Below are 115,021 nucleotides of genomic sequence, written 5' to 3' on the forward strand. Positions count from 1 at the left end.
CATAACTCAGAGGCTGATGATATGATATCTTTAAAATTATAAAATGTACTCTATGCCATATACACTTGTTATCATGGTTGCCCCCCCAAGACCATGACCATCATCAAAGATATCATTCACAGGCGTGTTACACATTGAACCTACTGTACGTATACTATCAAAAACCCACAGTAATACTGAAGAGCGTTCAGATTTTAAAAGTTCAAGTTATCTTAGAAAAAGAGGCAGAAGTTCCCATATGATAATTCTACATCTGCAGCAATATAAATGAACCCTATTCATATCCTTGTTAATACTGTAATAAATTTGTTTTTTAAATTTTAAAAAAGTAACTGTCATAAAATCTTAAATATTTAGCAAAGATTCACATAAAAAACGTACTGTGGTTTTTGTAGTAAATAAACATCCACAGCAAGTGTGTGCACTTTTGTGAAACACTTCTATGCTGTAAAACCAGCCATCTGCTCTCATTTCTGATGGCAGTCATTAGGCTAAGTGGAAAGAGTCTGTACAGCAAAGCTCAATAAATCTGTGTGGCTTGACCAGTAATACTAGCCTCTGTGACAACATCCAAGGACTGCAGTGAAATTATAGTATGTTGATCGCCGCATGTGTTCTCTTGCATGACATTGGAGCACATGCCAGCAGCAACAGGCGAGCAAATGTAGGGAATAGCACACAGCCTATGATTTGTACACACACACACACACACACACACACACACACACACACACACACACACACACACACACACACACACACACACACACACACACACACACACACACACACAGTAAGTAAGTGAGTTTTAATCAAAAGACAATGTGATGATGAGTCAATTGAGAACGTTTGAGTTTTGCATAAAGCTGCTCAAGACCTCAATTCACAAGCACACTGGGAAGCTGACGCAGCACTGCCCTCACAAACCTCATCCAGCCAGGCACCGTCGTGCATGTGCCCATGTTTCGGTGCGTTCTTCCCTGTCTTTGTGTGTTTGTGACTCTGTGCAGAAGGGGACACTGTGGTGTGAGTCATCCAGCAGTGATTGAATTAGCTCAACTCTGGCTGAACACTCACAGAGGGAAGGGCAAGGGAAGCTGAATGCATTACGTTACCCCAAGAACTGGAGAACACCTCTCGCATGCAGACAGGCTGACAGCGGGAGTGTCACCAAGGTTTTTTTTTTGTTTGTTTTTTAAAGTCCAACAGCTTAATGAAACCATACAGAAAGCCCGAAGGCATCCTCTCCGTGATGTACACATATGCATGTCAGCACAGGAAATACAAAGTTTCTTACAGTTAACCGAATGGAAATTTCTCCCAAAACGCATGTCATAAATGCGGAATAGTGTTTCAGTACATAGTTGTATCTTGTGGTTACTAAACCAGCTCTTTGGTGTGCCCTCAACTGTTAGTGGGTCGGACACAAGGCCTAAAACTGTGGAAAGAATGCATTAAGTCTGTTTGGGATCAGTGAAGGAGAAAGAAAAGTTTTTATTTTTCTTGTTTCAACAAGTATCTCATATTCAGCTGTGGCTTATTGAGCATGTGCTGCCATGGCATATGCTGGATGTACTGCTGGTAAAAACTCCCAGTCTTTCAAAAGTAGGTCAAGTACGCAGAGGGTGGTGTTTATGTACACAACAATTACTTGCAATTATTTGAATAAACCCTTTTCTGGTGTGACGCTAAGGCTCAAAACAGTAAAAGGATTAGGTATTATTTTATATGTGTCGGTTTCTTGTGCCTAATGGATAATAATTTCAGTAATTTTCACGAAGGAACAAAAATGTAAAAACAAATAAATAAATAAAGCCTAAACTCTCCAGAGTTTAGTTGTAAGTGCTACCCCACGTTTCCAGGAAGGTTTCTCTGTCACCATGGTTTTCAGATAACTGTCATTTCCTGTTTAAGAGACCTGACAGAAAGAAAACAACAGACCTCATGTATAAACCTTCAAACACACATAAACACACACACAAACTATGAGAAAACCGCCAACGATAACTGAAACATCTGACCCAGAAATTTCCCTTTTGATACCACCAGTGTCACATGATGAGACGGGGCATTGTCAAGATGATCATTTCTAGTTAATGACATGCTGAGAGGAAACTGCACCGGAGCCACAGGAAAGTACATGAACTTGACCTTCAGTGGCCACATCATCCAATCAGTCGTCATTTACAGGAAGATGTATTGATTACTGTGGATCGTGCCTGTTTGGCTGACATGTGTGCACACAGGTTAGGTGGTGATTTCATCTTAGGGGATCGACTTGCAGGTGAATTTACAAATTTCTTTTGTCACTAAAAATGGGGGGAAAAAAGCCTTTTTTGGCGCATTAAAATGGCTGTTTGGGTGTGTCTCATCAATGTAACTTCCGATGTGTCTCTTCATTTCAGTTGTGGTTCAGAAGCGTACGTATTGAAACTTCCTGAAACCACCTAAAGCGGAAACTACTGACAGATGCAATATCGGTGATGATGAAGTTGTTTCACAAATACAAGCAAGTCACTACAGCGGTAGGGAAGTGTTTTCCTTCCCATTATGATAAATGTTTCAGCTTGAGGATTAAATGTGGCTTTGTTTTATTTAGTTAAACTATAAAAAAAAATTAAAACAGATAGCTGTATAATGAAAACTTTTAGGCTTAAACCATAGGTTAATGCTCTGGAAATATATGTATTCCCTTTCTTGTCTTAGCTTAAATGAAGATTGTGATATCTCTGTTTTGTCTGTAGTTTTGCCCGTTGCACACAACCACATGCATGCAGGCACACATACACTTGTGTACACATCTGTTTCCTGCACGTACAGAACTGTGAGTGTGGTGGTCTCCAGAGGGAGTGTCCTCTCTGTCAGAGGTGACCCTTCACATGACTCATCCCATTGTTCAGTATACACTCTTCGTCACCCCTTTCTGAAATTATGAGAAAGTTCTTAGGAATGCCTTACTTCTCCGACGCCCGCCTCCTCTCACATGCTGAGATTTCAAACCAAACCCTTGGGCTGATTTGAGCTTTTGTTTTTTTATTTGTTTTTTTTCAGTAATTTCCCGTAAGTCCACTTTAGTAGTGTTACAGAAACTTTAGATCTCCTTTCAACAGTGATCGAACCCAATGAGAAACAGCCATGAAGCCATTCACTGATGTCACTGACATGGGTAAGGTCATGTAAAGCAACAGCTCACCAGGAAACTAGGGGTTTCAGTGAGCTGATTTAACAGAAGGAGGGTGGATAAGCAGATCCACTGACCCTTCATCAGTAAGCAGATTATGCTTTATCACAAGGAATGGGCAGGATACTCAGTGTGCGAGAACAGGCAGAGGGGCCGATCTGTTATACTCAAAGTGAAGAGTGATGAGATGATCTGCTGTAAACTTCACCATGGCATTCCTGAAGAAACAGAAGATTGCTTTATAAAACATGAGGGGTTGCCAAGTAATGAAAGCCACAAACATTTTTATGGGACCACAAAGTTCCTAATGTCTGTCTAAATTTGGCCCAAATGACAATGAAATAACATATAACTCAAGATGAACGTTGCTCAACACTCATTAGAAACAGAATAATAACAAGTTAAGATAACAATCCCAAATTGGATATTCATTTTTTTTCGCTGGTTGTGTACTTTTTTTTCACCAGATTGATAGATCAAAACAGACTTAGTGACCCGTCCTGTATAACTTGTTTTGGTGTCATGTTAAAAATCTCTCACAGTGATTAAAGCTACTTCGCTTGCAGACGAGACCAAACTCATGTAATATTTCATTTTGAGATCTAAATAGAGCAGGGACGTCAATTCTCTTGCACTCGCAGTGAATGTCTAAGTAGCACACAAAGGAATATGTTATTTGTGTCTGATGGGATCGTTAGCCCAAAATAGGTCTGATATGGGTGCTTGCTCAAGCTTTCTCTTTAAAGTCAAGTGAGTTGGTCCTTATATTTAGACCTTAGCAGACCACCTGGAACACTAATGCTTTTTGGGTTTGCATTTTGCCTGTCAGGATTCACCACAGGACATCATGGGACATGTAGTTTGATTTGGCCCTGGTCCTGACACAGACGGAGTAGTTATGGGCTGCTTCGGAAACCTCTACTTTAACCCATATGGGACTCGAACCAGCGAACTGCTGCAACCTATTTTTATTTATAGAATTGATCAAATTATTACATTTACATTACATTCAGTAATAAACCTCCTCTGTTTATCACAGTGTACGTGTTTGACAGCGTGCGCGCTCCCATGCAGGCCCCGCCCTGAGCTCGAGGATCCCCCCCACCCACCCCTTCATTGACTCCAGCAGGCAGATGAAGAAAGAGGGGGCGGGGCATACATGTGACGTCACGCCACCCCTCCCACCCAGTTCAAATTTACATTTTCTATGGGTCCTGACTGAGTGTCTGAGTGTGTGTGTGTGTGTCCGCCTGAGCTATTGAACAGTTTCCAAAAGGAGACACACCTCAACCTCTTAGAAGTGAACCGGAGACGCTCCGATGTGGTCCGAGCCGCTTTGTCAATTTTAAATATTAAACAAGTTGAGTTGGAGAAGTCACGTCGGGTTCGACTTTGAGGTAGGTGAGCATGTATGTGTGTGTGTGTGTGTGTGTGTATGTGTGTGTGTGTATGTGGGGTTTGAAAGCTCTTGTTTTTTTTTGTTTTGTTTTTTTCTTCATGTGATTGTTTTCGCGAGCGCACCAACAAAAAGCCGCACGTTTTCAAGTGGTGTTGAGCGTCTGGATCGGCAGCACGTCCGGAATCTGAACACTGAAAAGTAGGAAGCAGGAGATTTGAGCGTGTGGAGAGACGGAATGAGATTGCAAAACTCTACTTTCATTGTCTCTCCTTTTGTTGTAGCGCATGACTGTAGCCGACGGGACAGTGTGGGGCAAACACGTTGGGGTTGTTGTTCAATATCTGCAGACATTTTTCAGACCGCAAACATTCGTGTCACTTCTCACTCTGAGGAAAAAATATATATATAAATATATATATTTTATTTTTTTTCATTGACTTATTGAGTTTGAATAGATATGGCACTTACGTTAAATTAGATTATGTATATTATTTAAAAAATCACTTATACCAAGATACAGAATCCCTCTGGTTTTAAAGCCAAGTCATGGCCAACCATCCACAAATCACATGTTTTTCTCTGAGGTGTTTACAAGAAGTATAATACAGGACTGATCTAATGTGGTAACGGCAAAGCTTACAGTATCTGGCTGTATGCAGTTGAAATCCATTTGTGTGACAAAAAAAAAAAAAGTAAAACCAGACTGTATTGTTCCAGTGACCAGTGTCTGATATCATTATGTGAGTCAGATAGTGTGTGATAGCACAACAGTGACTACTGTGTCTGAGCACATGGCCTCAGTCAGAGCTGACAAACTGACCTGTGCTGTCATCAGGCAGATCATGGACCAACTGCTGGGTGTGTGGGGGTGTGTGAGTGTGGGTGTGGGTGTGTGTGCACATTTATAACGTGGCAACAGGTCTGCATGTCTCAAACTCATGAGTGTATTTCTCTCACAAAGTGGCTCATACAGTCCCTGTCAAACTTTAACAAGATGTAAAACAAACAGGGCGGAACTGGAGCCAGAGGGTTGAATGTTTGAGTGTTTGCTGGGTGGAGGCCCAAGCTGCAACCTGGCAAATACAGCGGCGCAGTGTTAGGGTGAAGCAGTTTCAGTGTGGGTCACCTGATGACAGTGAGACAAGAAGTGACGAAAGCAGGTGGTATAAATGACTGTCATATTGTCTTGGCGCACAGCTTCCAAGTGTGTAGATGCATGTGTGTGTGGGTCGAGGGAGGGAAAGTTCTCGCACATGTGTTAGTCATTTGGAGGGGAGTTTGTTAAACGATTTACATCTGTTTTCTGATCTTTGAACCCCCTCCTTTCCTCTCCTCTGTTTCTTTTACTAGGTCTCTCTCCCTTTCTTCAGTTTCCCGTAAGAGCTGACGCTGTCACTGCATGCGTGTGTGTGTGTGCGTGTTTTATAACAGAATGCTTTCTGCTCTATTATTATTGCACTCTGAGGAATTTAAATATGTGAATGAAATGTCTGAGTTTCCATTCGATGATGGCACGCGTCCATTAGTGGTTCTGTTGCATGTCTCTGATCCATCATTAGAGATGTTCAGCACTCAAACTCACCTCAAGGAAATTAAGGTATTTGGGTCAAGAACAGCTGGGTGTCCATGAGGCTATAAGTGCAGGCGGCCACAGTGCATGTTGATATTATTATCTCCCACTGCCCTGCTGGCCGATCTGTGGGCAGAAAACTCTTCATTACTCAGCAGATTGCACTGATCCTTAAGGCCCACACTGCACGAGACACTGTGCTACTGTGTTTGTGTCTTTGACGATCATGCCGTGTTAGTTCAGGACATTTTGCTGACCGGTGGTGAAAGACTACCCTGTGGCAAATGTTTTTATGTCTTTACCTTGTAAACAAAGAGAGGTTTCAGTGCGTGAGTCTTGGCGGTTTCACCAAACACACCTCGTCTCTGTCCAGCTCCATCCTGCTGAGAGAGACGCTTTGATTTGAGCTGTGCTTGTGTATTACACTGTTATGGTGCCGACCTCAAGGTGGGATATTATTTTAACGTTTGAGAATATGTCTTCATTTATTATCCCAAGGGTACGGTTTTCCAACACATTTAGGAATGTGATACTTTCCCCCTGATCTAGACCAAGGAGGTAGGTTACATGTTCGGAATTATTCAGGCTGTCAACTACAGATTTCCTTATTTTATTGTTATTCTTAAAACCTATAGTTTAGTTGAAAACAATCTTCCTTCTTCTCAATATGTAACAACGTTTGTTTGTTTTTTTGAGAAATGTCGTTTACATTGCAAGTAAACATTCATGGATGATGTGCATTTATCACATTTTTTTTTAGTTTTTCAGCTTTTATTTCAACAGAAGGTCTCACTGAGAACGAGATGTATTTATTAAGGGACGGACACGTGGCCGAGGTAGCAGCCAGTACGTGAAGTCAAATGGACTAAATTAAACAACTTAAGATCCTAATGATCATTGTGGGAGATTAGTGTTATTAGCTTTTAAGATTTTTTTGCAAATTATTCAAGAACCGAAGAACGCACTGTTTTTCCAAAATCAGTCCTTTTCCATAAGTCAGTTTGAGTTAACCAGTTTTTCTCTGGTCGATGGTGTCTTACTGCTCTCCTCCATCGAAACTAAAGGAAATATTATGATGCAATGCAAATAGGAGTGATGCAACCACCGAATCCAGGAATGCGACCAAGGATCTGTTTGGATTCCATTGTTGTTTGGTTGCTATGGGTTCAAAGATTGTGTCGTTATCAACGACCCGAGTGTCCCAATAGTGCGCGAATGTGAGGTGTTTTTTTGGGGGGGTTGTTTGTGTTGTTTATGTTGTGATGGATGGAAAGTGGTTAACTCGTATAAAAGTCTCACACGCAGTGACCTGTTTAAAAAGCCTCGTGGTCGGTTTACTTGTGCAAGAGGGAGGAGGTATATGTGTAACAAAGACGAAAGTAGAGACTTTAGCGCGCGTGCGCACACGCACACACACACACACACACACACACACACACACACACACACACACACACACACACACACACACACACACACACCTACATTGACGCTGCCTCTCTGAGAATCTCATTGATTTTTTTTTTTTTTTCACCATTATGCTGGAGCTTCAATCACTGTAAAGCACCATTACTGTACTGACCACTTTGCATACTCTCAGGGAATGGACGGCACACGTGTACAGTTGCAGTCACTAAATGCCTTCCTCCTTGTGCTTGTCAGGCTGAAGCATAGAGAGATTGGGGGCATGCATCGCATGTATTGGATTAAGCGTTGCAAGTCAGTATCAAGATATATGATCCTTGTTCCAGAGACACAGACCCACTTCTTCTCGGAGCTGCCTGAAGCTGCCTGTGCTTTCAGATTGTATATATACAGGCTTTGGAAAGTTTCATCAGACTATGAAACCGCATGATAGCCTCCTGTCTTAACTAAAACTGCGCATAAATACACCGTGTATTTTGTGTCACGTCTACCATAACACAGAATCAGAGAGAACAAAACCTTTTCATTTCACCTTGCGTTTCAAGCACCAGGTTAGTTCACTAACTGTGTGTGTGGGTGCACAGGCGGCTTGCACCCCTTGTGTCTGACGAGCTTACTGGAGATTGTCTGGTTGCTCAAGGTAACAGTTGTTATTGGGGTTTTCTCTCCTGGCATGTAAACAAAGGAGAACCTCCCAAATGTTCCCTGGTGTGCCCTCCAGCCAATCAGATTGGAGATCCCAGCTGGGCTCAGCCACTAGAAGCGAGGAGGGGCGTTTCTTTGCTGTATAACGGGGGAAACGGCAGTAAAGCACAAAGCTTTGAATCTGGAACTGGAACAGACAGCAGAGCCATAACAAAGACTCTTTTCCTTTATGGCTAAATAGCACTTCACACTGCTTAGCCAGACAAAACGGCAATGTCTTTTTTTTTTCTTCTTCTTCTTCTTCTTCTTCTTCTTATGTGAGAATTATACCGGTGAATGCAAAGATATTGGAACGGTTTATAAAAGGGTGGTGTTGGTGAGGAATGTGCTGTTTGAGGACACATGTTTACACCTCAGTAAGGAAGAGCAAAGGAAACGAGCGCGTGTGTGTGTGTGTGTGTGTGTGTGTGTGTGTGTGTGTGTGTGTGTGTGTGTGTGTGTGTGTGTGTGTGTGTGTGTGTGTGTGTGTGTGTGTGTGTGTGTGTGTGTGTGTGTGTGTGTGTGTGTGTGTGTGTGTGTGTGTGTGTGTGTGTGTGTGGCATATATGGATCCCTGCATGTGTTTTCCTCTTCATCTGTCTCAGTCCACCTGTTCTCATCAGGTCTATACATAAACATACAGAACCATGTGTCAGAGGCCAGCTGCTAAATGCTATAGACCAGCCTTTTGTATTTGACTGGCAGGTGTGACCCTTAAACCGGACCCCCTCGCCACTTTATTCAGCGCGTGTTCTGAATCAGCACCTTTTTTAAAAATGCAGTGCATATAGATCGCCTCCAAATGCAGGGATATCAGAATATTCTGACATGTGTTTTGGATGACTCTTACTCCTGTCCTGCACGCATGTGTGGCGTGTGTGCATGTGGATGCTGACCCAAAGCAATAATCACTGTGCAGCTTCATCACATTCCTACAGTGTGACTCAAACTGATGCCTGTGCCTTTTCAATCCGGCCCATTCATTCCGTTATCTGCCCCACCCCGGGGCTCATCGCGAGGCAACAGGACTGTACATGCGCAAGTACATAAAACAACTTCAGTCAGCGGTGAACACAAACTGTCAAAGCAGGCAGGTTTTATAACATGTTGTTCAACCTAATGGCTGTAGGACTCACTGTCTGGTTACTTGTTGTACAATTAACTCCGAAAAGACACACCGAAGCAGTCGGTTTGTTATGGTCGTCAATGTGCAAATGTGCTTATCATAATAAAATAAAAAGACTGAAGCATATGTCGGGGATGTGTTTATTTTTATCACCATCAGAGGGTAATGCGTTTTCAATACCAGAACCAGAAAAGGCAGTTAATAAATAACAACGCATACGATCAATAAAACCAGAAGCTCACATTGCATGTGTGAGTATTTCAGTTTTTCAGAAGGAGAAGAGGAACTTTCAAGTTCTCAACACACACAAAAGTACCATAGGTTCCTCTTTGATTGGCTTTAATCCAAAATAACGGCGTTTAATCTTTACAAAAGCATTTGGAGTGTAGAAGTAGTTTAACTTCCTAATTTTTTTTAAAATTTGGATTCTTTACAAGCTTCACACAAATAAGTGTATCAGGCTGACCTTTTGAGGCAGCCATTCTCTCACTAACGTATGAAACAGATCAGCCGTGGAGTCCCATATGTGATGTTTGTTTTACAAACTATAAGATAGTGGCACAGTTTCAATAGTTTAGACGAGATGTTTAAACTGCACCGGTATCAGGACCATTTCTGTGTGATCCTTGTGGTCAACGTGATTCCCCTGTTCAGCAAAATGAGTGTAAATATAGACAAACAAAAGCAATGTTTTCAGCTTAACTGAGTTACAATTAAGATGAAAGTCATACTTATCAGATGCAAGTCTTACTCTTTACTGGCTCTGCAGTGAATTTGGGTCTTAAAGCAGTCTGCAGACACGCCTATAATACTTTCTTAATGACTTCAGCTTCTTCAACAACAAGCGTCATCCAGCTGAACTGCTCATGCCTCCATCACATGATGCACATTATCCGTTCCTCCTGTGGGCGTTTCTGCGCCATATGAACCCCAAAACCCCGATCGAGAATTCCCATACCCCTGCATCTCCCCAGTGACATCATTGTTTTGTGGGAGTAGACCGGGAGGCTTCGGAGGTCAGTACATGATGAGCCCTGAAGAATTCCCTTGTTCCTCTTCTCTTTTGCTCCAGACCCCGGTTTCCAAGGCAGGAAATACAAAACAGATCTCAACCCCCCCCCAAACTCCCCAGCATGCTTTTGGAGGAGCCATTTTCTCTCTCGCTCTTTCTTGGTCTTTGTCAGTGTCAGAGAAGAATCCTGAAGGCTCAGTTTCCAAGACTGTGTCATTAAATCTTGTACAGGAACCATTTCTTAGTCAGAATTATTTGGCTTGTACCAACGGCTGTGTTCTATGTTCAGCCAATGGACTCTTCTTTTGTATTCTCACTACAGTGTGTTTTCATATTTCTCAGCTTTGATTAAAACAATGTTCAAATTATGGGATTCTGGATGGCTGCCATGCGAACTCTATTCTGCTTCGATTAAACTTCGACAACCACACAGACCAATGATAGTTGTTAAAAAATTTCGGCTGATTTTCTGAGCTCTTTTTTTTCCTCTCAAAGATTTCCGACTTGGTTGAAAAATCCCAACTCATTATTTCTGCAGGAATTGTATTGCATTTAGCCACGCACACCACACTCTTGTCATTATTGCTGCAGAATTTAATTGACAACAGCTGTCCAGCGTGCGTTTTGTTTACGTCTTCTGGTTTGCTGTTAAGATGAAAGTCTCCTTGAAGTGAGTCGAACTGAACTGCAGAGTTTTTGCTTTTGGTTTAGACCAACAAAACGTTCCATAAGTTTGATCGGTTACCTAAAACTCCTGTGCTCATATACACGTGGAGATCTTCAGTGCATTCTGAACGTACCCGTTCTATAAAACAACAGCAGATAGCAAGCACGCTTTCCATAGTGGTTAGTCCGCATTAGAATAAAGGATCACTGGTGGTCGGAGACATACTCACCAGTCTGTTCCACTGTGAGTTGTTCAAAGTCCCATGCTTTGTTTGAAGGCTCCAGATCAAAGGTGTGCACTCCTGGTCAAGGAATGCCGCAGCCCTGCATGGTTTCGACATTTCCCTGCTTTAACACGCTTGATTGTAATGAGTTGTTCATTAATCTTCACAGCTTTATTGGAAACTTTTATCAAATTCAAGTGTGTTGTACAGCCGGGACACTCAAGGATCAGGAGTCCCTCCCTCTTTTATGAGTGAATGTATTTTGCGATATTTACAGCATGCAGAACATGTCTTTTTTTTTTTCTTTTTTTTTGCTTATAAAACAATTGACTGACTTGTTGACTGACTATGGTAAGTTAAGCCTGGTCTGTTTCTAGATTTAGACAGTCAACGTGAAGAATAATCTCTCACTCTATATATAACGAGACATTAGTTTTCATATCTGATGTCTTTCCTAACTGGTTAGATGCTAACACCTAAGATGTTGTCTGATGCATTGATCCATCTCCAAACTTTAATGACAGTAGGCGATGTCCAATGCATACCAGTTGCACATAGTTCGGTAGAGTTTAGGGTATTTGTGTTGCCCTGCCTCCGGGCAATCAGCAGGTAAAACCAAAACAGTGAGTTGTGGAGAGGAGGAACCTGTCCTAAAAAGGATTCCCTTACTGTTGAAAAACAGCCTCTCGCTTTGTTTCATTTTTGCATGATCTGATGTCAGATCCCCTCAATGTAATAAAGTCAAATTAACATTGAATTTACATTTGTAACTTCTGTTGAGTGATGGTAAGTTGCTTGAGATAGCATAAGGGTCAACTATAAAATGAAAAACTTAAAATGAATCGAAAGTAATGACCAAAAGTTTAAAATGTCAAAGTTAGTGTCAAGCGACACGGTGCATCGGAATTGTTTACGGTGCACATGTTTTTCCTTATCTTATTAGTAGATCTCATTCATAAGCTGCACAAACCCGAACAAGCCATGAATGTCACTTGCCCTGTTGTGATTTTGCTGACAAATACGGAGTACAAGACTGAAAACAAACACAGTGGCCATGTGGGCTGTTTTGAGGAGATAATGACTCAAGGGTGTTTGTACGTGTGAGCGGGTGAATGTGCTTCCTACTGTGATTTATGTCTTGTCACGGAGAAGGCTTGTAAATCAGTATAGTGCCTGTTCGGGAAATGATGTCATTGTCACTTCTCGGCCCCTCAACTCTGAGCCGGTTTCACGTTTTCTGTCACTTTTTCCCTCTCTCCACCGCCACCACCTTTCTCCATCCCCCACCCCACTCAACTGTCCGTTAAAAGCCCATCTATCTCTGTGTTTTAATTAGGGTCTCGCCTATTTATGCCTGAATGGCCGCTTCATTAGCAGTGAGGGGAGGAGATGCAAACCCGGATCTGTCCAGCTTGTAATGCACAGGAGAGGAGGGGGGGGGGGGGGGGGGGGTAGTCAGTGTGTGTGAAAGAGAGAGAGAGAGGGAAGTAGAATGGGGTGTGGGGGTTGCTTCAGGGCTATTGATGACGCAATTTCCCCTGGGGGGGTGGGCCTCCCATCTGTGAGTGGAATAGATGAGATCGGGCCAAAAAGTGGAGAAAAAACAAGGAGTAAGATATGTAGGACAAGTAAGACCATGTAGGAATCAAGGATGTGGCTGTCGAGGTTCCTATTTTGACAATTAACATCCGTGTATAACCTCCAGCTGCTGGACTGCTCGATTGTACAAACAGTCAGAAGCAATATACGCGTTTTGTGTGGAAGATGATTAATGCACCGAAGAACTAAGTTTCTCAAGCTCGAACATTCATATGCCATAAGATGAGAGAGAAATCTGTTTTTAACCATTCCTTTACAACAAGCTCTGCAAAGTATTGGTTTACTTGAGCAATAAATGCTAAACGGCCTGGCAGTCTTGTTTTTTCTCAAACCTGACACCCCCCCCCCATGTACCTTGATACTGTGGAAAAATCCCTGCTCGCAGTTGATGGAGTGGGTGTGGTCAGCCATGTGTGCACCACCAATGACAGTTGACAGCTCAGCTCCACCCTGTGCAGCGTTGTGCATGGCCTGTGCCCGTATCTTGGAGGAGAGCAGAGGGGTCAGATGGTGAAACAAGCCACCAGCTGCTCCTCCTCGCCTTCATTTTTCTGTCTCCAAGGCTGCAACAGGAAGAGGGACACTCGTGACTCACATAATCGACTGAACCATGTCATTATTTAGTATTTGTGTCTCCGTGTCTCTCCATGCCATGCACTTTCTCAAGTTTGCCACTGATTCATACGGAAATACGTGTACATATCTCTACCGTCTGATTTTTCTTTGTGACAGTAATGATCCACTTTCTGTGACTCTCATTGGAGCGACAACATTGTTTGCCAAACCAATTTATGGTTTTCCTTCCATCCGTCATGTCGGGTATTTCCGCCTCTCTGAGCTCGTCTTTTTTAGATTAGAAGAGATGGACTGCTCCTACTAATCATGAGTAAAGTACAACATGTGGAATAATGGAAATTCTAAGCTTTTTAGAACTCCAGTCACTTGTTCATTGAAAACGTTCCATTGTTTGATTTCTACAATCACACTTTTATTGTTAATTTTCATTATGCTGGTGTAAGATATCAACGACACCTTTGAGGTTGTTCCATTTCTCCCCTGGAAGAGCTTGTCAGCGCTGTCCTTCAGGTATCAGCTGGTAGCACTTCACTTCACAGAGGCTTTGCCTCTGAGTGCTGTGTCACCTAATGAGGTCTGGATGATGGCAGATCTCCATGGTGACTTGGAGAAAATTGAAAAATGACTCTGTATTATGAATACATGTTGATGATGCAACACTTGGCACAGTGCAGGCACTCTGTCCTTCGAAGTTCCGTCACTCCCTCAGCTCTAATGCACTGGGCCACTGGTAGCCACAAAGTCACACATTTATTAAATGACTATCCTTCTGAAAACAAATGTGATAGACATCCCACATATTCTGTCACTTCAGGTGTCTAAATAAAGTGCGTTTGGACTTTACTACTCTTTGTTGGTGTTTCTGTCATAATGATGGACGGGATATCTCCTGTGATTAGCTGGTTCAGCTCTGACGTTCGACAGAACATACGGTCACCCTAGGACAGATCATGAGACGAACATACAGAGACACAGAATATACAGAAGGAAGCTATCGGCTAAACTCCCTTTCTTTTTTCATTTTTTTTGTCTCCTGACTCTCATCTGACCCTGATTGTTCTCATTTCATCCGTGAATGCTTGGGCCTTTTGAATCAAGTAGACGCTGCATGCTTTCTGATGGCTGTCTTAGAAAGATGTTACATCTGTGGGGTCTGTTGTTTCTAAACTTATGTCATGTCTACAAAACCAATACATCATCTGTTTTAATTGCGTTCCAAGAACATAACCGTACATGGCCATTATACACTGATTGTTTCTTGGAATGAAACAGAGCTTACATCATACAGTGCATGCTTCTTAGGGAGGAATAATATGTGTTCAAGGGACTATTTGTTTCAATGTTGTGTAGTTTTTAACTCCACACAACATCCTGCATTAGATAAAATCTTGTTACTTTATTTTTTTTTATCTTGATTTGATTGAAGCATGCTAACATGCAGGGGTGGAAGTAATGAATTACAAATACTCAAATTACATTAATTTAACTATTTTGTGGTAGTTGTACTTAAATGGCAATTTTTTTTTGGGGGGGGGGGCTGGATTGCTATTGCAAAAACATATCAGTAGGGTAAACCTACCCTTTGCCACAACAGTCTAATCTTAGCTCACGTTTCTTATTATTGGGTGAACAATGGACTGCGCGGTGAATTCTGCTTGACAATTATAGGAGGGGCCGGCGTCGAGGGATCATAAAGCGAGATCGAATGCTTGGCTGCCACAAGCCAGTTATCCCTGTGGCCTTTCTGACGCCTCCTGCTTAAAACCTCAAACCTCCATCGTTTTTCCCCACTCGGCCCACATGGGGTCGCAGTGGCATTATGAAGTGCAAAGAAGCTCAGGCTCTCAGTCCTCCCCCGTGGGCCCCCCCAAGCCCCACCCGGACCCACCGAGAGATGTAATCTCTCCAGCAGGTTCCGGGCTGACCTCAGGGCCTCCTTCCAGTTGGACGTGTCTGGTGGACCTCCACTGAGATGGGGGCATCGTGATGGTAATCTCAAACCACCTCAGCTGGCTCCTCTCAGTGTGGAGGAGTAACAGCACCACTTTGAATCTCTCTGGTACTGTTGAACACGTCACCCTATCACAAAACGAGGCCCGCCACCCGCAGAGTAAATAAATTCAGCGGCTTGTACTCGCTATCTGATTGTGACTGGGCATGACCAAAACGTTTATGTTCATAGGGAGAGGTTGTTATGTACATTTAGATAAATTGAATCAAAGCAAGGCTGCATGGTGGAATAGTTGACAGCAGCAATATCCTTGGATCGAGTCCAGACTTTGAGCTCCGTTTTGCGCAGAGCTTGTCTGACTCTGTCTGTGTGTGACTTACTGGTGACCTGTCCAGGGTTCCCCACAGTCAACTGGGATAGGCTCAAACATCCTCTGAGCCTCGGTTATAAAGCACTATAGAAGACAGATGAATCAGACGCCTGCCAATTTGGATGCAATGACACATCCACTAGTCAAGATTTAACTAACATCGGAGTAGTTTTTCAAAGAAGACATTGCATTTTAACCTTTTACATGGAATTGAGTAAAACTTAAGCGATGCACTATCACAGTAAATGTACTTAAGTAGGAATTTTCAGTTCTCGCTCCACACTCGCTAGCATTGTTATCTATATTGCCTTGTAGGTGTTAGTCTGATTGCACATTTAACTGATAGTTGAATGTGCTATCTATCTATACAGCTATCAAGTAAAACCAGACAGTGCGTAGGACTCAACATGTAAAACGAGTAGTGATAGATTTGGCTTTAAGCGGTGCTTTAATTTGAGGTTGCAGGTCTCTTTTGAACTCCCCATGTTACTTCCTCTCACCCCCGAGGCACAGAGGAAGTAGGAGCAGATGTGTTAAGCTAACGGACACTTTTGACATCGCTGCCGGTCTCTAAAGTTCTTCTACCCCTACTACTTGGCTTGAACAGAAACCACACTTTGATGTGCACAGCACGTGTGGGCTCACACACAGCTCCACATTACAGCCGCAGACTTGTGGGCCCATCCCTGCTGACCCACACTCACAAACACTGTGTCCCCATGTCTGCACTTGGAGTGAGTGCTGACTCCACTGAACAGTAAAGCAGTAAAACACTTTTAATTATTATTTTTACTTGACACAAAATACTGACATTTTACACATTTCTGGCATGCATAAGACTGTTGTGACCACATCGGTTGGTGCACGGTAAAAAGTCGCTTAAACAGATTACTTTAGATTATCCACAACTCACAATGAGCTGGAAAAGCATTATAACCTTTGTCACACACGCTATTATATCCATTAAGAACATTTATTGTGTGGCGCTCCTCTTTGTTCTGAACACTGTATGGGCTGGCCATGTTTATCTAAGGCTTCTTTGTTATGTAACTGGCGTGCTCCAGCTTTGTGGGATGCAAAATATCGCCCTCCAGTGGTGTCCTTAAGTCATTACAATAACCCATGTATTGTTTTGATGCTGAGAACACACACTCCCCCTCATCCTTCTGGAGCACGTGCAGTGAAATGCTTTTCCCCCACCGATGACTGTGATTGGCTCACTCATGAGTCAGAGCATCACGATTTGTTTTCCATATCAAGTCACTAAGTAGGAGAAATCTGTGACCACGCAGCGCCTTGAAATCACTCACATGGGCAACGTGAGCGTTTATAAATCCCAGTCAATTTTCAGGCTGCAGGAGAGAGATGTGTATGGATTTCTTAGCTGATGTTGACATAAACAGACTCCACTGTTGTGTCAGTGCTGTACCATAAACACTGCATCTTTAGATCTGAGTTTTGACCAAAATCCCAACTATGTAAACATAAACATTTTTATTGTGATAGAAAGAAGGGATCAATTGCTGGAGATGCATGTTTGCTACTGAGTGGGGCAGAGTAGGTGAGAGAGGGAGGGAGGGAGGGATAGAGAGAGAGAGAGACGGAGACAGAGAGAGCGAGATAGAGAGAGAGAGAGAGAGAGACTATAAAAACAGACTTAGAACTCCAAACAGCTCAGTAGCAGACAGCTGTGCAGGACAGACCACCTCTCCTATGTGATGCTGTGAGACGCGTCGATAACTAGGACAGCGTGTTTTAAAAGCTTTTTCTTCAAAAAGGAAACTCTGAACCAAAATATAAAAGATGGCGACAATGTTCAGATACCCCGTCTTCCCTCATCTGCAGGGTGAGTTTGAATGTGATGCAGTATTTTTGAAGGTAGATGCAGAAGTTTTAAAGGCAGCTTATTTTTTTTTATTTTGTGCAGATAATATTGTGTTTATAAAATCAGTGGAGCTCCTGGTTTTTGTGCATCATTTCTAACTTTCTGATCTTCGCTCTGTAAAATAGGGCATGTGAATCATATATTCATATATATATATATTTGCAGACTGGAAATCTGATCTTTGTTAATTTTTCCAATTTTTAATGGTTGTGAAAAATGATGTTTTTTGTGCTCGTCGTGGTATCTTCATAAGTGGCGAGATCAACTGCAGTTACAAGTACTGTGACGTAGATATTTCTCCTTTGCTCTCGTGAAACGCAGAATACTTTCTAACATTTACTTCTTGTAGAAAATGGCTAAAGGTTATGTCATACTGACGTCATGAACAACAGTCAAAAGAACACGTGTGCCTGCATCTGTTATCATTAACACAGCCGTGAGTGTGGTCTTGTTAAAATGTTTCTTCTGTCTTGGATCAGCTTTTCATTAGTTTAAATATGTTTCATATTAACTTGCAGGAGGATGAATTGCTCCCCTCCCCTCAGAGTGGAACAATTATGTAATTTCAGTGCGTCCCCGCGTCAGAATACAGAGCGTCCAAAAACTCTTTGCTCCTGCCAGATGATTGAACAGATGTTTTTCTTTTTCTTTTCTTTTTTCTTTCCCCCCACCAGGGTTTTAAATGGGGGTAATTTCAGGAGTATAAAATGCTTGATAAAACACTATGGTGTGTTTAACTGCTGAGGCTAATGCATGTCAGTGTTTCCTGCAGCTAAACACATGTCCCAATAGTTGTTAAGATTTCTTCTTCTTCTGTTTTAAAATTCTTGATCCAGATCCGTGTGATCCTGGTCTATCGCTGTCGCCAGGAAGGAGGGTCATGGCGGAACCGGACTATCTGGACGGGGACTGTGATGAGCTCATCAAACCCAAGAAGCTGATCAACCCTGTCAAAAACTCACGGAACCACCAGGACCTGCACCGAGAGCTGCTCATGAACCAGAAGAGGTCAGGAGGAAGGAAAATACACTTTTCATATCTCTGTATTAAACACATGCAACTGGGAAGCTCCTGGCCTCAATTACTGGCACGCCAGTACTTTACCCCCCAAAATTTGTACATTATTGGTTTCATAGGTAATAGTAGGATAATGGCCATTTTGACCCAGGTATGAATTGAATCGACTCCAAATTATTGTTTTAATCAGTATAAAACCTGTTAAAATAATTGCATGTTGATTAGAGGCATACAGTTTGTCCTTTTCATTAAATTAGCTGCCATAAATCCTTAGATTCCCTCAATCCCAATTTGTGCACCCCTTACAATGATCAAATGAACCGCTGCTGCTGATTGTTTATTCTACTTACCTTTACATACAAGTGAGTCATACCAGGGAGAAAACTAATCTTACGTGCAGGCTGAAGTCTTGTCATGTTTCACAGCACATTAAAGAAAACGTGTGAAACGGGGACAGCTGAAGTCCAAGCTTATGATTCAGACAATCAAAAGGAAGCAAGAGACAGACGGATAAAAGTTTATGTTGTTTTGAAGTCTGTTGCTGCGCAGAACTTTTTCTGAATAGTCATTATCTTCTCCTGGTTTATTTTTAGCCGCAATATCAAGTTCCCCCATGTCTTAAACACGTGAGCTGGAGGGAAATAGTTCAGGCGGTGTCCAGATCGAGACTAATTCGGTTTCATCCCAACTAATTGAAGTTGAGTTGATACAGTCATCCTGCTACTTTTCTTCTGGCCGGCCATGCGTCCGTGCAGACGGCACCGATGCCTCTGCAGTGTGTCACTGTAGTTCACTTCACGGGTCCCTTTAACCTCCAGCATCAGTATTATGTAAAGCTCCAAGTATAAAAGTTTCATTGGAGCTGTTACATAAAACCTTGAGTCCATTAGTTTGTCAAAAATCGGTTACGTAAAGGTCACCCGTATACACTGCACAAACCTGAACCCAGCCTGGCTCCTGATATTAATATTGGATCATGCAACAGACCATTTCACGCTGCATTAAGAGCATCCATGCCAGCGATCGCCCTTATTAACGCCGAGTGTTTATATCATCTCTCACTCTTCGGTGCCAGCAGCTTTGTGGCCGAACTATAAATAGCCGTGTAAACACACATGCTGTTGACAGCTGTTACCTCACAACAGCAGCAATGCTTTGTGTTAAACGGGTCAAAGAGTGAAGTGGTGAAGATGACAGCATAGATTGATGGACAAATAGGAAACACAAATACAAACGTACATTAAACAAGTAATAAATCACTTGATATTCCTGTGAAACAACAAATATTGTTGGTAGTTATTGTTTGTCTAAACAGTGGATGTCCGTCTATAAAGCAAAGCTCGAGCGTATTGAGGGGATATACACTTGTTTTGATTGCTTCGAATAAAAAAAATGACTGAAGTATAAGAAAGCTGGCCCGGCCTGTGGATTAGTCACAGTGATGATAGTGGGGAGGGGTGGGGTGACTGGTGGGTGGGTGGATGGATGCATGGATGGATGGATGGATGAAGAGGAGGGAAAAAAAAACATGTTATGCAATCAACATTACAAGGGCCTTTTTCTGCTTGTGCTACCTTAGCTGCACTGACCCATCCAGTGCGCGTGCGCGCACACACACTCACGCACACACACACACGCGTACATAAACATTCACCCAGAGGAATTTCAGAAATTTAGCCACCAGGACTGGTGAAGGATTTGATCAGATGAGGAGGCAGTGATGTGTGGGACATTAAATACACAGTCGTGATGTGTGTGTGTGAGTGTTGCGTTGTCTGTGATTATGTAAACATTGTGAGAGAGGAGTAGACTCAGCATCTTTATAGTCTGTCTTCTTGCTTTCAATGACCTTGACCTCCGATCGTTCTGCGGGACGTCAACCAGGCCGAAGCGGTCGCACCTCTTCCCCTCTGCCTTCTGCCACAGGCTAAGTGCTTTCACAGGACCCTCACTGTTGTGTCAAGCGAGCGCTGAACCACAGCAGTGACTCCGGGTAAAGTAGTGCCTTGTTGTAAATTAACTCCCACCGCTTCTTGGAACACGGCGAACTTGGTTATGTCATCGTCAGAATTTAATAATGCATTTAATTAAGACATAGCTGCGGCTGAACTGTAGTCAGTTTGACTCATTGTGTTTTTCTCTGAAAAAACCTTTGCCGCCTGCGCAGAGTTAGGCTGTCACGACATGCTCGAAAGAAAAAGTGGAAGCACGAGGAGAGTTAGGTAATGTGGATCATAGGGTTTGTAAATTAAATAATGAAGGGATTAGAGATTTGATTTCTGACCCAGTGAAGCTTCTATCCCCTTACTGCTCTTCATTTGTTATGTGGGATTTTATATTGCCCCTAATCCTTTATAGGCTCTTTTTTTTTTTTTCTTTTTTCTCTTGCCTTTTATTGTTGCCTCCAACCGACATGCGTTACCCTGCTCTGTCTTAAGTGCTCAATCATCTTCGGCCCCCGGCCTTTTTTTTTTTTTTTTTCTCCTTGTAATTTGGAGGAGTGTGGGACATTACATAACACTGCTTTTTACTCCTCTTCACAAGACAGTCTCACACTTAAATAAGACGTTTCTGTCCATCCTCCCCCTGAAAGTTGCAGCACGAATCTTGATGGTTGTGTAACTACCACACTGACTTGCTGGTGACTGAAGGAGTCTCAGTGTTTGCAGATACTGAAAAAAAAAAAGTAGAATATCATTGAGAAGTCAACTGTTTCGTCGGTTACTTCTACACTCAAAACATATTAATAAAGTATTTTGAGATTCTATTATTGGGAATAAATAGAAACACTTTGAATTGAATTAAAGGAAAATGAACTTGTGTCTTTTATTTAATGTTTTTTTTCAATGAACCTCTAATATTAAGGAATTGGTGCATATTTTGGGATTATTTAGAAGAGTAGATAGTACCCGTGTATGGTTTTAACGCCATTTCCATGGTTACTGCTGCCACATATGCAAAAGTCTTAAATGTAGGGCAATCTGTGATTGGCTCTGAATCAAAACTTTCCACAAACATGTCTTCCAAGTGTAATCCAGAACATCTAATGCAAATCGGCATGTCAGACTGGAATGAGGTCATGGTCCATATCTGTTGTGTATGAATTTGTAAGCCCTCTTTTTTACCGTGGCAAGCATCTCTGAGATTTCCTCAGCGTGTATTTTTAGACATTGTTCAGGAAGTTTCATCCTAATAATGTGCTCGCTCACTTTCCGCACAGGGGCCTGGCTCCCCAGAACAAACCTGAACTCCAAAAAGTTCTCGAGAAGAGAAAGAGGGAACAAGTCCTGAAAGCCCAGAAGGAGGAGCAGGAGGCCCACAAGAAGAGGAGTGACCTGGAGATAGAGCTTATGAAAAGACAACAGAAGCTCGAGCAGGTAAAATGTTTGATTCGAGTAAAAGAGTCTTTGAAACAATCACAAGTTTAGGTTAACTGCTGCAGCCTTCGTGTGTCTGAAGTTCATCTGTTCACAAACCTGAGTGTGTCTGTCTCTGCAGCTGGAACTGGAGCAGCAGAAAAATGAGGAGGAACAGGAAAACACGCCGGAATTTGTGAAGATGAAGAGCAACCTCCGCAGGACCAAGCAGGAGACTGACGGGGAGGAGCGAACCACCTAAAACACCAGCAGGGGTGTCTGTGTCTGGCCGACATTGAGCGTCGGGAGTGTGTGCAAAAAGAGAGAGTGTGTTGTGTCTGTGGTGCACGCTGGTGACCTGACTGTGGTCCAAGATGAACTTCCTGGCTTTCCCAACCTAGCTGTTCCTTCCTGCAGTGAGGCGAGAGACTTTACCGACTAAAGACACCCCCTCCATCTGCCTGCTACGGACCGCCAGTACTCGCACCCATCCAGCAGCACACAGCACCCTCACATGGAGGGACTTCACACAGACATGTTACACACTTTTTTTTTTCTTTTTTTTTTTTCTCTCACTAAAGGGCGAGGAAACTTCAAGTGAGCTCTGATGGAGAAAACACACAGATACACACATACACACATGCACGCACAGGAGTATTCATTCCCTCTGTCATCACTCCTTTCTCCACAGCAAGCTGTTGTTTCTATTTACTGTTCTCTGTGTTGTCATTGTTCTTGTTTTTGTTCCTTCTTTTTTTTCGTTCTCATCATCAGTATCAAAAAAAGCAAAAAAAAGAAAAAGTGGACACTGGATGGACTCTTGAAGCTGTGTAATGTAAAAGCCAAACAAATGTGCTTTTCTTATTTATGTTTGTAGCTTTTAGCCCAGGTATAGGGGAGGACACTTTTAGTCATTCTGTATTATAGTTTGTTTTACAGCATAGTATATGAAGCCAGAACAGGACAAAGGGAGTGTGTGGTTGCGTGAAACACTCAAGTTTGCTTTATTATAATTTTATTTTATTTTTTTCAAACATGCCATTTCCTCAACTAATGCAATTGTCAGCAATAGTAGAACTCCCAGGCATGAGAGTGACATTTTCTTTATATATTCTGTTGTTTTGTATGAATAAAAGTGTTACTAAATAAATAATTTAAGTTTTTGTGAGGTTGGTCATTCTGAATAAGTCATGAGTGATGACTCATCAATCGGTCCATGTGTGTAATTTGTTTTGTTTTTAATTAGAAATCCATTCGTCCATTCAGGACGCTTCGCCGTCCCAGGAAAAACGCTGAGAAACCGTCACACGCACACTCACATTAACACCTACACCTTGTTTCAATAGACAATTTAAAGTGATTATCCTCCATTTGTTTTATCCAGTTTAGAGTTGTGGGGCACTGGGGGTGATCCCGGCTGTCTATGGGTGAAAGATGTCTGTCACAGGCTTAACGCAGCTGGACTAACAATCTCACACTCACATTCACACAGTTAACAATCGTCAGTTGACATGCATGTTCTTGGATCTGTGGGAGGAAAATGGGATAACCAGAGAAAGCCCAAACAGAAAAGCTTGGCCTGGATCCAAAGCCACAACATCTCCCTATGAGGCAAGAGCACTCAAAGAAGTGCAACACATTTGGTAATTCCCACTACCAAGGCAGGGTACACGCGAAACAAGTCACTCGTACATAACAGCACAATCACGCACGTATGCTTTTAGACCGAGAAGGAATGCACCGTCGCACACAAATGGAGAACAAACTCCTCAGAGATAAGCCTGGCCCAGACTTGTATGGAGAGCGCTAAACACTACACCACTCTGCATAGTATGATATTTTCATTTTATATTCCTGAGCATTGTCGTTAATCAAAATAAAATCCACTGATATTTTCAGCTTTAGTTTCAGATAATTGATATTAAAAATCTATTTAAGTATTTATGTCTTAAAATTACACTATAGCAACAGTTAACCTAAATTAAACTAGTGTACATTTATTTGGATGAAAACATTTTTAATTGATATAATCACACTGAAACAATAGATGCTGAAGAAACCCCATAGGCCAAAACGTTAAAGTATTTACCACATAATTCCCAAAGTTAAAATAGTGTGACACAAGGAGCTGCTATAGGTTCAGGTTGCTGGGAGATCTACAATGAACTTCTTTCCTTTCTCACTCTCCATGTTTCTCTATTAACTTCATTCTCTTTCTCTCTCTCTTCCCTCTATATTTCTACAGGATCTCAGTGGAAACTGGAAGTTTGCAGTCTTGCCTCCTGCATCCATTGTGTCTGCAGTGAGTGGATCCTAGTTTGTTTGCTCTTTGCTCCCTGTCCTATTCTCTCCTTCTATCCACTAACGCCAACCAGAACAGCAGAAAGCCTCCACCTTTGAGTCTACGTATACAGAAAGAATCCACCGCAGACTCTGTTTCTGCAGAAAGTCAACACCTCTGAGCCTGGTTCTGAAGGTTTCTTCCTGTTAAAACATAGCTTTATCCTTCCACCGTTACCTTTGCTTGCTCATGTTAAACTGTTGGGTTTTTCTCTGTAAAAATGCCTTGAGATGACAGTTGTACTTGGTGCTATAAATTGAATTGAATTGAATTGAATTAGAGACTGTGTTTTTATTTCTCACCGGCGGGGGGCAGCAGAGCGCCGCTGGCTTCACCCAGTTCTCAAGAGGAAGAGCTCGACTCCGCTCTCTCATCAGTGAGCGACCAAACATGGCGACCTGCGGTCTACTTCGGTCCCTCTCTTCCAACTTTCACACAGTTATGCCGCTACTCGCCCGCTCGGCGCAGCTTTCTCCGCTGCAGCTGGCACCGCAGCCCTATTTTAGAAGAACTCTAGCCTCCTCTTGCCGATTATCAGCAGGTATTCCGCTGTGAATTTACTCCACAGCCGCATGTTAGCTCACATTCTGATAGCATGGGGGTTACCATTAGCTGGAGAGAAGGACACGGCGGAAGGACTTCTCACACTTGTGTTGTCTTGCAGCTCTTAAATTTACAGACAAGCACGAATGGATTCGAGTAGAGGACGGAGGGATTGGGACTGTCGGTATCAGCAAGTTTGCACAGGTAGGTTTGCACGCAGTTCCTTGCTCCGAGGCTCCTCACCCGCATCAATACTAAAAGTGTCGGCCACTTGCAGGAGGCTCTGGGAGACGTAGTTTACTGTGGACTGCCAGAGGTGGGGACACAGCTGGCTCAGCAAGGTATGAAGATCAATGATTAAAACCACTTTTGTACTGTCTTTTAAATGCGGTTGGTTTTTCCAGTCTGTTTACATTTCCACTGTGTTTTGACTATAAAGCATTAGAGTACACACAGACTCCTTTGTTTACAATCAACACCACATGAAGCATTGTCAAAGGAAAATCATTGTTTTAGTTATTAGATGATACTGGAGCTCAGAACCACCAGACACAAGGATTTCTAGATTATCGGGAGAATTACGGGCGAAAGGTAGAAACCAATATTATAATCAGTAACGCATAACAGTTAACATTAATTTTTTTCCATGGAGTGTGCATTATAATTTAATCTATGCACACATTGTGTGTCATTGATTTGTAGATTAAGTCACATTTATATCGTCATGTCTTAAAATATCTTAATCTCTATTTATTATATTTGGATTTCATTTAAATCTGCTGAAGAGGCTGATTTTTACAGTGGTAATTAAGAATTGATTTCAAATGTTGTCTCAGCCACAAATGACTGTTCAGACCGTCCTGGAAGGTTGCTGGTTAGAAATCTAAAGACACTTTGTTGGAGTTGTTGTGAAATTACTTTTAATGACCATTTATTTTGTTTACTTTCCCAGATGAGTTTGGAGCTCTGGAAAGTGTCAAGGCAGCCAGTGAGCTGTATTCCCCTCTGACTGGAGAAGTAGTAGAGATCAATGAACTGTTGGCAGACAACCCCGGTCTGGTAAACAAATCCTGTTACAAAGACGGTAAGCGCGCACACACACAGTGCACCGTCCAGTCAGTGTAACTCATTACGCTTTGTTCAGATGTTAATCTTCAGACAAATGTGAGGTCTTGGTAAAAAGAAATACGCTGAATGGTCGGTTTTACGTTTAGTACATCGACCTTCTATGTCCAGTTAATGTTACCGTTCGACTTGTGTATTGTTGCAATTCAAATAAATCAAAGACATTTTTATGCCACTGAATCTAACGTGCAACAAATGAAAGATTTAAAGAAAGAAAAATAAATAAATAAAAGGTACAACTCTAGGAGCATAGAGGATGACCCAATCGGAGATTCAACTTTTCCCCATAATAATATTTAAAATGTGAAGCCTTCATAATTATAGCGCATAAAGTAAAATGTCAAGCTTTTTAAACGTTTATTCAAAATGTTACTGAAGTCATCAAAGTTACAGTATCTCAAAATATTCAAATCCTTCATACAATTACATTTGTCCTTTTCCACAAGAGGCCACAAGTATCGCAATCCAATTTTTTAATTCCTTTGATACGTTTCAATCATGAATGAGAAATCACTGTGCGGGACAACTTCATGGTATTTTAAGCCACATTCAGCCAAACAAGACTGAGACGGTTAGAAGTCAATATCAGTGGAAAAATGGTGGTGTGAATGTTTTTAAAAGCAGCTCAAAAGGTAAGAAATTCCTTTTTCTCTTTTTAGTTTGGGGGGCATATTGTCTTGCATAAAAAAAATCTTGGTTTTGTAACATTGTTAAAGTGTTATAAATACAAGCTTTTCAAGCATGCCACAGTGATATGAAGGGTAGGAGTTGTTACATAGCTTCTGACTTTAGTGAGCGTTGAAAGAATTTAAAAATTAACCAAATGGAATGTGGAAGAAACAGAAATGAGTCTGAAGCTAAATGCTTTGGACCGCAGGTGGCAGTCACATAATTGGTTTTAAAAACTTTAGGTATTTTGTATGATCATCATTTCAAAAACCCCAAATTGTAATCGTGTTTGTCCTTTTATCTCTGTACAGTTACTTGATGTTTGGTATTTTCATTTGGACACAGGCTGGGAAAAAGAACCTAAATTGATTAATGGCCATTAGTAAAGTAAATAACTTTTGTTCCGGCTTTGCTCTTTAGGAGTAATTACCACGTTTCTTTTCAAGTAATCTGTCATGACTCACAAAAGGATCAAAGCTGGCTGAGGGCTGATGACTTTACAAAGTATACATCAGAAACTGTGTTTATTCATAAGGAGCTGCTGTTCCTAATCTGCTCACTGGGGGTCACTGTTTCATTACAAATGGAGGATATTAGGGTTCATTGACAGTTTTTTTTAAAACAGTGGGCCTGTTGAAGCGATCTCCCAGATTAATCGTATGGTTTCAATGATTTGAACCATTTGGTCAAATCATATGTTGCACGGTTCATTGTCATTGCTGCAGAATATTGCTGCTTTATAATTTTGTCATGTTTTGGCTCATAGTCAAGAACATGAATAAGACTCTCCTAGCACATCTCGCATGATGTTGTGTGACCCTTTCAATTCAACCCGATTTTTAACCTGTTCATTGCAGGATGGCTGATGAAGATGACCATCACCAACCCCGCTGAGCTCGACACTCTCATGGACGAAACGGCATATGAGCGATACATCCGCGCCATCGAGAACTAACAGACTATCTTCTAATAAGCACTGTGCTCCCTCTTCCCTTTTCAAACACCACTGGCAACGAGATGCATTACCTGTGCCCGTCGTTCTCAAAAGCCGTGCTCAGCATCAGACAGTGGAGCTCTGCCAGTGTTGTCGAGCTGTGAACGTTAGCATTTTTTTTATCTATTGTTAAAGACTGACTTTAGGGCAATTCTGCAATCTGCATCGACTAAACACAAAGTGTGGAGTTCTTGCAGCCTCGAGCCCCCAACAGAAGAGACTGAGACTTGCAGTCGGTAGAGTATGTCCAAGTATTTCAATCACAGCTTGAAAACTTGAATATCTGTCATAGAACGTTAGACTCAAAAAGCACTTTGATCTTTGTTAATTATGTTGGTCTCTACTGCATGTATGACGGCTGAACTTTGGATATGGGACCTGTATAATAGTAAATAAAACAAAACAAAAATCCCGACCCATTTTTTGTTGCAGTTATTTATTTTCAACCTTTTATATTTGTTATTAGACATTTACAAAAAAACAAATACTGCTTGATATAAGATATTTGGAATCACACAAGTTTGTATAGATGGTGTGCCTGACATTTTATTTCTAGCCTCAATTAAAAACGCATTGCATGAACCCAAAAAAATTATGCCTCCTTTAGCTTAAGACTGGAGTGGGATGATATCCTCTGACTTACCCAATGTCCTCTGATGCACACGGGCAAATAGACCCCAAGCAGATGCATTTACTGTATCGTAAAACCTTTCCAGACACCTTTAGTCCAGCAGTGTAGAAATGTATAAAAGGAATTCACCCTGTACCAAAGTTAAAGCGCCCAAAGTTTCACCAGTGTTTTTTGACCTGAGACGATACTGAATATATACACAAGTTCACACAATTCATGTAACATTGTTTGCATTTTACAGCTGGTTGCCATGACGAGCTATTTCGACTCCGGGGGTCACTTCAGTGACGCTACTGCCCCACCTGGAACTATAGAGAACTTGTCTTTGGCTGTAGGGGTCCGCCTGGCTCTGCCTCGAGGAGCAGCCAGCAGAGGAAGCCCTTCCATTCTGCGCTGATTGTTCTCCAACCTCTCCCTCCTCTGGGCTCCCTCAAACATCACGCTGGCGGTGAAGTCCCTCTCGTTAAGGAAGGCGATGGTCTCGTCCCTCTTGCGGCTCACATACCCTTTAAGGACAGCGTTGTAAGGGTTTGATGCGGCGTCTGGGTCCTCTTGCTGGTGCTTGAACTCCATGCGCGTGATGACGGGGAGCAGGAACTCCTTCCCCTCCGTCACCACGCCGCCACTCCTGTGCGATAATCCCAGAGCTTCTGAGACGAGGCGTCGTGGCAACGGCACCAGGTCGCAGCCTGAGCGTTTGTCCACATACTCTCCAAACTGCTTGCGCACCAATGCGACGTCTTGGAGAGACCGATTCCTTCGCTCCTCGAGGTCCACGATTACCCGTTCAGGATACGTCTGGCCAAACGCCAGTCCTAAACAAGAGCGATTACTGTATTGATCTACAGAAATGGATTCTTTACATTGTGTGATTCACGAGTGCTTAAAGCAAGACGAAATCTGGACTCCTGTTTCCTCACCTGCACGTCGCAGCATGGACGCCGGGCATTTCCAAGGCTTGTGAATGAGCTCATCGGGCAGACTTGTGAGCTCAGGGCACCATTTCCTGACGTAGCTGCCTCTGGGGTCGCAGGTCATCGCAGCGTCGACCGGGTGCATGACGAAGTTCCAGTGATCCAGACCACACATGCCCCCGTTCTGCCACATCATGGCATCGATGGCAACATCCGCATCCACCAGGGTGTCCTAAACACGTGAAGATGTCAGCGCCAGTGGACAAGCGCCTCTCGCCGTACTGTGTGTGATTCACACGTCCGCACGTCTCACCTGAAACCAGCGATAGCCCTCCTGCCAAGGCAGGTGGAGATAAGCTATGAGAAAAGACGCCACCACGTGTCTCATGTAATTGTTCATCCAGCCAGTCAGCCACAGCTGCCTCATGGCTGCGTCAACCAGAGGGTAGCCTGTTCGGCCTCGCTGCCACGCTTTGAGGTGGCTGCGATCACCGCTCCACCGCAGAGCCTGCAAATCCCACACTTTAATAAGCTTTGTTCGTCATTCTGGGCAAAGTCATGTTAATTACAGATGAATGGAGTATGAAACATAATTAGAAATTTTTTTGTTTAATGTTATGCTAAATCTTACTATTAAATACGCATGTCTGTAGCCAATTACAACCTTGTATGGAGGCCTGAGAGATTCCCAGGGGAGGTCAGGAAAGAGGGTTAACTGCCAGTAAGCCAAATCCCGCCACGCCAGTTTACGCTGAAACTTTGGTGGTCGACAGCGTGCTCCTTTGGCATCCCACAAGAGCCACCGCGGGCTGAGTTGACCAAAGTGGAGGTAGGGAGACAGGCAGCTGGTGTTGGGGGCGTCTGCCCTGCCGGACTCTTTTTCATACCGATACACACCTTTGGGAATGATACAAAAAAATAAATAAATCTTGTTTAACAATAACAATATCATTGTTAAAGAGGTGTCAATCAAAGTGATGTACACACGCATGGAAAAAAGTTAACAGATTAATCGGATATGATGAGGCAACACCAGTCAATATTTTGTTAAGTGAGCAGAAGCACTAAAATCTCTTTCCTGAACAGCGAGCTGTAGTGGAGTGATGATTATATTGATGCAGTCTATTAAGAGTGTAGACTCTGAAAACTCTTTTTTTTTTTTACAAGCCTGACAAGAAGACATTGTAATTGTCTATACAAGATATAATAATGGCATGAATGTCGACTGCAGCGTCCTTAATTTGAAAACAACAGGTCTCATCTTGGCAATATTCCTGAGATGAATGAAGGCACCGTTAGTCGGCTCCTTGATTTGAGGTATTAAGTCCTTGTGGAGTGTCTTACCATCATGAAGAAAAGCCTCTAACCGGGCATGTGCGCCTTCTTCGCTAAAATCCCAGGACTTTCGAATGTTCGCTGCCCAGTCAATCTGAAACGAACACAAAACAAAATGAGCGAGAACTCCATGGTCAGGGCCTAACGGCAACTGCTGTGTTGTGGTGACTGACCGCTGTGCCGTCCTTCCTGCGAGGCATGCGCGCCAGCTCCAGTGTGTCCAAAGCGACACCCTGAGGCCAAAGGGCGGGTGTGGGGAGTGAAGCGGGAGGGTCGACGGGAACCCCGACCGTGGAACCCGGGTTCTGTTTGCAGCAGCTCATGAAGTGAGACACCGACCCTATCCCTACATCACAGATTACACAAGTCGTTAACGTCGCCATATTGGATTGCAGAGTGCATATCAAGTAGCCTAAAATCATCATGACCAACCTCGGAGTCCAACACCCTCTGTGCTGACTGAATAAGGGTCTCTGAGGCAATAGGAGTGGAACAACCTGCATTCCACGCCTTCCCTCTGCAGGGCCGACACGACCTCGTCGTCCCTCTCCTTCAGCCAGGGCTCATACAAGGCATTAGCCAGCACAGTCCGTGCTCCCGTCTCCTTTACCAGTTTCTTAAGAGTACGTAGAGAAGATCCAACTTCATCTGACTCTCCACTCGCCTTGAAAAAGAGCAGACGGGTGCCAATGCACTCCAGAGACGTAAGAAAACAAGACAAAGCCTGATGGAGCCAGTATTTACCTGTTGGGAATTAGAGGGTAGATTTTAGTGCGTGATGATTTTATAGCTTTGACAAATCTTAGTATAATCACTGATTCCTTCAGAAACTTACACGCTCCCCCCATAGCCACCGTAATTCCTGGCCCCTCCTCTTCTTCAGGGCTCCAGATGAAGATGGGGATGACTGGCGCACCCAGCTCCAATGATCCAATTAGGGCTGGGTTGTCACACAGTCGCAAGTCTCTTCTGAACCACAGCAACACTGGTGGTGGTGCTGATGGAGAGCTGGGCAAACCCACCAGCTGCTGGCCAGCGCCTTTCTGCCGCCGCCGCCTCTTTCCGGAGCGTTTTGCTTTCTGGGATTGACTGAAATCTCCCTCTTTAGTCGTTTGGTCATCTTCTCCCGACACATTTTCCTTTAGAAATAGTCTGTGTGGATTTAGTGTCTGTGACGGGCTCTCATTGCTCCGGGGATTGGTCTGTGCTGGATAAGTGTTTCTTCCACTGACAGGTCCATCTGCAAGCTGGGTGCATTTGTTTTCCATAGGCTTTTGTTTTGAAATTAGTTGAGGGGAAGTGGCATGATTGGGGGGTTTTCCAGGCCATACTACTTGTGCTTCTTGGCTGGAAGTCGACAGCTGCTGATCTTCCAGTCGAGAGCGAGCCAAAGCAAGTTCAAGTTCATCCTCCTCAGTCTGCAAGTGAATTAGAAACATCGATTATTTCTGCTGTTAAAACAACTTTTTTGTTATTGAGTTGCTCCAGTTCTCATTGGTAAGAATCTTGCACGGTATTCTAAAACAAACACAGGATGGTCGACACAAAAAAAAAAAAAAAAATAAAAATTCTATATTGTCAAAACTCCGTTCAGTCCAAGGGTGACATCCACGGCTGGATCAGTAACACAAATATATTAAAACTTTTAAATATAACTTATTAGTTAATTCCCAAACTTTTCCTTTGTTTTGGTGCAAAGAGGTTTGGGCAATGTAATTTACAAATGAAATTAAGTGCAAATTAAAATATAGGACATTCTAAACTTTGCATCCTGGTGCAAATTACAGTGAAAAGTCACAAATCAAATTCCTCTATTTGCATCATTTTGCAGCCTTTGGGTACGTTTTTCCAAATTCACCCACAGTATGATTTTGATGTTGAAGGTACTTCTGAAGCTGTAGTTTTTTACTGCTGCATCACTAATCTCTCTGCTCAGGTCTCAGCATTGTGCTATGTTCACTAGTCTTTGCTGAAATGTACTAAAAAATATATTCTTTCATGAATGAATGAATGAATGATCCTGCAAGCCAGATGAAACCCTCTGGTTTTGGTACCTCACAAAAATACATATATACAATCCACAACTAGACAGGGGCTCTCCTGTTTGCATGATTTTCCTGTGCCTGTATGTTTTATTTTTAAATGATTATTTTGTTTAATGAGTATCCCAGGTATGTGCCCCAATCCAAAGACTTACTTTCTAAATCTACAATGGCCATAGGTGTGGATTATGTTTATTTTACCTAATGTCACATGGGATGAACTCCAGCACCCATGACTGATTATTAGTTTGTATAGAGGATGATTCCATTAATAAAGCTCCTCACCAGTATCAGTTGTCATATGGTTTGTACTACTGCATAGACATGGTTTACAGTCTTTCTAAGTCCCTGATGCAGACAGGGCTATGGTCCGTTTCTGACATGCCCTCAACAGAAATTATAAATAGTTAGAAAATGATTGTAGATAATGCGTTCAATATTTGCATTTATTTTGACGGTGGCAGCTTTACTTTGTAATCCATGCTTGTTGGGCTTAATTTTTAATGGCAATAAACAGAAAACAAAACATACAAAAGTACAACAAACTGACCGATTCAGAACAAGCACGGTTGCTTATCAAAATCCACTCACGTATTAATTTTTAATAAAAAAAAAAAAAAAGTAATAATAATATTGAACATTGCCTGGTCATTGCTCACTTCCTGTTAGCTTTGCTCCACTCCAACAACTCAAATCCAAACAATGGTCAAACCAGCTGTGCTTTTCTAAAAGTTATTTAAATTCTATTTTTATTCATATTTGTGTTTTCCAACATTCCTTAATGAACTGAAGCAGCCACGGGTCCAATCAACCAGAGTAAGTCTGTTAAAAACAATTGTTCACACATTTTGTTATCTATTTTTACATGTCCAGCAAGAAAACATGTTTTTGTGTTTTCATAAAAAGGTGACTGTGCAGAAGTTTGAATAAGCTCCTGTATCCACGTTGCTGTGTAAGATCAAATATCCAGGTGAAGCACATTGTATGTATTTATAAGAAAATGCATGTTAACCTGCAACTATTGGGGGACTAATTAGTCAGTACAGGTTTAATTTAATAAAAATATAAAAATTTTCTTTTTTTTAAGACAATACTTTGTGAGAAAACCACAATTGGTTAAAAGAGACTAATTTATCTGGGAAGAAACAGCCTCCAGTACAGTTGTGTAACTATAAACTTCACCCACACAGAGGGAGTGAAATGTGCTATCAGGTTATAAATGTGAAGCCATAATTAATTAAAAACGTTTTTTTATATATATATTTTTAGAGAGAGAGAGAGAGAGAGAGAGAGAGAGAGATTGTTGATGGTTTACAAGGCAATATAATGAAGATAACCACCAATCTTCCGTGGTGATATAACTGAAAAGTGTGTGCATAATGCAATCAGGATCTCACTTTCTCAACAATTCCTCTTAACTTTCACTCGCCACAGGTGAAGTGAAATGTGTCCGGAGTCACTGACCTTGGAGAAATACTCCTGGTAGATGGAGGTGAGGATGGCGTGCAGACGGCTGTTGGAGGTGGACAGAGGCCGGATGATGGACGGGAACGTTGACCGGGTCTCCTGGTGCCCCATCAGGGACACACACATGGCAAAGAAGCCCCCCGGATCCTCTCGACCCACCAGCACCTCCCTCAACGTCTCCCTCACCAGAGGCTGGACGGACGTCACCGAGAGACTCATCCTCCCAGCGAAAGGTGACGGTAACAGTTGTTCCGATGTTGTTCAACAGTAAATCTTACGTCGATATCATTTCACTTGAAGAGAAGAGAGGCGTTCACTGCCGGTTACCAAACAACAGCTGACTCCAAGTTACACAAGCCATGTTGCCATGCGTTTTGTAACATGTAATTTGCAAAACTCACCAGTAGGTGGTGCACAAATCTAATAAGTCGCAGACAGGAGTTGAGAGAAGCCCATTGCTATTTTTTTTTTTTTTTTTTTTTTTTCACAGCATGTGAGGACAGATGGGATCCCCTGTTTACATTGAATTGATTAGACAACATAATAAAGCAATATAGACTCAATAAACACAACAGGGAAGCCTCTTTTGTGACGGATTCGGGTCTCCCTTTGTGTTTTATCCACACATTTACAGCGTAATCGTTTCTCTGTCAAATCATCCCACCAAGTTAAAAGATTTCATGAATCGAGGTCCTCAAGAGCTCAATCCTATGAAGTGGAAATGTTTGCATCAATAGGAACTGATGTAAAACTTGGGAAATAAGAGTCCCATCGGCCTAAAGATAATCATCCTATAATTTTTTGCATAGCCTTCATCTTGACAGGAATGTGGTGCTTTTCAAGTGGCTCCTGTGATGTGAGGCTGAAAAACAAAAGCAGGAGACGGTACACACAGCAGTGCATTTATAATCATGGTCTGTATTCACGCTGTTGAGGGGTTGCTAAGTAATTGATTTTTTTTAATGAGACCGTGAATAAGCTTTTGGATGTTCACAGCAGGGGACAAAGATTTGTGACATTTGTGGACCAAACTATAATGCATTGTATAGTTCACAAGCGCCACTTGTGATAAAGTATTAGTGGAATTACGCACGTGCCTTGATTTTTGTTGTAGTTCAAAAAAAAAAAATCTCAAGTAGTCCTCCACAACGTGACTGAAATGCGAGGACATACAGTTTCAGTTATTCGGACCGATATGTGAAAAGTGGTCCGAATGCATGAAGGTGATATGTGTTGAGAGCTGTGGTTTGTGAAGAGAGCAGGACAGAAAGAGAGGGAGAGAGAGAGAGATTGAGAGAGAGAGAGAATCAATAGTGTTTAGACAGAAAAGTGGAGTCTAAGTGTGTGATCAATAGAGAGCAGAGAGGAGAGATTAGCTGCTTTTCTCTCTCAAACTAACACTGACAAATTGGTGAATTGGTGTATCGGCCCTTGGGCTAAACGGATTGACCTGCTGTTTCCATGTTCTACCGTGTACTGTCAATAAAGATCTGTGTTCATTGTGGCTCTCAATGAAGAGAGTGAATGAAGCACCAGCGAGAGAAGAGTGGCCAGGAAGTAAGTGGAAAGGAGAAGTGGAAAGGTGGTAAAGCAGAGCCCTGCCCACGGAGCCTTGATACTCGCAAAATGTGTACACTTCGGTGTCATTAACACTTGCGCGTGCTCACATGTGCATCCTCGTGCACACTGTTATAAAACCATAATAACATCTCCTGGAAAATTAATGGAAAGACAGATTAAAAACTAAGTGAGGAGAAACGGGCCACTGGTGTAGCTATTTGCAACTCATAAATCATTCTGACACACCCACGCGCATGTAGACACATGCATAGATGCACACATACGTACACACACACACACACACACACACACACACACACACACACACACACACACACACACACACACACACGTACTGTAATTAACCACAGGCTATTTACTCTCTCCTGCTGTAAATTAGACATGCAGACACAGTTATTACATTAGGGGGATCTGCCATGCAGAATGCTAACAGGAGGCGGAGGGGACACTCAAACACACAACAACTGGCTCATACAAACACAAACACACACATACGTGTACACAAGAAAGAGGGTATGGAAGAATCATAGACTGACGGGAGTGAAAATGAAGCTGCAGCACAGAGAATAGGGGCCCCCAGCTCTTTGTTCCCTGCTGCATTTCATTATCTGAAACGCCAGCCAACACACGCACACACACACACAAAATGCACCTCCCCCTTCCCTAAAGCTGTCTGCTTCCACTCCATGTACACAGCACAAAAAGAGAGGAAAATAGAGATACTGCGTCAGTTCCATTCATTGGCATGTGGACCCGGTCATGACGAACATGTCTGCATGGTCATCCTGAAGCAAACCGCCCAGTTAAAAGCTGCTCCGACTTGACCAGCTCCCTTCAACCTTCTCTGACTGACATGCTCTCTATCCCATACATTCTATTTTAAGCTGAACAATAAGAGATGAAGACTTGATTAAAGCAAGTATTGATACTCTGTCTTGGGTAGCTTGTCTCGTTTCACTTCATCCCAAGTTGTTTTTTCTTTTCTTTTTCTGGCAGTCCCTCTGTTTGTGTGCGTGTCCTCTGGTTCCCCCTGCCTCCCTCACCCCTCTCTGTCCCTCTGTTTTCCCACGGTGATCGATAGCTCATTACAATCATTGACTGCGGCTCATCAGCACCTGTTAAGGTCTGGAGAGACAGAAAAGGTGCATGTGCCGTATGAGAGTGTGTGATGCTTATGGATAAATAGAACGATTGATCCTGAATGAGTCAGGGGTGAAGTTTGACATTTCAATGGGTATTTTCTGATAGACATCCATTTGCTGCCGGTGTCTAGTTTGTTGTCGCTTTATGGTCCGTGGTCTTGGGGAACATCTTATTATGCAACTCACGTGGGTACCATGGTTTGTTGCTATGGTGATTGCCAAGGGAGCCAGAGTATTATAGGTGTTTATCCGAAACAGGAGCAGGGCTACTCTCCTTCTATCAGGACATGCTTCAATTTACCCCACAGCTTGAACCACACATTACGATCCACGTTACCACAAAAGAAAAATTATAAAATGAAATGCGGTCCCGTGTGGATGTGATCCTGTTGCTTGGATTATTCAGTATTCATATTCCTGGACCTTGTTCAAACACTCAGTTGTTGGTTTAATGCGTCACTGCAGGGTTTGTTTTTGGAAGGGACACGTTGTGAGTCGAAAGAGGCAAACAGAGGAAAAGAAAGACTCTGAGACACTAGGAAAGACTACATACTGAGCTTAAAGGCGAGAAAAATGGGCAAAATAAAGACGCTAAATAAAAGAATTAATAGGTGGACCTCAAGAAGACTCTGTTGGAATTGTTCACAGGATGTGGTTCTAAAAAAAAAATTAAATGGAACAAGAGTGTGAAGTTGCTTAAAAGAGGGGATAAACACAGTGAATACAATAGAGGACTGAACAGAGAACAAGTCGCTCAGTCCATGCATAAATTACACACCTCATTTACATATTCATTATGTTTTGTGTTCTAATGAGAGTATTTGCTTAATAGCTCCACCACCACTGGCAGCTTTTGTTTGACACGCGAGAATTTAAAGAGATGGGGGGTAGAAAAGTAAAGGATCATGGGTCATCTTGGTGAACAAAAAGAGTAGAAAGAGTGAGGTCACTAGTACACAGTCAATTTTACTTTTATCGAACCCGCCATATTATTGTATACTAAGTGCTGAATAAGTGCAACCTGCTCTAATAAATGTGAAACGAAGCACATGCGATGGGGGTTGGTAAAAGTTAATTAAAACAACAGAAGCTTTCTCCAAACTCAGGGCTCTCTTCGTCCTTCTCCTCCTGTCTCAGTGGGATAAGTAACTGCTGCTGTAATTACGTACAGGGCAGTCATTGAGAGCATTCCTTCAGGTGCCACACAAGTCTGTCTCATGACAGCCTCCGATTTGCTTGGCGCCTTTTCGAAACGAAAAGTCACAGATGTGTCAAAACAGTAATGTGAGCAATGTAAGGTTTACACGCAAACAGACGGGGTAAACGATTTTAAAGTGAATGAGTTAAATAAGGGCAAGAGAGAAGGATTGGAAATGTAGAGACAGGGGGAAGGGCAACAGAGAGATGAGCCACAAATGAGAGCGATGGCGGTGGCAGGTTGGCACAGTGCCATCCAGTCAGGACTTGAGCGGGGGCGGGCATGGGCATGGGCAAAGGGGCGAGGAGAATAAGACTGAAAGAGGAAGAGAAACAGACCTCCATACTGCTACCATGATGCCACCTTGGCACAGGCATGACCGGCTGTGAGTAACAAGAGAATTGGGCACCGAAAAGAGAAGATCTGAAAATCATCCAAGGATAGCAGTGCATAGAAGTAGGTAAGATGTCAATAGACACAGAGATGATTGAGAATAAGATGGATAAAGCGTATTATAACGTTGAAGATAAGATTGTATGTTGCTATTAAATTGTGAGGTATAACTCCACGTCGGGCGTCCGTCAGAAAAACAGCGATGGGCAATCTCACATTCTGTCCGTTTTTTCTGACTTTTCTTTCTGTATTTGCCAATCGCAGTGTGCCGGCGAATGGGCAGCATGCCAGTTTGTACTCGTGGCACACCCGAAGCCGGAGAAAACGGATGGCGAGGAACTGTCACAGTCAAAGACAACGGAACTCACCTCTAAGGATTTGCTACTAATCACCATTTGTTTGCTTGGACAAAGCCAAGACGAAGTGCCCGGGCAACGGTTGCCAGCGATTCTGTGATGGCATCCTTTCTGGTCTGGGCCAGCGAGGGCACAAGGAGAAAGATGGCACGCTGCCAAGACAACATAATACACACATTTGTAAACAAAAACCTCCATACGGCGAGCAGAACCTTTCGGATGCCCTGAATGTTTTCGGCGATGGCATCCCCTCAAGGGAGAGGCTCGAGACACAGATGGCACCATGCCAAACACAAACAGCGACGCATTCGCGGGCGCTATCCAAAGCGGCATGGAAACTTAGTAAACGGAGACGCAAAATCGTAGTAAAAGGTTCAAACTATCGCCACAGATGGAGCCCTGGCGGGAGGATGGGACAGAAGCCGTTTCGTCGTCGATGCCAACTCAGCTCTGTGCCAACTGCTGCTGCACTGCAACAGAAGCTGCTGCCCAATTCAAAGAGCTAAAACGAGGGATTGTACCATTCTGTTATGGAGAGGAAGACCATGCATAAGAGAAGGAATAATGAGCAAAATGAGGAAAGGATGCGCGGGAACAAAAAATGAGGAATTTCGTGCTTAACGAAGAACAGTGGGAGTGGGTGGACAAGAATGATGAAGAGCCTTTCCCTGCACTTGCACACCTGGGATGTTCTTAAAGGGATATCCCCGCACACTGCCGTGTGTTAAAGGGAGGGATGTGTTGGCATCATCTCCAGGGTGTCAAGCTGTGTTTCTCTATTGCCAGTCAGGGAGGGTGCTGCAGTCGTCAGGGGCGGGCAACTGTCTGGGCATCTCATCTGCAGCTAATTAACAGCCACACACTAATTCTAACAGCCGATCATAATTAGCGATTTAATCGCTCCTCAACGCTTTTCTCCCCCCTAAATTGAGCCTCCTATTTGGACACGTGCGGATAAGCTAAGGAACGCCGGATCCCCCCGCCCCGCCTCCTCGTCCTTCTTTCCTTCATCCTTGGCTCCAGACTCCAGTGGGATCTTAATTAAGCCTGGGCTTCATTATGCAAATGGAGTACAATAAACGACAGCAGAGGTGGAGCTGGATACAGACTAAAACGGAACAGTGGGAGGGGAGCGCTGGAATTGGAATATGAAGAGATGTGGAAGGTTACCAAAAGCTTCGATATGATGTTATTGCGTGGCAATAGGTGTATATTGTTGTAGCATGTGTCTTCCTTGTGTCACGACCACATTCCGGTGTGTGAGATCCAACGCTTGTGCTCTGATGCTACATCTCAGCCGCCACTGGGAAAACTTCTCTGAAATAACTGTGGATACGCAGAATGTCATTCCCCACAAAGAAAATTCATAAGGGAATGGTGACAATGAACCCCTTTTAATATCACCAGTTGGCTGTTGTCGTGGATACGAAGAAAGATGGCAGAGATAGGGAGTGGGAAAGGAGGCAGACAGAAACACTGACAGTGGCAGCAGCATGGCAGCTAATGTCATCTCAGTTTAATCATCGCATAGGATCATGGGGTTCATGAAAATTCATTTGCATATCATTAAATGAGGAGAGGTTATTTGGTGCGGGTAGCCAAAATAGGATTGGATGAAGAAAGAAGAAGAAGAAGAAAAAAAAAAGGAAAACGGAGCGACTCATTATTAAACAGCAATGTTTTATAGTCCGCCAGCCGATTCATTTAATTTGGGCGTAATTAAAATGTGTCAGACTCAATCAATCATTCCTGCCGGGATACTATCAATGTCTCAGCCTGAAAAAAGACTAATCAGAGGATATGCAGTCGGACATCTTCCAATAACAATTTGATTGCTTTAGTCTACTTTGAGCTTGACCAATCAACTTTTTTTCTCCCCGATTTTTCTGAAAGAGTATGTCAAAACATCCTGTTTAGGTGCACTGGGTCAAGACGTGTCTATCTCTGACAGGTGGCGATGCCACTCTGTGTTTAGTCAGTGAGAGACTAGCTCACACTGTCTTTTTGACCTTAGTATCAGGCTGCCCACGTATTACTAAGATGTCTATGTACGTGCATGCATGTGTGCATTTCTCATTTGCATAAGTGATGTAATTAGACCACCCTTTCACATGCAGATCAGTTTGACAACATGGCAATCATTCTAGCACACACACGCGCGCACACACACACACACACACACACACACACACACACACACACACACACACACACACACACACACACACACACACACACACACACACACACAACGACAACACACGCTTACTGCCGTGACCACCCCCATATCATGGGGAGTCTGTTGTCTGTGAGCAGAGAGTGTAAAGATTAACATAATCCAGCTAATAAGTGTGAGTAATATTCACACAGTGACGCGTGGCGTAGACACTGTCCTGCTGATGCGTATTTGTATCTCATTATAGATGTAAAGTACTGTGGCCGCCAGTGGGTCGGGAGGGGTTATTTGGGAAGGGGGTACATTGTGGATGGGGGATGGTGAGGGGTCACAAAGTGTGGCCCTGAATGAAGAGGCCGAGAAAACCAATGATAAACAGCCGTTTTAAAGTTATTGAAGTCATACTCCCAGGGAAATGTGATGTCGGAATATAAAGAGAATTCACTGAGGAAAACCTGGTAGCCAGGATGCTGGAGATTGGCAGAGTGCCTTTTTATGTCTAAAAAAATAAATAAATCTGAAATGTCGTAAATGTAGTTCAGTAGCTTTGTTTAGTTTTTTTGTTTATCATACTGAAAAGACTCATTGAGTCAGTTTTTGCGGCAGAATGTAGGAATTATAAATAGAGTGTATTTGCGCTTGCAGGCTAGCTCTGCCACATGATTGATTGGGATGGTGTGACGACCATTAAAAAGTCATTTAAAAGATGGATAGGGACCACATTTCCAAATAAAAACCACTTTATACCTGATGAAGTGCTGAACAAACTCTCCTTCAAAGACATTTACTGATTGCTCTCGAGGTATGAGCAAGTGTGATGTGGGAAGCACCCATGAACTGAGTGTAGCTCTGCATCAGCAACAGAATACTCCAAAAGCAGTCATCTGAACACAGTCGGGCAGCCAGTGATGAAGCTTGCATTAAAAAGAATTTAAATTAGACATTGTTTTTCTGTTTACATCAAATGGAGTATCATGATATTCTTCTGGACAAAGTGTCATGTGTGTGCATGTATGCAAAGACGGACAAACACTACGGACCAGCCCACACACACAAACACACACACACACACACACACACACACACACACACACACACACACACACACACACACACACACACACACACACACACACACACACACAAGCGCACACACACGCACACACACACACGCACACACACACTGATTGAAATGTATCTGATAGCACAGCATCGCTTCAGCTGAATCCTTATCCTCAGAGGCAGAGGTGTGTCTAAATGTGCGAATGTATCTCAGCTCTGTCTCTTTAACTCAGGGCTCCGCCACAGCAGCATGCTTTGGGATTCATGCATAAACATGAGCTGGCCTTTCAGCTCTCTCCTCACATAACCAATCTAAATCTAAATGAGCCCCCACTACAGATACACCAGCAGGCAATGACATTACACCCCCCCAGCCCGAGCCCAGCCCCCCACTCTACCCTGCTACCCCCAGCGACACATATACACCAGCAGGCAATAATTTCACGCCATCCCTCAAAGCCCCCCACCCAACCTACTCTCCACGCACACACTCGTACCCCTTTTTTTGCCGCAACCCCACCAGCTGCACAGTGCTCATTTGATTAAGAGGGGGAGGACAGGGAGAAGGAGAAATGGTGGGGGATCACTTTATCAGGATGACTTTCTAAGATGGCTATCATCAGCTACAAAGCCATCACAGGCCCTCTTCAGTGTTTACTTTGCTATTGTTCTCTACGTGTATCTGTTTGCCTATTTTCTACTACGGCTGTGAGGACATAACAGTTTCACACTTATATTTTCTTTTGTCGCATTTCTGTGTAATGGCTAAAGTAACAATTTCATGCTAGACAACAAGGCGCATATACCACTCTGTGCTTTACTTTCTGTCTGACGCTGAATGAACAACACATTCCTGTGTTCATTTAAGTTTTCCTCCTTAGACAAGTTGTCTTATTAACCACTAAAAAATTACAATAATTGAGATGAGAAAAGAATAAAAAAAAATCTCTTCCCACCTAAGCAAGCTGTGGTCTTTGAAATGTTGCATATGAAAATTTGTGTCCTAAATGTGCTGCAGTGTGCAATTTTCCTCCCCTCTCTCCCAGAGTCGTAAAACACATTATCATCATCAGCAGCAGCAGCAGGAGCAGCAATGTAATTCATCTGAGGTCGTTAATATTCATCATATCATTTAGTCACAAAGGAAACTCATCTGGCTGAATGTCACAGATGTAATTAATGAAGTGACCCCAGAGGTCATGGCTCCATTCACCAAACGCCTTCCACACACTGCTGTGTTACACACACACACACACTCACACATACATATACGCGGTTGCACATCAAAAGCCTTCCAGCCAGACACACACTGCCACTGAACATACAACCTGGAATATGAAACACATTTATAATAGGCAGACACCCGCACATACCACAACATTCACAAAATGGCTTCTCTTGGTGAGACCAAAGGGATGAGACTGGAGCGTGCACCAAAGCAGACTTTATTTAGCTCAGTGGAGTATGGGGAGGGAAAGGAAGAGAAACACACACCAGCAGGGGAGAACTGGGGAAAGGTGAGAATAGAGACACACTAAACCACTGGAGCAGGACATAAGGACAGGTGCACATCACAGGTATCTTTTTGGTCATCACTATGGCAACAACATATTCGGAAAAAAAAGAAAAGAACCGTTTTACCTACAGTAAGGATAACAGAGTCTCTTCACCATAGAGGACTCCAATATGTACATCTTACAGTCACTAAGATCAAGAGAATACGAGAGAAATTAAATCTGAAATCATCAGTATACAAAAAAACTGCCTTTGTGGTATTTGGAATGCACATTTCTGTACAGAAGAAAGCTCATTGGTATTGTCGTAAACATTGGTTAGTTTAAGAACAAAACATGACAGAGTTAAGTTAGTCCACATCCTTTGGAAAGTTGGCTGTGATGTCATTCTGAGTTCAGCAAAGCTGTGTTAGCTTGACAAATAGACTAGAGACATTGCAACACAGAAAGACACCACAAGTGGAAGGCTTGGGGCTTAACTCCTTCAAATAACTATGCAGTATCACCTAAAGCATCAAGAAGATAATGCCTCAAGAGGGATTTTCTGAAACTGGAAGCTTGGGGAAACAAAAAAAAAGAATCATTTAGTACTAAAGCCATTTCTGTTTTCTGAGTGAAGGTAATCGATAAGATACTGAAAATCGAACTTGATGGAATTGAGCCCCACATATCCATTTGTTTCTAACAGAATAACAGAGGAGCAGTTTATCAACAGCATCACAGGTATCATTACAGTTTGTAGTCATTAAAGCCTAGTGGTAAAGCGATCAGAGCATGCATCTTTCTACAGTATCGTTAGAAACTACAGTACATAGCAGCAAACTGGACATCCTTAAGGGCTGAAGTTCAACACTATGGTATATAAAAAAAAAATTTAAATAAAATAAACTGCAACATTTCTCAAGAGAAGTAAAACTCTTCAACCGCTATATTACAGACTGCCATGGCTCTAGTTTGGGGTTTTGGTTACAGTCTCCAGTGTGCTTATGAGAGGCAGAAAACAGTAGCTTAGATACAGGGACTCCTTCCTTCTTTAAAAACAGCAATACATCATCAAGTAAACAGTAGCGCTTATTTTTGTAGGTCATATGGTTAAAGTATTATCACGTCTTTGGATTTTTGTCTTAAAGCATTAATTATTGTTTAGCTATTATTGTTATATTATCATTATTACAGATAGAATAAGGACTGGTTGCAAATGAACTGAGGAAGAAAGGTAGAGAGAAAAAGTGGTAAATAGGTAGGGAGGGAGAAAGAGGGAAAATAAATTAAGTGTACAAAAATAACATCAATAACATCCAAAGTTTTTCTCAGCTTTGCGCAGTAGCTCCTTATCTGTAAATGGAAAAGAGAGCTGTCTCAAACATCCAATGAAGTCTCGAGTCAACCATACAAAAGCTAAATACTGTACATTTACCCCTCACACTATTAAACACTTTAGTTTCAATAAGGTTTTTTTTTTGTAACAATCTATTACTCAGAGGTGAAAAGCTCAAATCTTTGAAATACAGATGTTTTAGTAGATTTTTTTTTTTTTAATACTTAGTCCGAGGTTAAACCCGGCCTCAGCTGTTTTAAAAACAGACAGGTACAGTATTAAGATCCCATTTGAAGCAGAGCCATGTTGAGCTGTTGACCTGAGCATAGAAAGCTTTACATTAATCACATAACATTGGTAAGCCATTGGTATATTCAAACAGAACGGAAAGGCAGTAAGTCACCTCGCCTGAACATATCAAAGCTGTCATAATCTTTTCTCAATCATGACACTGTTATATCGAAGCAAGACAGTTCATCTCAATCCATAAGATTTATATTAAGAAACTATTACTAAACACACACAATGTAAATTTGAGTTTGGTTAAAGTTTTCATATACAGTATAATGGTTGAGTGCTATAAAAAAATAGTTTGCCCTTCCTAGGACAAACTGGCCTTTACGTTCTGTGCTATTTGGGCTGTTATCCACTAAAGGAACATAGAAGGAGTACATGTACAACAGAAGACTCATCATTGGCTTTTGGAGGGTGAAGCTGCATTCTAGCACCACATCAGTCTATTGGTACTCAATTTACCTATGCCAGCTGCAGATCGAACTCCTTCACCATACAGACGTCAGCTCTGCAGTTTGTTATTGAAAACAAACATGTTCAAACGAAATCCACAGACATGTAAAATTTTGGTTATGAGCTTTGGAATCTGAGTCAGTCTTTACAAAAGCTCTATGCAAACACCCATGTGTTTTTCAAGGGTATTATTCAGGTTTTTGTTTTTTTTTCCTCTTCTTTCTTCCTCTTCTTCTTCTTCTTCTTCTTCTTCTTCTTCTTCTTCCACTGTTAACTGCTTTGTTTTTCTTCAAGTTTATTTTTTGGAGCTCTCTATTTACACTAAAATCTCTTTGACATTTTCTTTTCCAGCCTTGTACAGACTGGCACTACATGCTACACAGCTAGTCATCTAGCACTGTCTGGTGGAGGGCCCACTGTGAGTCTGTCGTGCAGACTGAGAGGTAGACTGCAGGTCTAGCTGGGCAGTGAGGTCACATGCTTGGAGAATGCTCTTTGGCCTCTGTGGCATCTGGTTGTTTTTGTTTTGTTTTTTGTCAAGGTGGTGTTTGGTTGTTGTAAGGTGTCGGACGGAAAAAGGGGAGAGGGGTTCTTTTCAAAAAGAAGCGAAACACCAGAAAAGTGTTTAGGAACCGTATGGAATGAGAAAAAGCTGTGGTAGAGAGGACTCGGTTTTGAATCTCCCCTACTTTCAGTTGAGAGAGTTGCTCTTTGGGCCACTGCGGCTCCACGTCTTTGGAGTGTTCAGGGTACCGGGTTTGGCAGCAAGTGGATAATGGATATGTTTATAGGTTGACAGCAGTTGCAGGAGGGTTTTTTTTGTAGAGAGCACAGCCAAAGGAAGCAGTTAGCCTCTCTAAGCTCTATCCCTCTCGCCTGCTCCTGCTGACAGCTCAGCTTGCTCCCTCTCTGCAGAGTCAGAGCTCAGGCTCCTGGCCCTTTTCTCCTTAGCTCTGGCATTCTGGAACCAAACCTGCAAAAACATTCAAATGAAGAGGTATTAGCTATTGAAAAACTCCATGTATGTGACAAGATTATTTTCTTAATGAAAACAAATGATTACAATAGGCCTTAAATCAGAGGTCTCCAACTCTGGTCTTTGAGAGCTCTTGCCCTGCATGTTCTTGCTATTTCCTTGCTCCAATACACCTGAATCTAATGATCTAATGATCTAATGATGTAATGATCATGTCATCACCAAGCGCCAAACAAACCAAAGTAATAAGCTTGATTGCAATCAGGTGTTCCACCACAGGGAAAGACCTACATCATGAAGGACAGGTGCTCTCCAGGACCAGAGTCGGAGACCTCTCCCTTAAATATTTAAAGCAGGTACCTGAACCACTCGGTGAGGCAGTCCTAACTCCTGACCCAGTGTCTCACACTCATGCCGGTTTGGTGTGCGGTGGCTCCTGTAGAAGTCTTTGAGTTGAAGTATCTGGAAGTGGCTCATCTGTGTCCTTTGGCGCTGCTGCTGATGGTGGTGCGGCTGCACAGTTTGTGTCTCACCCCAATCCGAGCTTGTACCTCCAGATCCTTCAGGACTAGGGGACCCTTGGTCAGCCATGCCAGAATTCTCCTCACATGGGTACTCCTCATCATCTTCCTCATAGTCATCATCCTCCTCTGGGTCATTAAGATTAGTATTCGAAGACAAAGAAGTCACAGTTGGCTTCATAGTTAACTCTTTGTTACTGATGACAAAGCCAGGGTTGTGGATGTGGTTAGAAGAGATAGATGGGCCTGGTCGATCCACGATTGATGACATAAGCTGTCCAGCTTGCATGTTGGATCCATTGTTAATTGATAGGTTGTAACCTGCTCTTTCAGCTTCTGCCCAGTGGCGTGATCTCATATGGGCATCCAGAGCGCTCCTAACCTTGAAGAGAGCCCTGCAGAATGGGCAGCGCAGATGGTTCAAGCCCAAGCTGAAACTGGATCCTGGACCCATTGACCGGAACTGTCCTTTCCTCTCTCTAGCCCGTGTATTCTGAAACCACACCTGTATGAGACACAAAGACAACTGTTTTGAAATAAGAAAAAGTGAAAATTTAGATTTGTTTACTCTGACCCCTTGTCTATACAGTACCTGAACCACACGTCTTGTTAGCCCAACATCTCGCGCAATGCTCTCAAGGACTCCTCTGGTGGGGTTGGAGTCCAAGCTGTAGCGCTGATACAACACTTCAAGCTGTTCTGGTGTGATTGTGGTTCTCTGGCGTTTATCCCTTCTGTGCTCCTCCTCAACCTCTCGACTGCTCCTTTGGCCTTCAAAGCTGGTGTCTGTTATCTGTTTTGTACTCTGCTTTATGGGTGTCGGGGAATTGGCAAGGGCATTGCTTGAGTGATCAGAAAGAGTGTTCTTCATTTGCAAGCTGTTTAAATGTGAAAGCATGGGATGTGTGGGATTAGGGTGCATTTGGGACATAGCCCCCGAAAGCATTTGGCTGGCCATTAAGGAGTGGTTCGGGTGTAGCATCATATAAGGCATGGTTCTATCTGTGAAGCCAGAGTGCAGGAGTTGTACCTGTGACTGAGCTGCCAGGAGGTGTCTGGTCTGATGTTCCTGCCAAAGTTGGAATGATGGCAAAGACAGTGGGCATAGAGTGCACTGGAACTGAGGCTGGGTAGGGAGCTTAGATAATGGCTGGGTTTCAGTGGTGATACAAGCTGTGGCATCAGGCATCACAGTGTGGTTCTTTTCAGTCTCTGTAGCAGAGGGGAGGCAAGGTGATGCCTCAGCTGTTTTTTCACGAGCTTGATCAGAGGTAATATTTTGTGACTGGCTCTGGTCCAAAGGAGACATAGACAACATGGTGGACATTCTTTGTGAAGAGCAGGCAGTCGTAGGATCTGGTCTTTCTGGAGCAGAATCTGGCAGCGGCTTGTTTTCAGGTTGTGGGCAAGTTTTCATTTCCTTATCCTGAAGGTCTGTATGTAAAACTTCGTTCTGAGTTTCAACAGAAGTGCAGCTATTGTTAGCTTGAGGGAGGTTTATTTTTTCTTCTTGTTTACTCGTAGAAAGTGTTGGTTCTCCTTTGTCTGTTTTTTGGTCAGTGTCTGTGTACTGGGTGGTAGAATCAAACGCAGGTGAGTCAGGGTTGGCATAATATTCATAAGTCAGATCCAAGGAGTTTTCATTATGAGAGTCACATTGTCCGTCATCCTCACAGGTGTTATATCGGTTATCATCATCATTCTTGTAACTGCCGCTTCTCTGTCCATGTACATGGTCAGGCAGGTTTTTGCTTTCTAGTCCGTCATCTGTTCCCCTGTCTTGATTCTTGCGAGCTCTCTGCCTGGCATTTTGAAACCATACAACAATGACTCTGTTCGGAAGAGACAACAGAGCAGACAACCTGTCATATTCTTCCTCCCTGGGGTAAGGAGTGGCTTCAAACACCCCCTGCAGGGTCTCCAGCTGTTGCTCTGTGAAGCGGGTACGAGAAGATCGTCTGCCCCTATGGGGCTCCCCTATATACAAGTCTGTTGACTGGGTTTGAGGGCCGGTGTTTACAGGAAGGCCTGGTGACAGCGAACAAGGTGAAAGTGTCAGAGGTTGGCTTTGTGCAACATCCTCTTTCGACTCCTCGAGAGCTGTTGTTGGAGGGTTATTAAAATTATAAGGGGAATCCTTGTCTCGCTGGCGTTCTTTGAATAGGGTGTTACGGAACCAGTGTTTGATGACTTTGTGAGGCAGTCCTGACAAGGTTGACATCTTATTGATCTCATCATCACTGGGGAGACTATTAATATCAAAGTGTTTCCTTAGAACAGTTAATTGTTCTTCAGAGATTCGTGTACGAGTCCTCTTACCCTGCTGCTCAAGAATTGTTGAGCTGGCTTGGTTTTGCTGCCCTGTTTGAACAGGGGTCGACTGAGAAGGTTGACCCAGCAAGGGGGGAGTGATCTGTGGGGACTGACCTAACAAAGCTGGGCTGAGTTGTGGTTGCTGAGCTAACAAAGCAGGACTAAGCTGCGGTTGCTGTCCTAGCAGTGCAGAGTTAAGTTGAGACTGATAGAGCTTTGCCAGTTCAGGGTTCACACTTGAGTCTAACCAAGTTTGGGAGTGCAGAGCTACTGACTGCATCACAACTGAAGGAATAAGCGGTAGCTCCATGGAAAAAGGTATTGGTGGGAGGGGAAGCTTCGGTAAAGATAGAGGGGGTATAGGAAGTTGAGGCAAGGATAAAGGAAGCATCGGTATGTTAGGTAAGGCAAGAGGGATGGAGGATGTTGTAGCTGTCGAAGATGTGCTTGGAGTGGATGCTTCTTGTTGTCTACACTCTTGAGTTTGAGAAGGAGAAGATGTAGATGATGCGGCAGGAGCAGTTGGAGTTAGATCTGTAATTGGAGCACCTACTTTGCCTGGGGGATCTGAGTCTGATGACATGGCTGTGGGTTCAGGGGTTTTAACTGGTGGCTTAGCCGATTCTGGTGCTGGTTCTGATTCTGAAGAAGTGGCGGGAGGTTGTGCTGCAGTTTGAATGCCGACTGTGGAATTATCCCCAGATTTAGTCTGTGTGAGTGGGTACATCTGGTCATATTGCAGTCGGTATTCTCTGGAAAACCTCTCCAGCATAGCAGTGGGAAACAGCGTTCTATGAATATACTCCTGATGACTTTTTAAAATCAAGGCATCTGAAAAAAGCTTGCCACAGTCTCGACACTTTTCTTCTTTTCCACAGCATTTTTTCTCATTCTTTGTTGATTCCCCATCTTTGCTCTCCGTTTTCTCTGTTGGGAACTCTTCGATCTTCAAATTCTGTTCTATGCCATTGTTGTCCAGACAGTCTTCCACTTTACAATTCAGTAGTTTACTGAATTCATAATTTTCCTCCTCCGAACACACTTCAATTTTGTTCATATTAAAGCATTCTTGCTTATCAGGTATTATTTGAGTTGCCATTTGCTGCTGGTGTCGGTGTCTATTTTGTATGTATTGCATGGCTAACTCATAGCCATAACTCTGCAGCAGAGCTCTAAGAGGCTCCCCATTTGCAGCAGCATAGGGCACTCTGGGAGGAGGACACTGTAATCCAACATTCAGAGAGGAAGAAACTACTTCTTCTTTTTGAGCCTCAGTTTTACTAGAAACATGCAAATGCTCTTTTTCTTCCACAATAATAGAATCATTTGGTTCTCTATCCATTTGGGGGATGGGAGGTCCACTGCAGACTTCATCAAGCTTTGTTCCACACTGCAAATTATCTCTTGAGTGGTTCAAAGCTGAATTTGAATTTTGTTTCTGAGTTTTTTTTTCATCTGTTGGGGACTCTTTTTTAGTCTCCACTTTAACCTGTTCTTTTGAGGTAGGGTTGGGATAGGAGTAAATGAGTTCCGGGATTTTAGTGGTTAACTCTGGGTTGAGGTTAATGTCTCCTGACAAGTAAAAAGGGAGAAGAAGTTGTTGTTGTAAAGAGAGCAAGTTGTCTGGCGTCAGAGAGAAGTGTTGTTTTAGAAGATTCTCAGGCCCTAAGGGAAGGTGCTGCATCACTTGAGACTGAAGCAGAGCTGTGTGTTGTTGTAATTGAGCCTGGACCTGTGCCTGGGCTATTTGTTGCTGTTGTAGAAGCATCAGCTGGTTTCTTGATGCTAGAAGCTCTGCCACTCTTTTTTTTGCCTGCTGGTTGTCTGTTGGGTTAGAGATGGCAGGTTGGGCCTCAACTACTAAGCTAGACCCAACTAGTGAAGAGAATGAAGAGCTTAGTCCATCGAGCCTCTTACTAAAAGAATAATTCTTGGATGTATCTTCTCTGTTTGTAGAAGTGTTTGGGACCGACACTGAAACCCCTGCAGAAGACGCTGTGCTCTGTGGAGCTGGGTTCTGGGCAGCACGGGCTCTAGTCTGATGAAGGACTGATCGAAGGTGTATGTCAAGTGTGGAGCTCTGGCTGTAGCCTACGCCACACAATCGGCAGCGATAGGGTCTGGGATCTGGACCACGGAGAGCCTCCGGGGCAGCCGCACTAGTGCCAGATTCCTGCAGAGCTCGTCTTGCCCGGTGAAGATGGGACACAGAGTTATAGTGGACCAGAAGAATTGTTTTCTGGGTAAAAGATTCTGAACATATGGTGCATTTATAGGGTCTGGATGGATCTAGATATCGGTCCATTGTGGGGTTCAAGCTCTTTTTGACAAGAGAGCTGGAATTTCTTTCTGACAAGATCTCCTCATGTGGCTCTTTCTCTGGCTCAGGTAAATCCTCCTCACCCTCATCACCTTCAGAGGCCAAGTCCCTCTCTTTATTTTTCACTTCTTTTTGTTCGTCCTTTCCTTCTATGGTTAGTGCTTCTTCATCTACGTCTTCATCCTCACCTTCTCCTGCCTCTTGACCCACTTGAGGTGATAAATTAAAATCTTGTTGAACTGAATTCTTGTTATGTTCCATGTATTGCACAGAATGTGGTGGCAAGAGTGAATTCTGTCCCTGCATGTTCTCCAGCTGTGAGTGTGTATTCTGCATGTGTCGCTGCAGGGCCTCCTGACTGCGACATTGTCGAGAACATAGGGGGCACTCTGTTGCCGCCCTCATGGCATGGTATTGCCAGTGCAGTTGGAGTTTCTCCTGAGTAGGGAATGCCAAGCTGCACCTGCTACAACGGAACCGGTAACCATGGCGATCAGAAAGTGGAGGGGGGTCGCTGGGCGGCGATGTGGGCGGGGAAGAAGGGGGGATCTGAGTCGGGGACTGGGGAGCCACTCTACCATTGGAAGGGTGACTGGTGTTGTCTTCTAGGGGTGGAGTGAGAAGAGCTGTGACATCTTTGGGTGCGGCTACGTCTCCCTCAGCGTTCTCCTCTGAAATGCCTAAGAGATGCACAAAAATAGGGACTATAAATATTTTCATAATCATAAGACAGTGGTCAAACAAGATTTCACAATTAAATCATTATCACATGATGAAGGAATAATTGCTTCTTGAATTTGTATCTAAACTGAGGTCCGCTTTATTCTGCACTTTACACCAACCTTCGTTTTTCTGTGAATCAGGTGAGGCAGTGGAATCAATATGCGAATTGTTTGCATTGGTATTGTTCGTGGTTTTATTTTTCTGAATTTCATCTGTGCACGAGTCTGCCTGCAGTTCAGTTTCCAGCTGAGACTGCCATTGTTCCAAAGATGGTGTAACCTGGAAGAAAGAAAACATAATTCTCTGTCAGTTTTGGTCATTCTTAGAATTTATTGCCTCTCAGTATTGTTTTACCAATTTATAATAAAAGAAATATGGGACATTGCCATGTTTTCTTAATCCAACATGATGAATAAAACATGTTTAATTGTACAGTATAATAGCGAGCAAATACCGAGATGTATAAACAGAGTGCGTGCACTCTCCATGCTGATAACATAAAACATTAAAGTGTATCGTTACATCTTGCACCTGCCTGCACAGCAGTATAAGCAGCAAGGCACATCAATTTGGTAATAAGTATACATGGCTGAGATATATGGGGCTGCCCTTCAGTTCCTACGACACCCTCCAACATGCCCCAAGGGTTTAATAAAACTTTACTGAGCTGAATAATGAATTTATTTAAAATCATTCTTCATATAGAAAACCTCCATCCCCACAGCTTCAAGCAATGAGAGCAAATAGTATATCTATGTGAACAGCGAGCCACCTCAAGGAAAGGACAGACAGCCAACGATGAGATTTACATGACAAGAGTTTTCTCTGCGTAACAGCTTCATAAGAGCGAAAGAGAAGAGCGGCCTCGCACGCACACGCACTCGCACACACGCACACACACACACACACACACACACACACACACACACACACACACACACACACACACACACACACACACACACACACACACACTGCAGAGAAAACTGAAGGTCAGACTTAATCTAGAGAGCGTAATTGGAAAGCAAGGTACATAATGGCCATCATCACCTCAGTCTGAATTAATGAACCTCAATTACTATCAGAGAGAGTGAGGGAGGGGCCGGAGAGAGGATGGGGGCTAAGGGGAGTAGAATATGAAAAAGAGAGCAGGGAGAGGGAGGGAGGAAGTGTGGGGCAATGAACAAAAAAAACTGCTTTGGAGAAAAGACAGTGAGTAAGGGAGGGGTGACGCATAAGAAATTGAGAGAGAGCTTTGGAGAGACAGAAAGGGAGGGGCAGGGACAGAAATTGCAGAATAGGAATGATAGGAGTCACTAGAGGGGGAGAAGGAGGGACAGCAAAGGGTAGAAAGGGTGAAAAGCAGTCAGTGAAGTGGAGGGAAGAGAGCAAGAGACAAAGGCCACTTAGCATACAGGCCAGGGAGATGGAGGATGGTGATGTGGATAGATGACCGGTCATTGTTAGGTGGAGAGACACAGTAAAAAGCATGGGGGCCCCTTTTTAGCTTGACTGCACTTCTGGTAATAGAGGGCTACTTAAACATGCATTATAGAAAGACTGGCTTTTCCCTCACTCACTCAGTCAAACCCTCTCTCTTCCACTCTAAAAGACGCGCGCGCGCGCACACACACACACACACACACACACACACACACACACACACACACACACACACACACACACACACACACACACACACACACACACACACACACACACACACACACACACACACCAAATGCACGGCTGCATCAAAGATGATAGCGGGGAGCTACTTAAACATGCATTAAAAAAAGCACTGCCTTTCTCTCTGGTGCCTTCTTAATGGAATTGTCTCCCTACATTTCACTTTCCCCCATCCCCCACACTTTGCCTTCTCATTTTCTTTTGCTTCCTGACAAATGTAAATACGACAAATACACAGTAGTGTACACTTACTGTGCTGATGAGTTTGTCTACACAGTCTTGGGCCACGCTGTGCACATGTGTGAGATGCTGTCGAAGGTGTCCGTATGGGATTTTAACCTGGCACAAAGGGCACTGGACAGTCTGAAAGTGAGAATAGGTAATGGGGAAAAAAGAAGTGTCATATAAAATTAATTGGCGGAAAGCAAGACAACATTGGTCTGCATGTGTCTGTGAGATTACACAAGGACGTGCCGTGTCTTCTAATTTAAAACTGCAATTATTGTGTCTATCGGTACATTTTATATTCATGTGGACCTGCTTTAATTATTAAAGTGTGTGTCAACTGCTCACCTGCTGGTTCTCATTTTGCTGGTGTGTTCTGGGCCGTTTGGTTGAGATGACGTTTTCCATTTCCCCGCATTCAGAGGATGGACGCTTGGCTGAGGACATTGACTCCCTCATTTCTGTTTCTTCCCTCCTTGTCTCTTCTTGAGCTAAAAAAAGAAAAAAGAAAAAACAAATTGTGGAAATTAGAATAAAAAAGTTTAATATTCCCTGCTTATTGTACTGCCGTCCTACTATTTGAAGTATATTTAATTAGTTGTTTTACAAAAAACAAACAAAAAACAAACAAAAAACAAACAAAAAAACAAACAAAAAAACAAACAAAAAACCAAACGGCCACACCTGTTTCTTCTGAAATTTTCTTTGCCCCCACATTATATGTGTCTTTGGTTGTGTCCAAAGGAGCAGTGCTGGTCTCACAGGGAGTTTCCATATCCTCAATGGGATCTCCTGAGAGAAAGACAAGTAATTATGCTATGCAAACACCGTGTTATTATACAGTTTTGTTTTCACAAACTCTCCGGCTAATTGTAGTTTATATTATTCTCTGGATAACATCCCTCAAAAAGACAAATGCCGTTGAACCACACTTCATTCTTCATGCTTGCTTCCGTACACTATTGATCAAGTATTGATTCTACATTAGATGCCCCTCAGAGGTGGAGTAGGGGTAATATGGACTTACGCCACATGAGTTCACCTCAATAAGTCTTAATCTGCGCGACACCAAATCAAGGATATATTTAATTTACAAATAAAATGATGAACTCCACATATTGGATGCTGTGCTGTTCACACACCCCAGATGACACAGAATTATAGTTTTCTATGTCTCTGGAAGAGGGACTACCCTCCATCTCCCACAATCTTTTTCCAGGGGATTTGAATCGGTCCATTGATTAGCAGGTGCTAGTTAGCTGTTGTCAGGGGTGATTGGGGATATAACAAGGATGTGTATCGACTAATCACTTTGTTTGATCAATATCGCAGCCACAGCCATTACTCATTTTCTCCCTCTTTTCATCTTAATCCCGTCTGCTCTCCGATGTCAGCAACCACATGCCACATGAAATCAAATACACCCACGCAGTTCTTATTCTCACCCAGGTTGCCATCGGTAATTTTCCTGATGGTGAAAATGGCAGCCAGCTCCTCTCCTCCCATCGGCTGCAGCTGTAGGAGCCCTTCCCTCTGCTGATGGGTCGGGGTTTGACTGTGTTTCAGTACTTGGAGTTTAGAAGAGGAGGAGTGGTTGCATAGAAGACAGTGGAACAGCCACGAACCTCCATCAACTTCTCCATCATACTGCTGCAAGAACTGCAAATAATGAGGTAGCGTGAGAGGAAGAAAACAAATACTTGCGTTAGACAACCGTTTTTATAAGTAATGCCATTGCAAACACATGCAATATGTGCTGTTGTTTGAAGTGCTGCTCGCAAGTTCTTCTTCTGCACTTACTCTGTAAACCCGGACGCTCGCCTCGTGGTGTGAACTAAGGGAATGCCCTCGTAGCTTCTCCAAACTGCTGGTCACGTAGTCGCACAGGTTGCACCTCAGCTGGACGGCGTTGCCCTTAGCAATGAGGGCTGCCCCCTCCTGACCCCTGTCTCCACCCTCGTGGAGGTGAGCAGCAAGCTGGTAGCGGGTACGGTGTCTGTCAGTTTGGCAGTGCAGGGAGAAGTTAGCCCTCAGCGGGGTGGTGTAGCCGCACAGTCTGCAGTGGCAACCACCAGCAACAAGGGTGCACCACTCTGACTGGGGCAAGGAGCGGGGAGCATTCAGGTGCTGCTCAACAGATTCTAAGCTGTCGGATGAAAAGCAGGAGCAGACAAGGCATTGGAACACACCCTGATAGAGGGGTCCAGTGGGGGAGAGGGGGGGGGCTGGAGGGGGAGAGGGAGAAGGGGAGGGAGAGGGAGTTAGTGTTGATCCGAGAGTGACTGGCGGTTCTGCGACTTGCTGGCTGGTCAGACGCATATTCAAGGAGAGCTCAGCACCTACAACACAGAGAAACCAGCAATTAATGTTGACATTTTTCAAGTCTTCTTCTTGAAGGCAGCAACTATGGTTTAAAAACACTGACCTGTGTTTTGGAGGTGCTTTAGCTGTGGGGCAAGGCTTCGGCAGTGCGACAGATAGTAACCTCTCTGGAGCCGTAGCATGTTATGTGTGTGTTTCTCACTGGTTGTGTGTATGCGCAAGTTGCGAGCAATGCTGGTCTCATAGTCGCACACGTCGCACCGCCACCGCTTACCATGGGAGTGGGTGTGTGGAGGTGATGTGAGCTTGGCAGGCTGGGTAGTAGAAGGCGTGGAAACAGACAGCGGGAGCTTGTTGTATGTCTGCTCATCCACTGCATGACCGTTGGAGGAGCTGCTGTTGTTGGTAACGTGAGAGGCAAGCATATGACCGTTGGAGTGTCCCCCATTTTGAACGTTATTAAGGTGTTTATCCGACTGCATGTGTATGCTGAGGTTGCCTTTCGATGAGGTAGCATAGTCACACACCTCACAGCGGTAGGGCTTGTACCCACAGGCGTAGGTTTCACCTCGGGCCAGGCGGGGATGGGGTTTGCCCGAACTGCAGTATCCACACACACCTCGTGTCGCACCGCCGCACACACACTTTCCCCCAGAAGCACCGCATACACACTGGCCTCCTGTTTCCGGGTGTTTCTCTTTCATGTGAACTTGGAGCGTATGTTGAGACTTATAGTGCCAGTTACACTTAGGGCATTTCAGGGTCTTGCAGGAATTGCGTGAGTGCATTATGGTCATGTGACTCGTCAGTGAATTCGGAGAGAGGTCTTGGTTGAGGTTTTTAGGGACAGCTTCTTTCTGTTCTCCTTCTTTGTCTCTCTCTTCATCCACCTCTGTGTCGGTCTGGCTGTCATTTGGTTCTGGAGCTTTGGCACCATCTCCATTGGAAATGGAAGAGTGAGGAACCCCTGCCAGTCCGTCATCCTCAGCAGGTGTGCTGGCAGGCTCCGTACCTGCCAGCGGAAGAGCCAGAGAAGGCTGCTGGGATCTAAAGCTCTGAGGAAACCCAGAAATCCAGCCCTGATCTCCCTCAATGTCGTTTACCTCTGTCTCGCTCAGCAGGGCAGAAGAGGAGGACGGACAATTGAAGTGCTTTGGAGAGATGGAGAGAAAAGGGGAGGGCTTGGGAGAGGGGGAAGGAGTGGGGGAGGGCTTTGGAGAGGCGGCTATTTTGCTGTCGAGTGTGCCACTGGCCTTCGCAGTGCTGGAAGAAGAGCTGTGCTGGCTCTGTTGAGGTAATAAAGAACATTTGGATTTGGTTTGGCTTTGGTTTGAGATGGCCTCCTCCTCTTCCTTCTCCTCCTGTTTGCCTCTGCTGCTGAGGGCTGCTGGGAGGCCCCCTGTAACTGCCTCACTCACACCTACATGCGCCTCCCCTTCTTCCTTCCTTTGCCCTGACAAATATCCCTCCCTGAAGTCCTCTTTCATCCCCTGCTTTTGACGCACTCCATTCTCCTGTGGATGTCGGCCTCCTTCTGGCTGCTCACCTCCCTGGGTCTCTTCTTGAGCCTGGGACCCCTCTGCGCCCTCCTTCCCCTGCTGGGGCAGGGTCATGGGCTCTTTGGCAGGGGCCACAGCTGAGGTATGAGAGGATGACCCCTGCTCAGGAATGACCGCCAGGGTCAGGAGAGGAAGAGATAAAGCCTGGGGGCTGAGGTCAGCATCTCTTTCCTCTCCCCCCCCTCCATCCCCTCCGCCTCCCTCACCACTGTCCATACCAGAGGCTACAGCTGCCACACATCATTACCCCACCTGTATGTTTCAGATAGAGAGAAAGAGAGGAAGGGTGCAGGAGCGACAGAGAGAGAGAGCAGAAAAAAGAAGCAGAAAAGAGGACAAAATGAAATACATGAGTCAGGTAAATAATATTGCATAACAGTGGAGGCATTGATCAGAGTCCCTAGATAGCATCTGTTCAATACAGGCTTCACAGTGTGCAATCCAGAGGCTGGTTACCCAGGGGTTAGCGTTAGCCCTTAATGGGAAAATCAATAGCATCAGCGCTAAACTAGGTAGAGGAATGCGGGTAAAGGCTACGCAGGAGGTCTATAGTATTCCTCAGGGAATAGGATTAAATAAAGAACTGAATGCTTCTGAGCTAAAGGGCTTCCGCTAAATTGCCACACTTAGATAAAAGCAGAAAGAAAGAATACTTTACAAAGCCGGATATTTGTGCCTTCATCTTTTGCTGGTTATTAGTGGATTGATATTATACAGTGCAAAGACAAGGACTCAGTAAATTATGAAGAAAAAAAAATATCTACCTCGCAAAACGTGAAAAGCTTTTTCAATTTTTTTCAGAATTTGCATTTAACTGTTAAAAATAATGGAGGACATTTTGTGAAAACATGTGTGGTTCCAGTGTATGTTGTTTTTACCTATTTACATATCAGTTGTTTATTATCCTGGATAACCTATTTACTATATAGTGCATATTCTCATATACATAAACAGTGAAGCAATACAGTGCAGTTAATCCCCTCTTGTAGCTGTTTTTGTGTGCATCTGCTGTACGTCCGGAGAAACATTTATGTGCCTTTTTAAAAATCTGAAAATGTCGGTACCTGACATTCAAAACAATTCGTTTAAATGAAACTATGGGTTGGCTTTCTAATCATGTATAAAATTAGATATTAAAAATTCCAAAACTTTCGCATTAGATTTCAGACCAAAGAAAAATAAAAAATCTGAATCACATCAGCATGATAATGCATCGCAACAGAGACTTACTCAAAGAAAATTAATCATAACTCTGCTCGCTCCTGCTTTTGACTGACAGATGAATGCTGGTGTGAGACAGATACGTCTCTGTTAGTCTGTGTGTGTGCCCCACAATCTCATTACTGACCTTTTTTAATCAAGGAGAAGACCTTAATCTACCCTTTCACCTTCTCCCTCAACCAACCAACCCCCTCTTCCTCCTCCTTAAACACCCCTACTCTCTTTCTCTCCTTCTCTCCTCCAGCCACCCCCTCCCCCTCTCTCTGCAGCTTTAAGATATATGGCTCATATCGGCACTCTGATAGTGCTTTAATGTACTGTGTTTATGTCACAGGCCACAGACCCTTGCCCACTGCAGCTGTCCACTGTCCTGCCAGAGAGTGCTGAGGGGCTGAGCCAGCCTGCCAGCAGCTGAGAACAGTCTCTAATCTGATAAAGATTTTCATTTACACTGCAATCAATAACTCGGGTCTATCGGCAATGTAACTATTTATACAAGCATTCCTGGCTCTCTATTGATCACAAGTGCGGGAAACCATCGTTTAACAATATGTGTGTCTGTGTGTGTGTGTGTGTGTGTGTGTGTGCGTGTGTGTGTTTGTACATGTCCGTGTGTTAATGTGTGTACATCCTGTTGTGCAAATGATTCTGATGATGTCTATTTAGCATGCAGGACACCTGAAATCCAAAATGTATTGGCTTGGAAAGACCGTTCCATATTGATGTCTGGATATTAGAGCATGCGAGATAAATGTTATTTTTTTATTCTTATTTTTTTTTTGGGGGGGGGGGGGGGCTGCTGCAGGATGCAACACAAATTACATCTGAATATCGAACATAAAGTGTATACCCTGATCTCTGTGTGTGTGTGTGTGTGTGTGTGTGTGTGTGTGTGTGTGTGTGTGTGTGTGTGTGTGTGTGTGTGTGTGCACGCGCGTACGCGCGCGTGTGTGTTCAGAGAGAGAAAAGGCAGACAAGGGTGTGAGAGGGAGAGAGAAACAGACAGAGAAGAGTTGTGTGTCTCCAGCTACTTTACTAAAACATACATTGTTTGCAATCACAGGACCTGGACACCCACCCACGCTTTGATGATGTGGAAAAATAATCTTTTCTTTACGCAGCTGCTTTGTGTGGAGATCTAGCGGAGCGCACGCATCCACCAGTCCAAGGTAATGGCACTAAAGGTGTGTTTTTGCGTCCATCTGGGAGCCCGGTAGCGAGTCTGATTTGAGAAAAACTGGGCAAACCGCGGCTTGAGTAGTTCACTCCTCGCCTCTTGTGTTGTCAACTGACCAGCCACCAGCTTCCAGACTACTTCAGCCTTTGTTTACAGTGTGTGCTGCCCCACCATAGCGCGCTCCGATCCGGATAAACCGAGAGCGATCGCCGTCCACTAACCAGTAACAGGTGACTCAATGCACAGGCAGACCAACAAAAGCTTTGATTTGTGAGAATTGGAGGCTGCACTGACCCGACATCCCCTCCTCCCCACCGCCGGCTTGCTTTCCTCTCGCTCGCTTGAATACCGTAAACAAATGACAACACTTACATTTCTGCAGCGACTCCGGTACAAAGCTCCGCACGCTGAATGTGTAGTAGTCCAGAAAATAATCGTACAGAGAGTCCACTCATTCCTTATGAATGATCCTCTGCGTTTTTGCGGAGCCAGGAAGAGAAAAAAAAATGGGGAGAGGGAGAGAGAGCAGCGGGGTCCAAGTTGTTACCAAACAACAGTGTAATTAAAGCTACATATAGGCTGTAGTAAACAGAAGATGGGGGACGGAGGGGTTTGTGCGAGCTCCAGAGGTAGAATGAGTTCTGATCACTGTGGGAGGAAAAACACTTGGCTCTTTATTCCTGCTAATTAGTTTCCTTCAAAAAATGGCTGAGATTACGCCTAGTGCGCATGTGCGTAATTGCGCAGACACCGCTAATTAGCCCGTTTGGATCAATAGGATTCCGCGAGAGAGCGAGAGGAGAGAGGGAGGGAGGGAGGGAGGGAGGGATGAGAGAGGGAGGGGGTGAGGCTCCGGGAGACGCATAGAAAAGACAGAAAGGGGAAAATATTAAAAGTATAAGAAATCACATTTGAATTGTCGGATTTTCTTCTCAAATGTGGCTTTGTGGTTAAATGTAACTGATCCATTTTAGATCGACATCGAGGACATTTCTGTCTGAATAATGCACAGCCATGAAAAGGAAAAGGCAAAGCTGAAAAAAAATCTCAAATTCCACCTAAATACGTATCAAATGACTTTAAAGCGCTTTAAGGGAGAATTAAAGTGACCAAGGACAATATGAGACCCGTTGTAAGCTTCATTATAGAAGAATGTGTGTCACCAAGGAATCCGCCTCAAAATGTGGCGATGCCACCGAGATTCAATATAGAGAACCACAAACCCACTACAAGGCCCTGGAGATTTGTTTTAGGGATCCCAAATAGACATTTTATTCCATATAAACTACAAGTTACAGGTTCAACCTTAACGGTGTCATACTCGTACAAATATTTTATGAAATATTCAAATTTCTCTGCAGAGGTCACTGTCTTTGTTAAAGTTTAAGCTTGTGAAACATTTTTTTTGTCACTGAGATATTTAAAATTGAATATTTGAATCACAGAAAGAAAGTAGATGATGATTATTTTGCAGCAAAATATGATTGATTTTCAATCTTAAGCTTTTTTTCCCCAATGCCTTTTTTTTTTTTTGAGTGACCAGGTTGATCAGAGGCTTCACTTGTGGGGTTCTTATTTGTTACTTGGTTTTCTGATTCTTTGAGGCCACGAAATATATGCTTTTATATTATTCAAAGTCAAATTGACGTGTCCATTCCTGTTTGCTATCACACAAGACCTTTAGTGAGGGTTTTTTTTTTTTTTTTTTTGTCGGGTCCGGCCGTCCCATCCTCGCAGCTCTGCTCTATTGTTATGATAATACTATTGTGGATTTCACGCTGGATGTGCAATCTGTCGATCGTCCATATTTTAGAAGGTGAAAACTGCATTTATTTGTGTGATCAAATAGTATCTATTTCTTCTCTGTTTAGCATTTGATGGTCAAATTTCACCTCGTCCATTGTAACAATTGTATTGTCATTTTAGAGAGGTCAAAAAAAAAAGAAAAAAGACTGCAGTTGTGCTTTCACACACCTTTAAGTTTTTGTATTTATATTTAACCTATTATTTCTAGAGGAGTTTAGAAAATAATGTGATAAGAATAAATACACTATGGATACCATGAGCTCATTGTTGCGTGAAACAACCGCACAGGGCCATGTCGCATATAAGCCTACATGAATATTAATATATTTCCCTTATGTTGGTATTGCGTGCTCTGACATTGTGGTTCCGGTGCTATTTTGTTAAATTTGATGATTTTCCTGCATTTGTGCGCCCATAAAGCAATCGAGTAATTAACCAGTTAATAAAGTGAGACATGATTTGGCCCCGTTTGTGGTCCATCCAATAATTATTGTATGATTTCAAAATGTTTCAAATAATAAAGGGACGTAGGGCATTTCCAAACATTGCAGGTTATCAAAAACATAAATCAGTTCCCTGTTTGCATACATGGATATTCACTTGTTATGGCTGCGGTTAAGTGTGTGACAATTTGTCATTTTATGAACAAAAGACAACGTCAGTGAGTGGTGATATAATTTTAATGCTAGTTCAGACGTGTGTGTGTGTGTGTGTGTGTGTGTGTGTGTGTGTGTGTGTGTGTGTGTGTGTGTGTGTGTGTGTGTGTGTGTGTGTGTGTGTGTGTGTGTGTGTGTGTGTGTCCGTGCGTGCGTGCGTGCGAATGCGCATGGGTGAATGTGTCCTTAAGTTTATAGGTTTTAAAACAATGAAATTTAACACGTTAATACAAGCCATGTTGGAGAGTGCTTGTTTGTTTTGACACTTGCAAAATTATTGATTTTGCATAAGTAGTAATTGCTTCATTCAGAAATGCAAAACAGCAACTTGTGAAAAATAAAGATTTAAGGGAGATACGTCTATGATTATTTCACATGTAATGTTTAGATTTTGTTATAAGTAAATAGCCTTAACATAGATGTGTGGTCTTATTAAAATTGTGTGATTTATATTGCTTATCAGTTGGAATTTCCATGCATATTTGAATTACTAGTGCATTTTGTTACAATCAACAATAAAAAGGCAAGTCAATACATATGGTGTCTGTGAGGAAAATGTTCCATGTTCCTGTGCAGCCAAACTAAATGTACAATCCTAAAGAAATTCACACTTCAAGTCTTTTTTTTTTCTTTCTTCACCCTAATAAAATCTAAAACACTTGATTATTTTTTCTTGATTATTTTAAATGTACCCTTCGAGACAGCGAGCACAGATATGAGCAGGCACGCTGTGACTGGCATTGTGATTTTATTTCCGCAGAGATAAGTATTTAATTTGAATTTTTACCACTATTAAAGCTCGTGTGCTCGTACAGTCACAGTTTGCACCCATTTTCTCCCACTCGTATTCACACCCAAACATACACAACCCGTATTCTAAAATGCACAATGTTTTTCATGCCCTCAGGTGTATGCCAGGGGTTTGTTGTTTTCACTGTAATATACAGTTAGCCCTTCCACCAATTTACCCTGTCAGTGCTAATGGGGCAATTAACCATTGCGTTATACCCCCCAGGCAGAAAGAGAGCCAAAATCTCCCCAACTCCAAACTTGTCTTTATGACATTTATATGACAAAATGTGCTGGAAGCTGGGGACCCATCTGACACCTTGGAGGGTCCTTAATGTCACTCCCTCCCTTGCCCCCACCCCTTTCTGCCCCGGGGTATGGCACTGAGCAGGAAGTGTAATACATCATGTACATGTACTGGTCGAATCCAGGAGGGAGAAAAGTTTGCACAGCGTCCAAAGCTTCCAATGGGACAGCTCTGATTTACACACTGTCCCATTCTGCATGATTATAAATGTAAAACACTTCCCTTGAACACACTGTAACTTGGCCTCCCTTCATTTATGCCTTTTGGTGTCTGTAAGTCCTTTTGTCTGTGCTCACATTCCCCCTGTCCTTCTTACATCCCCAAGGAGGCAATAACCTCCCTAGCAAGTGCTTCCCCTTGAGCCGTTGTCATAGTAACTTGTGGGCTGGTCGACATGACAACCCCACCATGGTCCAGAGATAGATGATAGGCCAGAAATGGGGAGGGAGAAGGCACATGGGGGTATTTGCACCCCCTTTAATTTGGTTTGCCTGATTCTGATTCAAAATGTTTTTTCTGTCTCTCTGAGGGCGAGGCGCAGCCTGTATCAACATGCTTTACATGTATACGGCTCTTCACAGCCCGCAAACACTGTCGGCACCTGAACACCTCCACCTGCTTTTAGCCTCATGGTCCCTGCATGGAAAAGAAAAAAATATTTCACGATCTTACACTAAGATTTGACAAACAAAAAACATTTATTAGTGGACGTGCTAATTGATGTAATACTTTTTTTTGTTTGTTTCTATGATCATAACACATTAAAATTAGCTTTTTTTTTTACTCTTAAAAATGAAATAATTAGAAATGCTGGTTGTGTCTCCACACTTGTTTTTTTTTTTTGGGGGGGGGGGCTTTCTATCCAGAGCCTGCTATTTCTTGTTGTGGCCAAATTCAGCAGAAGGAAGTGTAGGTATCTGAAACCACAGAAGCAAAACGATTCCTAAATCCCCAATTTCTTGAGACTTGGTAAGATTTCCCAAATCTACCAGCGGACGTGCTGAGTGTAATACCACAAGTTAAACAGGGTCAGTGTTACTGCGTCACATAAACCCGCTCTCTGGAGAAAAGGACTCGTCTTCAAAAGCAAAATTCAGAATTGTAAAAATTTCCATGACATCATTTGCTCGTGTGTGAGGAAATAGCTAAGAGTAGCTTGTTATTTTACTGACTGCCAACTGAATGGACACAGCCTACGGGAAATATTATTTATAATTATTACTGTGTTTGCATAAAACATCGATATATATATTTTTTTAATTAAACAAAGCAGTCCATGAGAAGAAGTATCATCTTCAGACGTCTCGGGTGGAAAGATGAATCCCAGCCAACGGCGCTGAGGCTGACCCTGATCTCTGACCTCTGGGCAGAGGAGCGCAAGCTAAGAGAGATATTTCCTTCAAGGATCGATATATAATATTCTGAATAAGATCTACAAATATAATTTGATTTTATATGTTGTGAATGTTTTGCATTTTCTAATTATTTTCTGGTTCTGCAGACGCGCAGGAGAACAAATTGAAATCAGTCCAGTGAGGCGTTTTGTGAACAGAAATATTGAGAAAGACAAACGGTTGAGTGAGAAATGCGTTATAGAAATTTCAATACTCATCCCAGATGCTTCATAATTGTTTTGGTGAAATTTATAGAGGTAATAGATGCATTTTTACACAGTGATCATCATTTTGTAGATAGAAATACTTTATTTACTACAACACACTTCGATGTAGGAATGTTTGCCAACAATGAGTGTCTATCAAGAGACTGATTGCTCAAGGATGGCTTTTACAGAGCCCTCCAATTCACTTCTGTTAAAACCCTGCCTTATTTAGTGTTGGATGTTCCCAAATTAGTTTGTTTTCAATACTTTTGATTTGTACTGAGGCTGTTCTCTTTCTCATCAGGCAATCACCTCCTGCGTGCAACTGTTTGTCTGTTTGTTTTGAACAGGTTTGATATCTGAGCTTCTTTTCATTTTGGTAGCCTCCTGCCTCTGACGGATGAATCTCCCCTTGGGGATCAATAAAGTGTATCGTACCATTTCATCTCATCTCATCTCATCACCATGGCTTTCTCCTTCTTCAAGAAGACATTAATAACATTAATGTTGGATGTAGACGAGTCTGTCTACAGGTAGCCAATATTTAGATTATATGATTATATCATACTCAACCACTCAACCATTAGTAGATTAGATTGGATAGATGGATGGATGGATGGATGGATGGATGGATTGGTGGCTGGGTGGGTGGGTAGATAGATAGATAGATAGATAGATAGATAGATAGATAGATAGATAGATAGATAGATAGATAGATAGATAGATAGATAGATAGATGGACGGACAGATGGACAGATGGACAGATGGACAGATGGACAGATGGACAGATGGACAGATAGTCTTAGTAAATGGCTCCGCAACGGAGCATGCCAGTACAACTGAACAACAGCGCCCCTTAACGGAGAAACTCGTAACTGTAGGCAGGCCAGGCGCTCAGCAAACACCACCAATGTCTCTTCTCGGCCACCGTACTTTCGCAGTGCTTGTCAAAGTACTGTGTTGGCGATTGAGGTGCTTTGTTTACTAATTTGACCGAGCTTCACTTTAAAAATTAACGTCACTCTTCACTTTTCATTTCAGAGGTGTGGACATGGAGGAGGAATGGGAAGAAGAGGTAAATAATAGCATCACCGTGCCGGTGTTTGTTCAGCAGCGTTAGCCTGATGTAGCTAGCACGTTAGCACACACATGCAGACACCACATCGAGGTCTGAGCTCGTTGCAGCATTTCTATTAAAGTTTGTAGTATTTAAACTTTTGCCATAAGCAGGCCATTAGCACAGAACATTATTAAATCTCTCTGATGTCTGTTTTGACCTTTAAAACGGTCTCCCTGTTCTGCACATGGTTCATTTCTAACATCGTGCATTGGGATGTTTACAGGAGCAGCTCGTTGTGGTGGAGCTCTCTGGTATCATTAACAATGAACACCTGTCCAAGTGTCGCAGCACGTGCAAGATATTGGTGAGATTGTGGACGACGTCTGCATTTCAATTGAGAAATGTTTGATAAAAAAAGATCACTGCAGGTGTGGCAGTGCAACCTGACAGATCTCGTCCATTTGTGTCCAAGGATATTGACAGCGAGAGGCCCATGATGCAAGTAGGACAGTATGTGTTTGCAGGGGAGTATGAAGGTGAGAATACACTTTCTAAATGGCATTCCAAAAATAATCCCAGCATCTTGTGCAATTCGGGTGACTTGTGCCTGCTGGTGGAAGAAACCAATCTTATATTTTCTGCCCTTTATCAACTATTAGTCCTTTGCTTTAGTTGTAAGAAGAAGCAGATGTACAACTGAAGAATGAACTCTCGACTTGATTTTCATAGTGAAAACGTCTTTATTTCTCTCTTTAAAGATAGTTTAGGAACCTGCGTGCTGTTTGAGGAGGCGCCACAAAAAGGTAATAATCTGGTTCATCTTTTCATCGTTTATAGCGTCTATGAATTCTACAAGGTTTTTGTTTGTTCAATGCTTCTTTCACGCCTGCAGGAAAAGGTAGCGATAGTCCCGATCTTAAATACATGTGCCACACTGTGAAGAAGCTGACAATGCAACGGATCTTTCTCACTGATAAGAAAGAGGGTGAAACGAGCACAGGTTTGTGACTATTTAACCCATTGCAAAACTTGTCTATTTATTTATTTTAATCAACAAGCTTGCACATCTTGTGACTGCTTGGGTAAAATTTTCCTGTTGGATCAAGGCTGATTTATAAGCATGCATGCATAATGAATGTAAGGCCAGGAACAACATCATCTTTGAATGTTTGTGACAGGGGTACAATTCTTGCAACTTGAATTTCTGAAAAAATAGATAGTTATTTTGTGATAACAGTAATATGTGACATCTAATACTGATGTTTTTGTCTATTTGTACCCTGATATAGAAAGAGCTTTGCGCAACAATGTTGATAACTGAACTATGACTGCTTATGTTATACTGGCAGGATGCAGTGACCGTGGAGAACAGAAAGAGACAGCCTCTATGTCCAAGGAAGAAAAGAAGGAAACGCATCCAGAGGAAACAGACAAAGATATGGACAACACAGTTTTGGGAGGTTCATCAGCCAGCTGAAATGTTCTATTAGGACCTGTTTGTTTTAGAAATGGTCAGCAAGTTGACTGAGAAATTAAGTCATTGGTGTGATGCTGCTCAACAGTTATACAACACAAGACTGTGTCAGATTCCCAGAGAGGTCGTCACCGACAGTCGTGGAAGTTAATCTTTGTTCATGACAAAAAGCAAGGTCTCTTTCTGTAGCGTCTCCTCTTCTGCATAGGAGACACTTATACAGGTGTAGTAGTGGAACTGTGTTTTTCTGATTCTTATTGCCAATTTCAGTTTCCAGCAATCACATTGAATATCCCAGGTAGTGAGGAGTAACTGCTTAAGCTGAGAGGTTACAGTATATCACATATTTCAAGCAATTGTTTGCTCATCGATCCATCAATCAATGCTTGACAAGACTTATATCCACATCAGTGGCGCTGGAGCTGATCCCAGCTGACGATGTGTGAACACAGCATATGTCTTTGACTCCAGTCAATCACAGCAGACAAGACAGTTTCACATAACTACTCACATTCACACGTACAGACAATCAGGTTCTTCATGTTCACCTCACATGGTGATTTTGGACTGTGGGAGGAAAGTAATGTACCCAGATACCTTTTTTGTTTATCCTTATTATCCTTTATTTTAACATATCAAAATAATACATTTCATATTGGGGCTTTTTCAGCTTGGAGACCAGAGCTATTTTCCATACATACTTTTCAGTTGAAGGATATTACATTAGCAATACATACTTTGTTAATTCACTCAGCCAGCCTCAGAAATGTTTTTGTTTTGTAAATGTCTTGAAGGTTGCTTGTGAGTCTTTGTTTACAAAACATTTTCTCAGTGAATCAAATAAAATCCTTTATTTTCTTTAATGAATTGTCAGTGGAGTTAATGAATAACGGTTTTTATTGTGCGCGTTGTCTTACGCGTTGAAACGATTCGCTCAGATCTCACCTGTCACTGTGAGGAGGCTCCTTTTTTATGAATGAAGTGGCTCTTTTTGACGTTGAGGACGTGGCGGTTCTCGGCCAATCCAATCAACGCTGGGCTCGTGGAGCAGACCAATGAGAGCGCGACATCGCACTCAGTTTCCCGGCTCCTGATTGGTCGGCCGCTGGTTTAACACAGGAAGAGTAAGGGTGTGTTTCCGGAGGGGAGGGCCCGGCCACGGCTACAACGACGAACTTCACCGAAGACACCGGTGAGTCTTCTTGGTAAATTATGGCGAAAATATTTAAAAGTAACTTAATTCATTTCTCTAAAAGTGAACATTTTGACGGATGTAACGCAGGCGGTTGAGTTCCTGCTTATTTTTGTGCAGTGAGCGAGCGAAGGGACAGGATGCGGGCTTCGCCAGCCTTCCGTTATTCCCTCAGGTTAAAACGGCAGAACGGATAAAAGTGAAAATAATCCAAAAATGCGTTTCTTACTACGTTACAGTATTCATTGTTTTGTATCGTCCTCCCTACTCGGAAGCAAACATATATTATTCGCATTTGGCTTAAGGAAAAGCCCAGAGATGTCAAAAATTCTTTTTTGAAAAAGTAGAAAACATTTATCATAGTTCCTGAGCCATTTGTGTTCAGGAAGGCTTCAAGCTTTACCTCGTTAATTCTTAGTCGGAAAATGTGGATTATTTTGGTATCGTGTGGGTTCTGATCTGTCAAACAGGTTTCGATCAAATTCTATTTGTTGTCACAATTTTATAAACTGTTAATAGATATACAGTGTGACTTGCGACTAACAACGATGCCTGAATAATCTTCCCTCCAAAGACGATTACATGTATTGTTTAACCCAGTTAACCTGATTCAACCTATTTGTGGCAACTAGGTGGTGCTTTACTGGCAATGGATTAGGCAGTCTCTTTGGTTTATTGTTTGTATAACGATACCTTTTGCATTTCTCTTCATTAAGCTTAGATTGGTGGTAGCACGTCTGTAAGATTAATATTTACGGTTTTTTTTTGGTAATGTACAAGTAACTCAAGGATTATGCTGTCAAATGGTATGCCACGAAGCGCCAGCAGTAAGATGAACAAGGAATTGCATCATGTGGAAAAGTTCAGCAACAGATGGAGCATTGAATCACATACATTTGCACTGCCATGTCCTGACAGAATGAAACCTTGTTCCAGCCTGAGAAGTCAATGATTTACTTAGTTATCAGGCTGTTCATGAGACCCACCTGTAAAATCTAATGTGATTTAATGTAACCACTTTTATCTTTTCCCTCTTTTTAGTGGTAATTTTCAGTTTTAATTGAGATCATGGGAGTTTCAATTCAAACCTTTTTTGTGGTGTTGAAATGTTGGAGTGGCGCATCAAGCAAATTTCTTATTGCCACCTTTTCGAGTCTGATTTGTGTTGACATTACAGTATCGAACACGTCTGTGGAGTGACTACAGCTTGTATATGATCTTTTTCCTATGTTCCCTGGTTTAGACGGTGTTTGCATAGTCAAAGGATGGAGCTGCGGCATTTTCTCATGTGCTTTGCTCTCTGCGTGGTTTATGCCACAAGCAAACCCACGGAGAAGAAGGACCGCATACATCACGACGAACCTCTAAGCAACCGGGAGCACGATGATTCAGAGAACTTCGACTACGACCATGAAGCTTTTCTGGGGCAGGAGGAGGCTAAAACCTTCGACCAGCTCACACCAGAGGAGAGCAAGGAGAGGCTTGGGTACTACACTTTGAAAATACCCGAGTTATTTGCAGTCTTAGAATACACCGATTTATTTCGTTTAGCCACTGTGTAGAGATGTTCCATCAATAATGATGTAGTTTCACCTAAATGACGAGCAGAGAAGTTCATCAGAGGCACCGAATGAATAAGAGAAAGCATGATTGTTTTCTGTATTTCCTATTTTTTTTTCTTGCAGTATGTTGGTTGGACGTATAGATGAGGATAAAGACGGCTACGTGACCGTTGAGGAGATGAAGAAGTGGATCAAGCACGCACAGAAGAGGTGGATTTATGATGATGTGGATCGACAGTGGAAGAGTCACGACCTCAACGGGGATGACGTGGTTTCCTGGGAGGAGTACAAGAACGCCACATATGGCTACATTCTCGGTAGCTTCTTTTTACACATTCAATGCACGGTGATGGTATTGGCTGCGTGCAGCGTGGAAGTGCGCACGCATCCAATTTGCCCATCGAGAAATCTTTTTTGACTTTCAGATGACCCAGACCCCGACGATGGCTTCAGCTATAGGCAGATGATGGCTCGTGATGAGAGGAGGTTCAAAATGGCCGACCAGGACAGTGACATGAGAGCCAACAAGGAGGAGTTCACAGCGTTCCTTCACCCTGAGGAGTACGACCACATGAAAGACATCGTAGTTCTAGTAAGTCACACCAACAGTTGATGAACGATGGCACTGGCATTGTGTTTTCTACAATTGTCTGCCTGCTGTCTTTCATAGGAGACTATGGAGGACATTGACAAAAATGGAGACGGTTTTATCGACCTGGATGAGTACATTGGTGAGTTCCTACAGTCCATTACCATCATAAAGATTTTCATTCTGTAATTGTAGCAAATTGGCACATAGAGAACGAAGAGGTGTTTGAGAAAGACTTTTGAAAGGTGTGTTTGGTAATTTTGTGGGTTTTTGTGGGTTTTTTGTAAAGGAAAACATTACAAACGCTCCACACTCCTCCTGTTCTCTCTTTTTTGTTTGTTTGTTTTTTAGGTGACATGTACAACCAGGAAGGGGATTCCAATGAACCTGAGTGGGTGAAGACGGAGAGGGAACAGTTCACTGAGTTCAGGGACAAAAACAAAGATGGCAAGATGGACAAAGAGGAGACCAGAGACTGGATCCTGCCCAGTGACTACGACCATGCTGAGGCTGAGGCCAAGCATTTGGTCTATGAGTCGGATTCAGACAAAGTATGTACAAAATATTAGATAGGTTGGGTTTTTTTCCCCCTCTCCTGCTCTAGGTTAAAGGAGTATAACTACATGTGCTTATGTGAATGCGTGTGCAGCACAGCAACAATTTATTGATTTGTAGTGGTATGGTCAGTATAAAATGACCTTGACCATTAAAATCTATCTTTGTGTGGATGGATTTTACTTCTACTTTGCATTATGATACAAAACAAGTATTAACTTTGCGATTCCAACTTTCAGGATGGCCAATTGACCAAGGAAGAAATCGTGGACAAGTATGACCTCTTCGTCGGCAGCCAGGCAACCGACTTCGGAGAGGCTCTGACTCGACACGATGAGTTCTAACCGCCATCTGCCTCAAAAGACTGTGCACTCATGTTGTGGACCACCGAACTCCTTTAAAAAAAAAAAAAAAATTTCCAATGGAGTATTTCGAACAAGACAGGCCTGCCAAAGCCACAGACAATAATTTATTTGATTCCTTGAATGTGTCCCATCGTGCACACACTAAGGTTCATGTGTGGCCAGTGCGTCCTCGCATTCATTGGCGCCTCAGATTGGGATTTAATCACCTGCCTTGGCTTTACTTTCACATCACTTGTTTAAGGTCCTGATCGGTCAAAGGACAGGATTCATGAATCGTTTGTTTTTTGGTTTGTTTTTTTTCTTTCAGAGGACAAGTATTTAAATTGACCTTGCATTGTTATTTTATTTTAGTCTTTTTTAAGAACAACTAGATTCAGGGCTGCCGTTTACAACCAATTGTCCAATACATTGGACTGAAGCATAAAGCTGAATTCTACCCTCCATCTTTTGTAATTTGGTCTAATTGTAGTGGCTGATTAAGTTGTAGAGGTTTTTTTTCATAGAGCAGTACTGCATGAGTAAAGGAAATTTGAAGAAAAAAGAGAAAAATGGAATCAAGTGACATTAAGACCATCTGGCCTAGTGCAATACATCAGTGGGACCTACGCTGTGTTTGCTGTCCTGGTCCCTGACAAAACAGCCACGTTCACACGAGCTGTTTAGTTGGAGGTAAAAGCAGATTGTGTTTTGTATTTAGTTGAAGGAATCAAGATGACTGGTCGATGCTGCCTCTTTTTATTTTCCCATCACCTCAATAATAATTGTGTGTGAGCATGTGATTGTGTGTGTACATATAATATTTGTTTTCTTCATTATATTTTTGTTTGAGTTTTTTTGTTACCTTCTGGGTTGTTTGATTCAGCTGAACTATTAACTGGTCTGTGCCAAGCAAAAAAAACAAAAAACAAACAACAAATCCTTTTTGTAAACAGTTTGGGGAAATAACTTCTACTCCCTTTTGAGCATTTTCAAAAATAAAGTTATGCTTGTATTATCACTACCACCATTTATAACCACTGTTGATGATTTCTAAGGTATATTAAGATGTCTATGAAAAATGTTTTTTTAACAGGCTCAGTGCAACGACAAGCCTTTCACTAGTGACTCTACTGTAAATATATTGTGGGCTTGCAACCTGAGCACTCTTAACAATCTGGTCTAGATTTTGTGATTGAGAAACAATGTCTCAATAAAACAAAATAAAAATGGAGCTCCTAGTGTGTTTTATTACTTTGAGCTATCGTACTTTGTTAGTTTCTCTTCCCAGTGTTTAAGCAGGTTGACGTCTGGTGTTTGTCTCGCTACTCTTAAAAACTGGACCAATACTGCTGAGGTGATGATCCCTCTGGTAGGGTTTTCCAAAGTTTTAAAGAAATTCAGAAAGTTGCAATATGAACCTAATGGTTCCAAACATCGACGGCTACACCTTAATTTAGTTGGGACAGTTTTTCACTTTGGTCCTAAATTGCAGCTGCATTCTTTCCTATGAATGTAAATAAGGTGTCACCTTTTGAACTGAATTGATAGTCTGTGTATGAAGGAATTCTGTTGTGTGAACAAATGGAGAAACCTGAGTTTTCATATCGCTTTCACGTATACGGTTCTAACGACAAATTCCTGGCAATAGTGACATGGTAATGCGTGCACAAAGATCATCCAGCAGTTACATGAGACCGTTTGGATTGCGTGACTGTTCTCTCCCCATTCCAGGAATCATTAGTCATCAGACGTCAAACTCGTGAAAAAAGAACAAGCTGCTGAATGTGGACATGCTGCTCCTTTTTGTAAGTTTGCAATTTGTAATTCCTATGGACAGAAACTAAATTGAGAAATGGAAATTAAAGAAAAGTTTCATTTAAAATTGGTTTTTAGCATGTTCATATTTCACATGACGCATTTGTGAGTTCCTCCAAGTCTTATAGAGATTACAAACTCCTGCAAAGGCTTCAATATATTCTAACCTCTGAGCAATTCTGTTTGTTTCAGCACAGAATCTTCACTCCAGTCGAGTTTTAAACGCATTGTTAGATAATTAAAGCAAACCAGATGCACCTTAAGGTTGTTTGGAGTGTCTCAGTCTGACTACCGTTTCATTATGCCATTATAGAGCTTTTAACTAGTGGGAGCTTTTGTAAAAAAAAAACATGTAATTCACTGTGCCTATGCCCATAAAAACAGTAAAACACGTGTTTTAATTTCAATAAATACTCTCCAAATCCTTGTGTCAATTATTGCCATTACTGAAAGAAAACTAACTCTTAAGAGCCTTTACAACACACACTGCATCAAAAGCTAAATCTCTAAAGACTCAGACAGGGATGCTGATTCCCAGCATAACGTTTTAAAAATAATAGTTAGAAAAAAAAAAACATGACAAAAACAAATAGTGTAAAATCTTTATTTATTTTATTAAAGCTCAAATCATCAGAACAAAAACCGCTGTGTAAGTGTTATTGTGATAAATATAATAGTAACAGACTATACATATAAGAAATTCACATCAATTTCAAATCAGACCCTCCAATTTAGCATGAAAAGAGATGTTTGTAATGCATATGATCCCAAAAGCAAAGAGGTGGGGGGACCAGTGTGTGTGTGTGTGTGTGTATTATATGTAAATTTTCTTTTTTTAGGGGGGGGGGGGCTTTAAAAATCCATGTATTACAGAACATACATCTGTTGGAGTGTGTTTTTTATTACTGTTTTCCAATACTGCCATCTAAACCAACTACAATGTGAATGGAGTGCTGTTATGCCTAATTATATTTCTGACAAAAGTGTCCTTTGTGCAGCTTTTCATGCACACGGGTCCCGTCTTTCATGTCCCAAAAGTTCCTTCCAGCAAACTTAGACTGTGGCGTTTCCTTCTTCCTCGATGCTGTGTCTTCCATTGAGTCATCCTTCTTCACCTCTCCTGCCTCAGTCTCCGCAGTCTGCCACGTCACTCTCAGTGCCTGCAATATCGTAGTGATATCACTTACTAAATGTGATGAAAATAGGATTACAACGAGCCAACACTCTCAGCAACTCTTCCTCATCTGGCTCTAACTCATCCTCACCCTCACTGTTCTTATCCGCATCCTCATCTCCCAGAAACCCATCATCATCCTCATCGCCCACCACACGGCCATCTTGGGTGTTTGCTGAGATTGTCGAGAGTCTTCGGCCTTGAGACGGACTATCGACGTCGGCTGTCCCTTCTGGAGCAACGGGCTCGTCAGTTTGGTCTAAAGAAGTGGAGGGCTGGTCCTCCTCCGTGCTCAGAGTCGCTGATGTTTGTTCTGGCATCTCTGGAGGTGAGTCAGGGGGAGTTGTGTCGATATGTACCAGTGTGGCTTTCAAAGGAGTATGGTCCGGGGTGGGTGGTGGCGAGCTTGTCTGCTTGGGGAAGGGTGAGGTCAGTAAAGGTGAGTACGGAGGTGTCTTGACACGGGGTTTGCGGAAGGGTTTATCAATTTCGGCTGAAGCAATTCGAGTAAGGCTGCATGGGACACTGCACTGAGAGGAGGGGCTGGTAACAGGGTCAACACAGTCATCAGTGGTGTCGGCTTGCGAATTAGAACGGGTTAAAGATGGACTTAAATTGGCGTCATGGTCCGCGGGACAAAGGGTCGTGTTAGGCTGTGTCTCAGTTGGACCCAGGGTTGCATTGAACGGTGAGCCGTGGTTTTCTTTGACTGACGCAGCATCTTGAACCGTGTGTGCGGGGTTCACATCCACAGTTGCTGGGTTACAGGCGGGTGAACCGGAGGAACTTTTGGAAGCACTTGCATGGCTTGTTGGGGTTGGAGTGGTTCCTTTGCTGGTTGGAAGGTCTCGATGGGTGTAGGCGTCTTGTTTTTGTGGGAAACTGAATGAAGGATTGCAAGTGCCATATTCCTCATTGATGTAAGGTACCTCGTCCATGTGGGGCATGGCGCCTCCATGACTCACCTGAGGAGCAATGAAAGAAAACCACTCTTGCATCACAGATCTGGGACAAGTACATCACTCGGGTATAGTTTGCCTGAATGTTTGCCAGGTCTTACAAATATATACAGAAAAATTAAAGGTATCTTAATTAATGACAATGTGACGGATGTATTTTAGGGACACTGTCCATGTTCAGAATTCTTACCTGATTTTAAATATATTGTGACTCTCAGAAACAGAAGATTCATAAAAAAAAAGACTCCACAACAATGTTCAGTCCATGTGATGCCTGTTAATCTTTTAATTGCAGCCAACACTAGTCAATGATGTGATTCATTTGGTATATACTGTATATCAGGATGTAAAAGGACAAGAATGAAAAATCATCGGTCATTAGAAAACAGAGAACTCACCAGTTGAAACCATCGTAGGCTCTGAGGGAGAAGATAAAAAAAAAAAGATTTTTAAAAACTGAAAAACCTAAAAAGGAGCATATTAAAGCTATTATTGTCATATATTGTATGATCTTACCACATTGGGGTGTTTGCCCTGGGCTACACAGCCTCTCTCCAGCGGGTCCCTTTTAACTTTGTGCTTCTTTTTGAGCCACATTATTAACCACACCATGCATCCGATTATAGTCATGAACACCATGCTCAGGAAAAATGCTTTCCCCACAGTGCAGCCTGTCAAGCGTCCATCTCCCAAAGCATTATGAGGGACTGCAGGATATAGAGACACATTTTTTACAGATTTCAGGTTCAGTCAGCTCATCCACAACCAATATGGTCTATAAATGGTGAACTTTCTTACTTAATTGCCCTTCGGATAGCACTTCAACCACTACTGTAGCAAAGGTGGCATCACCCGACTCCTGGTCTACTGCCATTACCTGCAAAGTATCGTGATTTTTTTTAATCACAGTATAATTATGAGACTGTGACAAAAGACAGGGTGTATTGCAAAATCATTTTATCAGAATAAACTTAATCTTGACTTTTGGAACATTCCAGTTGTTTTTGAAACAGTCAATTTAAAATTCCAATCATTATAGCATAAAATCCAGTTGCTCTGTGTTCTTTTTTGTTCATAGTTCCTTCTTTGCACTTTGTAGCCCATGTTTCAGTTCCAGTTTGATAAAAAAAAAATCCCTTAACATAAATACAACTATGTATAATTTTTGTCTATGTTATGATCCAAGATGCATTAGCATTTGATAGCTGACTTTGGAAGACAGAGTACACCTTGTACTGTCCACCACGGGACTAGAGACAGAGAGACAGATAATGACCTACAAACACTTTCCGACCTATATGGCCAAATGGCTTCATTGGATTGTGAGGGAAGACAAAAATTAAACATCTAAACTCCTAGTATGATGTTGAATATGTGAGGCGACAGTGCAGCCACTGGTGTGCCATGTCACTCCATTAACATAGGCAGAGTAAAGATGCATAAAATGGGAAAGTTTACGATTACTTTGTAGTAGGTATATGCATAGTGTAACATTATTTCCCACAAAGGGATGACAGTGGGAAGGCCTACACTGAAAAAAGAAATTGTTGTAAGTAGTTGGACCAACTTAACTGCATTGCTTCAAATGGTAACATCTAAATGAATCAAGTTCTTTGAACTTAATTAACTTAACTTAATTAAGTTTGAAAAACTTGATTCATTTAGATGTTACCAATTGAAGCAATTCAAAGTCAGTCCAACCATTTCCAACAAATTCTTTTCAGTGCAGGTTTTAAACTGAGCAGGACTCTTCCTGCATGCTGATTGTATACAGTCTCTCTGCATTTCTGTGTTAATCCTGCATTAGATCATCAAGAGCAGGGACAAACACTAGAGCACCCACAAAGGTAATGTGGATAAAGCAGGATTGATGTACGCCCATCCATCCACCCATCCACCCATCCACCCATCCACCCATCCATCCATCCATCCATCCATCCATCCATCCATCCATCCATCCATCCATCCATCCATCCATCCATCCATCCATCCATCCATCCATCCATCCATCAAGATTGTATTTTCCCCAAGGCTCACCTTGAGAACATGTTTCTGCTGTGGTTTGAGCTGACTTTGCCTGGCAATCAGGAGTCCTTCATGTGTGACTTGATATATGTCGGTGTGGTTGGATGTCGGACTGAAGGCAAAGCAGATCATTGGATTGAGGCCCTGTTTGAGTTTGGAGAAAAACAGAGACAATGGGTAACACATACAAATACATAATTGGGTGGATTCTTTTTTAACAGCCTGGTTGTGCTGTACATATGCATGTAACAGTACATACTTGGCTAAAGTCTTGGTCCTGTACATGTAAGCTCAAAGCTTTGCTCCCATAGGTGTTGACCAGAGAGGCAGGGCTCTTTCCCGCAGTTACAAAGCCGTGATATTCAGGCACATCAAACTCTGGATAAAAGTGGTTGACTGCCAGGATTCGGACCACTGCTGTAGCAAGAGAATACTTCCTGGGGTCGTTGTCTTGGTATGCCTGAGAGAATGCAACACCAATGAGGATACCAGCAGCCACGGTGGAGTAAATAAAATACCTTTCACACCAACGACTTCTGTGTGGATCCTACCATGACTTGAAGATGCAGAGCAGGTGTTGTGAGCCTGTCTGTCACCCCCCGAGTCAGTCTCAGCTGCCCTGTGTCTTTGTCCATCCTGAAATACCCTTCATCGTCTCCTAGCAGGAGATGTACACATGTAAAAAAAAAAAAGAAGACATTCTTGGTAAAGACTTGTGTATGTTACCTGAGAGAATGGCATAGCTGACAGGAGAACGAAGTCCTCTGTCTCCATCCACCGCATGAATGGGACCAGGAGAAAAGTCCAACACAATGTCCTGCAACATAATCACACAGTTCAAATGATATCTTTGTGAAATCGTACAAAGTAGTACAGGGGAAATCTATCATGTATACATTGTCTTCAGTTGTTTAACAAGATTTCTTTAGCAAAAATTCAAGTTACAGACATGAATCCTGTGGCATATTAGTACTATGTGCACTGTTTTTTTGACCGACCTCTTCCCCTTCGGTGACATTGACTGTGTACACGGGGCTGGTGCAGATTCGATTGGTCTCATCCTCAAAAAGCAACATGCAGGGCTCAAAAAATGGGTACTGGTCATCTCCATCTACGACAGTAATGGTGATGTTGATGCTGGTGTTGAAGTGCTCAGCAGTGTTCATTTCCTGAGGTAATGACAGGTCAAAAATATCGAATTGAAGATCATAGAAAGTATCAGTTAGCCTTTTCAACAGTAATCATCAGTTAGTGAGATATTGACTTCAGTTTCTATGAAAGGATCATGCAAAATAAATATAAGAGACAATATATGAGCCTGTAATGTGCATACCGAGGCATAGATGGTGACAGCAATCTGAGTTTTTGTCTCGTAGTCCAAAGGTTTGGCCAGGATCACTTCTCCACTGTTTGGCAGAACAACTTTGAAGTACTCTGCATCAGGCTAGAGAATACATGCAAACATATTAGCGATAATGAAGCTGTTACTGGTTAGTACATTTTAGTTGAGTTGAACAGCAGAACTTACTGATGTCCGGTCAATTAAGTAAATGATTTTATTATTGTCTGCATCTGTGGCTTGGAGTGTAAATATCACAGTATTCACTGGAGTCAGCTGGAAATGACACAGAGCAACAAGCAATTCAAATGGTAGCAGTGGGAGTTCAACATTCCATCTGTCCATCCACAGATTTTTGCACTTGTGTCTCAGAAAGCTTCGTACCTCACTGATAGTGAGGGACTGGACAGTGTTTTCAGCAAACACAGGTGAATTATCATTCTCATTGATAATCTCCACGAGGATTCGGTACATACTCTAGAACAGCAAAAAAAAAAAAAAAACACATTTGTAAGTGGGAAAGTGGTATGGCTCACTTTAGGATTCCTGCAAATAGGATGAGGAGAAAAGGTGTACCTGAAGTATGTCGTCCTCATAACACACTAACTGTGCCATCAGGACAGGACCGAGGGTCTAAGAGAATGAAAAACAGAGAGAGCACAGACATAATAAAAGCACACAAAAATTTGATATGATAAAATAGTGTGACACAGATAGTGCAATCACATGAAAGAGCCGTTATCTAAATCTTGATAATCAAAACAATAACTCTGTGAACAGGGTCCAAGATGTTTTCATAGGACTTGGAAAACAAGATAAAACTTCATGACCCAGCTGAACTCAATTTGTGGTTCACATCCATGAAATAAAGATTATCATCTATTCAACTTTAACCCACAACCTTTTAATGTTTTACAAATCAACTGCATGAGTGGCGCAAATGTATTTTAAAGCCGCGGTTTACAATGAAAAACAAAAGAAAATGCTGCCTCTTCTTTTGTTGCCCCCATAAATAACACACGATACCCAAATAATTCATTAAGTGTCTCCAGAATATAGCAAGTGCTTTAAATGAGAACCAAAAACTCACTAAATGCAGGTTCTCAATCAGATTGTGTCAAACAAAATGTAACCCACTTTTTAATCCTCATTGTAAAGACCAAAGACTCCATTCCAGACTTGTGCTAAATATATTTTCCAAACTTCCTTTCAAGAACTGTTTGATAGGAGTAGATGGACTAAAAGCCCGGGGGAGAAACTGAGACACGGCTAATCTGGTTGACCCTTTTACAGCTGCCATGATGTAAGACAGCTGGCAGGGAGGAGGATGACGGTAGGAGAGATTGTGTTTGGTCCAAGGAGGTTGTGAGGTTCAATCTCTGATTGCCTGTTCCAAATTTAGGAGCAGCCTTCCAACTGTGACCCCACACTCGTACAAACACAAACAACATCATTCCATTGCATGCATTACATTTATAATCACTGGATCATTCCTCGTAATTCTTCGTAAAACAATTGCTATAAAATACCATGGTGACTTTTTGGGGGGGGTGAAATTTCCGGAGTCATTACCTCTCGGTCAAGAATCTTTTCAGCTGACGTGTTCAGCCGGATGCTTCTTTCATCCAAGAAGAACCAATCAGCATCTTTTCCTTCCAGGCTCCAGTGAACTCCTTCTATTGTCGTGTCAGTCATGAGCTCAGCAACAACTTCTCCCGAGAGACTGTTCTCTTTAATAGATGCAAACACATCCTGGCCATCCAAACATCCAGCCCAGCCTGACATCCCTGTGTCAAATGAAAAACACATACAGAGAGGGTTGGAGATGGACTAATTCTGACACGAAGCTTAACCTTTGGATGAATGACTGTGCGGTGGATGTACCAGAAACTTTGTGCAGACATAACAACACGAGCAGCGAGGATGCCAGAGCCCAGGGGTTGAGTTCAGTGAAGGCCATTCTGAGGTTCACATTCAGCGGTCAGGAACTAGGTCTGAATGAGAAACAAAGGACAAAAAGAGAGACAGAAATGAGTGAATGTGTGAGATTTGCTGAACATTACAATGTACCTTGATGTAAATCTATTTTAAGAAGGTATATGTAGAAGCACGCACCCTCCTGATAATTCCTTCAAATCCCTTTCAAGCGGGTTTCAACAGTTTTTTCCCCAGTCAGAGAAATCTGCCCAGAAGAGTGATAGTCTGCCATTCCCTTTCTCTACATTTTTCTCTGAGCTAATTCCTACCTTTCTCTGCCCATACCTGCACACAGGCTATGTTATGACTCAGCACTCACCTGCGACACTGCTCAAATGGATGATACTCACATACCTACCGTGATTATGGTTTTCTAAATGTTGCATTTTCCCCCTTTTTCAGAAGATTATTCCCTGTTATTAGACCATAATGACTATTACAGTAAACAATAACTGCATGATCATTCATGTTGACTGATCATCAACACTGAGTGCTGTACTTCAGCTGACCGACCTGTTGTTGTCAAATCCTCTGCGGGTTGTCTGTCAATCTCCATTTCCTCCTCACATGTGACAGACGCAGCATCTCTGATTCCCAAAACCCAGAAAAGCCACTGAACACCATTCAGCGAGACAGACCGATGCTGTCAGCTCCAAACAAACACAACAGGAACCACACACACACACACACACACACACACACACACACACCCTGGCACACACCCCCCACCACAAACTCCACATACATTAAAGAGCAGACAGCAGCTTATGGTTTGTGTCCGAGGATAAACGTCAGCTCAGAGGCTAAAGCCTGAAGGGCGGGGCGTACCTGGCCAGGACAAAGACTTGGATCAGATTAGAGGTGCCAATAACCTCACAGTGAGGTTAGACACCGAGGTCACAAGTGAATTTAGAAGATTTGTCTGGTGCAGACACTTGACCTTCGCTGACAGGTTGTCGTGCAAACTCAAAAGTCAGAGTGAACCCAGTCCAGCCTCGATCACGCTGTCGGAGCTGCACCACAAGGCCTCACAAGAAATGCAGTCTGTTTTTGTGAATAGGTCGTGAACGCTTGCATATCATTGGGGGACGTGTATTGTTTATTTCAAGGTTAGAGCCTGTTTAAAAGGGTCTGAGAATTTACTTTGTCCACAAAGCTTTTGCCTATTGGATTTGTACAATTAGCAATGTGTGACACATAATGGGGCCTGACAAGGGATTACCTATCAAACCTCAGCTGCTTGTCTTCTGAAGATTAACCCACATCCTTTCACACACTTGTCCCAGCATGTAAAGGCACACACACAAAGACGCAGGTAGAGTAAAGATAGACGTCTGCACATAACTTAAGGGCTTCTGTGATGAAAGCATATCGTCTGGCTCCATCAGAAATGTTTGGGTTGCCTTGTGTGAGGTTTCTATTGTCAGAGGGGAAGGTTTTAGTGTCTAAAATTTGCCCCAGGGGCCAACTGAGCTCAACACAAGACTGAACACTGCATAGGTGGTACACTGCAGGCAAGCATAATAGTCTCGGGTAAATGTTGCTTCTTTTTTTACATTTTTATTTTGTCATAATAAGTCACAGTGAACAATATGTAGTTATTCTCATCATGGGACTCAGAAAATAGGGCATTCATATCTGCTGTGGTTGGACATGGCCACTGGATGTCAGCAGAGATTTGGTGAAAAAGATGGGTGATGGCAGACAGACAACAATTGGCGTTGACAAAGACATCTGTTTTTCCAGATAGAGAGTTTCTAGTAAGACTGTTACTTGAAATCAGAGTCAGGAAACTGAGCTGACACGATTAAGCCGTGTTGATCCCTGAAACAATGTACATTCATCCATAAACAAACAACTTACTCAGTGTGTGATATGCTTCCAATCTAATGTTACAAAAAAGAAAAGACACATCTGTTTGCAAAGAGCTCATAAACGCAGGAATTATTTACTAATCGTGAATATCATAAATGGATTCAGAAAATGTGATGTCAAATCCCATTGACATTGTCAGCATTTCTTTTATCAACCGACAGATTTGAACTGACCATCCCAGCTCAGCAGTGCTTTCCCTCCAGAGAGCTATTGTGTATGTTGAGAAGCGTATACAGAGCCAAAAGAGGAAGTCCTGTGGGGAAAACTCTTAATTGGGATTATTACAGCCTAGCTGACATGAGTCATGGCCAAGGTTTAGTTTGGTATGTGGCCAGAGGGTGGGAAGATCTTTAAGATCATCCTTAGATGTTTAGCATGGCTCTGCTTGTGATGGATAAGAGTTTTCCTTACAGAGAGATCAGCAACTCCCTCTGCTCCATGAAATATGTTATCCCATCAAAATACTTTATCATGTGATGGGGGCATATGTCTAGCTTTCTGTGCAGTATGTCTCAGAGATAGTGGTTGTGAGGGTGCAATGCAAGAATACTACATGAACACAATGTGTGTGTGTGTGTGTGTGTGTGTGTGTGTGTGTGTGTGTGTGTGTGTGTGTGTGTGTGTGTGTGTGTGTGTGTGTGTGTGTGTGTGTGTGTGTGTGTGTGTGTGTGTGTGTGTGTGTGTGTGTGTGTGTGTGTGTTGGGTTGGGGTGGGAGGGGATACACACTCTGGGACTGTTTCCAAAGCAGTGAAACATGACTACTCGTGTTTACCCTCGCTTCCTCCTCCCTTTCTCCCCCATCACACACACACACACACACACACACACACACACACACACACACACACACACACACACACACACACACACACACACACACACACACACACACACACACACACACACATTTCTTTTTTTCTTTTTTGCCTGTTTGAGTATGGCTCCCATCCAGTCTCCATACCGGGTTTTAGCTGATTACCACGAAGAGGGTCTTGGGATTCAACACCAAAGAACAGTGCTGGGTGGAGAAGCGTTTTTTTCCTTGAAAAAAAAGAAAAAAGGAAGGAAAATAGAGGAAGAACGACTTCTCTCACTCAGACATCCTTCTGTGCCTGGCGGGGAAGAGGCAGGAGCCAGTGACCTCATGCGCTCTGCACACCTGAACTTTTTTTTGTATTTTATTTTACATGCATGCCTTCTCTGTCATTCATGAGAAAAACAAGGACAACCTGGCAATTAATCCCCGGACTACTTAGTGATCATTGAGTGAAAGTCCGGTGCCCGGCCCCGGGGGTGAATGTGAGTGTGTGACTGCAGAGAAGTGACGCCCCGCCAGCATCCAGATGTTCCGTGTTTCCCCCTGTGCGTCCTGAGAAGTCTGCTCGCTGAGGACAGGCTGGGAAAAACCTTAAGCGCACAATCCACGAAATCGGTATTTTAAAGGGCAGCGTACACAATGGGTTTTGTCTGAGGTGTTTGGAATCAGGTTTTGCAGTTTGTTATCATTGTTTTCCCCGGTGGAGGAATGGAGCGCGGCGCACTGAGGACGGTGGCTCTGCTGGAGATCACTCTGCTCTGGCTCTTTGCGCGGACTGTGACTGTGCGCGGACAGTCCGGTCCAAACCAAGACAATGGTGAGAAGAACACACAACTCTTTTACTGTTTGATTGTCAAGCTTGCTCCATTTGTTATTTTCTGGGTTTGTTTTTGTTCATATAAGTTCTAGAATAATCTGGAAGACGAAAAATATGAAGATAGAACTGTTTTAAATGTCATTCAATTCGAGCTTCACACTTAAAAATCGCACATGATCAAAATATTCTCAATAAAGACTTCAAGTCTTTCTCATCAAATTGATTTTTATATGGACTAAATGGTGATTGGTGGGAGATATAAGCCATAAGATAATATGCAACAACAATTTCAAACAGAATATTTTTGTGAATATGGAGTATGCTTGGAATATAGGTTACAAAAATTCTTGACATGTGACTCATTTACACATGTGGAAAACAACCTTTACGAAAACAAACTCATTTTAAATGTGTCAATTTCCAGCTGTAAAGAATCTACCACGTTTAAAGAGAGTAAGATTAATTGCTTTACAAGAGAGACTTGTGACACACAGGTGACAGGTCATTGAGGCAGCTGTGTGTTCCCCATACCCACTGATAAGAGGCTTCACTCTAATATCCTCACACACAGAATCACATTCATCATAATCTAGAAACCACAGTGCCATCCGTCTGATGGCATGGGTTTGACAGTCTCTGTTCTCTTTTCCAGTGATAGACCTCATGGCTGCCCTGAACATGACCCATCCAAGAAGCGGTGTGGCCAGAGTGCAAAGCTCCAACAGTGTCATGTATAAAATACGTCCTCGAGCCCCACACTTAACCCTCCCTCAGGAATATTGCCACTTTCTGTACTCCAACCTTCAGGGTAGCATTGGAGTGCATGTGGTTGGCCACCAGACATCAGGGTCCAACGCGACTGTTTTTTCTCTGTCGTCCGCATCCTTGCCCATTTTCCAAATCGTCTCCTCCACTGTCAGTAAGACTCTGCGTGTCGACTACCAGACTGGAGGAAGAGCTCAAGGCCTTTCCAGCTTTCAGTTTCCCAGGAGAAATCCTTTCTCCCGGGAGGAATTAGTCCAGCTGGCGGTGAGCCTGGAGCCTGATAAGCTGACATTTTTCGTCAACTGTGAAGAACCTGCAGTCTTACCAATAACAAATTCAAGCCTGGAGTTGCCTCAAGATGTTGTCATCACACTTGCCAGCATGCCAGGAAAGAAAGAAACCAAATTTAATGTAAGTATATATTTTTTAAAATTTGTCTTATACACAACCCCCCCCCCCCCCCCCCCCCCCCCCCCCGAACAAAATTATGAATTGCTTTCAAAGGGTCAAACTGACTTGAATTTATCTTATCTACAATCAGTAAATGAGTGATTTCTAACAATAAGGACCTTTATATAATGCCTTTCTGTGCTGTACAACAAAAGAAATAAATTAACAAACCGGCTCCTCCTCTTCACGCTGGTCACTAGCTTAGTGACCATCGCATTTCCAAACTTTTTTTCAGGTTACTCTTTGTCTGTATTATACATCTCGTAGCCTTTTGAACATCAGTGTGCTTTTTGATGCAGGGATATTTGAAGAAAGCTGAAATTTCACTGAAAGCGTACCAGCAGCGCCCATGGATTTGTGACAATGGCACAGGTAAAGAAAAGATATCCTCCTCAAACTGGATTTTCTCATTCTCCATTGTAAACACAGTCTGCAACATAATGCTTATAGTTCACTCGCTACATAATGTACAGTAGGTTTAACGAAACGTGCCTGTACATGTAAATATCTATTTATCATATTATGCTGCAGGGCTTTCCATGTGATCCACTGTTACAGTTTGCCAGGAGACCGAGATAAAATTCCCCTTTTGTTTATTTTACCACCATGATTTTCCCCTTGGTTTAACCTAAGTAATGTATTGCATTTCTACTTGCATGATAACAACAAGGTCATCCAGTCATTCCAACTGAGAGTTAAAGTTCAGTAGTGGGACCCCTGTGATTGCATTAAATCATAACTGCCTTGAGCTGAAATTCTTCTCAACAGTTTGTTTATTATTCCTGCGTGTATTCCTTAATTTCGAGAGCATTTTCCAGGATGTTTGTTTAGTCTCCAACGTTGCTCTTTTTATGCATTCAGACATTTTTCTGGAATCTCTTACTGCCATCTCCTAACATTAAACTACATGTCTCCTCTGTCTTCAGATGCTCTATCTTCATCTCAGGGCGCAGAGGCACGTAGTCCTGATTCCCAGACTGATAAAAGTAGGGATGCTTCATTCACCAAACTTCAAACAGACCACAGGAATAAGAAAAAAATCAACCATCATGTCCGGGACATTCAGAGCGATCAACACTACAGAGGTTTGGTGTTTGGGCCTCCTGGAACTCCTCAAGAGGTAAAACCCTCAGCTCAGGCACAGAGAGAGGACAAGATGAGGAAGCTAGAGAAAAGGCTGGAGGAGATGGCTCGAATGCTGGACATGGTCAAAGCTCAGGTAACAATTGCTTTTTCAAAATTTGAAATGTATGACTTCTCAAAAACCACCATGAAACCAATTTCTTTTTTTTCAACTGACAGAATGCAGACCTGCAATCACGTGTAAAACACCTGGAAGGATGTGAATGTGTGAGGGGGCGATGTGTGTGGGAAGGACGTGAAATGCAGGAGGGTCAGAGCTGGCAGATTGATGTCAACACTGTGTGTTCCTGCACATCTGCAAGGGTGTCATGTCGACCTGTCTTCAACCAAGGAGGTGATTCAGTTACATCTACATGTCAAATCTGTCTCTTTTTTCATGTTGTTTCTCTACACCCTATTCTTTGTCCCGCTCTCTCTCTCTCTCTCTCTCACACACACACACACACACGCACACGCACACGCACACACACGCACACGCGCACGCGCACACACACACTCACACACTCACACACACACACACACACACACACGCACACACGCACACACACACACACACACACACACTCACATACAGTATACATACAGTATCTGTCTTTATCTTGGTTTTGGTTGCATACTTTATTTAATACAGACAAATGGCCTCGAGTAGCTAGTTTGCAGATGGGCGTTCCTCTTCCTGACCCCTGTCTGTCTAACCCCTGTCAAAATGGAAGCACATGTCTCGCCTTCACCTCTGACCCCGGTGGCTTTCACTGCTCCTGTCCCTCCAACCACAGAGGACCAGTGTGTCACAGACAGCAGAGACAGGTAATTGTTAGGCCCTGTTGAAGTAGTGGACTACAGTAGATTACCACCATTTCTATTAAAATGAGATCAGCTCATCTTAGTGTGTTGAGTCATGTGTGTTCATGTGCATCCTGTCAGTTTCTTTAAGTTTGTCACTGATTTGGAATTTGTTCTTATTGGATGTTTGGTTACCTGGCAGGTCTCCAGGGTTTTTCAAATGATTGAGGTGGGTCACAGTTACAAATGAGAAATGTTCCTATGTTTAGTGTTGCGTTGCAGTACTTTTTGTTGGTGTTTCTCATATTTTAGAGAGCAGTGGTTTTCAAAGTGTGGATCGGACTCTTCTTTTTAATTTCAAACTAAATACGGTAACTAGCACTGGAAAAGTTGTGCTTTATATTGCAAATGGATTCCAACAGTCATTAGCAGCAATATCTTATAATGAGAAAATCTTCGGGGAGTCCAACGCCTGCACTTTGGAAATTGGTGGATTAGAACCTTTTCTTTAGCTGTTATTTCTATTTGCCATTCCTTTGCTATGTTATGATACGGTTGATATTAGTCGTAATGTGAGGATTTGGCATTGTGGGAAATATGTTTGCAAAAAGTCCATTTCAATAGGAGTTTGTCAGGATCAATTTCTTCCCAGTGCAAAGACTTATCATGTCTTGCCTGCTTAGCTTTTAACAGACTGGACAAAACGATGAATTGTTGTATTTCTCACAATGTCAGACTGTTCCTTTGATGTGACTGTTGTAGTCAGTTAGTTCACTAACGTTATTGCCTGGTATTTTTGCTTGCACAACTGTAAAGCGTTGCCTGGCCTGCTTCATTGGGCGAGCCCAATAGCAGTGCCTGTCTTAGTTTTGTCGTTTGTCAGTGTGGATGTGGGTATTGCAGCTGGGTCTTCGGCTGGGTAAGAGGCCCTGTGTCCCCCTCCTTAATTTTCAGACCTGTTCGCTGTCCAAACCAGAGAACAACTGTGAAGGAGTGCAGTCGTTTCACCTCCGATGGGCCTTTAATCCTACGTCTGGGCTCTGTGAGGACTTCCTTGACTGCACAGGAAACGGAAGCAATAGTTTCCCCTCCTTTAATGCCTGTCGTAATCAGTGCATGTTGGGGGCATGCTGCCTCCGCAAACCCAGACAGAGGTATCCCAGTGAGCCATGGCATTACAGCCAGTTTGAATACAACATCACATCTGTGAACAGGACTCTTCTGGGCGATGACAACCTTATAATGGAGGATGAAGTTTGGTACAGCAATACTGGGTTCCCTCATAAAGAACTTCAAGATATGAAAGAAAGCCCCAAACAAACAAACTGCACCGCTGATCTGGATTTTACTTTTACATGTGACTACCTGACTCACACACAGTGTCAAGCTTTGGTGAATCGCCTACCTGAACAAACACAGGTGGTGAGCTTCTCTCCTGGAATGAAGTGCTCGGATGTGGCCTGTGGTGGAGGCTGCGGTTGCTTCTCCCAACGAAAACTCTTGAGATCCAATAAAACTAACAGGCAAGGCTGTGAAGACTGCACATGCACAGAAAGTGGCAAAGTCGACTGTGTTTGCAGACACCTCATCCAGCGTAAAGAGATACGAGATCTCACTTTGAGAGAGAGGCGGCTATATCAACGGGCAGTCAGGAAGCTCTATGCCCAGCCAGGTCATTTTTCTTACCTTTAAAAACACAAATCAGTTTGTTTTTATGAAATTGTTATTATATTTGTTTGTCTTTTTTCTCTGTTTATCCCTACATGTGAATTTAGCTGTGTGGAAGGAATTTGCACTCCTGCGAGCTGAATTTGCCCCCCAGGCTGGACATCACAAGTTCTTCCTCCCCTGGCACCGCTACTTTCTACGATTAGTGGAGCATGAACTGCAATCAGTGTCATCGTGTAAAATGGCTATTCCGTATTTTGAATGGACAGTGGACTCTGGATCAATGAAGTCCTCAGCAGCGTGGCAGGCTGGACTATTTGGGGGAGATGGTGAACCAGAGACAGGCTGTGTACCGCATCACCCCTTCCAGGCCTTGACTCCCCATTTTTACTGGAAGCCTTGTCTGAGACGAAGTTTCAACTCTTCGGTTCGTCATGTAGCTTTGCACTTCTTTGATTGAAACTGCATCTTCCATGCTACACACCTGTCTTAATGATATTCTGCTACTCCCTAGGTGTGGCTGCCAGATGCAGTGACCCTGCATAAGACTATAAACCAGGCAGATTTCCAAGTGTTCTCCCAGTCACTGCAAACCTTTTCCGGGCTATTCAGACTTTGGGTCGGGGGTCACATGGCGTCTCCTCTGGCTGCTTACGACCCTTTATACCTGTCACACATAGCATTCCTGGACAAGCTGTGGGAGCAGTGGCAAGAAAAACATCAACCTGCACCAAGAAGGGAAACATCTAGCTATCACCAAGTTGCTCATCAATGGCATGTGAAGATGAAGCCATTTGACGTTAACTTTGATGATGTGATTTTCTCCCAGCAGAAGGCTTGCATTGTGTATGTGCCCATAACCATTGGTGCACCTTGTAATATTACATCTTTTCAAACTCACCCTCAAGGTAATCCAAAATATCAGCAACACAGCATTAACAAGTCGATGTCCCACGACAGTGGTCGTTTCGACCAATATGGATATGATCGCGACGGGTACGACCGAAGTGGTTGGGACAGGTGGGGCTTCACTAAAGACGGCTTCAACCTGGACTCCATCGACAGGGAAGGATACGACATGTCTGGTTTTAATCGCTATGGGTTCAACCGTTCAAATGTCTCTTGGTTTGGCATACACAGGAATACTGTGTTTGAGAAGAAATGGATGAAAGAGCAGGATGAAGAAGAGAGTGACGTGAAGACACACAAAGACAAAACGATATTGGAGACATTTAGAGACAATGGCTATAACATTCATGGGTTTGACCCATTTGGCTTGGATCGCAGTGGGTTTGATGCATTTGGATTTCAAGCAGATGGGTATGATAAAGATGGTTGTAATTGGTTTTTCAATGGCCCGCACTACCTTCGTATCTACTTCCACGTACAGCAACAGTTATTGTCCTCCAGTGATGAAGTTCTAGCCCATATCACCCGTACCTGTCCTCCCATCACCTCTTTGCCCCAACACTGGGGCACATGGGACTGGATGACTTTTGTCCCAGGCAAATGCCGCAATCGAAACTGCCAACTAGATCAGAACTGGGTGGGCCCAAATACCTCGGAAAGCGATAACATGGCTGAAAAGAGGAGCAAGATATGGCTTCCAGTCACACCAGATCACAGGTATCTGCATCACGCGAATGAGTGGACTAAAGTCTTGCACAGCCAGTTCCAAGCTCAGCTTAGCCAGTAATTACAGGTTTAACCATTGATCAAACAGGTCCACAGTCCATCCTCGCACTGTGGATTGATAGCTACAATCTAGTAAAGTTCACACTCAGTTTTCTAGCCATGATTATAATGTAGTAGTTGAGATTTTTAAAAATGACTTTTTGATAGCAGAGCCATGCAGCTTGCTCCTTATGCATCGTACAAAAGCTTTAACATCCATCTGCTTGGTTCAGGCGAATCTCAGGTGAAATGTCAGGGGCTACTACATCATTAGCCACATCATGCGTGATAAAACAAATAATTCTCAAAACAGTAAGTATTTCATTCCTAGTTATGATCCACTTTTCTTTGAAACACTCTTCTTAGGTTTTGTTTCAAGCTTCACTGGTACAGCGGCTGTCCCCTTGGCTCTGCACCTATCACCTGCCCCGACCTCTGCCATGATGCCCGTTGCCATGGTTACCCACAGGCTGTCTGCAACATGCGCAATTGCGGTTCCTGTTTCATAGAGTGGCGTGACCCGGCTACTGGAAACCACCTGATATGCCACGACTGGTAAAAAAAACCAACAACGCTAGATTGCCGAGAAGAAGAAAAAAGGAATAAGGAACCTGTCACAGAAGAAAGAAGCAGGATGACATCAACTTTTTTTCAATTGTATTTACACAGTTTTTGTGAGCTGATGGAAACAGACAAGATTTCAAGAGAAAAATAACGGCTAAAAATGATGGATACAACGAATGAAATGCATCATTAATCATCGTATGGATCAGAACAACAAAAACCAAAACATTTCATCTCTGGTCAAATTTGAGTGGAGTTACCTGATTAGGTAGAGAGTATTTGCATGTGGCCCTTTGGTGCTAAAGGTTTGCACAACCCTGCAGTTTGTCCACTTACATTTCTGTTTTATTTTCAAAGGGACCACGCATCCAGACGAAGTGTTCCTCAATATGAAATGTGCCCTACAGCCACAGCAACAAACATACAGCTGGAATCAGAAAATGTTGTTCAATATAGTGTATATTCTATTTGCAAAAAGCATTTTAGTCATTGGAGAACATAAAGACAGAGGGGGGAAACTAGTAGAAGCAGTTGATTTATGAGTGGTGGTAGTCTTACATTGTATGTAATTGTAGCGGTGTATTTAACTTCATGCCGTTTCTTTTATTGGTATAGTTGAAGCGCTTGTGATAATTGTGTAAATGCACTTGTCATTGTCTGATGAAACAAATAGGTGGGACTGTACTTCCTGTTTGACTCAATGAGGATTCTCTGTCACTATTTCTCTGTCATCTCACAAGGTCTCTCCAACTCCCACAAAGTGATGTGAACTTGATTCTTTCATTACTATTGTGTGTAGTTTTGCCATGGACATTCCTAAATAGCCCAATGTCCCTCCTCTAACCCCCTTGATGATTCCCTCTGTCATTATCTCAGCTATTTCATCTGTCTTTCCCCTAATTGCTTCTGCATGTAGGCCAAAACACTCCAATGGCACTGAGTTGATGCACACTCACAAGCTCACACTCCCTCACACTTTGATGTTGCTCACGCTTGGCTTGCTGGAGGAAATGCTGGTTGACTGCTGGCACAGTAGGCAGCCTCACTAGGCTCGCTCTCACTCTGTGATTAATGCCGTCCCACACAAACAAACACATTGTTTCGGTACTTCGCAGACTTGTCATTAAAATGATTATCTTCCATAATGTACAAGATGAGCAAAAGTAATATTTGATGGGCATCTTAAATACTTAATTAATGAGGAAATTTTCTCTGCAAAATATGGTATGAACTATGCTGGAAACACTTTTTAATACACAATATTCATTCAGCCACAAAATTAGACAAGTTGTCATGGTTGTGATGTGATCTTGTGTGTAGAATATTCTCCCGCGTGTCCAGCCTCTCTCTCCTGCAGTAAATTTCTTTCAGTGTTTAATGGACTCCTACAACCTGACTTTGGTGGTGATTCATGTCTTGAAGTCTGAAAACACTTGTGGTTATGCTTACAGTCCATAAAATGTGTGTTTTAAAGCAAGCATGTATATATTACATCAGAGCCATGCTGTTCTGTTATTACTGGAAAGAGAGCAGAGCCAGATGTTCCCCGGTGACTTTACTCAAAAGGTGAAGAAAGCCTGTGGAGACAAACAGGGCAAAGGGAGTGACCAGCATATTTCCACATTCCTCATCTCTCCTTTACATACCTATAAACACGTCAATGAGTTAAAACTTCAATACACACTTAGAAACTCAATACTCAGTGTGAATTAGAGATTTTGTGTCATTCTCAGGCTGTGAGCCGGATGGGAGAGTTCATAATGTGTCCTACACACCAGCCGAAGACTGTCGGAGACGACCCGATGTAAGCATTTGACACACAGCCAAAGAAAATGTATTGATCTCGTCGCCCTCCTCTCTTACTTATGTGACTCTTCTCTGGTAACAGGATTGTAACAGGGATTGTCCTCCCCGGCCATGCCCACCCATTGACTGCACTCCTGCGCCACCCGCACCCAATGACTGCATTCCTGCGCCACCCGCACCCAATGACTGCATTCCTGCGCCACCTGCGCCACCCGCACCCAATGACTGCACTCCTGCGCCACCCACACCCAATGACTGCAGAAGTAAGGAGAACAGAACCTCTACACAGCAATAATCTGTGACATAATCCAATGCCCCACTAACACTGAAAAAGTAGAGATTTCAGAACACATGCAGTTTGCTGTGGTAAAGCAAGGCAAGGCACATTTTTTTAAAGAGCACACTTCAAACACAGGGCAATTCCCAGTGCTTTACAAAGAAATTAAAGAAATACAGAAAAGCTTTAAAAATAAATAAAAAATATATTAATGAAAGACAAACATTAAAGCTTTAATCGAAATGAAAGAAATACATTAAAACAAATAATGAAGAATCTTAATCTTGATCTCCAGATCTTGTTGTGTCTGTGTTTCCCACAACCACTGACCATACGGTCCACTTTGGGACCACGTAGAACAAAAGTCAAACCTCCCTCAGCAAACGGCTCATCAGTTAGATCTTTACCATTAGAGCTTGATTAACAGAATGTTAATCTCACTTTTGGAATCTTGCACGTTTACGATCTCTCAAAAGGAGGTGTGGAATTTAGTGGACCATTGTTCTTCTCCTAGTCCTTTTACATGTAACCACTAACACCACCTGGAAGCACCAGAAAATGTAAGTCATCTGAGGTATTTGGCTTGCAGGCTGCACCCACGGCGGAGTCCGGTATGATAATGGAGCCCAGTGGAGGTCAGCAGGCAATCCTTGTGACATCTGCTACTGTACGGTGAGTCTGATCAACCAGATATCGACACACTTACCCAAATTATCTTTGTCTTTATTTCGAGTGACACTTATCTCCCCTCAACAGGAAGGCAATGTTCAATGTAGAAGGGAGCCCTGTAACACTCCCTGTAAAAACCCTGCTCCTCCTCCATCCAATTTGTGCTGTCCAGTCTGTCAAGGTGGGTTTCCGTGTTAGTTTTTTTTGTCCAATATGTGCTCAGCAGATTGAAGAGACAGTCTTTGCCTGTGTGAATCTTTTAGCCTGCAGTTTCAACGGACGAGACTATCCCAATGGAGCAGCTATTCCTACTGGAGACCGCTGTCAGGAGTGTCATTGTGTGGTATGTCTAGCTGTTATGAAATGTGGATATTGTATTTGGATACATTGATTGAACTTGTGACCTTTCTCTACCAGAACGGAAATGTGGCATGTTCAGCCATTAGATGTGCTGCCTTGAAGTGTCGCAACCCTGTGCATCATCCTGGAGAGTGTTGTCCGCGGTAAGAAACCTGCCTAATACCTCCTCTACATCACCTTTACACCTCTGTCACATTGGAATCTTTTTTTGACGCTAAGATGGTCGATTATAAATCTATTTGTTTTGAAAATGTGCACAATCTGATGTTGGTGACCCTCAGGTGTGACCGGTGTGATTATGAGTCCCAAGTGTACCTGAATGGACAGAAGTTCTCTTCCAAGACAGACCCTTGTATCCACTGCCATTGCTCTGTGAGTTTATTCAAAGGAAAAAGAGTTGCCTCTTAAGTGTCTTGACTGCAGTTAAAATAACTTGGTGACGATTTTATGATCCGGTGGTACAAAATCAGAGACGTCTCTCTGAACTGTTATATGTGAATGTGATCAACTTTTATTGAGGAGCCTCAGTGTGTGCATTGGGATATATCTTATTCTAATGGCTTTAATGGATTTGAAGTTTTTATCTGACAGCATACTCTATGAGTGTAACACATGAACCCCTTCCCTGCTAGGAAGGTGAAGTTTTATGTGATCGGGGGGATTCATCATGTCCCCCACCAAAGTGCAGTCACCCAGCCAAGCGTAAAGGAGAGTGCTGCCCCACATGCAATGGTAGATGGAAAAAAGAAAATTTTTCATGCAGTTTTGTATTTTTCCCCCAAATTCATGCAAAAATGAGAAAGGGTGCGTGTTTGTTCCTACAGAATGTGAGTATGACAGACAAGTCTATGCTGATGGGAAAACGTTCATCCCTGCTGGGAGTGGGCCCTGCCTGCAGTGCAGGTGTAAGGCAAGTTTGCACTCAAACTATAAACAGGTTAATGTGTGGATTTGAGAAAACTTCACACAATGCCGTGATTAAGTGAAATGTTCCAAGTGGGACTCGTACAAATACCCTTCATGAACTGCACAATCAAACTGAAAGCCTCCACAATACATTCCATATAATCTCCATAACGCAATCAAACGATAATCCCCAAAAATAGCTTTCTTCTCTGATGTTGCTATCTGTGTGCATGATGTTTAACCTCGATTTTAGGCTGGGAATGTAATGTGCCATGAAGAGAAGTGTCCACCTGTTCATTGTTCCAACCCAGTCAGAGATCCACATCAGTGTTGTCCAACCTGCAGAGGTAATTGACTTACATTGATTTCCTTTATTATTTAGGTCTTCACTACACTAGTAAATACAATGAGCATACTGTACTATACTGTGCTTTTGTAGGGTGTGTGTCGAATAGAGTGGAATATCATGAGGGCGCCAAATGGCAAACTGAAGATGCCTGTTCCAGCTGTACCTGTGTAAATGGGGAGGTTGTCTGCTCTCGCACTCGCTGCCCCGCCCAGCAATGTCAGCATCCCACAAGGAACCGCGGTAAGACCTTGTGGCTGTGACTGTATAAGGAAGAGCTGTAATAGACCTGTGTAGTTTTCACACCATTTCTTTCCACTCTCCAGCTTCTTGTTGCGCGACATGCGACAGCTGCACTTATAACAGTCGCGTCTACAGCAATGGCCAGACGTTGACAACCCCCGACCAGCCCTGCCAAACGTGCACTTGTCTGGTGAGTGTGTACAGTATTTCTGTTCACAAACGGAATATCCAACATGCCTTCAGACACAATATCCTCTTCTGCATATCACCAGAAAAACCCAATCACGTCAATTTCATTCCCATGTATTTAAACGTTCTTCCTGTCACACAGAGAACTGACTTCATAATACGAAAGGTTTACAAAGCTTTACAAAGTTTAAGTCCAAAACATATTTCTTGTTTTTTTTTTCCTTTGGTGACACCTCCATTTCACGTCTCCATGAAAGTAGATGGTATTCTTTCTTTAGAATTCCCATTATTTGAATATGTGTGAGCATTACACGACTCATAAAAATGTGTTCCAAGATTCAACATTTCAGCCCCATGCTAAGAGATTTTTTTCAACAAAACCCCATTAAACTAGAAAACTGAAATATACAACACATTGAGAAAAAGAACCAAACTTATAAGGAAATAGCAGAAGCTGCTTTTATATGCAGTACATACTTGGGAAAACTCTTTAAAGAAAAAAAAAAACCTTCTGACTTTTGAACTAAAACATAACAGAAGTAATAGAAAAGAATAACAAATCTAAAACCTACTCTGAGTTATTCTTATTAATCATTTCTGACTTCAATAATTTTTCATTGTAACCTTTAATTATTTTACATTTCAATATTTTTTGAAGCACAACAGAGATTTACACAATTTTAAGTCGTCGCTAAATGAAACACATCTATATTTGACTTTGGTTCAAAAAAAAATTTAATACCGGGTGGGAAGACCTTTGTTTGCTCCTGCCGTTGATTAATAAAGAAAGAAAAATGTTTTTTTCTATTTTGCTGCATTGCACTTTAAACGTTTATATTCCATTTACTTTCTTACCCCTATCTTGAATTGCTAACGATGCCTTTATTGTTTTTATTGTCTCTTTGATTTCATTCACCTTTATTCTTCTCTTTGCCTTTATTTTGCATCTGTCGCAATTTTTCCTCCTCGTTGATGTGAAGCGCCCAAAAATAAAATTGCTTGGCTTCACTTTTCCTCAGCACGGCACCGTTTCATGCGAGAGACGACCTTGTCCTCGACTCCCATGCGCTAACGCCTACACCCCACCTGGAGAGTGCTGCGCTAAATGCCCAGGTACCCCAAATTCAGATTTATCTCCATTATTGCATTGTCAATTAACTTGTTTTTTCAGTGAAGTGAATATAGCTGATTTTCACAGACTGCTCACATGACACCAACATGTACAAGAATGATGCCAAATTTGTTAATCCTACAAATGTGTGTGAGGAGCACGGTTTAGGCAGCGAGCCGTCCAGCCGTCATTTGGACAGTCAATTTTCGGAAAAGACAACCGAAAAAATATCGGACGTGTTCCTCAAAGCCTCTAAAATATGTTGTGTAATGACGATTACTACTTGTCACTGTTTAATTTTGCCGAAATTCATCTTTTTTCGCCAAAATGTAGCCAATTATCGGCTGGAGTACACAACTCGCAAATGACTTCCAGTTTAGTATTACGCCCATTATCAAGCAACTTGACTGATCAAATGATACCATGTGGTATAGACGTTTTGAAAGGCGGCCTCTGATTGGTTCATAATTCTCTGACTCATCCCGATGCGTTCACATGCTGGGGCAGAGGGGAGGAATCTGGACAAATTTTCTTTCCAAAATGCTGAGGAATTATATCTGCAGAATCCACACAGGTGGGACTAATTTTATAGACAAAATTTTTCATTTCCAAAATGTTGACACGTTTGGATAACTGTACATCATTCATGCTTCTCGTTGAAGAATACAATTTTCTTTGCTGTGAAAATGTGTATTGACAATCATGCTCGTCTAAAACCAGTGGTGAGGAATGGAATTGCGAGATAGGGAAGATAAATGTCATCGCTCTGACCTGGACCACATATTGCCCGAACAACTGCAACCATGAGAAAATACAAAGTTGCGGAACATTTATTCATCAAACAGATCCAAATGTTTATTAGACAGTATTTCTCCACTCACAAGTCTGTAGGCATGCTGGGAGAGAGTACCGTGACGGAGAAGAGTTTGCCCATCCCACGGATCCATGCAGATCTTGCACCTGCTTAGTAAGGATTATAAAAATCACTTCTCAATCAAGTTTGGGTTTATTGGCTGTTGTTGTCTTGAAGCAGATTTTCTTTTTTTACATATACACTGCTTTTTTGTAGCATGGGAACGTCCAGTGTCTCATGAGAAGGTGTCCTCCATTATCATGCCCCAACCCTGTCTCTGTGAGGGGAGAGTGCTGTCCCCAGTGTCCTGGTAAGGATATGTAGCAAAGACAAGTGCACACGGGGATGAAATAATTCAAATTTTAAGAAAATAACCTGCTTCAAATTCAAATATGACATTATGCAAATGTTGAAATTTCATATTTCACCGACTGTTCATAGAGTTTCTAATATTATCTGGTGATCTTTTATTTCTCTGCTACATTTCTGACGCTCTGCTACTAATATGTTGTGCTGTGAACTGCGCAAATGATCATTTTCCTGGTTGATCCTGCAGCTCCTCCATCTGGTTGTGTGTATGAACGAAGATCCTACAGACACATGGAGCGTTTCCAGCCTCCCGCCGACAACTGCCGAGTCTGCAACTGCCATGATGGGGCAGTTCAGTGTCAACGCAAGCCCTGCCCCCGTGCTTCTTGCTCTCACCCTGTGGCACAAGAGTGCTGCCAGACCTGTGATGGTATAAGTTCTTGAATATGAGGGCTACAACATGGCGACAATCCAATTTCGAGATACAGTATCTCCAGTATGTAACAACCAATAATGTAATAATGACTAAAAACATAATAGCGAGCAATCGTGTAAGAACTTTGGCCTTTTTTGTAATAGAACACGTAAATATTTGATCCAATATCGTAAGTGTTTTTGCAGGTTTTGTACAATTTCCTTATTACAAATAGGTATAATCAACATATTCATTCATTGAAGGGACATATTCTGCAACACTCTCAATCATGGTTGCAAAAAATCTCTTTCTAGTTCATTACATTATTAGCAAGTTAATATATAATTGACTTTATTACTATCAGAATTGCCAAAACTCTTATCAATACATTATTGGGGGGGGGGGGGATAAATTGCTTAAACCCATAAATGTCAGTGGGTGCATGAGCCTCCATGAAGCTCTTGCATCCAACAGCCACAGTCTGGAAACTTAGATAAAGCAAGAATAGAAGAATAGGTGCTTGTATCATGAATAATCTACACATCTCTGTTGTAGCCTGCCTATATGAGGGTCGACAGCGAGCGAATGGAGAGACATGGGAGGATGCATCAGACCGGTGTTCTGTATGTGTTTGCCGTGAAGGCTCTGTTCAGTGTGAGAGACAACGCTGTAAACCTGCCAACTGTAAACACCCAGTCCAAAGACACTGCTGCATGTCCTGCGAGGGTGAGTAACAGCAACAACAACGGGTCCAGTTACATCAGTACATTCAGCTTTGGATGTTTTATCAAAGATATGTCCATATCTAATTGAGGCCTGCTTGCAGGCTGCATGCATCGTGGTAAAGAATATCCTGAGGGCAGCGAGTTTTGTAGCGACGGTGACCCCTGTAGTGTGTGTTACTGTCGCGGCGGGGAGGTGGCCTGCTCCGTGAAGGACTGTCGTACAGACTGCAGTCACCCTTACAAAGCACCTGGACAGTGCTGTGGGGAATGTGAACGTATGTCTGGTCAAACTTTAATATTGGTCATCTTCCTCAGATTTATTATTTGACTCCATGACTACAAAATGATAACATGAATTATTTTTTTCTTTCTTTCTCTGTTAGGCTGTTTTTATAACAATGCACTCCTCTATAATGGACAGTCCGTCACTGACCCAAGAAACCCTTGCACTGATTGTGTCTGCCAGGTACCATCAGCACACACACATACACACACACACACACACACACACACACACACACACACACACACACACACACACACACACACACACACACACACACACACACACAGGCACACTTGATCCAGCTCCTGACACACAATGTCACACACACTTCTGTTGCAGAGTGGCTCAGTTCGATGTTTGAGGAAACCTTGTCCACAAGTCCGCTGTCCTCACCCGCTCACAGACCAGTGTGGCTGCTCCAGCTGTGACGGTATTCCGCCCACGTAAAATCCCCGCTCAGGTGATGTCGTGTAAACAAGTAACTGATGCTTGGCTGTGTGTTTAGGTTGTCGCTTTCAAGGTGTGACTTATGCTGATGGACAGAGATTTCAAGGAGGAGATAAAGAGTGCCAGGATTGCACATGTTCAGTAAGTTTGGGGGGGGGGGGGTTGCGTCAGTAAGACGCTGCACCCTCACACCTACGGTACATCTTTTCTTTTTCTTCCCTGTTAGAGAGGGGAGGTGGTATGCACATCGAGAAGATGCCCTGATATATCGTGCAACCACCCAACTCGGGATAGATGTTCATGCAACGTGTGTGATGGGTGTAACTTTGAAAGGCGAGAATGCTTCAATGGAGAACGATTTCCGCACCCAGATGACCACTGTCAACTCTGCTCTTGTTCGGTACTTCCACACACACACACATTCAGTTTGCATCAGTTTTACACTATATTTAAGCGTGTCCTGGAGAGCTGGGGAGACAAGGGTCTTGCTCAATTCGTGATATTTCATCATCTCATCCTCCAAACAGAATGGAGCGGTGAGCTGTCAGAGGAGAACCTGTCCAGTGCAGTGCACTCACCCTGTTCCTTCAAATGACTGCTGTCCGGTCTGTGACTCCTGTCAGTATGAGGGCAGTTTCTACTCCCACGGTCAATCCTTCACATCCTCATCCAGCCCCTGCCAAAGCTGCACCTGTGTCAAAGGCACCGTGACCTGTTTGCCATTGGTTTGCCCACCAACAGACTGTCTTCACCCTGTTGTCAAACCAGGACAGTGCTGTCCTGAGTGTCCAGGTACCCCTTTCATATGTCTGGATCAATAATTAGTCATGTCTACGTGGTATTTGCTTCGACTTCCTGTTTTAAAAAATAAGCCAACAGGCAGCTCATAATTTTTCATCAGGGAGCAGAAAGTATTATTCTTATTCTTATTCTTATTCTTATTCTTATTCTTATTCTTATTCTTATTCTTATTACAGTAGAAACTAACTGCAGAGATTGTGAAGTAAAAAGTATGTAAAGGTTTACATACTTGTTATTTTGTCAAATGCTTTATCATTTTGGGCTCTACTTTTCATATCTATATAAAACAAATACAAAGAACCTCTCATTTCATGAAATATTCAATGATTCTCTTCTTTCTAGTTTCAGAGTGTATGTTAGAGGGACAGGAGTTCAGAGATGGACAGACATGGCCGCAGACGTCAAACCCATGCTCTACGTGCATCTGCCGGGTCCGGTTATTGTACATCTTGTCTTTGAATCGCAATTTTTCCCTTTAATAGTCTTAACAATGAAGTCTTCCACTTATAGACAGGTGAGGTGCAGTGCTCATCTCCTCAGTGTCCCAAACTGACCTGCAGGCATCAAGTGATGGATCCAGCGACCTGCTGCCCCCGCTGTCGAGGTAAATACTCCACTGAAAGTTTATCATGATGATGATGATGATGATGATGATGATGATGATGATGATGATGATGATGATGATGATGATGATGATGATGAGTAGTAGTAGTAGTAGTAGTAGTAGTAGTAGTAGTATCAGGGCTGTCATACACACACACACACACACACACACACACACACACACACACACACACACACACACACACACACACACACACACAGAGTAATATTTAATAACTGCCAGATGTTGAAAGTTGATGTTATCTCTGTAAAAGGAATAGCAACACTCTCTCCTTGGACTTTATGGAATTCTGTACATCGCAAAATGAACATAAATCCAGTTAATCTAGTCATAAGAGGATTACAATCACAGGAAAATAAAAAGCATGTTTGACTAATGTGTTCACTCTCAGGGTGCATGTATGGAGGGGAGGAGTATCCAGAGGGCAGCAGCTGGTTTGCAGACTCCACTCCCTGCTTGACCTGTATGTGTGTGGATGGAGTGACCACATGCTCTGAAGTGCAGTGTCTGTCTCCATGTGTCAACCACATCACTGTGCCGGGGGAGTGCTGCCCAATGTGTGCTGGTAAGAAATTTCACATAATGTTTCACAACTTTCTTTTTGGTAAATGATAAACTTTTTGTTTTTTGTTTTTTTTCTGAATAGACTGTATATTTGAGGGCAAAGTTTATGGACCAGGGGAGAGTTTCCATCCAGCCAATGACCCCTGTCAGATCTGCACATGTGAGGTACGACACACAAAAAAACAAAATCACCTGTACATTAAACATGAGTGATAAATAAATGATTTGGGGGAAAAAAAGTCTCTTGTAATTTAGTTGTAGTAAATATAAATATGTATATTTAAAAATAAACTATAAAAAAAATAACAAATAAGGAAGAATGGAATGATGAATGCTGGAGATGATCCTCAAATAATGACGAATGATTACTTCAAGTGTGATAAGCAACAGTGTTACAAAACGACTTATAAAGATGATGTATGGCCCGCACCAGTAGCACACGCACATGAATGATGAACGATAGTGATGTTACCCGTTGTAATCCAGCCTCCGCGTATTTCAGGTGATGCCAGATGGAGAGCAACACCTGCGCTGTTACCGAAAGCAGTGCCCGAGTCTCGTTGACTGTCCCAAGAACCACATTTTGTTTTCTGGACCAGACTCCTGCTGTCCTGTCTGCGCACGTCAGTACCAATTTGTTGTTCACACTCTGTATTCTATCAACACTTTCCTTGTATTATTTTTCTTGTATGTTTTTATCTGTGATTGTTTAGAGCCTCTCAGTAACTGTACTGCTGCGCTGATCGGGAACGAGGTGTCGGCAACAGATGATCCTTGTTTTACCTGCCACTGCAAGGTAAACAGCATTGAGCCTTTCTTCTGTGACCAATGACATTTTAACATCAAGCAATATCTGAACAAGATCTCTGCAACACTTAAATAATAAAGATAGTATATATTTCAAATCTAGCTCTTTTATATCTATCGTGTCCATCACAGGATCTGACCTGGACCTGCTTACACCAAGCCTGCCCGCCACTGGATTGCCCGCGTAGTGAACAGTTCAACTCTCCAGACTTATGCTGCCCTGTGTGTAAAGGTGAGCTCTGATTATATCAATGGCCGAAACTTACCGCTGTCGCTTATTGGGATAAAAAAAAAAGTCATATCTGAACTGGTCGTTGCAGATTGTGTGATCGAGGGACAAAACAAACGTGTGACTAACGGCACCAGCTGGACGGACAGCGCCGATGACTGTGTTAAATGTACCTGTATTGTGAGTTGGCGAGATGTATTTGTGCTTCATCTATGGAGATTGCTCTTGTTTTGTTGCCTCACTGTTTTCAAAAGCAGGATGCTCTTTACCAGTGTTGTTTTTTTTTTTTCATTTTCCTGAACAAAGTTTGTTATTGGGTTGTGTATCTTTTGAGCCATCTGAAGTGAAATGTTGTGTCTGTGTGCATCCTCAGCTGGGCTCTGTGGAGTGCAACATTGAAGAGTGTCCGCCTGTAGTTTGCCTCATTGGTCAAAACAAAGTGAAGATTCCCGGTAAATGCTGCCATGAATGTCAAGGTATGTCCACCAAAACAGACAAAGGCCTGATTTACAAGGATCACGTATAAAACATGCTAAATTGCATGTTCATGCTAATAGATTGATCAGCGAAGAATAATGAGGGTTTTGTATGCATAGGCCATGTTTACACAAGATCAGTCTGCTGGAAACAGTGTCGTTTAGTGTTTGTATGCTTTTGTTAGTCATCGAGTTATTGGATTGAGTGCTGAAACAAAATGAAATGTGAGTCGGCATGTTGGTGGAGGAAGTTATCAAACATCAGCAAGCAGCAAGAAAACCCGAATTTTGGAAAAAAAACGCAATATTGGACATGATGTGTCACCAAGTCAAAGCTGTGGAAAGGAGAAAAACAGAAGATATTGAGAAAAGATGGCAAGATAAATGTAAGAGTGCAGTGCAGAAAATATCTTCTAATGAATTCAACGAATAAAAGTAGTATGAAGCCAGCTGAGAAAATGCCCCTCGCCATGGTAACAGCAGCATGACTGCTGTAGCCTGAGCAGATTCACACCTCCCTTTCAAACGCATCAAAACAATTGCATTCGAAAAAAATACAAGCGTCTTCAGGCATTGTTAATCGCATTGTTCATTAATCTTTTGCATGATATTGAACACACACCCTGCATTCCTTCTTCTAAAAAGTAAGCGCACTAAATCTATAGTTTTACTTTTTTTGTCTGTCAGATGCGATCCTGTTAGTAAATCAGCCTCAACTTGCCTGTTCATAATTAAGTTTGCACCCATTTTTGTGCAAACCTTTAGCAAAGTGCTGGAGTTTTTCCTTTGAATAAACTTGTGTCCAACAGGTTTGTTTTTGTCTTCTGTGTCTGCAGATTCAGGGGCGTCATGTTTGTACCAGGGCACCAAGTATCACTCTAATGAGCAGTGGGAGGTGGACCAGTGTACCAGCTGTACGTGTGTGTCCGGAGAAGTACACTGTCACAGTGAGCGTTGCCCTCCCCTCACCTGTGCAACGGTCAGTATACCAACCACACACACACACACACACACACACACACACACATATGGGCTTCATCATACTGTGACATGTTCCCATGATTCCTCATTGTGCAGTGCCAATCCCCTCAGTCTGCAAAAGAAAGACAAATATCACAGTGGTTTGTCCCTCCGGGCTGATTTTGACACTGCAGACTTTTTCAGCTTCCACCGTGTCTCTGGTATTTATCATAGTTATCCATGTTGTGTAACACTGTGTGTGTGTGTGTGTGTGTGTGTGTGTGTGTGTGTGTGTGTGTGTGTGTGTGTGTGTGTGTGTGTGTGTGTGTGTGTGTGTGTGTGTGTGTGTGTGTGTGTGTGTGTGTGTGTGTGTGTGTGTGTGTGTGTGTGGGCTGTTAGGATGAGATGCCTGCAGTTGTCCCGGGTTTGTGCTGTCCTCATTGCATTCCTCGTCCAGCGACCTGCGTTGCCTTCGGCGACCCCCATTACCGCACCTTCGATGGCCGCATGTTACACTTCCAGGGAACATGCACTTATGTCTTCGCACAGGATTGTGATGGTGGAGACTTCAGGTAAGAGGAACCCTGTAGTCTACAAAAACAAGTGTGATATGACATTAAACAAGTTTTTTTTGATGAAGCTGTTCCTGGTTTCTAAAATAAGGTCAAAATTTATTGAGGTCCAAATGCCTACATCTATCAATTCATCTTCCCATCAGGGTTTAACCAAGTTAGCGTCATAGTGTTGGACACAAGGCACCCAGTGCACTCCATTCCTTCATAACACAGGAAGATGAACATCTATACACGTTTTATAGTCCATCCAATGTCACAAATTAATCTAATAGGTGCGCTCCACATGTAAAAGCCTTGAACTATAAAGCCAACCTGCTTTACCACTGCACAACTGTGGCTAAAATTACCTCTCAATCTATGTAAAGTCTTTCAAAAACATTGAAACTTTTGTCCCCAAGTCTGTTCTCTCATCCTTTTTTGGTTTTTACAGAACGGTTGCATCGCTTCAACAAATAACATTTTTATATCTTGTTAACATACAAGATTTCATTGTCTTCTTGGTTTCATTGTCTTATTGCAAAAATGAAACTGCCTTACATAAGCCATGCATGTTACATTGGTGTGTAAAATATATATCAATGCATTGTTTTTTGAAGTTCACCTTTTACCATTTTGTCGTCCCCACCAATAACCATTTACAACTTCCAACTTACATTTAGCAATAATTTCTTAATTAAACAAAAGTTAAAATTTGGACAATGATGGCTTTCTATATTTTGGTATTTCATGTAGCTGTTATATTGAAAAAAAAAAAAAAATATATATATATATATATATATATATATATATACAATCAAATTTGTAAAGGACAATGATTCATCTTTCTTTGCAGTGTTCAAGTGACAAATGACGACCGTGGACGTAAAGGAGTGTCCTGGACTAAAGAGGTGACCGTGTTATTGGGGGATATCACTGTGCAGCTCCTTCAGGACTGGATTGTCAAGGTTTGTGTCTAAAATGACTGCAGCTAGTTTTAAAGAGTCACTTGTGAACAAGCACTCAGCCATGTTTGTTCTCTTCAGGTGAACAATGAAGTCGTGGCTTTGCCGTTCCTCAACGAGCCATTCATCTACATAGAGCGTCAAACCAACACCATTTTACTCAACACAAACATTGGGCTGAAGGTATGGTATTGCTTTCGGTATCTTGAAGTCATTGTGGTTAGGCCGGACTGTAACAATCTCGAGCCTCCACTGGGACGCCTGTAGGTGCTGTGGAGTCTTCGCTCACACCTGGAAGTGAGTGTGCCGGGCTCTTATAAGGACCAAACCTGCGGCCTCTGTGGAAACTTCAACAACTACCACCAGGATGACCTGCGAATGCCCAGCGGACGAATCAGTTTGTCAGAGTCTGAATTTGGAAACAGCTGGAGGGTAAAGATACACAGAAGAGTCCGAATACAATATCAATTATTAATTTGGATGCTTGTAAATTGTACCACCGTTTGTCTTTTAAGGTCACAAATGGTAGCCATTCTGTCTCAGCCTGCCGTCCGGGTGAAGATGTCAACCCCTGCAAAGAAGCGGGCTACCAGACCAAGAAGGGGGCTAACACCCGCTGTAAGGTCTTGAAGTCCGCTGTCTTTAGGCCCTGCCACCGCGTCGTGCCTCCTGAGCCGTGGTACGCAGCCTGCGTGTACGACCTCTGCGCCTGCGGGGCCAACAGTGATGAGTGTTTGTGCGACACTCTGGAGGCCTATGCCAGCCAATGCCGAGAGGCCGGAGTCATCCTGCAGTGGAGAAGCGCGTCACTGTGCGGTGAGTAGAGCTCACCATTTAACTTAAACGGTAAGTTGTGTTGGATTTACTGGCATCTACTGGCGAGGAAGTGCATTGCAACCAACCGATCCCTACTCTCGCTGCCTTGCATTTGCTACTGTGGCTACAAAAGCTGCCAAAAAAGTGCAACCAAACTCACCAGTCTGGTCTGTCCTTTATGGACGTTTTAGCTTCATATGTAGATAAGAAAGGCTCACAAAACTGTTTTCAGATCCAGATGATGTATATACTTATTAAAAGGCAGTTGTATTAATGCTTAGATCACCTTAAATCTTACATACTCGACCTTAAAAAAAAACCTACTCTATTGTACATAAGGAGTTGTTTTGGACACTCTGAATGTTTCAATGGCCGCGAAATGATAGGTAAGGATTTTTTTTTTCTTTTCAAAAAACTAACTTTGGTTTTGAATCAGTTCATTCGTATGACATCTTCAATGATGAATAGTTAAGTTCAGTTCAATAACCTAATGCTTGAATCCTTAAAGGTCACACTGTTTTCGGTGTCTCAATGTGTCTTTCTTGCTCCTGTCTTTCACAGCTGTGGGCTGTCCGGTGGAGAGGGGCTTTGTGTTCGACGAGTGTGGCCCCCCTTGTCCTGTAACCTGCTTTAACGTTGACGTGCCTCTCGGAGTGATAGAAAGTCACTGCTTCAAGCCCTGTGTCCCAGGTTGCCAGTGCCCTGCTGGTCTGGTTCTGCACAACAACTACTGCATACAGCCTGAAAAGTGCCCCAAAATCATTCATGGCAAATCCTAAAGATGTTTGAACTACTCAGTTACAAGTGGTCACTCACTTGTACACACACACACACACACACACACACACACACACACACACACACACACACACACACACACACACACACACACACACACACACACACACGCACACACACACGCATTGTGTCAGATTCTGTACTATTACTGTGTACGAAACATTAATATACAATCATTTTCATATGAACCTGTGGTTTCTATAAATTGACTCCGACAAAGTGCATTTTTAAATTTTTATAAATACTGATATACATAGCACTGAATATTTTGTTACTACAGAGGTTTGTCGTTTAAATTCTATTTGAAAGTCGGTGCTTATTCCATGTGTTTTGAATGACAAATTTATGGCGCGTTTTCCACAGTCTTTATATTGTTCTACAGTATTGTTTACTATCAAAAGAGCTATATTGTACTGTATCAAATGTCTGCACTGTGCAATGTCTTACTGTATACACGGAAAGCTACATAATCTCAGGTAATCTACTTCTTCTTTTCACTGTTGCAAATAAAAAAAATCAATAACGTTTCTGGCGATTTGTTTAGTGTTTAGTGTTTAGTGAAAAAAACAAGTTTGTTGGATTCCGATCTCGATGTTTGACTGCTTAGGAGTGTCTTGGTCATGCAATATTCAGGTCAGATACACATGAAGAACTTCAATATAACTGCACAAATCCATTGATCTTCTATATCTGCATCTTCTGGGGTAAGAGTCTTTCGAAATTGGAGATGATCCCAGCTGACTGGTTACTCATATAGAAAATCACATTTCGAAATCCAATTTAAAGTCCCCCAGTGATATATAACAATTGTGAGAAGAAGATGGACTACCTGAAGCAGACAATTCTAACCACTGGACCACAAGATTGTATTTGAAATTTGAGACAGAACTATAGTTAGAGTATACAGGTCCTGCATATAAAAGTCCTGAGCCTGGGTCTTCTCACTGTGAGTACAGAGTACTAATCATTACAAAACAATACTTACCTGCTCACCACTGATATCAATTCAAAGCATATGCAGTCTCTTTTAAAACCCATACCCAAAAGCTTGTTTTCTGTGGCACGGCTACATAAAACTAGATAAAATAACGTGTCAGTCTGATACATATCAATTTTGTAATCCATTTTTTCTCCACAAATTATCAAATTATCATTTATTACAGGCCCTTTTTTTAGATATTGTGCATACATATATTGTGTACATTTGTCCACGACACACAATAAGCTACCACCCTATCGACAACTAGTGTTTCAAAGTTACATAAGACTTTTCACAAAAGTCTAATATGTCACACAGTTTTGTATCACATTTCCTTCCTCTGTCTCCCTCTGGCAGACACACTGTCCCTTTTCATTCCTGGTAAACTGATCCAGCAGCTTGTCCAGAGAACAGCTGTAACCATAGGAATAGCCTGCATAATTTATCAGGCCACAGTGGAGAAAACATGGAGCAGGTAAGACCGTTTGATGTTGTTTGAGCATTTGTATTTTCAGTTTGCCAGTATGAATTGAAAATATTTTGCTTCAGGAATATGTGGCTGGTCTGTACCAGTCCCTGGGCATGTCTGTTGGAGCAGAGTTATCCTCTGAGGACATTAGTTTCCTGTACCGCAAAGTGTTTCATGTTTCCTCCAGCACCAGTGAAGCCCATGCAGCCATAAAGAAGGTAACGACTCAGATGCATTTAGGGACAAACACCTTTATTGATCTGTTGCATTTGTCAATATGGATTATTATAATGTGACTGCATGTGTTTTAGATTACCCAGAGTGACAATAGTCGTTCCAGTGCTGGTGAAAATATTATAGATGTTCTCTTAGAAATGCAACGTGAGAAAGAAAAGAAGGAATTGGTAACTCTTTTCCTATAATTATATGACAAAACCTCCAACTACAATAACTGGCTTTCACTGCAAAGGTACTGTCTTCTTTAGCTGTACTGGGACCTCCAGCTACTGAATGCTGGAAAACTTAATCACATGATGGATTGGATGCAGCAAAGCACACACCCTGGTACTTTGGAAATGGCTTACAACTCAGATTTGGGATCCTCACAGTCATGCACAACTGAAACAGCCGGTCCCCAGGTATGCATTTGCAGGATATCAGATTGTACACTGCATAGGGGTTGTTGCAATGCGCATTACTGCCCTTGTTTTTCTTTGAAAACACAGATGATGAAAAGGAAAGTTTGTGATAGAATGACAAATGTGAGGAAGCTTAAGAAAGCAGCCAGGCAGTGCTGGGCAAGGTGAGCATTTCTGACATTTTTATGCACTATAGAAGTGAAAGGAGCCAAGTTATCATCATCTAACATGATCTTAATCTTTTTTTTTTTACATTTTAAGAAATTGCACAGTGTTCATGTTGAAGCAGGAGAGTTAAGAAATATGGCCCACGGACCAAAACAAGGACGACTGTGCTGAGTTTTAAAATGACAAAGAGAACATTATTTATGAGTTTCACTCAATTGATCACTATTTCTAATTGTTACACTTAGTGTTTTTTTTTAACTATATCTAAAATGCACTTTTTTCAAAATATATATTTGAATTTCAACCAAGGAAAATAATTTAGAATTGTAACTATTTTTAATTTTCTTCTACTGCTCCAGCCCAATTGAGATAGAATTGAATTGTTTGTGGCTCCTGAACTAAAATGACTTTGTGTTAAAGCAACAAAAAAAAGAGTGAATCAACATTGCCTATTGCAAAAAAGATGTTTAATTGTAGAACATCTATTAGCCAGTTAACATAAATTCTTTGAATGTACAAGTTTAATGATACATTATATTCCTTTTTTTTTTTCTTCCAGCTGAATATTACAGATGAATACTTGTTTTACATTATTAGGAAGCAGCTGGTATAATACAGTAGACAACTGTGAATTAACCTATGTTTCTTTTGGGATATGAGCAACTTCAGCACAAATGAATATTCTTAAAGTGGTTAAACCTGCAGTCACGGACAGAATAGTGTCTATCTCCCAAACTTCTAGATGTCTTCTTATCTTTACAATTGTGTATGTTTTGTTATTTTCCCCAGATTGGTGACTGAGGGTGTGCAAAGCCTGTTGCCTTCTTTCTGCAAGGCCCAAGGAGCAGAGATAAGATGCCGGGCATGGGGCTGCGTCTCCTTGTCAGACCTCCTTCTTTTAGTGGAGGTGAAATATGATGTGGTGACTCATCTGCTCTATACAGAGATGCTGCAGGAGCACCACAGTAAGGAAAACTTACTGTCAAAAGACTCATAGTTTAGCACACAGTCGTCTTACAATCCTAAATCCAACTTCCTCAGCGTAACAGAACCAGCTCCAGATGGTTCACATTCCCGTTTTCTTTCTTTTTGCTGCTGTTGAATCTCCAGCTGAGAGTATCTGGAAGATGCTCCTTCCGTGGCAACAGCACAGGGAAGAGGAGGGACTGGAGGATCTTGCAGAGGAAGCTTTGGAGTCTGCAGACGTGCTCTGCATGGCTCGATTGCCGGGGGCATTCAGGATATACAAGGATATACACACACGTACCACGTTTGTAAATTCAAAATACCCTCTTCAGACAAAATGATGTTTTCCCTCATGTTGGTTCAGCTGGCTGTTTGAGCTTTGTCATGCAAGCCGAGTGACCATTGTTTAAAGATCAGTGGTCTATTTGTCACAGTGGACCCCTGACCCCAGTAAACATATGGGCTTCCATCTGTTAGCGATTTAAAAACAAGAACAAAAAGCATACTTGGACTAGAGTGGGAAAGTTTTAGTAAATGTTTTACAGATCAAATAATAGCATCATCAGTTTAAAAGGAATAAATGAGCCACATCATGACAAGCTCTTATTGCATCATCATGTTCTACAAATCCCATCCTTTAAACACAAATAATTAAAGTGTTGCTTTTTCAACTCACTGTGATATAAAAAAAAACAAAAAAACAATTGCATTATCTCAGCACACGAGTGCACATGAATAGATCGCTGCCTCAACAAAGAAACTGCTTACATAAAGAGTATGTTTATTTCTTATTTCCAGATTCATGTCTTTGGGTTTAGTTTTTGTTTGAAGGAAATTCAAGGATTTTAATGATGTAAGAAAAAAAAACCAAGACAGATAGATAGCGATAGTCAAAGGTGATACCCTGGAAAGGTTGCCAGTTCATCACAGGGCAAAGAAAAAACATCCTATATGAGTCACCGTAACTCTATCGCAGTGTCTGATCTTCACTTGTGCATAAAGCAATTAGGTTCTCTATTTGAGTAAACCTTCAAAACAACTAATACATTTGGTTCTATGGCTCTTAATTGAAACTTTATTGCAACTCCCTTGTTTGCAGGGTTTCTCTCAATGGATTTGGTCAAAGTTGTCTGGAGTCTCAGTGCTGGACGGCCGTTTCTTTCCTGAATGATTTACACATACTCCGTCAACATGAGCGGCACACACTGACAGTCCTAAGCGAGCGGTAAATACTATGTTGTGCCTCAGATTACTCTAATTTCAACCTGCCTGACTTCATAAAGAGTTATTCGTAAATACATTTTTTGTTGTGTTGGGGTTTGCAAATATTAACATTTAGAGAGAATGAGTTGATTGACAGTCTTTGGCCCTTCAGGCTGGATGAAGAGAGCTTCAGACTGGTGTGTCTACACATCAGGTTGGCAACTCTTCGAGCTCAGAGAGAGAAAGAGTCCTACAGTGCTCTTCTGGCAGCCCGGCAGTCCTGGGAAACATGGTGAGCCAACATCCACAAAGGTCTAAAATCGTCTCTGTGATCCACAAGTGATATCTATTCAACATTCTCGGGTTGATCACTGTTTTTCAGGCCACACGTTTACAGTCCATGCAGAGCAGAGCAGGTTACTCTGTGGCTCTTTGGTAGCAACGAGGAGAAAGAGGAGGAGGCAGAGGAAGATACAAAGACACTACAGCAGGTGACACGAAACTGATGGAATCACTGACTCTGCAAGACAACGGATTCTTTTTTTTTTTTTTTTTTTTTGTCAGATTCAAACGGAATAGCCTGAATAAAAAAAAGAAAACTTTGCTTTACTCCCAGCAGGCATTGCTGCAGCTGCTGGTGTTGGTTCAGGAGCATGAGAGGAAACATCTGCTCAGGTTGGTAAGTGAAGTCTCTCCACAGGATTCGCAGGGTCCAGGTTGTACAGTGCCTTCAAAAGATTGTGAGTAATATTGGACTTCTCTCTGCAGCATTTGATTTAATAGTTCTGTCTCTTTGACTCTACTTAATTTTGCATTTTCTTTATTTCCTTCGTATTCTGGAAACAGCAAGTCATATGCATGCTGCTTTAAGAAATGGTTGTTGGCAGAGGCTGAGACAAATCGACGCTTGGCTGCAGAGGCACAATCAGAGTGAGACCCTATTAGAGCAAACAAACCTTCAACTAAAGCCCCAGATTCAGCTGGAAAATTGTGGGCTGCTTCTCTTGACCCACCTAATGGAGCTTCAGGAGGTTCAAGCTTCTGCTTTGCTGCAAGCTTTGGTGGACAATGTAAGTCGAGATGATCCCATTTAATTCAGGGAGTGCATACAAATCTTACAGTGCACAGGGTTGTAAATGTAATAATGATATGTCTTGTGTTTGTATATCAGAAGGTCCACCATATCCAAGCTCTGCGGGATGAATACAGGTCTGAAATCCAAGCAAAATGCTTCTCCAACCTGCTCCACCTGTTGACCTCAGATGAGCCCCTCACATCAGGCTCTGCGGGTCATCCTCATTGGATTGAAAAGAGTGGAAGTGAGAAAGCCAATGCTCAGTCCCGTTACACCAGGCTGGTTGATGAGGCCCAGAATGTGAGTGGTGGATTCACTGAAGCTCAGCTGGACATTTCAGCCGGAGGGGAAGTGAATGAAGTCCAACCCACAGACGAGCCCGACAAACAGGACCTCCGTTCAGGTGTCACAGTCATGCACATACAAGACTTGTCTTTTTAGCCTTAGCTTCCAAATAGGTTTTCTTCATTAGTCTGTCAATCTATCCATCATCCATCCATCCATGTGCTGTCAGATAAGTGACATATTTCTCTGCTTTTTTAAAATGTATTTAATTATTTCAGTGTATTTCAGGC

At 42.6% G+C, this 115,021-nt stretch overlaps 8 protein-coding genes across 12 annotated transcripts; 5 read left to right on the forward strand and 3 right to left on the reverse strand.

Moving 5' to 3' along the window:
* The first annotated feature begins 4,379 nt into the window (after positions 1-4,379).
* Positions 4,380-24,650, forward strand: fam107b (family with sequence similarity 107 member B). Of its 2 annotated transcripts, none has more exons than XM_080476203.1 (4): positions 4,380-4,578; positions 18,504-18,675; positions 21,905-22,061; positions 22,183-23,255. In XM_080476203.1, the coding sequence occupies exons 2-4, from the start codon at positions 18,548-18,550 to the stop codon at positions 22,300-22,302; spliced, it is 405 nt and encodes a 134-aa protein (XP_080332329.1). In that variant the 5' UTR covers positions 4,380-4,578; positions 18,504-18,547; the 3' UTR covers positions 22,303-23,255. The 2 variants fall into 2 exon arrangements, with proteins under 2 accessions (XP_080332329.1, XP_080332328.1); XM_080476202.1 differs by lacking the exon at positions 4,380-4,578 and adding an exon at positions 17,355-17,628 and having other exon boundaries at positions 22,183-24,650.
* Positions 24,651-24,724: 74 nt separating this feature from the next.
* Positions 24,725-34,171, forward strand: LOC308117282 (glycine cleavage system H protein, mitochondrial-like). 2 transcript variants are annotated; one of them, XM_080476047.1, is made up of 5 exons: positions 24,725-24,922; positions 25,046-25,128; positions 25,202-25,265; positions 25,877-26,008; positions 27,576-28,297. In XM_080476047.1, the coding sequence occupies exons 1-5, from the start codon at positions 24,772-24,774 to the stop codon at positions 27,671-27,673; spliced, it is 528 nt and encodes a 175-aa protein (XP_080332173.1). In that variant the 5' UTR covers positions 24,725-24,771; the 3' UTR covers positions 27,674-28,297. The 2 variants fall into 2 exon arrangements, with proteins under 2 accessions (XP_080332173.1, XP_080332174.1); XM_080476048.1 differs by lacking the exon at positions 27,576-28,297 and adding an exon at positions 34,069-34,171 and having other exon boundaries at positions 24,755-24,922.
* On the reverse strand, positions 28,138-34,409 carry LOC308117281 (deoxyribodipyrimidine photo-lyase). The gene is made up of 9 exons (XM_080476046.1): positions 34,099-34,409; positions 31,428-32,010; positions 31,025-31,336; positions 30,766-30,938; positions 30,602-30,686; positions 29,922-30,154; positions 29,571-29,765; positions 29,264-29,489; positions 28,138-29,158 (listed from the first exon to the last, which is right to left on the reverse strand). The coding sequence occupies exons 1-9, from the start codon at positions 34,318-34,320 to the stop codon at positions 28,620-28,622; spliced, it is 2,568 nt and encodes an 855-aa protein (XP_080332172.1). The 5' UTR covers positions 34,321-34,409; the 3' UTR covers positions 28,138-28,619.
* A 9,032-nt stretch (positions 34,410-43,441) lies between these two features.
* LOC308116872 (zinc finger homeobox protein 3-like) lies at positions 43,442-58,452 on the reverse strand (the record flags this gene model as incomplete). Its single annotated transcript, XM_080475332.1, has 10 exons — positions 43,442-46,561; positions 46,925-47,590; positions 47,678-52,398; positions 52,561-52,720; positions 54,383-54,493; positions 54,704-54,840; positions 55,040-55,147; positions 55,801-56,014; positions 56,156-56,694; positions 56,781-58,452. The coding sequence occupies 10 exons, from the start codon at positions 58,450-58,452 to the stop codon at positions 46,445-46,447; spliced, it is 8,445 nt and encodes a 2,814-aa protein (XP_080331458.1). The 3' UTR covers positions 43,442-46,444.
* A 1,986-nt stretch (positions 58,453-60,438) lies between these two features.
* gtf3c6 (general transcription factor IIIC, polypeptide 6, alpha) lies at positions 60,439-69,187 on the forward strand. 2 transcript variants are annotated; one of them, XM_080475334.1, is made up of 7 exons: positions 60,439-60,626; positions 66,834-66,867; positions 67,136-67,216; positions 67,325-67,388; positions 67,611-67,655; positions 67,745-67,852; positions 68,202-69,187. In XM_080475334.1, the coding sequence occupies exons 2-7, from the start codon at positions 66,844-66,846 to the stop codon at positions 68,327-68,329; spliced, it is 450 nt and encodes a 149-aa protein (XP_080331460.1). In that variant the 5' UTR covers positions 60,439-60,626; positions 66,834-66,843; the 3' UTR covers positions 68,330-69,187. The 2 variants fall into 2 exon arrangements, with proteins under 2 accessions (XP_080331460.1, XP_080331459.1); XM_080475333.1 differs by lacking the exon at positions 60,439-60,626 and having other exon boundaries at positions 66,715-66,867.
* A 241-nt stretch (positions 69,188-69,428) lies between these two features.
* calub (calumenin b) lies at positions 69,429-73,577 on the forward strand. Of its 2 annotated transcripts, none has more exons than XM_080475134.1 (7): positions 69,429-69,518; positions 70,762-71,004; positions 71,204-71,397; positions 71,506-71,672; positions 71,751-71,811; positions 72,021-72,220; positions 72,464-73,577. In XM_080475134.1, exons 2-7 carry the CDS (start codon positions 70,784-70,786, stop codon positions 72,566-72,568), a joined length of 948 nt encoding a protein of 315 aa, XP_080331260.1. In that variant the 5' UTR covers positions 69,429-69,518; positions 70,762-70,783; the 3' UTR covers positions 72,569-73,577. The 2 variants fall into 2 exon arrangements, with proteins under 2 accessions (XP_080331260.1, XP_080331261.1); XM_080475135.1 differs by having other exon boundaries at positions 69,449-69,531.
* Positions 73,578-75,220: 1,643 nt separating this feature from the next.
* Positions 75,221-82,626, reverse strand: LOC308116410 (uncharacterized protein). The gene is made up of 17 exons (XM_080474583.1): positions 82,371-82,626; positions 81,765-81,874; positions 81,453-81,667; positions 80,457-80,513; positions 80,265-80,357; positions 80,070-80,156; positions 79,875-79,985; positions 79,540-79,710; positions 79,268-79,358; positions 79,093-79,199; positions 78,801-79,001; positions 78,554-78,685; positions 77,315-77,393; positions 77,033-77,223; positions 76,915-76,935; positions 75,649-76,522; positions 75,221-75,543 (listed from the first exon to the last, which is right to left on the reverse strand). Exons 2-17 carry the CDS (start codon positions 81,838-81,840, stop codon positions 75,509-75,511), a joined length of 2,541 nt encoding a protein of 846 aa, XP_080330709.1. The 5' UTR covers positions 81,841-81,874; positions 82,371-82,626; the 3' UTR covers positions 75,221-75,508.
* Positions 82,627-84,635: 2,009 nt separating this feature from the next.
* On the forward strand, positions 84,636-109,482 carry kcp (kielin cysteine rich BMP regulator). Its single transcript, XM_080474792.1, has 44 exons — positions 84,636-85,165; positions 85,257-85,367; positions 86,020-86,543; positions 86,882-86,954; positions 87,509-87,801; positions 87,885-88,028; positions 94,148-94,218; positions 94,303-94,483; positions 95,254-95,347; positions 95,430-95,509; positions 95,584-95,669; positions 95,808-95,898; positions 96,159-96,258; positions 96,351-96,436; positions 96,686-96,779; positions 96,872-97,021; positions 97,105-97,211; positions 98,230-98,323; positions 99,206-99,288; positions 99,391-99,484; positions 99,731-99,913; positions 100,454-100,624; positions 100,725-100,898; positions 101,007-101,089; positions 101,249-101,339; positions 101,415-101,497; positions 101,583-101,756; positions 101,884-102,148; positions 102,500-102,588; positions 102,668-102,761; positions 103,174-103,347; positions 103,429-103,511; positions 103,849-103,969; positions 104,060-104,142; positions 104,286-104,385; positions 104,474-104,562; positions 104,756-104,858; positions 105,695-105,837; positions 106,218-106,390; positions 107,226-107,337; positions 107,416-107,517; positions 107,602-107,766; positions 107,850-108,150; positions 108,712-109,482. Exons 2-44 carry the CDS (start codon positions 85,259-85,261, stop codon positions 108,927-108,929), a joined length of 5,928 nt encoding a protein of 1,975 aa, XP_080330918.1. The 5' UTR covers positions 84,636-85,165; positions 85,257-85,258; the 3' UTR covers positions 108,930-109,482.
* The last annotated feature ends 5,539 nt before the right edge of the window (positions 109,483-115,021 follow it).

Source organism: Lipophrys pholis (assembly GCF_963383615.2).
Source record: "Lipophrys pholis genome assembly, chromosome: 11".
In the NCBI taxonomy this organism is placed as follows: Eukaryota; Metazoa; Chordata; class Actinopteri; order Blenniiformes; family Blenniidae; genus Lipophrys; species Lipophrys pholis.

Coding starts and splice junctions, on each gene's coding strand:
- fam107b (XM_080476202.1), top strand. CDS start 17,586: ATGGCGACAATGTTCAGATACCCCGTCTTCCCTCATCTGCAGG. Junction 17,629..18,503: donor CGTCTTCCCTCATCTGCAGG/GTGAGTTTGAAT, acceptor TTCTTGATCCAG/ATCCGTGTGATCCTGGTCTA. Junction 22,062..22,182: donor GACAACAGAAGCTCGAGCAG/GTAAAATGTTTG, acceptor CTGTCTCTGCAG/CTGGAACTGGAGCAGCAGAA.
- LOC308117282 (XM_080476047.1), top strand. CDS start 24,772: ATGGCGACCTGCGGTCTACTTCGGTCCCTCTCTTCCAACTTTCACACA. Junction 25,129..25,201: donor GTATCAGCAAGTTTGCACAG/GTAGGTTTGCAC, acceptor GGCCACTTGCAG/GAGGCTCTGGGAGACGTAGT. Junction 25,266..25,876: donor GACACAGCTGGCTCAGCAAG/GTATGAAGATCA, acceptor TTACTTTCCCAG/ATGAGTTTGGAGCTCTGGAA.
- LOC308117281 (XM_080476046.1), bottom strand. CDS start 34,320: ATGAGTCTCTCGGTGACGTCCGTCCAGCCTCTGGTGAGGGAGACGTTG. Junction 30,155..30,601: donor AGAGGCTTTTCTTCATGATG/GTAAGACACTCC, acceptor TCATTCCCAAAG/GTGTGTATCGGTATGAAAAA. Junction 29,766..29,921: donor CTCTCAGGCCTCCATACAAG/GTTGTAATTGGC, acceptor TGGGATTTGCAG/GCTCTGCGGTGGAGCGGTGA.
- gtf3c6 (XM_080475334.1), top strand. CDS start 66,844: ATGGAGGAGGAATGGGAAGAAGAG. Junction 66,868..67,135: donor AGGAGGAATGGGAAGAAGAG/GTAAATAATAGC, acceptor GGATGTTTACAG/GAGCAGCTCGTTGTGGTGGA. Junction 67,389..67,610: donor GTTTGCAGGGGAGTATGAAG/GTGAGAATACAC, acceptor CTCTCTTTAAAG/ATAGTTTAGGAACCTGCGTG.
- calub (XM_080475134.1), top strand. CDS start 70,784: ATGGAGCTGCGGCATTTTCTCATGTGCTTTGCTCTCTGCGTGGTTTAT. Junction 71,812..72,020: donor CGACCTGGATGAGTACATTG/GTGAGTTCCTAC, acceptor TTTGTTTTTTAG/GTGACATGTACAACCAGGAA. Junction 72,221..72,463: donor ATGAGTCGGATTCAGACAAA/GTATGTACAAAA, acceptor TCCAACTTTCAG/GATGGCCAATTGACCAAGGA.
- LOC308116410 (XM_080474583.1), bottom strand. CDS start 81,840: ATGGCCTTCACTGAACTCAACCCCTGGGCTCTGGCATCCTCGCTGCTC. Junction 76,936..77,032: donor AGGGCAAACACCCCAATGTG/GTAAGATCATAC, acceptor CTTCTCCCTCAG/AGCCTACGATGGTTTCAACT. Junction 76,523..76,914: donor GCCTACGATGGTTTCAACTG/GTGAGTTCTCTG, acceptor ATTGCTCCTCAG/GTGAGTCATGGAGGCGCCAT.
- kcp (XM_080474792.1), top strand. CDS start 85,259: ATGGAGCGCGGCGCACTGAGGACGGTGGCTCTGCTGGAGATCACTCTG. Junction 101,757..101,883: donor GTCAACTCTGCTCTTGTTCG/GTACTTCCACAC, acceptor TCCTCCAAACAG/AATGGAGCGGTGAGCTGTCA. Junction 104,143..104,285: donor GTTTTACCTGCCACTGCAAG/GTAAACAGCATT, acceptor TGTCCATCACAG/GATCTGACCTGGACCTGCTT.